Below are 144,179 nucleotides of genomic sequence, written 5' to 3'. Positions count from 1 at the left end.
TAGTTGATTTTAAAAGTCTAGTTAGAAGGATTAACTTTATTTGCAAACAAGTTTAGAATTAACTAAACTATGTTCTAGTGATTACAAGTTTATAACGTTGAATAAGACAGCTTTTTATCTATGAATCGAATGATGTTATGAACATCATTACTACCTCAAGTTCCTTGGATAAACCTACTGGAAATGAGAAAAATGGATCTAGCTTCAAAGGATCCTTGGATGGCTTGAAAGTTCTTGAAGCAGAATCATGACACGAAAATAATTTCAAGTAAGATTTCCACTCGAAATAAGATTGTTATAGTTATAGAAATTGAAGTAAAGTTTGAATATGATTATTACCTTGTATTAGAAAGATAGCCTACTGTAAGTAACAAAGGTTTCTTGATCTTGGATGATTACTTGGAATGGATTTAGAAAACTTGGAAGTAAACCTGCAATCTTGGAAGTATTATTGATTTTATGAAACTAGAACTTTTGGAATTTATGAAGAACACTTAGAACTTGAAGATAGAACTTGAGAGAGATCAATTAGATGAAGAAAATTGAATAATGAAAGTGTTTGTTGGTGTTTTTGGTCGTTGGTGTATGGATTAGATATAAAGGATATGTAATTTTGTTTTCATGTAAATAAGTCATGAATGATTACTCATATTTTTGTAATTTTATGAGATATTTCATGCTAGTTGCCAAATCATGGTTCCCAAATGTGTTAGGTGACTCACATGGGCTTCTAATAGCTGATCATTGGAGTGTATATACCGATAGTACATACATCTAAAAGCTGTGTATTGTACGAGTACGAATACGGGTGCATACGAGTGAAACTGAACGAGGATGTAATTGTAAGCATTTTTGTTAAGTAGAAGTATTTTGATAAGTGTCTTGAAGTCTTTCAAAAGTGTATGAATATATATTAAAACACTACATGTATATACATTTTAACTGAGTCGTTAAGTCATCGTTAGTCGTTACATGTAAGTGTTGTTTTGAAACCTTTAGGTTAACGATCTTGTTAAGTGTTGTTAACCCAATGTTTATAATATCAAATGAGATTTTAAATTATTATATTATCATGATATTATGATGTATAAATATCTCTTAATATGATATATATACATTAAATGTCGTTACAACGATAATCGTTACATATATGTCTCGTTTCAAAATCATTAAGTTAGTAGTCTTGTTTTTACATATGTAGTTCATTGTTAATATACTTAATGATATGTTTACTTATCATAATATCATGTTAACTATATATATATCCATATATATGTCATCGTATAGTTTTTAAAAGTTTTAACGTTCGTGAATCACCGGTCAACTTGGGTGGTCAATTGTCTATATGAAACCTATTTCAATTAATCAAGTCTTAACAAGTTTGATTGCTTAACATGTTGAAAACACTTAATCATGTAAATAACAATTTCATTTAATATATATATAAACATGAAAAAGTTCGGGTCACTACAGTACCTACCCGTTAAATAAATTTCGTCCCGAAATTTTAAGCAGTTGGAGGTGTTGACGTATCTTCTGGAAATAAATGCGGGTATTTCTTCTTCATCTGATCTTCTCATTCCCAGGTGAACTCGGGTCCTCTACGAGCATTCCATCAAACCTTAACAATTGGTATCTTGTTTTGCTTAAGTCTTTTAACCTCACGATCCATTATTTCGACTGGTTCTTCGATGAATTGAAGTTTTGCGTTGATTTGGATTTCATCTAATGGAATAGTGAGATCTTCTTTAGCAAAACATTTCTTCAAATTCGAGACGTGGAAAGTGTTATGTACAGCCGCGAGTTGTTGAGGTAATTCAAGTCGGTAAGCTACTGGTCCGACACGATCAATAATCTTGAATGGTCCAATATACCTTAGATTTAATTTCTCTCGTTTACCAAATCGAACAACGCCTTTCCAAGGTGCAACTTTAAGCATGACCATCTCTCCAATTTCAAATTCTATATCTTTTCTTTTAATGTCAGCGTAGCTCTTTTGTCGACTTTGGGCGGTTTTCAACCGTTGTTGAATTTGGATGATCTTCTCGGTAGTTTCTTGTATTATCTTCGGACCCGTAATCTGTCTATCCCCCACTTCACTCCAACAAATCAGAGACCTGCACTTTCTACCATAAAGTGCTTCAAACGGCGCCATCTCAATGCTTGAATGGTAGCTGTTGTTGTAGGAAAATTCTGCTAACGGTAGATGTCGATCCCAACTGTTTTCAAAATCAATAACACATGCTCGTAGCATGTCTTCAAGCGTTTGTATTGTCCTTTTGCTCTGCCCATCAGTTTGTGGATGATAGGCGGTACTCATGTCTAGACGAGTTCCTAATGCTAGCTGTAATGTCTGCCAGAATCTTGAAATAAATCTGCCATCCCTATCAGAGATAATAGAGATTGATATTCCATGTCTGGAGACGACTTCCTTCAAATACAGTCGTGCTAACTTCTCCATCTTGTCATCTTCTCTTATTGGCAGGAAGTGTGCTGATTTGGTGAGACGATCAACTATTACCCAAATAGTATCAAAACCACTTGCAGTCCTTGGCAATTTATGAATGAAATCCATGGTAATGTTTTTCCATTTCCATTCCGGAATTTCGGGTTGTTGAAGTAGACCTGATGGTTTCTGATGCTCAGCTTTGACCTTAGAACACGTCAAACATTCTCCTACGTATTTAGCAACATCGGCTTTCATACCCGGCCACCAAAAATGTTTCTTGAGATCCTTGTACATCTTCTCCGTTCCAGGATGTATTGAGTATCTGGTTTTATGAGCTTCTCTAAGTACCATTTCTCTCATATCTCCAAATTTTGGTACCCAAATCCTTTCAGCCCTATACCGGGTTCCGTCTTCCTGAATATTAAGATGCTTCTCCGATCCTTTGGGTATTTTATCCTTTAAATTTCCCTCTTTTAAAACTCCTTGTTGCGCCTCCTTTATTTGAGTAGTAAGGTTATTGTGAATCATTATATTCATTGATTTTACTCGAATGGGTTCTCTGTCCTTCCTGCTCAAGGTGTTGGCTACCACATTTGCCTTCCCCAGGTGGTAACGAATCTCAAAGTCGTAATCATTCAACAATTCAATCCACCTACGCTGCCTCATATTCAATTGTTTCTGATTAAATATGTGCTGAAGACTTTTGTGGTCGGTATATATAATACTTTTGACCCCAAATAAGTAGTGCCTCCAAGTCTTTAATGCAAAAACAACCGCGCCTAATTCCAAATCATGCGTCGTATAATTTTATTCGTGAATCTTCAATTGTCTAGACGCATAAGCAATCACCTTCATTCGTTGCATTAATACACAACCGAGACCTTGCTTTGATGCGTCACAATAAATCACAAAATCATCATTCCCTTCAGGCAATGACAATATAGGTGCCGTAGTTAGCTTTTTCTTCAATAACTGAAACGCTTTCTCTTGTTCATTCTTCCATTCAAATTTCTTCCCTTTATGCGTTAATGCAGTCAAGGGTTTTGCTATTCTGGAAAAGTCTTGGATGAACCTTCTATAGTAACCAGCTAGTCCTAAAAACTGGCGTATGTGTTTCGGAGTTTTTGGGGTTTCCCACTTTTCAACAGTTTCTATCTTTACCGGATCCACCTTAATACCTTCTTTGTTCACTATGTGACCGATGAATTGAACTTCTTCCAACCAAAATGCACACTTTGAAAATTTAGCGTACAATTCTTCCTTCCTCAATACTTCTAACACCTTTCTCAAATGTTCACCGTGTTCTTGGTCATTCTTTGAGTAAATAAGTATGTCATCAATGAAAACAATGACAAACTTGTCAAGGTATGGTCCACACACTCGGTTCATAAGGTCCATGAACATAGCTGGTGCATTAGTTAAACCAAACGGCAAGACTATAAACTCATAATGATCGTAACGTGTTCTGAAAGCAGTCTTTGGAATATCATCTTCTTTCACCCGCATTTGATGATACCCTGAACGTAAGTCAATCTTTGAATAAATAGACGAGCCTTGTAGTTGATTAAATAAGTCGTCGATTCTCGGTAGTGGGTAGCGGTTCTTGATGGTAAGTTTGTTCAACTCTCGGTAGTCGATACATAACCTGAATGTACCATCTTTCTTCTTGACAAACAAAACAGGAGCTCCCCACGGTGATGTGCTTGGTCGAATGAAACCATGCTCTAAAAGTTCTTGTAATTGGCTTTGCAGTTCTTTCATCTCGCTGGGTGCGAGTCTGTAAGGAGCACGAGCTATTGGTGCAGCTCCTGGTACAAGATCTATTTGAAATTCAACGGATCGATGTGGGGGTAATCCCGGTAATTCTTTCGGAAATACATCGGGAAATTCTTTTGCAATGGGAACATCATTGATGCTCTTTTCTTCAGTTTGTACTTTCTCGACGTGTGCTAGAACAGCATAGCAACCTTTTCTTATTAGTTTTTGTGCCTTCAAATTACTAATAAGATGTAGCTTCGTGTTGCCCTTTTCTCCGTACACCATTAAGGGTTTTCCTTTTTCTCGTATAATGCGAATTGCATTTTTGTAACAAACGATCTCTGCTTTCACTTCTTTCAACCAGTCCATACCGATTATCACATCAAAACTCCCTAACTCTACAGGTATCAAATCAATCTTAAATGTTTTGCTAACCAGTTTAATTTCTCGATTCCGACATATATTATCTGCTGAAATTAATTTACCGTTTGCTGATTCGAGTAAAAATTTACTATCCAAAGGCGTCAATGGACAACTTAATTTAGCACAAAAATCTCTACTCATATAGCTTCTATCCGCACCCGAATCAAATAAAACGTAAGCAGATTTATTGTCAATAAGAAACGTACCCGTAACAAGCTCCGGGTCTTCCTGTGCCTCTACCACATTAATATTGAAAACTCTTCCGCGGCCTTGTCCATTCGTGTTCTCCTGGTTCGGGCAATTTCTAATAATGTGGCCCGGTTTTCCACATTTATAACAAACTACATTGGCATAACTTGCTCCGACACTACTTGATCCTCCATTACTCGTTCTGACACCATTTGTTCCTTTCGTTCTGTTAACTCCTGGTCCGTAGACCTCACACTTCACCGCGCTATGACCATTTATTTTACACTTGTTGCAAAATTTGGTGCAGAACCCCGAGTGATACTTTTCACACCTTTGGCATAGCTGATTCTGATTGTTGTTGTTGTTGCGGTTGTTATTGTTGTTGGGATGATTGTTGTAGTTACTTTTGTTATTGTTGTTGTTGTTGTTGTTGGGCCGTTTGTTGTAGTTGTGATTGATGTTGCGATTGTTGGGATAATTGTTGCGATTATTGTTGTAATTGCTGTTGTTGTTGTATTGGTGATTCTTATCACCATTCTCCTCCCACTTTCTTTTGACTTGCTTCACATTGGCCTCTTCAGTAGTCTGTTCTTTAATTCTTTCTTCAATCTGGTTCACTAGTTTATGAGCCATTCTACATGCCTGTTGTATGGAGGCGGGCTCGTGTGAACTTATATCTTCTTGGATTCTTTTCGGTAATCCTTTCACAATCGCGTCGATCTTCTCTTCCTCATCTTCGAATGCTCCCGGACACAATAGGCATAATTCTGTGAATCGTCTTTTGTACGTGGTAATATCAAATCCTTGGGTTCGTAACCCTCTAAGTTCTGTCTTGAGCTTATTGACCTCGGTTCTGGGACGGTACTCCTCGTTCATCAAGTGCTTGAATGCTGACCACGGTACTGCGTAAGCATCATCTTGTCCCACTTGCACTAGATAGGTATTCCACCATGTTAACGCAGAACCTGTGAAGGTATGCGTAGCGTACTTCACTTTGTCCTCTACAGTACACTTACTTATGGCAAACACCGATTCGACCTTCTCGGTCCACCGTTTCAATCCGATCGGTCCTTCGGTTCCATCAAATTCCAAAGGTTTGCAGGCAGTGAATTCTTTGTAGGTGCATCCTACACGATTTCCTGTACTGCTAGATCTAAGGTTATTGTTGGTATGTAGCGCAGCCTGTAATGCGTCTATGTTTGAAGCTAGAAAAGTACAGAATTCCTCTTCATTCATATTCACGGTGTGTCGAGTAGTCGGTGCCATTTCCTTCAAAATAGTCAAATGGAACAAGTTAATCATACAGAATATTAAGAGTAGTTAATAGTATTTCGTAGCATAATATGAACTCATTTATAAAAGCTTTTTCTTCATATTAGCATTTTATAAGTTTAAATTCGGGTAGTACCTACCCGTTAAGTTCATACTTAGTAGCTAATATACAATTCAACTACTACAATTCTATATGAAAAACTGATTATAATAATATTTCGCGTTCAAACTTTTATACAATATTTTACAAACTTACAATACCGCTTATTTTACATAAAGCATGAAATATAGCACACAATAACTTTGATACAAGATAGTTTTGAAGATAATTCTAGCTAGTACACAAGTCGTTCAGCAAAGGCAATAAAGACACGTAATTCATACGCCCAGAAACAAGTCATGCATTCTGGTTTTACTAGGACTACTTCTCATCCTTGGTCTTGTGGAACATAACTGGTATGGCTGTTGATAAGACAGCGTGTTGTAACGTCATCAAAGGGACGAGGGTTACGTAATGTCCAACAGTCCCGTAACAATCTAAAAACCCTGTTTCTCATCCCAACTACTGAGTCCGTTACTTGTGGAAATGTTTTGTTTAATAGTTATAGCCCGATGTTCATGTTCTCACTTTGGTGAGAAGCGAACATTACTAACCCGTAAGCATAACATGCTTCTTTATGTTGCATGTTAGCCACTTTTTCTAAATCATGAAGTCCTATGTTCGGATACATTGAGTCAAAATAATTTCTTAACCCGTTGCGTAAAATAGCACTTGGGTTCCCCGCAATATATGTGTCAAAGTAAACACATCGTAACTTATGGGTTTCCCAATGTGATATCCCCCATCTTTCAAATGAAAGTCTCTTATAAATCAAGGCATTCTTGGAATGTTCTTCGAATGTCTTACAAACTGATTTCACCGTAAATAGTTGTGCCGAAGAATTCTGACCGACTCTAGACAAGATTTCATCAATCATGTCTCCGGGTAGGTCTCTTAAAATATTGGGTTGTCTACCCATTTTGTGTTTTTATACTGTAAAATAGACAAGAGTTAGATTCATAAAAAAAATACTTATTAATACAAGCAATTTTTACATATATCATAAAGCATAAGCACACTATATTACATATATTACACCATACGAATACAACTATCTTATTCTGACTCGCTCGTTTCTTCTTCTTCGGTTTTGGTTCATTTTGCCAAGTTTCAAGGGATATATGATGTTCCCCTAATACTAGCTGTCGTTTTCCACAACGGTTTAGAAAAACCTGGTGGTTTAGAGGTTCCCGGGTCATTGTTACAACTTAAGGGCTTCGGGGGTTGACGATACATATAAAGTTCATTGGGGTTGGAATTAGATTTCTCTATTTTTATGCCCTTTCCCTTATTATTTTCTTTTGCCTTTTTAAATTCAGTTGGGGTAATTTCTATAACATCATCGGAATTCTCGTCAGAATCCGATTCATCGGAGAATTGGTAATCCTCCCAATATTTTGCTTCCTTGGCGGAAACACCATTGACCATAATTAACCTTGGTCGGTTGGTTGAGGATTTTCTTTTACTTAACCGTTTTATTATTTCCCCCACCGGTTCTATTTCCTCCTCCGGTTCCTCCTCTTCCGGTTCTGATTCTTCTTCCGGTTCCTCTTCGGGAACTTGTGAATCAGTCCAATATATATTCGACTCTTCGTTATTATTAGATGAGTCAATGGGATTTGTGCTAGAGGTAGACATCTATCACACAATATCAAACATGTTAAGAAATTTATATATCACATAATATATACATGTTAATACTATATAGTTTCCAACAAAAATGTTAAGCAATCATTTTTAAAGAAAACACGGTCGAAGTCCAGACTCACTAATGCATCCTAACAAACTCGATAAGACACACTAATGCAAATTTTCTGGTTCTCTAAGACCAACGCTCGGATACCAACTGAAATGTCCCGTTCTTATTGATTAAAAATGTTCCATATTAATTGATTTCGTTGCGAGGATTTGACTTCTAAATGAGACGTTTTTCAAAGACTGCATTCATTTTAAAACAAACCATAACCTTTATTTCATAAATAAAGGTTTAAAAAGCTTTACGTAGATTATCAAATAATGATAATCTAAAAGATCCTGTTTACACACGACCATTACATAATGGTTTACAATACAAATATGTTACATCGAAATCAGTTTCTTGAATGCAGTTTTTACACAATATCATACAAACATGGACTCCAAATCTTGTCCTTATTTTAGTATGCAACAGCAGAAGCTCTTAGTATTCACCTGAGAATAAACATGCTTTAAACGTCAACAAAAATGTTGGTGAGTTATAGGTTTAACCTATATATATCAAATCATAACAATAGACCACAAGATTTCATATTTCAATACACATCCCATACATAGAGATAAAAAACATTCATATGGTGAACACCTGATAACCAACATTAACAAGATGCATATATAAGAATATCCCCATCATTCCGGGACACCCTTCGGATATGATATAAATTTCGAAGTACTAAAGCATCCGGTACTTTGGATGGGGTTTGTTAGGCCCAATAGATCTATCTTTAGGATTCGTGTCAATTAGGGTGTCTGTTCCCTAATTCTTAGATTACCAGACTTAACAAAAAGGGGCATATTCGATTTCGATAATTCAACCATAGAATGTAGTTTCACGTACTTTGTCTATTTTGTAAATCATTTATAAAACTTGCATGTATTCTCATCCCAAAAATATTAGATTTTAAAAGTGGGACTATAACTCACTTTCACAGATTTTTACTTCGTCGGGAAGTAAGACTTGGCCACTGCTTGATTCACGAACCTATAACAATATATACATATATATCAAAGTATGTTCAAAATATATTTACAATACTTTTAATACATTTGGATGTTTTAAGTTTATTAAGTCAGCTGTCCTCGTTAGTAACCTACAACTAGTTGTCCACAGTTAGATGTACAGAAATAAATCGATAAATATTATCTTGAATCAATCCACGACCCAGTGTATACGTATCTCAGTATTGATCACAACTCAAACTATATATATATTTTGGAATCAACCTCAACCCTGTATAGCTAACTCCAACATTCACATATAGAGTGTCTATGGTTGTTCCGCAATATATATATAGATGGGTCGACATGATAGGTCGAAACATTGTATACGTGTCTATGGTATCTCAATATTACATAATATACAATATAAGTTTATTAGGTTATGGTTGGAATAGATTTATTACTAACTTTCACGTAGGTAAAATGAGTAGTTTTTATCAATCTTGTTTTACTCGCCATTTCTTCGTTTCTAATCCGTTTTGAGTGATTCCAGTGGCCACGGTTTCGTATTGAACTTAAATTTATGAATCTAAGTAGAAAAAGTATAAGTTTATAGTCAGAAATACAAGTTACAAGTCATTTTCGAAAGAGGTAGTCATTTCCATCGAAAGAACGACATCTTGATGACCATTTTGAAAAACATACTTTCACTTTGAGTTTAACCATGATTTTTGGATATAGTTTCATGTTCATAAGAGAAATCATTTTTCCAGAAGTATAGCTTTTAAATCAAAGTTCTTCTTAGCTTTTAATTATCCCAACCAAAACAGCCCCCGGTTTTACTACGACGGCGTATATCCAGTTTTATGGTGTTTATCGTGTTTCCGGGTTTTAAATCATTAAGTTAGCATATCATATAGATATAGAACATGTGTTTATTTGATTTTAAAAGTCTAGTTAGAAGGATTAACTTTATTTGCGAACAAGTTTAGAATTAACTAAACTATGTTCTAGTGATTACAAGTTTATAACGTTGAATAAGACAGCTTTTTATGTATGAATCGAATGATGTTATGAACATCATTACTACCTCAAGTTCCTTGGATAAATCTACTGGAAATGAGAAAAATGGATCTAGCTTCAGAGGATCCTTGGATGGCTTGAAAGTTCTTGAAGCAGAATATTGACACGAAAACAATTTCAAGTAAGATTTCCACTCGAAATAAGATTGTTATAGTTATAGAAATTGAAGTAAAGTTTGAATATGATTATTACCTTGTATTAGAAAGATAACCTACTCTAAGTAACAAAGGTTTCTTGATCTTGGATGATTACTTGGAATGGATTTAGAAAACTTGGAAGTAAACTTGCAATCTTGGAAGTATTCTTGATTTTATGAAACTAGAACTTTTGGAATTTATGAAGAACACTTAGAACTTGAAGATAGAACTTGAGAGAGATCAATTAGATGAAGAAAATTGAAGAATGAAAGTGTTTGTAGGTGTTTTTAGTTGTTGGTGTATGGATTAGATATAAAGGATATGTAATTTTGTTTTCATGTAAATAAGTCATGAATGATTACTCATATTTTTGTAATTTTATGAGATATTGATAATGCTAAAAACGAACATATATTTCATAGCATTATTCCTCAAGAAAGACAAGCTTTTAGTTGCAATTGTTCTATTTACAAGTAATATTCGTTTAAATAATAAAAGGTGAAGACAAAAGACAGATTCGACGAATTGAAGACGCAAACGACCAAAAAGCTCAAAAGTACAAAAGACAATCAAAAAGGTTCCAATTATTGATAAGAAACGTCTCGAAATTACAAGAGTACAAGATTCAAAACGCAAAGTACAAAATATAAAATTGTACGCAAGGACGTTCGAAAATCCGGAACCGGGACCAGAGTCAACTCTCAACGCTCGACGCAACGGACTAAAAATTACAAGTTAACTATGTATATAAATATAATATAATATATAATTAATTATATTAATTATATATATATTATATATATATATTATAAACCGTCGGCAGAGAAAGACTCCAAGGGTGTGAGCTGTAAATACATCCTCCGCGACTCGCGGAGTTTGAAGAGGATTTTGCCGCGAGTCGCGGAGCCCCAAATTTCAACTCTGCCTATAAAGCAAACCGAATTCTGATCAAAAATTCATATCTTTTTCTTCCTCATTCATACGTAAAATTTATATTTATATTTATAATTTATATTTTAATTTTAATTATAATTCTAATAATAAGGGTATGTTAGCGAATATTGTAAGGGTGTAAGTCGAAATTCTGTCCGTGTAACGCTACGCTATTTTTAATCATTGTAAGTTATGTTCAACCTTTTTACATTAATGTCTCGTAGCTAAGTTATTATTATGCTTATTTAAAACGAAGTAATCATGATGTTGGGCTAATTACTAAAATTGGGTAATTGGGCTTTGTACCATAATTGGGGTTTGGACAAAAGAACGACACTTGTGGAAATTAAACTATGGGCTATTAATGGGCTTTATATTTGTTTAACTAAATGATAGTTTGTTAATGTTAATATAAAGATTTACAATTGGGCGTCCCTATAAATTACCATATACACTCGATCGGACACGATGGGCGGGGTATTTATATGTACGAATAATCGTTCATTTAACCGGACACGGGAATGGATTAATAGCCACTAGAATAATTAAAACAGGGGTGAAATTACATTCAAGGGTAATTGGTGTAATTGTTAACAAAGTAGTAAAACCTTGGTTTACACGCAGTCGATAACCTGGTGTATTCATTAAACAAAGTATTAAAACCTTGTTACAATTCGAATCCCCAATTAGTTGGAATATTTAACTTCGGGTATAATAATAATTTGACGAGGACACTCGCACTTTATATTTATGACTGATGGACTGTTATGGACAAAAACCAGACGGACATATTAAATAATCCAGGACAAAGGACAATTAACCCATGGGCATAAAACTAAAATCAACACGTCAAACATCATGATTACAGAAGTTTAAATAAGCATAATTCTTTTATTTCATATTTAATTTCCTTTATTTTATATTTAATTGCACTTCTAATTATCGCACTTTTATTTATTGTTATTTAATCGCACTTTTAATTATCGTACTTTTTAATTATCGCAAGTTTATTTTATCGCACTTTTATTATTCGCAATTTCATTATCGTTATTTACTTTACGCTTTAATTTAAGTCTTGTATTTATTTTATATTTTACATTAGGTTTTAACTGCGACTAAAGTCTTAAAATCGACAAACCGGTCATTAAACGGTAAAAACCCCCCTTTATAATAATAATATTACTTATATATATATTTGTATTTTTAATAAAAGTAAACTAATATAGCGTTGAGCTTTGTTTAAAGATTTCCCTGTGGAACGAACCGGACTTACTAAAAACTACACTACTGTACGATTAGGTACACTGCCTATAAGTGTTGTAGCAAGGTTTAAGTATATCCATTCTATAAATAAATAAATATCTTGTGTAAAATTGTATCGTATTTAATAGTATTTCCTGCTAAAATTAATAACTATTTTATATACACCTCGCATAACATCAAGTATTTTTGGCGCCGCTGCCGGGGAGTTTCTTAAACACCGGAAGCGGAACGCTAATATAAAAAAAAAAAAAAAAGATTTTTAAGTTTACTTCTATTAAAATTCGTTTTGTAAAAATACGTTTTAAATATTCGAAAAATATAAAAAGAAAAACAAAAATATAAGTATTTTTAAGATTTTGTTAAATATTTAAGTTTTATAAGTTTCTTTATCTTTATTTTAATTTATAAAAATATAACTTTTATTAAATATCTTTTATATATAGAAAAAAAAACAGAAAACAGAAAATAAAAAATAAAAAAAATAAAAAAAAAATAAAGAAAAAACGCGTCGAATATTCAAACCTGTCAGCTGAATTCTGGAACCCCGCGACTCGCGGGGTTTGATGCTTTAATTGCCGCGACTCGCGGAGCCTTTCTGACAGGCGACAAAAAACCCTAATCCTGCATTAATTACGGGTTATTATTAATTATAATTATTATTTAAACCTAATTATTATTATTATTATTATTAGTTTTATTTTTATTTTTACTTTTTATTTAATTTATGTATTTAGTATTAATTAGTTTTATTAAATTGTAAAATTAGTAGTTTTATTAAATAAATAATATAAAAATAATATTTTTATAAAAATTGTACTTTTTACAACTTTTTGTATATTTTTATATTTTGTCCCTTTTTAATCGTTTTAGCGTAACTTTTGTATTTTTAGCTCATATTTAATTTTAAACTTAGTTTTTGCTATAGTTATTTTTACTCCTAGATTTTTAGGCTTTGCCGTAGAATTCCTTAAGTGCTTTTTCTTTAGACTAAAATTTAGGTGCTTTAGAATTTTGCGACGCCTTTTTAAGTTTTAGTTTCTTTTTAAGTTATTTCCATTTGGAATTTAGTTTTTCCTGTAAGCTTTAATATTTTTAGACCTTTTACTATGTATCAATTGTCATTCCAATTAGTAATTTCAATTTGCGATTATAATTTTAAGTTAGTTGTAGTAATAAGGTTAGGTTAGTTAAGTATTTTTAAATTTTTAGAAGTTTCTTTTATTTTTCCGTCACCTTTTATTTTTCAACCATTTTTTTCTTTTTCGACCTTTTGCGACGAACTCTTTTTCTCTCTTATTTCTCGCCATTCTAGTTTTTAGGACTTAGAATTTTTTCTACTTCTTATCTAAATTTCTTAAAATTACGAAAATTTATTTTGAGTGGTTAAATTGATAGACATCAAAATTTTCTGGTTCGTAGTAATAGTTGGATTTGTACGTGGACCGAGTTATTGGAGCTAAACAGTCCTCAATTATATTGAGACCAAACGAATCCTGCCCCTCTGCTGCATCTTTTGGCTATTCGAAACGTGGGCAAAATCAGAAAAGTCTATTAATTGGATAACTTATTATAATTTTTCTTTCCTTTTTAAAACTAATAGGATATTCAGTGAATGCACCGAGCAAGACGTTCATCACCTTTTGTACGTTCACCACCTGTAACTAGATCAAGACATTTAGCAAATATAACCGCCGTTGATTTTTCTTTAGAATCGTCATCTAGTCAACCAAGTACTTCAGTTCAAATTTCCGATAATCCATTTTTTGAACCCGACCTCACAATTGAGAATCCGGAAAATATTCAGGAACGGTTCATAGATCCTGAACCACTAAACTTTCCTCCGGAGCCACCAATCATTCAAACAGAGATTGTTGAGGAACGAACCATTAAATCTGAATCCTCTAGTGATTCTGATTCAACAAATTCAATTATGGAGAATCTAGAACCTCTAAGTATGGAAGACCGAATGAGAGCTAAACGCACTGGCCAAGGTCACGCAATTACTCATCTAGACATTAATGCGCCAGATTATGAAATCAAAGGACAAATTCTACACATGGTGACTAATCAATGCCAATTTAGTGGTGCGCCGAAGGAAGATCCAAATGAACATCTACGTACCTTTAATAGAATCTGCACACTATTTAAAATCCGAGAAGTTGAGGATGAACAGATATATCTCATGTTATTTCCTTGGACTTTAAAGGGAGAAGCCAAAGATTGGTTGGAATCGTTACCTGAAGGGGCGATTGATACATGGGACGTTTTAGTTGACAAATTTCTTAAACAATTCTTTCCTGCATCTAAAGCCGTAAGACTTCAAGCAGAAATTGTTACGTTTACACAGAAACCAAATGAAACTCTATATGAGGCGTGGACAAGATATGGAAAGTTGTTAAGAGGATGTCCGCAACATGGTTTAGACACCTGTCAAATAGTACAAATATTCTACCAAGGATGCGACATCACTACAAGAAAAGACATAGATATAGCAGCTGGTGGTTCTATTATGAAGAAAACCGAAACTGATGCTTACAAAATTATTGATAACACTGCTTCCCACTCACATGAGTGGCACCAAGAAAAAGATATCATTAGATCATCTAAAGCAGCTAGAGCCGATTCTAGCCATGACTTAGATTCCATTTCCGCAAAGATAGATGCTGTGGAACGACGAATGGAAAAGATGACTAAAGATATTCACTCAATACGAATTAGTTGTGAGCAGTGTGGAGGACCACATTTGACAAAAGATTGTCTCAGTATTGAATTAACAATGGAACAAAGAGAGAATATTTCATACATAAACCAAAGGCCTGGAAATAATTATCAGAATAATTATCAACCGCCAAGACCGATTTACAATCAAAACCAGAATTATAACCGAAATATTCCATACAACAACCAACAAGGTCCTAGCAATCAACAAGTATCCAATAATACTTATAATCAGCAAAGACCGAATTTTCATAACAAACCACCACAACAAACCGATGATAAAAGGCCGAATTTAGAAGATATGATGACGAAGCTAGTTGAAACTCAAACGCAGTTTTTCACATCTCAAAAACAAACTAATGAACAAAATGCTCAAGCATTTAGGAATCAACAAGCTTCTATTCAAAATCTAGAACAAGAAGTGAGTAACCTAGCAAGGTTAATAGGTGAAAGAAAACCGGGAAGTCTACCTAGTGATACAAATGCTAACCCCCGAAATGAAACAGCTAAAGCCATTACCACAAGAAGTGGTACTACACTTAAACCACCTGAAATACCTGTAACTTCTGATGAAACCATTCCTACTCCACAAGAACCACAACCTGATCAAGATAAGGAAAAAGAACCGGTAGTTGAAAAGGTTAATGAAGATAACACAGTTAAGGATAAACCTTATGTTAAACCATACCAACCACCACTTCCTTACCCGAGTAAAATGAAGAAAGAGAAACTTGAAGCCGAGCAATCCAAATTTTTGGATATGTTTAAACAGATAAATGTAAATCTTCCTTTCATTGATGTGATTTCAGGAATGCCAAGATATGCTAAATTCTTGAAAGATCTAATCTCAAATAGAAAGAAAATGGAAGAACTCTCTTCTGTTACTATGAATGCTAATTGTTCAGCAGTGCTGTTGAATAAGATACCAGAAAAATTATCTGATCCAGGAAGTTTCACAATTCCATGTTTTCTGGGTAGTCTTAGTTCAATAGAAGCATTGGCAGACTTAGGTGCTAGTATAAATCTAATGCCGTATTCACTATACGCTAAACTAGACCTTGGAGAATTGAAACCAACCAGAATAAGCATACAACTAGCCGATAGATCAATAAAATATCCTAGAGGGATAATGGAGAACATGCTAGTTAAAGTTGGTACTTTAGTATTTCCAGTAGATTTTGTTGTTTTAGACATGGAAGAAGATTCTCAAGTTCCTCTCATATTAGGAAGACCATTCTTAAACACGGCTAAAGCAATGATAGACGTGTTCGGTAAGAAACTGACCCTAAGTATAGAGGATGAGAGTGTTACCTTTTCAGTTGATAGAGCAATGCAACAACCACAATCTGCAGATGATACATGTTATTATATTCAAACTATAGATGCACATGCAGAATTATTAGAAGAATTTCCAGAATTACAAGGAACAGGAGAATGTTCTTTAGGAGAAGGTAATGAACCAATTGATGAAGCTGAAATGTTAGCTACACTTATAGCTAATGGATATGAACCAACAACAGAAGAAATTCAAATGCTAAAAGAAGAAGACAGATATCGATATAAATCATCGATAGAAGAACCTCCGAAATTAGAGTTAAAGCCACTTCCAAACCATTTGGAATACGCTTATTTACATGGTGAATCTGAATTACCTGTAATAATATCGTCTTCTCTTACTGAAAATGAGAAATCACAACTCATTTCTGTGTTGAAAGCTCATAAACCAGCCATTGCATGGAAGATTCATGATATTAAAGGAATAAGTCCTTCGTATTGCACACATAAAATCCTTATGGAAGAAGGTCATAAAACGTATGTGCAACGCCAACGAAGACTAAATCCTAATATGCAAGATGTAGTTAAGAAAGAGATTATTAAACTGCTAGATGCAGGTTTAATTTATCCAATCTCTGATAGTCCATGGGTAAGCCCAGTTCAATGCGTGCCTAAGAAGGGTGGCATGACTGTCATTACAAATGAGAAAAATGAGCTTATTCCTACTAGGACTGTAACAGGATGGCGTGTATGTATTGATTATAGAAAATTAAATGACGCCACCAGAAAAGATCACTTTCCCTTACCTTTCATAGATCAAATGTTGGAAAGATTAGCCGGAAATAGTTACTATTGTTTTCTAGATGGATTTTCCGGATATTTTCAAATTCCAATAGCACCCGAAGACCAAGAGAAAACCACATTTACGTGCCCTTATGGTACTTTTGCTTACAAACGCATGCCATTTGGACTTTGCAACGCCCCTGCAACCTTTCAAAGGTGCATGATGGCAATTTTTCACGACATGATAGAAGAATGCATGGAAGTATTCATGGATGACTTTTCAGTCTTCGGTGATACATTTAAATCATGTCTAGTTAATCTGGAACGAATGCTAATTAGATGCGAAAAATCAAATCTAGTACTTAATTGGGAAAAATGCCATTTCATGGTTAAAGAAGGCATCGTTCTTGGACATAAAATTTCAAAAGAAGGAATTGAAGTGGATAGAGCTAAAGTAGATGTAATTGCTAAACTTCCACATCCCACCAATGTTAGAGGAGTTAGGAGTTTTCTAGGGCATGCCGGTTTTTACCGACGTTTCATAAAATATTTTTCTAAAATTGCCACTCCTATGAATAAACTCCTAGAAAAGGATGCTCCATTCATCTTTTCAGATGAGTGTATCAAATCTTTTAATATTCTTAAAGAAAAACTCACTAATGCACCGATCATGATAACACCAAATTGGAATCTACCATTTGAACTAATGTGCGATGCAAGTGATTTTGCAATGGGAGCCGTTTTAGGACAAAGGATTGAAAAACGATTTCAACCTATATATTATGCTAGTAAGACGTTACAAGGAGCACAAACAAACTATACAACTACTGAAAAAGAACTCCTTGCTATTGTCTTTGCTTTTGACAAATTTCGATCATATCTCGTTCTAGCAAAAACGGTGGTCTATACAGACCATTCTGCTCTTAGATACCTATTTTCAAAACAAGATGCTAAACCAAGATTAATCCGTTGGATCTTACTCTTACAAGAGTTTGATATTGAAATCCGAGATAAAAGAGGAGCAGAAAATCTCGCCGCTGATCATCTTTCTCGTCTTGAAAATCCCGAATTAGAAGTTCTAAATGAATCAGCCATACAAGACAACTTTCCTGATGAATATCTATTGAAGATAGATTATAAAGAAATCCCATGGTTTGCAGACTATGCAAACTACTTAGTTTGTGGATTCCTTGAAAAAGGATTATCGTACCAAAGACGAAAGAAATTCTTCAGTGATATAAAACACTATTTCTGGGAAGATCCACATCTATTTAAAAGTTGTCCCGATTGAATAATACGCCGATGTGTATTTGGAGATGAAGCTAGTAAAATTTTAAACCATTGTCACACAGGACCAACAGGAGGGCATTATGGGCCTCAACTAACAGCAAGAAAAGTTTATGATGCTGGATTCTATTGGCTAACAATTTACAAAGACGCACACCTTCTTTGCAAATCCTGTGATGCATGTCAAAGGGCCGGAAAAATAAGTCAACGTGATGAAATGCCACAAAATGTCATCCAAGTATGTGAAGTATTTGACATTTGGGGTATTGACTTTATGGGTCCATTTCCAAAATCTCATAATAATCTATATATACTCGTAGCCATTGATTATGTATCTAAATGGGCGGAAGCACAAGCTCTCCCAACTAACGATGCACGAGTTGTAGTCAACTTTTTAAAACGTCTTTTTGCAAGGTTTGGAACACCGAAAGCTTTAATAAGTGATCGGGGTACTCATTTCTGTAATAATCAACTTGAGAAAGTTCTTAAAAGATATGGAGTAACTCATAAAATCTCCACCGCATATCATCCACAAACAAGTGGACAAGTTGAAAATACAAACCGAGCTTTAAAACGTATTCTAGAGAAAACCGTAGGATCAAATCCGAAGGAATGGTCCATTAAATTGGAGGATGCACTCTGGGCTTTTAGAACAGCCTACAAAACTCCAATTGGAACCACACCTTTTTGACTTGTTTATGGAAAAGCATGTCATCTTCCAGTAGAAATTGAACACAAAGCATTTTGGGCTTTGAAGACATGTAATCTTGATTTACATGAAGCCGGACGTCTACGATTAAGTCAACTAAATGAATTATAAGAATTAAGACATGAAGCATACGAAAATTCGTTAATCTATAAAGAAAGAACGAAGAAATGGCATGATAAAAGAATCAGAAGTTCAAAAGAATTTAAAGAAGGAGACAGAGTTCTTCTTTTCAATTCACGATTCAAGCTATTTCCTGGAAAATTGAAATCAAGATGGTCTGGACCATTCATAGTCAAAAGAGTTTTCCCATACGGAACGATAGAATTAATAAATTCAAATGGGATTGAATTTAAAGTTAATGGTCACAGAGTTAAACATTACATACATGGTCCGATGGAAGTCGACAACGAAGTTAATCACAATTTCGACACCACAGCTAACTAAGTGTGGGGAGAATCAAGTCTTTAAAGGATAATATGTATTTCTGTTAGAGTTAGATTGTCTGTTTTCGTGTAGTTCTCGAAAATGGAACCCGAATGGTCTTTCCCTAGCAGACCCTAAAGAACTAGTCTTCTCCCCCCATTCTGAAATTTTATTTTTTTTAGGTTTTTACAAAATGAAGACTGCCTGTGAACTAAACCATGGTCTAATGCTACACGCTTTGATCACTAAACGTAATAATGACATACTACCGAGTGAAATAGTATCAGTAATCAGAGAAAGAATGGACGGAGTTAGAAAAGAATCCAGAAGCGAAGATAATAAGTTACAATTTGGTAAAGGAAAATCAAAATTCGCAGCGAAAAGAAGAGCACGACACCTAGAAAGATGTCACAAATGCGGAAAATGGTCACATGGAGGTAAATGTTCAAATAATCAAACCTATTCAAATACCGAATTTGTTACTTTATGCAGAGACGGACCGTTCATATGTTTAGAAGAAAAGACACTGAATGCTCGAGGTTACGCCTATGTAGCCATGGAAAACCAATTAAACCGACTATCTTATGAATGGGATAGATCATATAACTAAGAAATCTATTTCACAGGTATGTCTGTACAGTTTTTATTTTTATTTTTAACCTTTTGATAATAAACGCTAATTTGTTCGCTAAAAAGTATTAAATTGGTATTGAATAAAATTAGGTTTGGCGACCGAAATTATTGATATCATTCAAAAATTTATTACATCACTGCGAAATTTAACGTTTATTCTTAAGGTATAAATATCTTTAATCAATCAACCCAAAATATTTCAAAAATTCGTCATGAGTTAAATTAGGTCTTGTAACCGAAATTACTTTACCGAAAAGAGGGGCGCATATTTTTGATAATATTTGATTGATTAAAGTGGGATAAAAAGACAAAAAGATTTTTAATTTTATTTTTTTTTACCATGTTTTTAAAATTAATATTTAAATCTTAAATTAATATTGTAAGCTTTGTAAAAACAATATTTTTAAAATTGTAAATATTTGAAAAATTAATATAAGTTTGATATGAATTTATAAATTTTTAAATTAAGTTTGGTGTGAACTTTTAATTTTTAAAATATAAATTTTAATTTTATGCATTTCAAATTTTAAGTTTGGTGTGAATTTTTAATATTAATTTTGAATTTTATATTTAAGTTGTGTGAATTTAAAAACAAAAATTTACTTTATCTCATTAAGTTAAGAATATGATTTTTAAAATTCATCGTAAGTTGAAGACTAGGTCTTTGAACCGAAATTGCTTTACCCGAGGGAGGGACGAGAACTTTTATTATCATTATTTTTAATCTTATTGAATTAGAGTATGCCAAAAACATTGAAAAAACCCAAAAATCTTAGCTTTTAAAACAATCGCTACAAAAAGACAAATTTTAAAATTTTGTCGAAGGACGGACTAGGACATCGATCCGAAACGACCTCGTCCTAAATAACAAGGGAAACAAAATTTTAAAATTAATTACTTAATTGTTTTAATAAGTTAATGATTATAAAAAAAAAAAAAATATACCAAACTCCGCGAGTCGCGGAGTTTGGAGGGTTAATCTCCGCGACTCGCGGAGGGATCAAAACCCAGAAAAAAAATAATAAACACCCGAACTGATCAGTCCACAACCACAAAAACACACTGCGAAAAATAACAGCGAAAATACTCCGAAAAACCACCCAAAAACACCCCAAAAATCCCAATTTTTAACCGTTAATCACCAAATCTTTTACTAAAATCATGTTGAGAAGGATGCTATCTAAGAATTACTCAAGAAAAATGGTAAATTTCTACACCTAAACACCATTTAATTCGAAATTTGGTGTTCTTGAGTCATTTTTTTCCCCAATTTGATTTTGATGCTTTTTAGTGTAATTAGACTTAAATTGTTTATGTATTATGCTTGTATAACCTAGATTGATGCTGTTTAACATGATTAGAAGCCTTAAACTTCAAATTTTGAATAATCTAAGGTTTGTGTTCTTGAGCAAATTTGGGGCTTTTTGATATAAACAGGTTATGGCCGATTTTTGTCATGAATTGTTGCTAAATTAAGTAGTGTAACATGTCTAGGTAGTTAAATGATCCAAACTTTGAGCCTAAACATGATTTTGAGAATTAAAGTGGACTTTTTCAAGTCTAAAATTCATGAACTTGATTTTTGAAAGATAATGCCATTTGAGACTTGTTTAATTGCTAGTAATGATTATTTTAACATGTTATTTGAGTTGAATGCTTATGAACTTGGCGAACATTTTCGTATATGCTTATTTGAAAAAGTGTAGATTTGATAAAAATGTGAAAATGAGCTTAAGTTTGATATAAATTGATAATGTCATTGTAATTATTTTGATTGATGATTTTGCTGACACTAATGCATATTTGGATGCACAAAAATTGTGTTTGATGTGTTTTGCAGAATGAAAGGGGTGAATCTTCATCCCAAGCCCGCAATGCTCCTGCTGAGAATTTGGAACAACAGGAGGTAGATAACTACTACAAGCAGGATATACCTCATCCAGTCATGATCTTTTCCGATATGCACTTGGAAGAGTTGCACCCGAACCTGAGATTTGACAGACTTTGGATAGATTATCCAAAATATCAAAGGGGTTTGCATACTCTTCATTCTAAGGTTGTTGAGGTACCGAGGGTCATAGAATGGGGACCCTTAGAAGCTGTAGAATTGGCCGGGCCAATTAGGGAATTACTTGTACAGAGGTATGGTAATTCTTCTTTTAATGACTGGATATGTTTATTCACCATACGCAGACCTGTATATAAAGTATGGTGTGAAGAATTGTTATGTAGTATAGAGTTGAATGATCGGGTAGCTAGTTTAACCGATCGTTCTTTTATTAGATTTTTGTTAGGCGGTTCGATGCGCCACATGTCTTTACTGGACATGGCTCAGGCTTTACGTATATATACGCCTGAGGAGTTAGTGTCTGCCGATTGTAGAGGATTGATACTAAACGGTAGAAAGATAGATGAAAATTTTGATACACACGGTGTGTGGAGTCAAATGACAAGCCATCACCGTTTCAAAGGGGGAAATTACTCTTATTTGGATATAGATAGAGCCGAATTAAGAGTGATACATAGGTTTTTAGCTAATTCGATTACACAAAGGGGTAAAAACAAGGAAAAAGTAAATGAACAGGATTTGTTTTACCATATGTGTATTCGAGACCCACAAAGCGCTGTAAGTATACCATATTGTGTGGGTTATTATTTATCAGCTATTGTCATAACCCGTCCTTAACCATAAGAACGTGTTAGATAACGTATGATTTCATTGCGAGGTATTGACCTCTATATGCGACATTTTTTTTAAAGAAAAACTGCATATATTATACATTACAAACCATGATCCTTATTTTTGATACAAGCTTTGGACAAAATAAAGATGATTATCATTTAGTGATAATCTTCGACTTACAAACTTTACAAATGATAATAACAACCCGATTTCTAGCATATTTTACAACACAAGTTCTTGGATATGCAGTCTTATTTTTGACACAAATATGCGTACGCAAGATCCTGCTTAGATTCAACATGATGCAGCGGAAGCTTCTAATTATCACCTGAGAATAGACATGTTTAAAACGTCAACATAAAGTTGGTGAGATATAGGTTTAATGCCGGCAGCGATATAAATATAGACCACAAGATTTCATATATAAACATTTTAATAAAAATATTCTAAGTGGTTGAGCACTTGGTAACCATACTTAACATTTAATCACGTCGCATATTCCCTTTATTATGAAATCTTACTACACCGTACCAAGTGTAGTCACGAAACGAAGTACTGTGCAACCGTTGAATACTGGTCGTCCAGTCCGGTTGGGGTTGTCAGGCCCGATAGATCTATCAACAGGATTCGCGTTTACAATACCGCTGTAAATAACAGTTACCAAGCTACAGGGAAGTATGCTAGTGGTACAACTCAACGTAGAATATATTTTTCAGTTACTTGTGTCCATATCGTAAAACATAAAATACATGTATTCTCATCCCGAAATATTTAGAGTTTAAAAGTGGGACTACATACTCACTGTTGTCTTGAAGATATATATAATTTGACTTGGTCTCCGGTTGATATCACGAACCTATCCATATATAATATATCAATACCTTTTCTTTTTAAACAAACGTCACATATATATACTTGTTATACTTTTAATACTTTGAATAATTCCTTAGTCCGTAGTTAGCAGTTCGTTGTTAGTAATTCAATTTTAATGGTTCATTTTTAGATGTTTAATATACCCGCAATGAAATAAATAAAACCCCCTAACGAAATAAATAAAACCCCATCGTATATGTATTGGTCGAGATTAATCTTGACCCACGGTACCGGTGTTGTCAAATGACGTGTTGCGTACATAAAGTACCGGTGTTGTCAAATGACGTGTTGCGTACAAACATGGGATCTTATGATTAATCTTCTCGTGTTGTTTGCGGGTGATCCTGAACCATATAAAATTGAATTATAAGTACATATATATAAAATATCATGTTATCTTAGAAATATGTGATTTTATTTAATTTTTCCCAATTAATCCCGAAGTTAAACAAGTCTTAGATATCCGATCTCGTTTTGGTCATAGTTTCTTCGTTACAACTCCGTTTTCGTTGATTCAACTTGTCACTTCCTTGGATCGAGTCCCTCTTTAAGACTATGAACTGTAAATACCTTAGTTTGTATTCGAAATCACAGGTCATAGGTCAAACTTTAGTGAAACTTATGAAGTTAATCATTTTCCATCATGTAAACAACCTTAAATGATTATTTTTCTAAAAATACTTATACTTTGAGTTAAATCATGAAATTTTTATGTGTTATCATATTCATAGTAAAAATCATTTTTCCAGAAAATAAACCTCCAATTCAAAGTTTAAGATGGTTTTTAATTATCCAACCCAAAACAGCCCCCGGTTGCACTCCGACGTCGTAAATTCAGTTTTTAAGGTGTTCTTTGAAAAACCAAGTTATACCTTGTTAAATTAGCATATATTTATGACATATTACAGGTCTTGAAGTATTTTAAAAGTTAAATTAGAAGGATCTATTTAGTTTTCAAACAAGTTTGAAAACATTCAAACTATGTTCTTGTTGTTAAAATTTTATACCACAAAATAAGATAGCTATATATATATGAATCGAATAAGGTTATGAACATAGATTCTACCTCAAGTTCCTTGGACAAGGTTGCTGTAAAATAGGAGTAAAAAGCTAGAACCAAAAGGGTGATGGAATTGGATGAAAGATTGGAAGTAAGTTTGTGTTCTTGGAAGGATTTCTTGAAGTGTTTTTGTATGGTTTTCTTATGGTGATTAAGTAAGGTTTTTGAAGCTAAATGATGGGGAAAATGCTTGGAGATGATCAAGTATGAAGTTAAGAGTATTTTGAGAGAGAAATGGAAGTGTAAGTATGAGAAAATGGGGTGAAGAAATGGTGTGCATGCATAAAAACGTTTTTAGGTTATAAAGGAAAAAAAAGATACCTAACTTTGTTTTCTTGCTAAATAATTCATGCTACTTGACAAATGGTTGGTTCCACATGTTTCTTAATCATTTAAGGCTGCTAAGGAGCAGATTTTTATTGGTATATACCAATAGTAAATACATCTAGAAGCTGCGTATGATACGGGTACATATACTCTAGGTATACGTATAGAAATCTTTGAGGAAACGGAACGAGGATTCAAATATAGCTATCTTTTGTAAATATACTTATATTGTTTTATGTATGTAAGCCCTTTAAAAGTGATAAAATACATATCTATACGATGCATGTATAAGTAATATAGGTTATAAGTATTTACGTCGAAAAACATTACGTATAGTTATCGTTTTGAAAACTTAAGTTAGTAGTTTTAAAATATACTTATAACTTATTGTTATTAATACAAAATGAGATATTAAAACATTCTTAGATCATGTTAAATATGTATATATACATATATATACACAAACGTATAATTATCATATGTTATATAGTTCGTGATATCATCGGTCAAACTAGAAGGTCAAACGTTGTGTAAACTCTTTTCGGAAATATAAATCTCGACAATTTGGATTGCTTATCATGTTGGTAAGGTTTAATTTATGTAAATATTAATCTTATAAGTATAGAACGATCGAAAAGTGCGGGTCGTTACATTACCTCCCCGTTAAATAAATTTCGTCCCGAAATTTTAAAATTGTACCTATTTTGCATCATCGAAAAACAAGTGTGGATACTTTTGTTTCATCTGATCCTCTCGTTCCCAAGTAAACTCAGGACCTCTTCGAGCATTCCAACGAACCTTAACGATCGGTATGTTGCTCTGCTTGAGCTGTTTAACTTCACGGTCCATGATTTCGATTGGTTCTTCGATGAATTGTAGTTTCTCATCGACATGGATTTCTTCAAGAGGAATGGTGAGATCTTCCTTTGCAAGACACTTCTTAAGGTTCGAGACGTGAAAGGTATTATGTACTCCAGCGAGTTGTTGCGGTAACTCGAGTCGATAAGCTACCGGTCCAATGCGTTCAATAATCTTGAACGGGCCTACGTACCTTGGGTTCAGTTTACCCCTTTTGCCGAAACGTATTACACCTTTCCATGGTGACACTTTTAACATAACCATGTCACCGATCTGAAACTCTAATGGTTTCCTTCGAACATCGGCGTAGCTCTTTTGGCGACTACGGGCTGTTTTCAATCTCTCCTTGATTTGTACAATCTTCTCAGTCGTTTCGTGTATGATCTCGGGACCCGTTAATTGTCGATCTCCTACTTCATTCCAACAGATAGGAGATCTACACTTCCTTCCATACAATGCTTCGAATGGCGCAGCTCCAATGCTCGCATGATAACTATTATTATACGAGAATTCTGCTAACGGTAGATATTTATCCCATCCGTTTCCAAAATCGATCACACATGCCCTGAGCATGTCTTCAAGAGTCTGAATTGTTCTTTCACTCTGCCCGTCGGTTTGCGGATGATATGCGGTACTCATATCCAAACGAGTTCCTAGTGCCTCCTGTAGTGATTGCCAGAACTTTGAGGTAAATCTACTATCACGATCAGATATAATGGAAATAGGTATTCCATGCCTTGAAACTATTTCCTTTATATATAATCGTAATAATTTCTCCATTCTATCCGTTTCCTTTATAGGCAAGAAATGTGCAGATTTGGTAAGACGATCAACAATTACCCAAATAGTGTCGTATCCCCAGGCAGTCTTTGGTAACTTCGTGATGAAATCCATGGTAATACCGTCCCATTTCCATTCTGGGATTTCTGGTTGTTGAAGTAATCCTGACGGCTTTTGGTGTTCTGCTTTGACTTTGGAACAAGTTAAACACTCCCCAACATATGTTGCAACGTCTGTCTTTAAATTAGGCCACCAATAATGCGTCTTAAGATCTTGATACATCTTTCCAACTCCAGGATGTATCGAGTATCTTGTCTTATGTGCCTCATTCAATATCAACTTCCTTAATCCACCCAACTTCGGTACCCAAATACGGTTTGCAAAATATCGAATTCCGTCTTCCCGTATAACGAGTTGCTTCTCATACTTCTTCATTATTTCATTTCTTATGTTTTCTTTAGTAAGTGCTTCTCGTTGAACTTCTTTGATTTGTGAGTTGAGATTCATGCGAATTTTTATGTTCATCGCTCGTACTCGAATTGGTTCTCGTTCCTTTCTGCTTAGAGCATCGGCCACCACGTTCGCCTTCCCGGGATGATAACGAATTTCACAATCATTGTCGTTTATCAGCTCGACCCACCTACGTTGCCTCATGTTCAGCTGTTTTTGATCGAAAATATGTTGAAGGCTTTTATGATCAGTAAACACAGTGCATTTAACCCCATACAAGTAGTGTCTCCATATCTTCAATGCAAACACGACTGCTCCCAGTTCTAGATCATGCGTCGTATAATTCCGCTCGTGAATCTTTAATTGTCGGGATGCGTATGCAATAACTTTCTTCCGTTGCATAAGAACGCAACCAAAACCTTGTCGCGAAGCGTCACAATATATTTCAAAATCATCGTTCCCTTCTGGTAACGATAAAATAGGCGCCGTAGTCAACTTCTTTTTCAGTAATTGAAATGCACTCTCCTGCTCAGAAGTCCATTCATATTTCTTCCCTTTTTGCGTTAACGCTGTCAACGGCTTAGCTATTCGGGAAAAATCTTGAATAAACCTTCTATAATAACCGGCTAAACCCAAAAATTGGCGTATCTGCATTGGTGTCTTAGGAGTCTCCCATTTTTCAATGGCTTCAATTTTTGCTGGATCAACCTGAATTCCTTTGCTACTAACAACGTGGCCAAGAAATTGCACTTCTTTCAACCAGAAAGCACATTTAGAAAATTTAGCATATAGCTGTTCTTTTCTCAACAACTCTAATATCAACCTTAAATGCTGTTCATGCTCTTGCTCACTCTTGGAATAGATAAGAATATCATCAATGAAAACGATAACAAACTTATCTAAATATGGACTACAAACTCGATTCATGAGGTCCATGAATACAGCTGGCGCATTCGTCAATCCAAACGGCATGACCAAAAATTCGTAATGACCGTAACGTGTCCGAGAAGCAGTTTTCGGAATGTCCTCTTCTTTGACACGTAATTGATGATAACCCGATCTTAGGTCGATTTTCGAATAAACACATGATCCTTGCAGTTGATCAAATAAGTCATCAATTCTCGGTAGTGGATACCGATTCTTGATAGTTAACTTATTTAATTCACGATAATCTATACACATCCTAAAAGATCCATCTTTCTTTTTAACAAATAGAATCGGAGCTCCCCACGGTGAAGTGCTTGGTCGTATGAATCCACGGTCTAGTAATTCTTTTAACTGACTTTGAAGTTCTTTTAATTCGGACGGTGCAAGTCTATATGGAGCACGAGCCACTGGTGCAGCTCCTGGTACTAAATCTATTTGAAATTCTACAGATCTAAATGGAGGTAATCCCGGCAACTCTTCCGGAAAAACTTCAGGAAAATCTCTTGCCACAGGCACATCGTTGATGCACTTCTCTTTTTCTTTCTTTTCGACTTTATTAACATGTGTTAGAATAGCATAACATCCCTTTTCTAAACACTTCTTGGCTTTCAAACAGCTAATGAGTTTTAGCTTTGAATTACCCTTCTCTCCATAAATCATCACCGGCATTTTATCCTTACTAGGAATGCGAATTTCCTTCTTGGCACACACAACTTCAGCTCCTACTTTAGACATCCAGTCCATGCCGACTATTACATCAAAACTTCCTAATTCTACGGGTATTAAGTCAATTTTAAATGTTTCTCCGGCTAAATTTATTTTACAATCACGGCAAATTTTATCGGCTTTAATTAGTTTACCATTAGCTAACTCAATCATGTACTTAGCATCTAGAGGTAATGATGAACAATTCAATTTAGCGTAAAAGCCTCTACTCACGTAACTTCTATCGGCACCAGTATCAAATATAATAGATGCGGATAAGTTATTAATGGTAAACGTACCCGTAACAAGCTCCGGGTCTTCACACGCCTCTCTAGCATTAATAACAAATGCTCTTCCACGTGCAGATCCATTATTCTTCTCTGGATTCGGACACTGGCTCTTATAGTGACCTTGTTTTCCACACCCATAACAAGTAATGGTAGCCAAAGCAGTTCTATTTGCATTGGTGGCAGGAGTCTTGGTACCATTTGTATTTGTAACGAGAGCCCTACAATCTTCAGCAAGATGACCCTTTCGATTACATTTGTTGCATACCACATTACAGTAACCAGAGTGATGTTTGTGGCATCGGTTGCATAAAGGATTTTGTCCTTTATAACCAAAGCTTAAACCACTACCCGCACCTTGCGTGTTTTCTTGTTTCTTAAAAGATTATTGTTGGTTACCTCGATCATAATTTCCATTCCACTTTCTTTTGTTACCTGATACCTTCACATCAGTATTGGATACTTTCTTATCCATGATGACCTGATCCATTAGCTCGTTTGCCATGGTTATAGCTTCATGAATTGTCTTAGGTTTCGATGCTGTAACATTTGCCTTGACCTTTTTGGGCAAACCATCTTTGTACATTTCAATCTTCCGTTCTTCGGTTGGAACCAATTCAGGACATAGCAAAACTAATTCCATGAATCGCTGATTGTAGTTGGTGATTTCAGTACCAATAACCTTCAGACTTCGTAACTCATCTTCCAACTTCCTAACCTCGTTCCTTGGACAATATTCATTGATTAACATTGTTTTGAATTCTTCCCACGGAGTATCATAAGCTACATCTCCTCCTACAGCCTTCACATAATTTTTCCACCACGTGAGTGCACTATCTTGTAAAGTGCACGATGCATACTTGGTCATGTCCTTTTCAACACAACCACTGATTTTAAACACAGTCTCCATCTTTTCTATCCACCGGGTTAAACCGATCGGTCCTTCTGTTCCACTGAATGATGAGGGCTTGCAAGCTTGAAAAGTTTTGTAAGTGCACCCCACACGAGGATTTGGGTTAACTGCAGCACCTCTTGCAGCCTCGACCCATAACATTCTGTCGTTCACTCGCTGATTGATGAGTTCCTGGATTTCTTGTTCCGTCATTCGGTTCAATCGCGCCATATTCTTCTATAAGAATGAAAAGAAAATAATTATTCACATGGAATATTATAGATGTAGTGTATATTTACAGTACATTATAGCTTATTAATAATATGAACCAGGTATTATTATAAAAGCCTTTTCTTCTTATTAGCGTTTTATAATTATATCTAGGGTAGTACCTACCCGTTAATGTCCATACTTAATAGCTTAGTACAGAATCAATTACTACCATCTAAATAATACTTAACCATGGAAAATTATTGCATTTCACACTTCACTATTTTACATATGCTTATCTTACATCGAACATTAAACAAACCACACTAATAATATTATACAAAACATTATATGATCCCATGGTTTAATACGGCAGCGCATCGTTTGGTCTATTTTCTAGGACGTTTAGGTTCAAAGAATCGCTTAATGCTTATCTTGGCTGTCTGCCTATATTTTGGCTGTGGGACTGAAGAACTGGATGCCGGGATAGAACAAATAGGAATAGCGGGAATAGGGGTGGTAGTGTCTAGTGGAGTTGGTGCCACATCATCCTTACTAAACTCGGGATTTGAATTTTCTAATTCATTAGCCTTTCGTTTCTTTCCTAGTTCGAACTCGTCTTTTGTAATTTCCTGTATTTCTTCCTCGGGTTCACTTTCCTCCTCGGGTTCACTTTCCTCCTCGGGTTCACTTTCCTCCTCGGGTTTACTTTCCTCCTCGGGTTCACTTTCCGGGTTCTCTATAGTCGGTTCATCCGGAATTTGTGAGTCTTCCCCAAAGATATTATTTTCGTCATCGGATAGGTTAATGACTGGAACACCATCTGAAGATTCTGGTTCGGAGTCGCTGAACGTGATGACAACTTTTGAGCCCGACATCTATCACACAACAACTAACCCATTAGTACTACATAATATTTACATATAAATTTTAACCAACAATGATAAGCAATGGTTTTTAAATCAGACCCGGTCAAAGTCCAGACTTACGAATGTATCCTAACGACTTATCAGTTAGACACACTAATGCAAACCTGGTTCGCTAAGACCACCGCTCTGATACCACATGTCATAACCCGTCCTTAACCATAAGAACGTGTTAGATAACGTATGATTTCATTGCGAGGTATTGACCTCTATATGCGACATTTTTTTTAAAGAAAAACTGCATATTTTATACATTACAAACCATGATCCTTATTTTTGATACAAGCTTTGGACAAAATAAAGATGATTATCGTTTAGCGATAATCTTCGACTTACAAACTTTACAAATGATAATAACAACCCGATTTCTAGCATATTTTACAACACAAGTTCTTGGATATGCAGTCTTATTTTTGACACAAATATGCGTACGCAAGATCCTGCTTAGATTCAACATGATGCAGCGGAAGCTTCTAATTATCACCTGAGAATAGACATGTTTAAAACGTCAACATAAAGTTGGTGAGATATAGGTTTAATGCCGGCAGCGATATAAATATAGACCACAAGATTTCATATATAAACATTTTAATAAAAATATTCTAAGTGGTTGAGCACTTGGTAACCATACTTAACATTTATCACGTCGCATATTCCCTTTATTATGAAATCTTACTACACCGTACCAAGTGTAGTCACGAAACGAAGTACTGTGCAACCGTTGAATACTGGTCGTCCAGTCCGGTTGGGGTTGTCAGGCCCGATAGATCTATCAACAGGATTCGCGTTTACAATACCGCTGTAAATAACAGTTACCAAGCTACAGGGAAGTATGCCAGTGGTACAACTCAACGTAGAATATATTTTTCAGTTACTTGTGTCCATATCGTAAAACATAAAATACATGTATTCTCATCCCGAAATATTTAGAGTTTAAAAGTGGGACTATATACTCACTGTTGTCTTGAAGATATATATAATTTGACTTGGTCTCCGGTTGATATCACGAACCTATCCATATATAATATATCAATACCTTTTCTTTTTAAACAAACGTCACATATATATACTTGTTATACTTTTAATACTTTGAATAATTCCTTAGTCCGTAGTTAGCAGTTCGTTGTTAGTAATTCAATTTTAATGGTTCATTTTTAGATGTTTAATATACCCGCAATGAAATAAATAAAACCCCCTAACGAAATAAATAAAACCCCATCGTATATGTATTGGTCGAGATTAATCTTGACCCACGGTACCGGTGTTGTCAAATGACGTGTTGCGTACATAAAGTACCGGTGTTGTCAAATGACGTGTTGCGTACAAACATGGGATCTTATGATTAATCTTCTCGTGTTGTTTGCGGGTGATCCTGAACCATATAAAATTGAATTATAAGTACATATATATAAAATATCATGTTATCTTAGAAATATGTGATTTTATTTAATTTTTCCCAATTAATCCCGAAGTTAAACAAGTCTTAGATATCCGATCTCGTTTTGGTCATAGTTTCGTCGTTACAACTCCGTTTTCGTTGATTCAACTTGTCACTTCCTTGGAACGAGTCCCTCTTTAAGACTATGAACTGTAAATACCTTAGTTTGTATTCGAAATCATAGGTCATAGGTCAAACTTTAGTGAAACTTATGAAGTTAATCATTTTCCATCATGTAAACAACCTTAAATGATTATTTTTCTAAAAATACTTATACTTTGAGTTAAATCATGAAATTTTTATGTGTTATCATATTCATAGTAAAAATCATTTTTCCAGAAAATAAACCTCCAATTCAAAGTTTAAGATGGTTTTTAATTATCCAACCCAAAACAGCCCCCGGTTGCACTCCGACGTCGTAAATTCAGTTTTTAAGGTGTTCTTTAAAAAACCAAGTTATACCTTGTTAAATTAGCATATATTTATGACATATTACAGGTCTTGAAGTATTTTAAAAGTTAAGTTAGAAGGATCTATTTAGTTTGCAAACAAGTTTGAAAACATTCAAACTATGTTCTTATTGTTAAAATTTTATACCACAAAATAAGATAGCTATATATATATGAATCGAATAAGGTTATGAACATAGATTCTACCTCAAGTTCCTTGGACAAGGTTGCTGTAAAAGAGGAGTAAAAAGCTAGAACCAAAAGGGTGATGGAATTGGATGAAAGATTGGAAGTAAGTTTGTGTTCTTGGAAGGATTTCTTGAAGTGTTTTTGTATGGTTTTCTTATGGTGATTAAGTAAGGTTTTTGAAGCTAAATGATGGGGAAAATGCTTGGAGATGATCAAGTATGAAGTTAAGAGTATTTTGAGAGAGAAATGGAAGTGTAAGTATGAGAAAATGGGGTGAAGAAATGGTGTGCATGCATAAAAACGTTTTTAGGTTATAAAGGAAAAAAAAGATACCTAACTTTGTTTTCTTGCTAAATAATTCATGCTACTTGACAAATGGTTGGTTCCACATGTTTCTTAATCATTTAAGGCTGCTAAGGAGCAGATTTTTATTGGTATATACCAATAGTAAATACATCTAGAAGCTGCGTATGATACGGGTACATATACTCTAGGTATACGTATAGAAATCTTTGAGGAAACGGAACGAGGATTCAAATATAGCTATCTTTTGTAAATATACTTATATTGTTTTATGTATGTAAGCCCTTTAAAAGTGATAAAATACATATCTATACGATGCATGTATAAGTAATATAGGTTATAAGTATTTACGTCGAAAAACATTACGTATAGTTATCGTTTTGAAAACTTAAGTTAGTAGTTTTAAAATATACTTATAACTTATTGTTATTAATACAAAATGAGATATTAAAACATTCTTAGATCATGTTAAATATGTATATATACATATATATACACAAACGTATAATTATCATATGTTATATAGTTCGTGATATCATCGGTCAAACTAGACGGTCAAACGTTGTGTAAACTCTTTTCGGAAATATAAATCTCGACAATTTGGATTGCTTATCATGTTGGTAAGGTTTAATTTATGTAAATATTAATCTTATAAGTATAGAACGATCGAAAAGTGCGGGTCGTTACAGCTATGGTTCGGGGGATGCGACCACATAGCATAATAGGAGGTGGAATTTTTATTACTTTGATTGGTGAATATCTTGGTGTGGATATAAGTCGGGGGGGATTATTAGTAGAAGAACCAGAACCCCGCGATACTATAGGTTTAAATGTATACCATGGTGCGAAAGTTTTGAAGAGGCGAAATAACGCCGCAGTACGATACCATGGTAGACATCCACAGGTGGAGAGAAACTAGCAGCAAGGTAATGTAGGAGGGGGGAATGAGATGCAAGAAATGCATAGGTTTATAGCTTCTCAGGAATACGAAAATGCTAGACATAGAGCATTTGAAGATTGGCAAGTTCATCAGAACCAGATCATAGCTCATTGCCAACATATAGGTAGAAACTATATTCCTACACCGAAACCCGTCTTCCCTCCTTGGTCTATAGAGATGCAGCCACCATATCCTACGTATGACCCTGCCGAAGCATTCTATAGCACTTATGGTTATGCCTGGAACCCCTATTGGTACCAATATCATCCTTAGTTTACTTATTATTTTTTATTTTTTATTTTGTAAATTGTAATTATTGATACGTTTAATACTTTTGTTAATATTGTAATCATTTTTATAATTATCTAACTTTTATTCTTAGATTTTAATAATTTTTGAATGTGGGGTAATATACCAAACTTCAAAAATATGTATATATGTTTGCAGTTTATCTTATGTACACAACAGGGTAAAACAACGCATTTTCAAAGACTGGCATTAAGTTCAGCAAAAGCAACTAATTTTGACGACAAGATGCAAAATATATGTGAAATAACAACAAGACGGAATGAACAAATGATGTGCACCATTTATCATTCAGCAAACAAACGCCAATATATTTGGAAACTTTGGTAAAAATTTAATCATTTTCACACAAATCACCCTCAATAATTTAAATTGTTACTGATTTCTTGCAAATGAGGGCATTGCAAGATCTTAAGTGTGGGAAGGGGTTAAATTCTTTCGGATTTTAAAATTTTTTACTTTATACACTTGGTTACCATTAAAAATACTAGTAAAGCAGTAGTTGTATTAGAATCTAGTGCTCTCTGATAAAAAAGAACAGCCCTAGTCTTATATACTGACTACCCAATTCTAGTAAAATTTTTCAATTAAATGAATTCAAATCATGTTTATACATATTTATGAACGATAAAACTAGGTTTTAACACCGAAATTATTGTTATCTCAGAAAGGACATAAATTAAGAAACAAACTAAAATGTCAAAATTCATTTAAAATGGAATAGAGGACGATAAAAAGAAAAATAAAAAGCCAAGTGTGGGAAAATTTACCAAGTTATTTTAAATATATGTCACATATATCTGTAACAAATAACTGAAAATACTTTTGCTTTGGACTAAACTAAACTGTTTTTACCCGATGAAAGAAAAGAAGAGATGGATCTACATGATGAATCAATTCCATCATTAAAAGGAAGTAAAGTCTTCCGAAAAAGAAACGCGCTTCTTGATTTAGGTCATGAAGTTGTCGTCCAGACCAGCTGTAGGTTGACGAAAAATCTAGAAAAGTCATCACTAAAATCAGCAGGAAATCCACGGACCTCAGCATTAAACAGGGTCGCCAAGTGGTCAGATTTATCCTAACCATGAGAAGGATTTATCTCGTACAATGGGGGGCACCATGCAAATTAGCTGGATAAGACTAATGAATCAGATCCCCAGAAAGGATAATCTCCTTAAAGATTAAAAATCAGCTTTTAAGACTGATATTACTCAATCCTAGAGATTGACCTTAAAGATTGAGAATTCAAACTCATGGAATTCAATGATATCTAAACTCGAGCTTAAACGAGAAAATATTTTGATAAAAATTACAAACTGATTTGTTTTCTGAAAACCCTATTTTCAATGCGTTCATTACCATTGAACGTAAAATCCTAGGAATTCACCTGGAATTCATTAGGTCACCTGAACTAAATCGGGTGTCAACCGTAAGAACGGTGGTTGCATAGTGGTCAAAGACAGGACCTTGTGCCAGACCGAAAAATTATAAGGGTGAGCTTTACTATTGCTCCTACCAAGGATAGTAATTGCGTCCGACACGTTATAGACCATAATCAAAAGCATGTCACGGGGCATTGCCTTAACAGTTGCTTGTTCAACGCTTTCCTTTACAACCGGACGGTAGTTTGCCGAAAGGTAATATACGGAACAAGTAAACTGGACGTGTTGCTCTCCTAATACAAGGTTAGCAAGTGGGTGACACAAAACCGCAAGTTTTGAGCTAAAATTTTCAAATCTGAAACCCACCAAACCCACAAAAATATTTTGCAAACACCGGTAAAGGGTTATTCCGGAAAACTTATCTAGGGTAAAAACTAGATTTCAAAAGATCAAATGTTTTCATAAAGATCCAATTTCCTTAATGGATCTAAATTTTTATAGTCATGTGGGACTGTAAACCATATCGTTACTACCATTGTTTATACCGCCGTATAGAAATCACTGATGTACAAAGTGTGAAGAATAAAGAAGTGATTCTAGTATTTCAAGACGATATTGCTTGAGGACAAGCAACGCTCAAGTGTGGGAATATTTGATAATGCTAAAAACGAACATATATTTCATAGCATTATTCCTCAAGAAAGACAAGCTTTTAGTTGCAATTGTTCTATTTACAAGTAATATTCGTTCAAATAATAAAAGGTGAAGACAAAAGACAGATTCGACGAATTGAAGACGCAAACGACCAAAAAGCTCAAAAGTACAAAAGACAATCAAAAAGGTTCCAATTATTGATAAGAAACGTCTCGAAATTACAAGAGTACAAGATTCAAAACGCAAAGTACAAAATATAAAATTGTACGCAAGGACGTTCGAAAATCCGGAACCGGGACCAGAGTCAACTCTCAACGCTCGACGCAACGGACTAAAAATTACAAGTTAACTATGTATATAAATATAATATAATATATAATTAATTATATTAATTATATGTATATTATATATATATATTATAAACCGTCGGCAGAGAAAGACTCTAAGGGTGTGAGCTGTAAATACATCCTCCGCGACTCGCGGAGTTTGAAGAGGATTTTGCCGCGAGTCGCGGAGCCCCAAATTTCAACTCTGCCTATAAAGCAAACCGAATTCTGATCAAAAATTCATATCTTTTTCTTCCTCATTCATACGTAAAATTTATATTTATATTTATAATTTATATTTTAATTTTAATTATAATTCTAATAATAAGGGTATGTTAGCGAATATTGTAAGGGTGTAAGTCGAAATTCTGTCCGTGTAACGCTATGCTATTTTTAATCATTGTAAGTTATGTTCAACCTTTTTACATTAATGTCTCGTAGCTAAGTTATTATTATGCTTATTTAAAACGAAGTAATCATGATGTTGGGCTAATTACTAAAATTGGGTAATTGGGCTTTGTACCATAATTGGGGTTTGGACAAAAGAACGACACTTGTGGAAATTAGACTATGGGCTATTAATGGGCTTTATATTTGTTTAACTAAATGATAGTTTGTTAATGTTAATATAAATATTTACAATTGGGCGTCCCTATAAATTACCATATACACTCGATCGGACACGATGGGTGGGGTATTTATATGTACGAATAATCGTTCATTTAACCGGACACGGGAATGGATTAATAGCCACTAGAATAATTGTTAACAAAGTAGTAAAACCTTGGTTTACACGCAGTCGATAACCTGGTGTATTCATTAAACAAAGTATTAAAACCTTGTTACAATTTGAATCCCCAATTAGTTGGAATATTTAACTTCGGGTATAATAATAATTTGACGAGGACACTCGCACTTTATATTTATGACTGATGGACTGTTATGGACAAAAACCAGACGGACATATTAAATAATCCAGGACAAAGGACAATTAACCCATGGGCATAAAACTAAAATCAACACGTCAAACATCATGATTACGGAAGTTTAAATAAGCATAATTCTTTTATTTCATATTTAATTTCCTTTATTTTATATTTAATTGCACTTCTAATTATCGCACTTTTATTTATTGTTATTTAATCACACTTTTAATTATCGTACTTTTTAATTATCGCAAGTTTATTTTATCACACTTTTATTATTCGCAATTTCATTATCGTTATTTACTTTACGCTTTAATTTAAGTCTTGTATTTATTTTATATTTTACATTAGGTTTTAACTGCGACTAAAGTCTTAAAATCGACAAACCGGTCATTAAACGGTAAAAAACCCCCTTTATAATAATAATATTACTTATATATATATTTGTATTTTTAATAAAAGTAAACTAATATAGCGTTGAGCTTTGTTTAAAGATTTCCCTGTGGAACGAATCGGACTTACTAAAAACTACACTACTGTACGATTAGGTACACTACCTATAAGTGTTGTAGCAAGGTTTAAGTATATCCATTCTATAAATAAATAAATATCTTGTGTAAAATTGTATCGTATTTAATAGTATTTCCTGCTAAAATTAATAACTATTTTATATACACCTCGCATAACATCAGATATCTCATGCTAGTTGCCAAATGATGGTTCCCACATGTGTTAGGTGACTCACATGGGTTGCTAAGAGCTGATCATTGGAGTGTATATACCAATAGTACATACATCTAAAAGCTGTGTATTGTACGAGTACGAATACGGGTGCATACGAGTAGAATTGTTGATGAAACTGAACGAGGGTGTAATTGTAAGCATTTTTGTTAAGTAGAAGTATTTTGATAAGCGTATTGAAGTCTTTCAAAAGTGTATGAATACATATTAAAACACTACATGTATATACATTTTAACTGAGTCGTTAAGTCATCGTTAGTCGTTACATGTAAGTGTTGTTTTGAAACCTTTAGGTTAACGATCTTGTTAAGTGTTGTTAACCCAATGTTTATAATATCAAATGAGATTTTAAATTATTATATTATCATTATATTATGATGTATAAATATCTCTTAATATGATATATATACATTAAATGTCGTTACAACGATAATCGTTACATATATGTCTCGTTTCAAAATCATTAAGTTAGTAGTCTTGTTTTTACATATGTAGTTCATTGTTAATATACTTAATGATATTTTTAATTATCATAATATCATGTTAACTATATATATATCCATATATATGTCATCATATAGTTTTTACAAGTTTTAACGTTCGTGAATCACCGGTCAACTTGGGTGGTCAATTGTCTATATGAAACCTATTTCAATTAATCAAGTCTTAACAAGTTTGATTGCTTAACATGTTGGAAACACTTAATCATGTAAATAACAATTTCATTTAATATATATATAAACATGGAAAAGTTCGGGTCACTACACATCAAGCACCAAGAACCTCACTAGAGCACTTGTTTGCTATTTTTTGGGGTCTGATCAGACTCCTGGGCTTCTTGAAAATTGATTTTCAGATAGTTCGTTTTGATTAGATGACTTTTCGTTTAGGCCTCGACTTAATCCGATATACGGTTTAGGATTTATAGCCTTCCGAAAGTCACTACGTCTTTGTAATGTTGTGCTGAAAATTCTGACCTACTCGCACTTAAACCGTCGCCACGGTCAAACGAAGACGAGCTAGGTTCTGAAAATTGGTTAGCAGTTAGAGGACTCATATACGAGCCATAGCCACTGACTACGCGTCTTTTCGATTTGTATAGAGGTCGTAACAGCCTTTTGTTTTGATCTCTATTTGTGTTAAACTTACCTTAGTGTTGATGAATGATGATGAAAATGATGATGTTGATGATGACACTTAAACTTAATTTATGCACACCTTTTGGGACATCATACTGACCTAGTGAACTTTGACTTAGGTTGACGACCTTTCGGACCGACTTACTACTTGCATACTTTGCATATTGACTATTTATAACTGTGAGTTATAGCTTCCCTTTTTACTTACACTATTTTGGGGACTGAGAATACATGTGCTTTTTATGTTTTACATACTAGACACGAGTACTTGAACTTTACATATGTGTGGGTTATATAACGGCATAAACTTTCCCCTTAGCACGGTAACGTTTAATCATTGGTTTTTGAACCGGTGAACGCGAATATTAGATATGGATCCATAGGGTTTCACATCCCCACTCGGGCTAGTCGCGCTAGCATTTAACGGGTGTTTGATACTTCGAGGACATACGCACTCGCCAAGTGTACTTTTAGGGGGTACTATTATTACGTTAAGTTAGTTACTGGGTGCCCACGGATAAGCATATACTTTTCATACTGTTTGAATACGAAATCTCGTTGATGTGTGCAGAGGTGTATACGAAATAGCTATATTTTTGTTACGAAATACTATTAAATACGATACAATTTTACACAAGTTATTTATTTATTTATAGAGTGGATATACCTAAACCTTGCTACAACACTTATAGGCAGTGTACCTAATCATACAATAGTGTAGTTTTTAGTAAGTCCGGTTCGTTCCACAGGGATCTAGCCAAGTTTAACGCTATATTTTTGAAACTAAATTTGTATATAAATATATATAAATATAAGTAGTATTATTATTATAAAAGGGGGTTTTTTACCATTTAAAGACCGGTTTGTCGATTTTAAAACTTTAGTCGCAGTTAAAACCTAATGTAAAATATTAAAAATAAATATAACTTAATTTAAAGCATAAAGTAAATAACGATAAATTAAAGTGCGATAAATAAAATGACGATAAAATTGCGATAATTAAAAAGTACGATAATTAAAAGTGCAATAAATAAAATGACAGTAAATAAAAGTGCGATAAAATATGAAATAAAGGAATTATGCTTATTTAAACTTCCGTAATCATGATGTTTGACGGGTTGATTTTAGTTTATTACCACGGGTTAATTGTCCTTTGTCCTGGATTATTCGATATGTCCATACAGTTTTGTCCATAATAGTTCATCAGTCATAAATACAAAATGTGCGATAGTCTTCGTCAAATTATCCTTATACCCGAAGTCAAATATTCCAACTAATTGGGGATTCGAATTGTAACAAGGTCTTAATACTTTGTTTAATGAATACACCAGGTTATCGACTGCGTGTAATCCAAGATTTTACTACTTTGTTAACAATTACACCAATTACCCTTGAATGTAATCCACCCCTGTTTTAATGAGTCCATTAACTATTAATCCATTCACGTGTCCGGTAAAATGAACGATAATTCGTATTTATAGATATCCCGCCCACCGTACCCGATTAAGCGTATGTGGTTATATATAGATACATCAAATTGTAATCTTTATAGTAAATTAACGAGGTATCGTTTAGTTAATATAAAGCCCATTAATAGCCCATAGTCCAATTTCCACAAGTGTCGTTCTTTTATCCAAACCCCAATTATGGTCCAAAGCCCAATTACTACGTCTTTAATATTTAGCCCAACATCACGATTATTTCGGCTTAAATAAGCATAATAATAACTTAGCTACGAGACATTAATTTAAAAAGGTTGAACATAACTTACAATGATTAATAATAGCGTAGCTTTACACGGACAGATTTCGACTTACACACTTACAACATTCGCTAACATACCCTTATTATTATTAATCTTAAATTAAAATTAAAATTATATATATATATATATATATATATATGTGTATATATATATATATATATATATATATATATATCGTAGAGAGTGAGAGATTGAATTATGTGTGTGATATTCGACCGAAAACTGCGAAATTTATAGATGTGGCCAGACTTTTGGGCTCATGCGATCGCATGAGTTTTCTTCATGCTGGCCATGCGATCGCATGGCCGTCAAATACTGGTCACAATTCATTTAAAACGTAGGCTGCTCGAATTTTAATATATATATATATAATATAATATATATAATTTTATATAAATAATTATATATTATATTATATTCTTGTACTCCGTTGACTTGTAATTTTCGCTCCGTTGCGTCGCGCGTTGAGAGTTGGTTCATGTCCCGGTTCCGGATTTTCGAACGTTCTTGCGTACTATTTAATATCATGTAATTTGCGTTTCGCGGCTCGTACTCTTGTAATTTTGAGACGTTTCTCATCAATAATTTGAACCACTTTGATTATACTTTGTACTTTTTAGCTTTTTGGTCATTTGAGTCTTCAATTCATCGAATCTGTCTTTTATCTTCACCTTTAATTATTTGAACGAATATTACTTGTAAATAGAACAATTGCAACTAAAAGCTTGTCTTTCTTGAGGGATAATGCTATGAAATATATGTTCGTTTTTAGCATTATCAAATATTCTCACACTTGAGCGTTGCTTGTCCTCAAGAAATATAGTCTTGAAATAAAAATACTAGAATCGCTTCTTTATTCTTCACTCTTTGTACATCAGTGATTTCTATACGGCGGTATGAACAATGATAGTAACGTTGTGGTTTACAGTCCCACATGACTATGAAAATTTAGATCCTTTAGGAAATTGGATCTTTATGAAAACATTTGATCTTTTGAAAATTCAATCTAGCTTTTACCCTAGATAAGTTTTCTGGAATAACCCTTCACCGGTGCTTGCAAATTGTTTTTGTGGGTTTTGTGGGTTTAAGATTTGAAAATGTTAGCTCAAAACTTGCGGTTTTGTGTCACCCACTTGCTAACCTTGTATTAGGAAAACAACACGTCCAGTATACTTGCTCCATATATTACCTTTTAGTAAACTACCGTCCGGTTGTAAAGGAAAGTGTTGAACAAGCAACTGTTAAGGCAATGTCCCGTGACATGCTTTTGATTATGGTCTATATCGTGTCGGATGCAATTACTATCCTTTGTAGGAGCAATAGTAAAGATCACCCTATAGTTTTTCGGTCTAGCACAAGGTCCTGTCTTTGACCATGCTATGCAACCACCGTTCTTACGGTTGACACCCGATTTGGTTCAGGTGACCTAATAAATTCCAGGTGAATTCCTAGGATTTTACGTTCAATGGTAATGAACGCATTGAAAATGGGTTTTCAGAAAATAAATCGGTTTGTAATTTGATCAAAATATTTTCTCGTTCAAGCTCGAGTTTAGATATCATCGTATTCCATGAGTTTGTAATTCTCAATATTTAAGGTCAATCTCAAGGATTGAGTAATATCAGGCTTAAAAGCTGATTTTTGATCTTTAAGGAGATTATCCTTTCTGGGGATCTGATTTATTAGTCTTAAAAACTAATTTGCATGGTGCCCCCCCATTGTATGAGACAGATCCTCTCATGGTTAGGATAAGTCTGACCACTTGGCGACCCTGTTTGATAGTGAGGTCCGTGGATTTCCAGCTGATTTTTGAGAAAACTTTTCAAGGATTTTCGTAGACTCTACAACTGGTCTGGACGACAACTTCCTGACCTAAATTAAGAAGCGCGTGAATTTTTCTCTCGGAAGACTTTACTTCCTTTTGTATTACAATAAACTGGGTAAAACTGATAATTATCGTCCAAAACAAAAGTATCTTCAATTATTTGTACAAAAATATGTGACATATGTTCTAAATAACTTGGTAAATTTTTCCCACACTTGGCTTTTATTTTTCTTTCTTTGACTTTTTATCTTCCTCTATTCCATTTTAAATGAATTCTAACATTTTAGGTTGTTTCTCAATTTATGTCCTTTCCGAGGTAACAATAATTTCGGTGTTAACACCTTGTTTTATCGTTCATAAATATGTATAAACAAGATTTTGAGTTCATTTAATTGAAAATTTTGAAAAATTTTACTAGAATTGGGTAGTCAGTATATAAGACTAGTGTTGTTCTTTATTATCAGAGAGCACTATATTCTAATACAACTACTGCATTACTAGTATTTTTAATGGTAACCAAGTGTTTAAATTAAAATTTTTAAAAAATCCGAAAGAATTTAACCCCTTCCCACACTTAAGATCTTGCAATGCCCTCATTTGCAAGAAATCAGTAACAATTTAAATTATTGAGGGAGATTAGTGTAGAAAAATGATTAAATTTTACCAATGTTTCCAAACATATTGGCGTTTGTTTGTTGAATGATAAATGGTGCACATCATTTGTTCATTCCGTCTTGTTGTTACATCACATTTGTTTTTCATTTTGTCGTCAAAATTAGTAGCTTTTGCTGAACTTAATGCCAGTCTTTGAAAGTTCGCTGTTTTACCCTGTTGTGTACAATTGACAATATACATACATACAAATAATAACATGCATGGTAATTTGAAATGGGACTTAACATCCCACTTTCAAATCAAATATGAAATATTAGTACAACATAATAAAAATATTAAACATTACATTAAAAGTATCACAATATTATATGTTTAAACATAAATAAATAAAAATAATAAAAAGATAAAAATCATAGAAATCACCAACGGGAACTGTATCAATCTGGATAGGGGTTCCAGTTCATGTCATCGGTCGGGTTCCACGGTTGGTTATAGGTGTACTGATAGGCCTGGTTAGGGTCGTAGAGAGTAAATGGTGGTCGTATATTGGGCTGGTTTGGAGGATAGTAAGCAGGTCGTGTCGGTATGTAGTTATTTGGTACCTGAGGTGATAGTTGGCTCATGATCTGATGCTGATGATAGTGCCATCTATCATGCTGTCATTGCCTGGAATGCTTGTACACATTCTCGGCTTGCCACTGCTCGTACCGACTATGTATAGCCTCGTTTGTCATTTCTACCTCATCTATACGCTGGTAAACATCAGTCATAGCCTCCCTAATGACATCCCTAATGTCATCCGCTTCCTCCATTTCCTCATCTGAACCTCACTCTACCTGTGGATGACGACCATCATATGGTATCGCCTGATTGCGTCTGCTCTTTAATACCTTTGCACCCTGATAGACCTTCAATACTAAAGTGTCAACCTGTTCCCTACATACCATTAGTGGACCCCCTTGATCCCTATCTACACCCAAATACTCTCCAATGAGAGTAACAAAAATACCTCCTCCTATTATTCCCCCGTCATGTATTCCTGCCACCATTTTGGACAGATAAAAACCAACACAGTAGGGGATATTAACAATGCTTCTAGTGTTTCGAATACACTTAAGGTAAAATAAATAGTGTAAGGTCATCTTCTCCTTGTTTTTACCTCTTTGTGTAATCGAATTAGCTAAAAATCTATGTATAATACGAAGCTCTGCTTTGTTAATATCTAAATAGGAGTGTCTTCCTCCCAGCGTAAAAACATTATAATTTGACATACGCCTCCAGACGGCATCCGCATCAAAATTTCTATCTACCCTTTCACCATGATAAATCAAATTTTTACAATCAGGTAGTAGTAATTCACCAGGAGTGTAAATCTGTAAAGCCCTGGCTGAAATGTCCCGTTCATATTGATTATAAACGTTCTATATTAATCGATTTTATCGCGAGGTTTTGACCTCTATATGAGACGTTTTTCAAAGACTGCATTCATTTTTAAAACAATCATAACCTTTATTTTATCGATAAAGGTTTAAAAAGCATTACGTAGATTATCAAATAATGATAATCTAAAATATACCGTTTACACACAACCATTACATAATGGTTTACAATAAGAATATATTACATCAAAAATAAGTTTCTTGAATGCAGTTTTTACATAATATCATACAATCATGGACTCCAACATTACTGCATATAGAGTGTCTATGGTTGTTCCAAATAATATATATACATGGGTCGATATGATATGTCAAAACATTTGCATACGTGTCTATGGTATCCCAAGATTAAATAATATATTAGAATACGTGTATAATACAATATAAGTTAGCTAGGATATGATTAATATAGATTTGTTACCAATTTTCACGTAGCAACAACAAGAAAAATTATCCAATCTTGTTTTACCCATAACTTCTTCGTTTTAAATCCGTTTTGAGTGAATCAAATTGCTAAGGTTTCATATTGAACTATATTTTATGAATCTAAACCAAAAAAGTATAGGTTTATAGTCAGAATTATAAGTTACAAGTCATTTTTTTAAGAGGTAGTCATTTCAGTCGAAAGAACGACGTCTTGATGACCATTTTGAAAAACATACTTCCACTTTGAGTTTAACCATGATTTTTGGATATAGTTTCATGTTCATAAGAAAAATCATTTTCCCAGAAGAACAAATTTTAAATCAAAGTTTATCATAGTTTTTAATTAACTAACCCAAAACAGCCCGCGGTGTTACTACGACGGCGTAAATCCGATTTTACGGTGTTTTTCGTGTTTCCAGGTTTTAAATCATTAAGTTAGTATATCATATAGATATAGAACATGTGTTTAGTTGATTTTAAAAGTCAAGTTAGAAGGATTAACTTTTGTTTGCGAACAAGTTTAGAATTAACTAAACTATGTTCTAGTGATTACAAGTTTAAACCTTCGAATAAGGTAGCTTTATATATATGAATTGAATGATGTTATGAACATCATTACTACCTTAGGTTTTGTAGATAAACCTACTGGAAATGAAAAAAATAGATCTAGATTCAAAGGATCCTTGGATGGCTTGAAAGTTCTTGAAGCAGAATCATGACACGAAAACATGTTCAAGTAAGATTTCCACTCGAAATAAGATTGTTATAGTTATAGAAATTGAATCAAAGTTTGAATATGAGTATTACCTTGTATTAGAAAGATATCTTACTGTAAATAAGAAAGATTTCTTGAGGTTGGATGATCACTTTACAAGATTGAAAATAAGCTAGCAAACTTGGAAGTATTCTTGATTTTATGAAACTAGAACTTATAGAATTTATGAAGAACACTTAGAACTTGAAGATAGAACTTGAGAGAGATAAATTAGATGAATAAAATTGAAGAATGAAAGTGTTTATAGGTGTTTTTCGTCGTTGGTATATGGATTAGAAATAAACGATGTGTAATTTTGTTTACATGTAAATAAGTCATGAATGATTACTAATAATTTTGTAATTTTATGAGATATTTCATGCTAGTTGCCAAATGATGGTTCCCACATGTGTTAGGTGACTCACATGGGCTGCTAAGAGCTGATCATTGGAGTGTATATACCAATAGTACATACATCTAAAAGCTGTGTATTGTACGAGTACGAATACGGGTGCATACGAGTAGAATTGTTGATGAATCTGAACGAGGATGTAATTGTAAGCATTTTTATTAAGTAGAAGTATTTTGATAAGTGTATTGAAGTCTTTCAAAAGTGTATGAATACATATTAAAACACTACATGTATATACATTTTAACTGAGTCGTTAAGTCATCGTTAGTCGTTACATGTAAGTGTTGTTTTGAAACCTTTAGGTTAACGATCTTGTTAAATGTTGTTAACCCATTATTTATTATATCAAATGAGATGTTAAATTATTACATTATCATGATATCATGATGTATTAATATATCTTAATATGATATATATACATTAAATGTCGTTACAACGATAATCGTTACATATATGTCTCGTTTCGAAATCATTAAGTTAGTAGTCTTATTTTTACATATGTCGTTCATTGTTAAAATACTTAATGATATGTTTACTTATCATAATATCATGTTAACTATATATATATATCCATATATATGTCATCATATAGTTTTTACAAGTTTTAACGTTCGTGAATCACCGGTCAACTTGGGTGGTCAATTGTCTATATGAAACCTATTTCAATTAATCAAGTCTTAACAAGTTTAATTGCTTAACATGTTGGAAACACTTAATCATGTAAATATCAATTTCATTTAATAAATATAAACATGGAAAAGTTCGGGTCACTACAGTACCAACCCGTTAAATAAATTTCGTCCCGAAATTTTAAGCAGTTGGAGGTGTTGACGTATCTTCTGGAAATAAGTGAGGGTATTTTTTCTTCATCTGATCTTCTCATTCCCAGGTGAACTCGGGTCCTCTACGAGCATTCCATTGAACCTTAACAATTAGTATCTTGTTTTGTTTAAGTTTTTTAACCTCACGATCCATTATTTCGACGGGTTCTTCGATGAATTCAAGTTTTTCGTTGATTTGGATTTCGTCTAACGGAATAGTGAGATCTTCTTTAGCAAAACATTTCTTCAAATTAAAGACGTGGAAAGTGTTATGTACAGCCGCGAGTTGTTGAGGTAACTCAAGTCGGTAAGCTACTGGTCCGACACGATCAATAATCTTGAATGGTCCAATATACCTTGGATTTAATTTCCCTCGTTTACCAAATCGAACAAAGCCTTTCCAAGGTGCAACCTTAAGCATGACCATCTCTCCAATTTCAAATTCTATATCTTTTCTTTTAATGTCGGCGTAGCTCTTTTGTCGACTTTGGGCGGTTTTCAACCGTTGTTGAATTTGAATGATCTTCTCGGTAGTTTCTTGTATTATCTCCGGACCCGTAATCTGTCTATCCCCCACTTCACTCCAACAAATTGGAGACCTGCACTTTCTACCATAAAGTGCTTCAAACGGCGCCATCTCAATGCTTGAATGGTAGCTGTTGTTGTAGGAAAATTATGCTAACGGTAGATGTCGATCCCAACTGTTTCCGAAATCAATAACACATGCTCGTAGTGAAATGTCCCGTTCATATTGATTATAAATGTTCCATATTAATTGATTTCGTTGCGAGGTTTTGACCTCTATATGAGACGTTTTTCAAAGACTGCATTTATTTTTAAAACAACCATGACCTTTATTTTATCAATAAAGGTTTTAAAAACATTACGTAGATTATCAAATAATGATAATCTAAAATATACTATTTACACACGACCATTACATAATGGTTTACAATAGAAATATATTACATCGACATATGTTTCTTGAATGCAGTTTTTACACAATATCATACAAACATGGACTCGAAATCTTGTCCTTATTTTAGTATGCAACAGCGAAAGCTCTTAGTATTCACCTGAGAATAAACATGCTTTAAACGTCAACAAAAATGTTAGTGAGTTATAGGTTTAACCTATATGTATCAAATCGTAACAATAGACCACAAGATTTCATATTTTAATACACATCCCATACATAGAGATAAAAATCATTCATATGGTGAACACCTGGTAACCGGCATTAACAAGATGCATATATAAGAATATCTCCATCATTCCGGGACACCCTTCGGATATGATATAAATTTCGAAGTACTAAAGCATCCGGTTCTTTGGATGGGGTTTGTTAGGCCCAATAGATCTATCTTTAGGATTCGCGTCAATTAGAGTGTCTGTTCCCTAATTCTTAGATTACCAGACTTAATAAAAAGGGGCATATTCGATTTCGATAATTCAACCATAGAATGTAGTTTCACGTACTTGTGTCTATTTTGTAAATCATTTATAAAACCTACATGTATTCACATCCCAAAAAATATTAGATTTTAAAAGTGGGACTATAACTCACTTTCACAGATATTTCCTTCCTCGAAAATAAGACTTGGCCACGGATCGATTCACGAACCTATACAAATATGTACATATATATCAAAGTATGATCAAAATATAATTACAACCATTTTTATTATGTTTTAATGATTTGAGTGTATTAAGTCAGTTGTCCTCGTTAGTAACCTACAACTAGTTGTCCACAGTTAGATGTACAGAAATAAATCGACCTCATCGCTGTATAACTAACTCCAACATTACTGCATATAGAGTGTCTATGGTTGTTCCAAATAATATATATAAATGGGTCGATATGATATGTCAAAACATTTGCATACGTGTCTATGGTATCCCAAGATTACATAATATATTAGAATACATGTATAATACAATATAAGTTAGCTAGGATATGATTTGTATAGATTTGTTAAACATTTCCCGTAGCTAAAAAGATCAAAAATATCCAATCTTGTTTTACCCATAACTTCTTCATTTTAAATCCGTTTTGAGTGAATCAAATTGCTATGGTTTCATATTGAACTCTAATTTAAGAATCCAAACAGAAAACGTATAGGTTTATAGTCGGAAATTTAAGTTACATGTCAATTACTAAAGATGAAGTCATTTCCGTCGAAAGAACGACATCTTGATAACCATTTTGAAAAACATACTTTCACTTTGAGTTTAACCAAGATTTTTGGATATAGTTTCATGTTCATATGAAAAATCATTTTTCCGGAAGAACAAATTTTAAATCAAAGTTTATCATAGTTTTTAATTATCCAAACCAAAACAGTCCCCGGTTTCACTACGACGGCGTATATCCGATTTTATGGTGTTCGTCGTGTTTCCAGGTTTTAAATCATTAAGTTAGCATATCATATAGATATAGAACATGTGTTTAATTGATTTTAAAAGTCAAGTTAGAAGAATTAACTTTTGTTTGCGAACAAGTTTAGAATTAACTAAACTATGTTCTAGTGATTACAAGTTTAAACGTTCGAATAAGATAGCTTTATATGTATGAATCGAATGATATTATGAACATCATTACTACCTCAAGTTTTCTGGATAAAAATACTGGAAATGATAAAAATGGATCTAGCTTCAAAGGATCCTTGGATGGCTTGAAAGTTCTTGAAGCAGAATCATGACACGAAAACAGTTCAAGTAAGATTTTCACTCGAAATAAGATTGTTATAGTTGTAGAAATTGAATCAAAGTTTGAATATGAATATTACCTTAAATTAGAAATATATCCTACTGTAAATAACAAAGGTTCCTTGATCTTAGATGATTACTTGGAATGGATTAGAAAGCTTGGAAGTAGACTTGCAAACTTGGAAGTATTCTTGATTTTTATGAAACTATACTTATGGAATTTATGAAGAACTCTTAGAACTTGAAGATGGAACTTAAGAGAGATCAATTAGATGAAGAAAATTGAAGAATGAAAGTGTTTGTAGGTGTTTTTGGTCGTTGGTATATGGATTAGATATAAAGGATATGTAATTTTGTTTTCATGTAAATAAGTCATGAATGATTACTCATATTTTTGTAATTTTATGAGATATTTCATGCTAGTTGCCAAATGATGGTTCCCACATGTGTTAGGTGACTCACATGGTCTGCTAAGAGCTGATCATTGGAGTGTATATACCAATAGTACATACATCTAAAAGTTGTGTATTGTACGAGTACGAATACGGGTGCATACGAGTAGAATTGTTGATGAAACTGAACGAGGATGTAATTGTAAGCATTTTTGTTAAGTAGAAGTACTTTGATATGTGTCTTGAAGTCTTTAAAAAGTGTAAGAATACATATCAAAACACAACATGTATATATATTCTAATGGAGTCGTTAAGTCTTCGTTAGTCGTTACATGTAAGTGTTGTTTTGAAACCTTTAAGTTAACGATCTCAATTAATGTTGTTAACCCAATATTTATTATATCAAATGAGATGTTAAATTATTATATTATCATGATATTATGATGTATGAATATCTCTTAATATGATATATACATTAAAATATCGTTACAACGATAATCGTTACATATAAGTCTCGTTTCGTAATTCTTGAGTTAGTAGTCTTGTTTTTACATATGTAGTTCATTGTTAACACACTTAATGATATATTTAAATATTATTTTATCATGTTAAATATAGTGTATCAATATCTTAATATGTTACATATATATTTAGTAGACGTTATCATAACGATAATCGTTATGTATATCATTTCGACTTTCTTAACTTAGTAATCTCATTTCTTATGTATATCACACATTGTTAATATACTTAGTGATATACGTACTCATCATAATCTCATGTCAACCATATATATATGTCTATATATACCACAACATGTAGTTTTTACAATTTTGTAACGTTCGTGAATCGCCGGTCAACTTGGGTGATCAATTGTCTATATGAAACTTATTTCATTTAATCAAGTCTTAACAAGTTTGATTGCTTAACACGTTGGAAACATTTAGTCATTTAAATATCAATCTCAATTAATATATATAAACATGGAAAAGTTCGGGTCACTACACGTAGCATGTCTTCAAGCGTTTGTATCGTCCTTTCACTCTGCCCATCAATTTGTGAATGATAGGCAGTGCTCATGTCTAGACAAGTTCCTAATGCTTGCTGTAATGTCTGCCAGAATCTTGAAATAAATCTGCCATCCCTATCAGAGATAATAGAGATTGGTATTCCATGTCTGGAGACGACTTCCTTCAAATACAGTCGTGCTAACTTCTCCATCTTGTCATCTTCTCTTATTGGCAGGAAGTGTGCTGATTTGGTGAGACGATCAACTATTACCCAAATAGTATCAAAACCATTTACAGTCCTTGGCAATTTAGTGATGAAATCTATGGTAATGTTTTCCCATTTCCATTCCGGGATTTCGGGTTGTTGAAGTAGACCTGATGGTTTCTGATGCTCCGCTTTGACCTTAGAACACGTCAAACATTCCCCTAGTATTTAGCAACATCGGCTTTCATACCTGGCCACCAAAAATGTTTCTTGAGATCCTTGTACATCTTCCCCGTTCCAGGATGTATTGAGTATCTAGTTTTATGAGCTTCTCTAAGTACCATTTCTCTCATATCTCCAAATTTTGGTACCCAAATTCTTTCAGCCCTATACCGGGTTCTGTCTTCCCGAATATTAAGATGCTTCTCCGATCCTTTGGGTATTTCATCCTTTAAATTTCCCTCTTTTAAAACTCCTTGTTGCGCCACCTTTATTTGAGTAGTAAGGTTAGTGTGAATAATTATATTCATAGCTTTTACTCGAATGGGTTCTCTGTTCTTTCTGCTCAAGGCGTCGGCTACCACATTTGCCTTCCCCGGGTGATAACGAATCTCAAAGTCGTAATCATTCAACAATTCAATCCATCTGCGCTGTCTCATGTTCAGTTGTTTCTGATTAAATATGTGTTGAAGACTTTTGTGGTCGGTATATATAATACTTTTGACCCCATATAATTAGTGCCTCCAAGTCTTTAATGCAAAAACAACCGCGCCTAATTCCAAATCATGCGTCGTATAATTCTGTTCGTGAATCTTCAATTGTCTAGACGCATAAGCAATTACTTTCGTTCGTTACATTAATACACAACCGAGACCTTGCTTTGAGGCGTCACAATATATCACAAAATCATCATTCCCTTCAGGTAATGACAATATAGGTGCCGTAGTTAACTTTTTCTTTAACAATTGAAAGGCTTTCTCTTGTTCATCTTTCCATTCAAATTTCTTCCCTTTATGCGTTAATGCAGTCAAGGGTTTTGCTATTCTGGAAAAGTCTTGAATGAACCTTCTGTAGTAACCAGCTAGTCCTAATAACTGGCGCATGTGTTTGGGAGTTATCGAGATTTCCCACTTTTCAACGGTTTCAATCTTTGCTGGATCCACCTGAATACCTTCTTTGTTTAATATGTGACCGAGGAATTGAATTTCTTCCAACCAAAATGCACACTTTGAAAACTTAGCGTACATTTTTTCTTTTCTCAGCAACTCTAGCACTTTTCTCAAATGTTCTTCGTGCTCTTGATCATTCTTCGAGTAAATAAGTATGTCATCGATGAAAACAATGACAAACTTGTCACGATATGGCCCACACACTCGGTTCATGAGGTCCATGAACACAGCTGGTGCGTTAGTCAATCCAAACGGCATAACCATAAACTCGTAATGACCGTAACGCGTCCGAAAAGCAGTCTTTGGAATATCATCCTCCTTCACCCGCATTTGATGATATCCAGAACGTAAATCGATCTTCGAATAAACAGACGAGCCTTGTAGTTGATCAAATAAGTCGTCGATTCTCGGTAGTGGGTAGCGGTTCTTGATGGTAAGTTTGTTCAACTCTCGGTAGTCGATACACAACCTGAATGTACCATCTTTCTTCTTGACAAACAAAATAGGAGCTCCCCATGGTGATGTGCTTGGTCGAATGAAACCATGCTCTAAAATTTCCTGTAACTGACTTTTTAATTCTTTCATTTCGCTGGGTGCGAGTCTGTATGGAGCACGAGCTATTGGTGCAGCTCCTGGTACAAGGTCTATTTGAAATTCAACGGATCGATGTGGGGGTAATCCCGATAATTCTTTTGGAAATACATCGGGAAATTCTTTTGCGACGGGAACATCACTGATGTTCTTTTCTTCAGGTTTAACTTCCTCGAGGTGTGCTAGAATGATGTAACAACCTTTTCTTATTAGTTTTTGCGCCTTCAAACTACTAATAAGATTTAATTTTGCGTTGTTCTTTTCTCCGTACACCATTAAAGGTTTTCCTTTTTCACACATAATGCGAATCGCATTTTTGTAACAAACGACCTCTGCTCTTACCTTTTTCAACCAGTCCATGCCAATTATTACATCAAAACTCCCTAACTTGACTGGTATTAAATCAATTTTAAACATTTCATCCCCCAGTTTAATTTTTCTCTCCCGACATATATTATCTGCTGAAATTAATTTACCGTTTGCTAATTCGAGTAAAAATTTACTATCCAAAGGCGTCAATGGGCAACGTAATTTAGCACAAAATTCTCTACTCATATAGTTTATATCCGCACCCGAATCAAATAAAACATAAGCAGATTTATCGTCAATAAGAAACGTACCCGTAACAAGCTCCGGGTCTTCTTGTGCTTCTGCCGCATTAATATTGAAAACTCTTCCACGGCCTTGCCCATTAGTATTCCCCTGATTCAGGTAATTTCTAATAATGTGGCCCGGTTTTCCACATTTAAAACAAACAGCGTTGGTATTACTTTCTCCGACACTATTCGTTTCGGCATTACTTGTTCCGGCATTATTTGTTCCTTTAGTTATGTTAAACTTTGGTCCGTAGACCTCACACTTTGTCGAGCTATGACCATTTCTTTTACACCTGTTGCAAAATGTCGTGCAAAACCCCTGATGATTTTCTTCACACCTATGACATGGCTGTTTTTGGTTTTTGCTGCCGTTGTTGTTATTGAGGTTGTTGTTGGGATTGTTATTGTTGTTGAAAAGGTTGTTGTAGTTGTTGTTGTTGTTATTGTTGTTGGGATGTTTGTTGTAGTTATTGTTAAGATTACGGTTATTGTTGCGATTGTTGTTGCGGTTTTTGGGATAGTTGTTGCGATTGTGGTTGTAATTGTTGTTGTTGTTGTTGTACTGGTGACTCTTGTCACCGTTTTCCTCCCATTTCCTCTTGAGTTATTTCGTGTTGGCTTCTTCGGCCGCCTACTCTTTAATTCTTCCCTCAATCTGATTTATGAGTTTATGAGCCATTCGACTTGCCTTCTGTATAGAAGCGGGCTCGTGTCAACTCACATCTTCTTGAATCCTTACTGGTATCCCTTTTACAAACGCGTCGATCTTCTCTTCTTCATCTTCGAATGCTCCCGGACACAATAGGCACAACTATGTGAATCATCGTTCATATGTGGTAACGTTGAACCCTTGTGTTCGTAACTCTCTAAGTTCTGCATTGAGTTTATTGACTTTGTTTCTAGGACGGTACTGCTCGTTCATCAATTGCTTGAATGCCGACCACGGTAGTGCGTAAGCAGCATTTTGTCCTACATGTTCAAGATAGGTGTTCCACCACGTTAATGCATTACTTGTGAAGGTATGCGTAGCGTACTTAACTTTGTCCTCTTCAGTATACTTACTTATGGCAAACACCGATTCGACTTTCTCGGTCTACTGTTTCAATCCAATTGGTCCTTCGGTTCCATCAAATTCCAAAGGTTTGCAGGTAGTGAATTCTTTGTAGGAGCATCCTACATGATTTCTTGCGCCGTTAGCTGCATTGCTAGATTCAGAGTTATTGTTGGTATGTAGCGCAGCCTGTACAGCGGCTATGTTTGCAGCAAGAAAGGTACGAAATTCCTCTTCGCTCATATTCATGGTGTGTCGAGTAGTCGATGCCATTTCCTTCAAAATAGCCAACTTAATCGAGTTAATCATATAGAATATTAAGAGTAGTCAATAGTATTTCGTAGCATAATATGAACTCATTTATAAAAGCTTTTTCTTCATATTAGCGTTTTATAAGTTTAAATTCGGGTACTACCTACCCGTTAAGTTCATACTTAGTAGCTAATATACAATTCAACTACTACAATTTCATATGAAAAACTGATTATAATAATATATCACATACAAATATTCTTTAAACTTACAACTTCGCAATATTACATATAACATGAAATATAGTACACTATGATACGGGACAGTTTTGAAGATAAATCTAGTTAATACGAAAGTTGTTCAGCAAAGGAAATAAAGACACGTAATTCATAAGTCCAGAAACAAGTCATGCATTCTGGTTTTACTAAGACGACTTCCCATCCTTGATCTTGTGGAAAATAACCGTTATGACCATTGGCTAGGCAGCATGTTGTAATGTCGTCAAAAGGACGAGGGTTTCGTATTGTCCAACAGCCCCGTAATAATCTAAAAACCTTATTTCTCACCCCAACTACTGAATCCGTCACTTGTGGGAAGGTTTTATTTAAAAGTTTCAATCCGATGTTCTTTTTCTCACTTTGGTAAGAAGCGAACATCACTAACCCGTAAGCATAACATGCTTCTTTATGTTGCATGTTAGAAGCTCTTTCTAATTCACGAAATCCTATGTTGGGATATGTTGAGTCAAAATAGGTTCTTAACCCGTAGCGTAAAATTGCATTTGGATTCCCCGCATTTAATGCTTTAAAGAAAACACGGCGTAACTTACGGTCTCCCCAATGTGATATACCCCACCTATCAAAGGAAAGCCTTTTATAAACTAAGGCATTTCTAGAAAGTCTTTCAAATATTTGACAAGTTAATTTCGCCATAACTAAATGTGCTGATGAATTCTGACCGACTCTAGACAAGATTTCCTCAATCATATCCTCTGGTAGGTCTTCTAAAATATTCAGTTGTCTACCCTTAACGTCCATTTTGTTTTTATACTGTAAAATAGACAAGGATTAGATTCGTAAAAGATAATTAACAAACAATACAAGCAATTTTTTTACATAGAACATAAAAGTACAAGCACACTACAATACATATAATACACAACATGATTACAACCCTCTAATCTGAATCACTGGTTTCTTCTTCTTCGGACTTGGTTCGTTTTCCTAATTTTCTAGGAATATATGGTGTTCCTCTAATACGAGCCGTCGTTCTCCATAATGGTTTAGAAAAACCTGGTGGTTTAGAGGTTCCCGGGTTATTGTTACATTTTAGGAAATACGGATGTTGTCGATACATATAAAGTTCATCAGGGTTGGAATCGGATTTCTCTATTTTTATACCTTTTCCCTTATTATTTTCTTTCGTTTTATTAAATTGGGTCGAGGTAATTTCTATAACATCATCGGAATCCTCATCGGGATCCGATTCATCGGAAAATTGGTAATCTTCCCAATATTTTGCTTCCTCGGCAGAAACACCATTGACCATTATTAACTTTGGTCCGTTGGTTGAGGATTTTCTTTTATTTAATCGACTTACTATAGGTATCAATATTTCTTCCTCCGGAACCTCTTCTTCTTCTGGTTCCTCCTCTTCCGATTCCTCCTCTTCTGGTTCCTCTTCTTCCGATTCCTCCTCTTTCGGTTCCTCCTCTTCCAGTTCCTCTTCGGGAATTTATGTATTTTTCCAAAATATATTCGACTCTTCATTATTATTAGGTGAATCAATGGAATTTGTACTAGAGGTAGACATCTATCACACAATATCAAAAACGTTAAGAGATTAATATATCACATAATATTTATATGTTAATAATATATAGTTTCCAACAACAAAAAATGTTAAGCAATTGTTTTTGAAGAAAAACACGGTCGAAGTCCAGACTCACTAATGCATCCTAACAAACTCGGTAAGACACACTAATGCAATTTTCTGGTTCTCTAAGACCAACGCTCTGATACCAACTGAAATGTCCCATTCATATTGATTATAAACGTTCCATATTAATTGATTTCGTCGCGAGGTTTTGACCTCTATATGAGACGTTTTTCAAAGACTGTATTCATTTTTAAAACAATCATAACCTTTATTTTATCGATAAAGGTTTAAAAAGCATTACGTAGATTATCAAATAATGATAATCTAAAATATACCGTTTACACACGACCATTACATAATGGTTTACAATAAGAATATATTACATCAAAAATAAGTTTCTTGAATGCAGTTTTTACATAATAACATATAAGCATGGACTCCAACATTTACTTCATATAGAGTGTCTATGGTTGTTCCAAATAATATATATACATGGGTCGATATGATATGTCAAAACATTTGCATACGTATCTATGGTATTCCAAGATTACATAATATATTAGAATACATGTATAATACAATATAAGTTAGCTAGGATATGATTAATATAGATTTGTTACCAATTTTCACGTAGCTACAACAAGAAAAATTATCCAATCTTGTTTTACCCATAACTTCTTCGTTTTAAATCCGTTTTGAGTGAATCAAATATGCTATGGTTTCATATTGAACTATATTTTATGAATCTAAACAGAAAAAGTATAGGTTTATAGTCAGAAATATAAGTTACAAGTCATTTTTGTAAGAGGTAGTCATTTCAGTCGAAAGAACGACGTCTTGATGACCATTTTGAAAAACATACTTCCACTTTGAGTTTAACCATGATTTTTGGATATAGTTTCATGTTCATAAGAAAAATCATTTTCCCAGAAGAACAACTTTTAAATCAAATTTTATCATAGTTTTTAATTAACTAACCCAAAACAGCCCGCGGTGTTACTACGACGGCTTAAATCCGGTTTTACGGTGTTTTTTGTGTTTTCAGGTTTTAAATCATTAAGTTAGCATATAATATAGATATAGAACATGTATTTAGTTGATTTTAAAAGTCAAGTTAGAAGGATTAACTTTTGTTTGCCAACAAGTTTAGAATTAACTAAACTATGTTCTAGTGATTACAAGTTTAAACCTTCGAATAAGGTAGCTTTATATATATGAATAGAATGATGTTATGAACATCATTACTACCTAAGGTTTTGTGGATAAACCTACTAGAAATAAGAAAAATAGATCTAGCTTTAAAGGATCCTTGGATGGCTTGAAAGTTCTTGAAGCAGAATCATGACACGAAAACAAGTTCAAGTAAGATTTCCAATCGAAATAAGATTGTTATAGTTATAGAAATTAAATAAAAGTTTGAATATGAGTATTACCTTGTATTAGAAAGATATCTTACTGTAAATAAGAAAGATTTTTTGAGGTTGGATGATCACTTTACAAGATTGGAAGTAAGCTAGCAAACTTGGAAGTATTCTTGATTTTATGAAACTAGAACTTATAGAATTTATGAAGAACACTTAGAACTTGAAGATAGAACTTGAGAGAGATCAATTAGATGAAGAAAATTGAAGAATGAAAATGTTTGTAGGTGTTTTTGGTCGTTGGTATATGGATTAGATATAAACGATGTGTAATTTTGTTTACATGTAAATAAGTCATGAATGATTACTAATATTTTTGTAATTTTATGAGATATTTCATGCTAGTTTCCAAATGATGGTTCCCACATGTGTTAAGTGACTCACATGGGCTGCTAAGAGCTGATCATTGGAGTGTATATACCAATAGTACATACATCTAAAAGCTGTGTATTATATGAGTACGAATACGGGTGCATACGAGTAGAATTGTTGATGAAACTGAACGAGGATGTAGTTGTAAGCATTTTTGTTAAGTAGAAGTATTTTGATAAGTGTCTTTAAGTCTTTCAAAAGTGTATGAATACATATTAAAACACTACATGTATATACATTTTAACTGAGTCGTTAAGTCATCGTTAGTCGTTACATGTAAGTGTTGTTTTGAAACCTTTAGGTTAACGATCTTGTTAAATGTTGTTAACAAATTGTTTATTATATCAAATGAGATGTTAAATTATTACATTATCATGATATCATGATGTATTAATATATCTTAATATGATATATATACATTAAATGTCGTTACAACGATAATCGTTACATATATGTCTCGTTTCGAAATCATTAAGTTAGTAGTCTTGTTTTTACATATGTAGTTCATTGTTAAAATACTTAATGATATATTTACTTATCATAATATCATGTTAACTATATATATATATCCATATATATGTCATCATATAGTTTTTACAAGTTTTAACGTTCGTGAATCACCGGTCAACTTGGGTTATCAATTGTCTATATGAAACCTATTTCAATTAATCAAGTCTTAACAAGTTTGATTGCTTAACATGTTGGAAACACTTAATCATGTAAATATCAATATCATTTAATAAATATAAACATGGAAAAGTTTGGGTCACTACACTGGCCATGTCCAGCATGGACATCCTATACATCCTACGGCCAAGTAAAAATCTAAGAAAATTCCTATCATCTAACCTAACTACATCTGTATTTAACGCTATAGTACTCATAAACTCAACACACCATTCCTTATATACAGGCCTACGAATGGTGAATAAACGTTTCCAATCGGGAAAAGAAGAGCTGCCATACCTTTGGATCAGATGCTGTCTAACTGAGTTAACTAGTTGGACCTTTCCAAAGGCTCCCAATCAATTACCCTCGGTACTTCTACATTTTTCGTTACCAGTTTAAATTTGTTACTTTGGTACGTCGGGTAATCTCTCCAGCTTCGATCAAATCTCAAATTAGGATGCAACTGTTCTTCATGAATCGTGGGTGTTCTATTATTGGATGAATCGGAAATTTTACGTTGGCATTAACATATTCTTGCTGCGGATCATAGTATGGTATGTGTTGATCGTTATGATAATGTTGTTCCTGTTGTTGTTCCTGTTCAGGTTCTGGTTCATATTGTGGCTCATATTGCATTTTTGGTTGTGGTTCCGGAGCAGGTTGCCTAGATGATGATGATGCACCATCAGTATCGGTATTTCTCTGCAAAACACATTAAACACAAAATTTGTGCATCCAAATATGCATTAGTGTTAGCAAAATAACAAATTAAAACAATTACAATAACATGTTTAATCTATATTAAACTCATGCTCATTTTCACATTTTTATCAATTCTACACTTTTTCAAATAAGCATATATGAAAATGTTTACAAAGTTCATACGCATTCTACTCAAATAACATGTCAAAATAATCATTACTAGCAATTAAACAAGTTTCAAATGGCATTTACATTAATTTAATCAAGTTCATGAATTTTAGACCTAAAAAGACTACTTTAATTCTCAAAAATCGTGTTTAGGATCAAAGTTTGGATCATTTAGCTACCTAAACATGTTACACTACTTAATTTAGCAATAATTCATGACAAAAATCGGCCATAACCTGTTTATATCAAAAAGCCCCAAATTCCTCAAGAACACAAACCCTAGATTCTAAAATTTTTGAAGTTTTTGGCTTCAAATCATGTTAAATAGCATCAATCTAGGTTATACATGCATAATATACTAACAATTTAACTCTAATTACACTAAAAATCAACAAAATCAAATTAGGTAAAAATTAGCTCAAGAACACTAAAACTGAAAATTTAAAGAGTTTAGGGGTGAAATTTTTACCTTTCTTGAAAAACTTCTTAACAAATTCATGATTAAAGCGGATTATTGTGAGAAATTTGGTGAATTTTGGTGAAAAATGGCGAATTTTAGGGGTGAATTGGGAGTGTGTTCATGTACGTGTGTGTTTGTGAGAGGCAGCAGAGAGCTTGCTGGGTTTTTGATTCTGTCCAGGAATTTGGCCTCATGCGATCGCATGAGGTTGCAGTGTAAATCCCATGCAATCGCATGGGTCCTGGTTTTTTTTTTTAATTAAAAACCTTTATCTAATGAAACAATTAAAAAATTAATTTTTAAATTTTGTTTTCTTTTTTTTTAGGATGAGGGCGTTTCGGAACGATGTCCTAGTCCGTCCCTCGACAAAATTTTAAAAATTTGTCATTTCAAAGCGTTGTTTTAAAACAAAGATTTTTGGGTTTTTTATTGTTTTTGGCATACTTTAGATCAATAAGATTAAAAATAATGATAATAAAATGTCTCGTCCCGCCCTCGGGTAAAGCAATTTCGGTTCAACGACATAGTTTTCAACTCAAGACGAATTTTAAATATCAAATTTTTAACTTAATGAAATAAAGTAAATTTTTGTTTTTAAATTCACACCAAACTTAAATTTAAAATGCATACAATTAAAAATTCATATTATTAAAATTAAAAATTCACACCAAATTTATATTATATTTTTGTTTTTATACATACAAACTTATATTAAAAATATTAATTTTTTCAAATATTTACAAACTTAAATATATTGATTTTAAAAAGTTTATAATATTAATTTAATATTTATATATTAAAAACAAGGTAAAAATTAAAATTAAAAATCTTTTTATTCTTTTTATCCCACTTTAATCAATCAAATATTATCAAAAATATACGCCCCTCTTTTCAGTAAAGTAATTTCGATTCCATAACCTAGTTTTACTCCTGACGAATTTCTGAAATATTTTGAGTTGATTGATTAAAGATACTTATACCTTAAGAAAAACCGGTAAATTTCGCAGTGTTGTAATAAATTTTTGTATGATATCAATAATTTCGGTTACGCATACCTAATTTTATTGAATACCAATTTAATACTTTATAGTGAACGATTCAGCATTTATTATTAAAAGGTTAAAAGCAATAAATAAAAAAAATAAAAACTATACATACTTACCTGTGAGAAAGAATTTTCAGAGACCTGCTTTAGCTGACTCATAGGAGAGTCGTGTGATTTGGTTTTCCATAGCTACATAAGCGTAACCTCGATTCTTCAATATCTTTTCTTTTAAATATATGAACGGTCCTTCTCTGCATAGAGTAACAAATTCGGTATTTGAATATGTTTGATTGTTCAAACATTTACCTTCGTGTGACCTTTTTCTGTATTTATAACATCTTTCAAGGTGTCGTGCTCTTCTTTTTGTTGCGGATTTTTATTTTCCTTTACCAAAATGTATCTTATGATGATCTTTCCTGAGTTCTTTTCTTACTCCGTCCATTTTGCCTCTTATGAATGATACCACTTCACTCGGGAGTGTGTCATTATTACGTTTAGTAATCATAGCGTGTAGTAGTAGACCATGGTTCAGATCAAAGGAATTCTTCATCTCGTAAAACTTAAAAAAATAAAAATTCAGAATGGAGGGAGAAGACTAGTTCTTTAGGGTCTGCTAGGGAAAGACCATTCGGATTCCATTCTCGAGAACTACAAGAAAAAAGAATATCTAACTCTAACAGAAATAAATATTATCCTTAAAAGAATTGATTCTCCCCACACTTAGTTAGCTGTGGTGTCGAAATTGTGATTAACTTCGTTTTCAATTGGACTATCAACAATTTGTATATTTCTGACTTTTTCTTCAAGCCAATTGTTGATTTCCTCTGTAACTTTCACAAATTCAACAAACATTGCCTTTTCTTTAGGCGACAAATTGGATACTAATCGGTTACATAACTTAAAGTTCCCCTTAATCCTAGCATCTTGAATCCGTTTATAAAGTTTCTTCGTTGAACTGTTAAAAACGGGTTCCTCTAATTTCGTATCAACAACGAAGTTCTTTGTTATCAGGTCATCATTGGTTATTGCTTCATCTTCCCCACACTTAGGCGTTTTTATTGGTTCTACAGTTTTGGTTGGTTGAAATCTAAACTTTTGGTTCACAAAGGTAATCGATTTGTCACCATCCCTAAGTGTCATTCTACCTTCTCTTACATAAATGAATGCTTCGATGGTTGCTAAAAATGGGCGACCTAAAATTAGAGGAATATCAAGGTCTTCCTCCATATTAATAACTATGAAGTTTGCAACAAAGGTCAAACTTTCCACTTTAACAAGTAAATTATTTGCTATTCCAACCGGGTGTTTAATGGTTTGATCAAATAATTGAAGACCTATTCTGGTTGTTCTTAATTTACCCATACCTAATCTTTTGTATAAGGAAAAAGGCATAACATTTGCACTTGCTCCTAAATCTGCGAGTCCATTATACATAGCACCATCGTTAAGTAAGAAAGAAATGATAAATTCACCTGGGTCTCCTACTTTAGTAAGTAGAGTTGGTTTGTTACCCTTTTTCAAGTGATCTTCTCTTGGTTCTTTCACTTCTACTTGAACTTCTTGTTCACATTTTTCTTCGTTTCTTGGAATGAGAGGTTTGTATAAGAATTCCTCTTCATCACTCCAATTTGAAGCTTCTCCGTCTTTCAATTTTGGTTTTTCATATGTTGTTGATAACATATTAATGTTTTCATTCTGAGGGTTTTCTTGGGTGGTGAAATTATGATTGACTTCATTTTCAACTTCCATCGGACCATGTATGTAATGTTTAACTCTGTGACCATTAACTTTAAATTCAATCCCATTTGAATTTATTAACTCTATTGTTCCATATGGGAAAACTCTTTTGACTATGTGTGACGACCCGGAGATTTCCGACCAAATTTAAACTTGATCTTAATATGATTTCGACACGATAAGCAAAGTCTGTAATGTTGAGTCACAAATATTTTGAACTGTTTCATATATCCATTTGACCTTCGACCAATCCCGACGATTCACGAACTACTATTTGTAAATATATATATATATATATATATATATATATATATATATATATATATATATATATATATAGTACTTGTAAATATATAATGATGTTAAATGTTTATTTAAAAATATGTAAGTAGTATATTCATTTATGTAGTAAGAACATGTTAGGTAATAATTAGATAAGAAAGTATTTTAGAATACATAATTATATATATATTAAAAGCTTTGAATACAATAATTAAAAATACTCTTTTTAATAATGAAGTTAATAAACAAATACTTATATATAGGTTAATATATGCGAAATATAAATGATTTCTATACATAATAAAATTGTAATATATGAATATTATATATATATAGAAATTCCTTTTATGTAAATAATTGTGTATTAATATTAATTTGTTATGTTAATATTAGTTCATTATTAATGTTATTATTAATAATTCATATTATTATTGTGTTCAATAATTTATCATTATTATAATTATTATTATTATTAATATTAACAATATTATTATTAATATATTTAGTAGTTATTAATATTAAATATATTATATAAATAAATAATTAGGAGAATATATGTGGTTATATATCACTTTCAAGGTTACTTTCTTGTTTCCAATTTCCATCCGTGATTTCTACAAAGTAGATATGAGCTGACTATTAAACCATGTGAGTCCAACAAAGTATGTCAATCATAAATAAATTGTATACTTGTTATCAGTTTCTCACAAAACAAAACAAAAGAAATAAAATGAATACATCATCAATTATATTGGGCACTTTATGTTCAGCAGTCATTCACACCTTAACAACAATTCTTATATGATATACATTCAATAATATTCTCAAAAACCACAATTACCCACATTTGCCAACCTTTGTCCCTCGATGACAAACTCACATCACTTTTCCTAAGCTTCACAACAACCGTCTACTACTGCTATCAATTACAACCTCTCCATCAGCTTTTAGCTGCTAATTACAACTGGAGAACAACCGTGTAAAACCCATCTCTTACCTTATGATTTTAGTATTAACCAAACTCTTCAAGAACACACACTGCCACTTCGATTCCCTGTTGTTGTTACGATAACTTTCTCTATTTCAACTTACAAACAACCACTGCAAATCACCATGGACTAACCACCATCACCTTCAACACTTTCACCTTTCATCACTTTACAACACTACCTAAACCCAAAGTGAATTGCATAATCCTACTGCTGTCTTCGTGTTTATGTTGCACAATTGACAACCACCAAAACAGCACTATCATCAACCATATACCATCGAAACCAAACTAAGTCATCATCTTGTGCTCTGCTGTCAACCTTAAACCCTACTGTTGCTTCTATTTCTGTTTTCTATTGCTAACCGAACCATAAATCATGCTACTACTACAGTTCCTTGCTGTTGCAGACTGTGATTGTTTCTGTCAAACGAACAAAACCCAAAAATCATAGAATCTGTTGCTGTTGGTTTAAAAGAAAAGAAAATGAAGCCTACTTTACTTTACTTGTTCTGTTTGTTTCTATTTCGATAAGACCCAAACAAACACCCCTTAATGTCGTGAGCTGCTGTTTGATCAAGCACCATCAATTGAACAAATTATTCTACTACAAATCGACTTCTATTCACAAGTTTGTTGCTCTTTATTCAAACACCATCAAAGGTAAATACATCATTATCTATATATCTCTCGATACCCTAAACTCATGAATAAAATAACGTACCGTTATACTCCTTGCTCAAACAATACAAAAAACCCAACCCATTTGACTGCTTGTTACCTGCTACTGTCGTCATCATTTTATACTTCTGATTAACCTGCAACATAACCGAACACATTCAACTATTGCGGTGCGTTTTCTATTTCTAATTGAAACGAAACATCAAAATACCATTAAACACCAGTTATTTACTGCCATGTTCGATCTCTATATATATATATATATATATATATATATATATATATATATATATATATATATATATATATATATATATATATATATATATATATATATATATATAAAATTATTTAATAAATAAAAACACAGAATATATAAATATATGTAGAAAGATGAAGAATTAAGAGAACAAAATAAACCAATTACCTAATTCATAAATTAAAGGAATCAGTTACTGGATCAATTGATAAAGGAGGATGATCGACGATGATGAAGGAGATTAATGATGATATCTAACGAGGGTGATTTCGAATCGAGGACCTGCTAGTCATCGATAATTTCTGTTGATGGATCTGCTAATGATAAATACGAAGATTGATCGATTGTTCAATGATACTATCCCTCTCTGGGTTTAATCTGTTAACTCGATCTGAAATTGGGGATCCCTAATAAAACGCGTGATGTTATATATTAGGTATAGGTATTAATATTATTATTATTATTATTATTATTATTATTATTATTATTATTATTATTATAAAGTATTAGAATTATTATAATTATTATAAAATATTAGAATCATTATAATTATTATAAATATTATTATTATCATTATTATTATGAATATCATTATTAGTAATGTCATTACCATTAGTAATAAGATTATTAGTATTATAGTTATTAAAATTTACACTATTATTAAAAATTAATTTTTTTATTAAAACTATCATTTTATTCATCATTATTAGTATTATTATTATTTTCATCATTAACATGATTTTTATTATTATTATTAACATTACTTTATCAAATAAATATTAAATACATAAAAACATAATTGATACATAATTATATTAGTATTACATAAAAAAAATCTTAGAATAAACATATTAACAGTAATTATATAAATATTACATATAACAAATTATTGATTTCTTATATACCTATATAACTATATGATTAAATATTAATTGTTATTATATACAAAATAAATATATATAACCTATAGTTTAAGATATAAATAAAATAGATACTTGGAATTAGTAAAAATTATATATAAACTACAACACTAAATATATAAATACTATGAAATTAATAGATAGAATTATTTGATTTTCATTATATGTGTTAATATATATACTTGATATAGGTTCGTGAATCTGAGGCCAACCCTGCACTGTTCAATATAGTCATATGTATTTTTACTACAAAATACATTAGGTGAGTTTCATTTGCCTTTTTACCCTTTATATTTTTGGGCTGAGAATACATGCGCAACTTTTATAACTGTTTTACGAAATAGACACAAGTACTTAAAACTACATTCTATGGTTGGATTATCAAACCGAATATGCCCCTTTTTAGTCTGGTAATCTAAGAATTAGGGAACAGACACCCTAATTGATGCGAACTCTAAAGATAGATCTATCGGGCCCAACAAGCCCCATCCAAAGTACCGGATGCTTTAGTACTTAGAAATTTATATCATGTCTGAAGGAGGATCCCAGAATGATGGGGATATTCTTATATGCATATTGTGAATGTCGGTTACCAGGTGTTCAATCCATATGAATGATACTTTTGTCTCTATGTATGGGACGTATGTTTATGAGAAATATGAAATCTTGTGGTCTATTATATTGATGGAAATGATTATTTATGTTAAACTAATGAACTCACCAACCTTTTGGTTGACACTTTAAAGCATGTTTATTCTCAGGTACGAAAGAAATCTTCCACTGTGCATTTGCTCATTTTAAAGATATTACTTGGAGTCATTCATGACATATTTCAAAAGACGTTGCATTCGAGTCGTTGAGTACATCAAGATTATTATTAAGTCAATTATAGTTAGATATATTATGAAATGGTATGCATGCCGTCAACTTTCGATGCAATTAAATATTGTCTTTTCAAAAACGAATGCAATGTTTGTAAAATGTATCATATAGATGTCAAGTACCTCGCGATGTAATCAACTGTTGTGAATCGTTTATAATCGATATGGACTTCGTCCGGACGGATTAGGATGGGTCTTTACACTATGAATGGTCCAGACCATCTTGATTTCAATTTTCCAGGAAATAGCTTGAATCGTGAATTAAAAAGAAGAACTCTATCTCATTATTTAAATTCTTTTGAACTTCTGATTCTTTTATCATGCCATTTCTTCGTTCTTTCCTTATAGATTAACGAATTTTCGTATGCTTCATGTCTTAATTCTTCTAATTCGTTTAATTGACTTAACCGTAGATGTCCAGCTTCATGTAAATCAAGATTACATGTCTTCAAAGCCCAAAATGCTTTATGTTCAGTTTCTACTGGAAGATGACATGCTTTTCCGTAAACAAGTTTAAAAGGTGTGGTTCCAATTGGAGTTTTGTAGGCTGTTCTAAAAGCCCAGAGTGCATCCTCTAATTTCATGGACCATTCCTTCGGATTTGATCCTACGATTTTCTCTAGAATACGTTTTAAAGCTCAGTTGGTATTTTCAACTTGTCCACTTGTTTGTGGATGATAAGCGGTTGAGATTTTATGAGTTACTCCATATCTTTTGAGAACTTTCTCAAGTTGATTATTACAAAAATGAGTACCCCGATCACTTATTAAAGCTTTCGGTGTTTCGAACCTTGCAAAAAGACGTTTTAAAAAGTTGACTACAACTCGTGCATCGTTAGTTAGGAGAGCTTGTGCTTTCGCCCATTTAGATACATAATCAATGGCAACGAGAATGTAGAGATCATTATGAGATTTTGGAAATGGACCCATAAAGTCAATACCCCAAACGTCAAATACTTCACATAATTGAATGACATTTTGTGGCATTTCATCACGTTGACTTATTTTTCCGGCCCTTTGACAAGTATCACAGGATTTGCAAAGAAGGTGTGCATCTTTGAAAATTGTAGGCCAATAGAATCCAGCGTCATAGACTTTTCTTGCTGTGAGTTGAGGCCCATAATGCCCTCCTGTTGGTCCTGTGTGACAATGGTTTAAGATTTGACTAGCTTCATCTCCGAATACACATTGGCGTATTATTTCATCGGGATAACTTTTAAACAAATGTGGATCTTCCCAGAAATAGTGTTTTATATCACTAAAGAATTTCTTTCGTTTTTGGTACGACAATCCTTTTTCAAGGAAACCACATACTAAGTAGTTTGCATAGTCTGCAAACCAAGGAATTTCATTATAATCGATCTTCAAAAGATATTCATCAGGAAAGTTATCTTGTATGGCCGATTCATTTAGAACTTCTAATTCAGAATTTTCAAGACGAGAAAGATGATCAGCGGTGAGTTTTCTGCTCCCTTTTTGTCTCGGATTTCAATATCGAATTCTTGTAGGAGTAAGATCCAACAAATTAATCTTGGTTTGGCATCTTGTTTTGAAAATAGGTATCTAAGAGCAGAATGGTCGGTATAGACCACCGTTTTAGCTAAAACGAGATATGAACGAAATTTGTCAAAAGCAAAGACAATAGCAAGGAGTTCTTTTTCAGTAGTTGTGTAATTCGTTTTTGCTCCTTGTAACGTCTTACTTGCGTAATAAATAGGTTGAAATCGTTTTTCAATCCTTTGACCTAAAACGGCTCCCATTGCAAAATCACTTGCATCGCACATAAGTTCAAACGGTAGATTCCAATTTAGAGTTATCATGATCGGCGCATTAGTGAGTTTTTCTTTAAGAATATTAAAAGATTTGATGCATTCATCTGAAAAGATGAATGGAGCATCCTTTTCTAGGAGTTTATTCATAGGAGTGGCAATTTTAGAAAAATCTTTTATGAAACGTCGGTAAAAACCGACATGCCCTAGAAAACTCCTAACTCCTCTAACATTGGTGGGATGTGGAAGTTTAGCAATTACATCTACTTTAGCTCTATCCACTTCAATTCCTTCCTTTGAAATTTTATGACTAAGAACGATGCCTTCTCTAACCATGAAATGGCATTTCTCCCAATTAAGAACTAGATTTGATTTTTCGCATCTAATAAGTATTCGTTCAAGATTAACTAGACATGTTTCAAATGTATCACCGAAGACTGAAAAGTTATCCATGAAAACTTCTATGCATTCTTCTATCATGTCATGAAAAATCGCCATCATGCACCTTTGAAAGGTTGCAGGGGCGTTGCAAAGTCCAAATGGCATGCGTTTGTAAGCAAAAGTACCATAAGGGCACGTGAATGTGGTTTTCTCTTGGTCCTCGGGTGCTATTGGAATTTGAAAATATCCGGAAAAACCATCAAGAAAACAATAGTAACTATTTCCGGCTAATCTTTCCAAGTATTTGATCAATGAAAGGTAAGGGAAAGTGATCTTTTCTGGTGGCGTCATTTAATTTTCTATAATCAATACAAACACGCCATCCTGTTACAGTCCTAGTAGGAATAACCTCATTTTTTTCATTTGTGATGACAGTCATGCCACCCTTCTTAGGTACACATTGAACTGGGCTTACCCCTCTACAACAAAAGTGGGAATATAGGACCTTTTTCTGGGACCTAGTAAAATAAGGTCGTAAAAGCTACTTAGATAGGACCATACGATATTTAGGGTCCCATTATGATATACTCTTTTAGAGTGGGTCCTAAAGAGCTCTTTTCTGGGACACATTATTTTTGTGTGTCCTATTATCAAATATTTTCATAGGACACTTAGAAAGTGGATCCTAATAGAGGAGCTTATAAGGCCTTTATTCGTTAGTGTCTCATTATGTGTTTATGTAATAGGACACTTGTTATGAACGTCATATAAAATATACGTTTAGAGGCCATTTATTTCCGAGAGTCTTATTATATTGTAGCATAATAGGACATTTTGTACATATGTCCTATAAATGTATGTTATTAGGACGAATTAGTTATTAGGGTCCTAATTATCATAATAATTAATATGATATAATAGGACATTTAAATTATGTACCATATAAATGGACTTTATAAGACATTTAAATGTGTGTGTCTTATTATTCGGTAGAGTAATACGACACATGATATGACGGTCATATGAAAGAAACTTTTTATAAGACATTTATTTGTGTGAGTCGTATTATAGTAGATATAATAGCACACTTCAATTCTTTAATAGGACATTTTTAGTTTTTGAGGTCATAATTATCATATGATTTTATATGACACTTTAATTGTGAATCATCAAATGTTTCGTTATAAGACATTTAACGGTTTAATGTCGCATTATGTGTTAATTCAATAGGACACTTTATATAAAAGTCATATGAAATAAACTATCATAGGACATTTTCTCCTAGTCGTATTATATATTTAGCTAATAGGACATGTAATACTTATGTCGTATCATTGTCAATTTTTAGGACAGTTTTAGTTTTTGGGGTCATAATTATCATATGATTTCATAGGACACTTTAATTGTGAATCATAAAATGTTACTTTATAAGACATTTAACAGTTTAGTGTCGTATTATGTGTTAATATAATAGGACACTTTATATTAAAGTCATATGAAATAAACTATAATAGAACATTTATTTGTCCTGGTCATATTATATATTTAGCTAATAGGACATGTAATACTTATGTCGTATCATTGTCAATTTTTAGGACACTTTTAGTTTTTGGGGTCATAACTATCATATGATTTCATAGGACACTTTAATTGTGAATCATAAAATGGTACTTTATTAGACATTTAACAGTGTAATGTCGCATTATGTGTTATTTTAATAGGACACCTTATATAAAAGTCATATTAAATATAGTATCATATGACATTTATTTGTCCTAGTCGTATCATTTCTTAAGCTAATAGGACATGTCATACTTATGTCATATCATTGTAAATATTAGTACACTTTTAGTTTTTTTAGGTCTTAATTATCATATGATTTCACATGACACTTTAATAGTGACTCAATAAATGGGACTTTATAAGACATTTAACGGTTTGATGTCACATAACGTGTTAATTTAATTGAACACCTTATATAAAAGTCATATTATTATATATACTATAATAGAACATTTGTTTGTGAATGTCGCATTACATCGAAACATAGTAAGACATTTGATATGTAAGTCATATCAATGTAAGCATTTTGGAACGTTGATTGTTTAATAACACAGATGAGTTTTTGTGTCTTAATATTATAAAAAAAAAAGTTATAAGAATCGAATTCGGTGATCTATCCTTTTACACATTTTTAAAATAATAAAATTAGGGATATAAAATACCTTACATTGATAATTCATGTTAAGATTGTGACAATTCCCGTTAAGATTTTAATCAATTTTGTTATAGAGGTTTCGGAAAAATCCGGATATCTAGCATTGGTATTATCCATTAGCAACTTGTTAGGAGATAAAACTGTTGAAACCTGTTGTGTATCTGAGTTTTATTATAACTGAATGATCCCATAAGTATCTTATAATCCGGATGATACATATACAAAATTGATGTCGATCCAAATAACAAGATCGACCCAAATTACAACTCGATCAGATTACATCAGATTGTTAAAACAAGACCCATCAATTTTATTATATCTGAGTTTTATTATGATGTATTAAGTGATGTCCTGAATTGTTAAAAAAAGACATCACCTGCGTATCAGAATTTTATACAACTTATCAGTTTTATAAAACAATACTCAAATTACAACTCAAATTACATCATAATACATCATATACAACATATGATTTCATAAGACTCTTATATTTTGGTTGTTAGACGAGTACGTAGTATTTTTAAGACATTAACTTGTTTGTTGTTAGTTTCGCATTATGTAACACTTACTATTAGATCTTTGGTTCTCTTGTTTTACAAGGCCATTTAAGCAAACCCTTAAAAATGCATATCAAGAAAGCAGAAGAATTTCAAATTAGCGAAGATAGATGTCATATTAAAAAAAAAAATGACAATTACATACAAGAAATGCTCAAAATTATTGCATCAAGATTGTCAAACTTTCAAATGCATATCAAACTTAAATTTAAATTAATCTAAAAGTCTAACATAGTAGAAAATTTAAATTACCAAATAAACCTTAACTATAGATGATAATTGAAACGAATGAGATGATTATCCGTGTGTTGCCGCGGAAGAATTCGTTACATGCAGAAGATACAAATTTTATAGAACAAATAGGATTGAAGCCCATGCTCCACTGCGATTTTTGTGTAAATATAGTTGCTTCAAAAGTGGTTTTTTATGTGATACAGCAATATGTGAGGCAAAACTTAAGACTATAGCACGTAGTGTCATAGTGATGTTGTGTGTATCTCAATATAAAGGTCAAATACCTCACAATGAAATCGATGAATGACGTGTTCGTCCATATAGATTTGGAACGATCGTCACATGTTGGGTGAGGTTGGGGTGTTTGATGGGCGTGCTGGTAAAATGCTAGATAATGGGTGGCGTGCTGAGTGGCGCGTTGCTGGGTAGGGGTGGGGTATTTTAATTTCTTTTTCATTTTTCTTGATTTTAATTTATTTTGTTTAATTACTTTACATTATTATTTTGTAAATTATAAAAAAACAAATAAATTCAATAAAAAACACTAGAATTAAAAATAAAATAATACGATTACATAAGTCCTATAAAAAATTACAATAATTAAAAAAACCTAACTTAATTTATTTTTAAAAAGTCCTAAAATATTAAAAATACAATACAAATTAAATAATAAAACTACTCGTCGTCGTCCTCATCTTACAATTGAATTAAGTTGTCGTACTCTATGAGCAAGGTCTTCTTCATCTTCAAACATCGTTTCTTTTCCTTCGGGTTCCTTATGTTTGTGATGTCCAAGAATGAAATCCATTTTTCCATTTTATATCGATCTACTAATTAACAATTGGCCATCTCTACATCACTTGTTATTAAAAAAAGGTGATTCTGACATAAGATTGGATGAAAATATGAACATTTAAAAAATAAATTTTGTGATAATTGTTATTATTTTAATAAAAAAATCTCAAAAAATAAATTACAATATAATATGGTACTATTGATCCATACACCAATAGTACCATTTAAATTTATTGGGTTTTGTTGTGGTATTGGTCCATATTACACATTAGAGTTGAATGTATGCAACCACATATATAACCATTTAAATATATTACTCATTTATATTTAAAAATCATGTGCCATGGAGGTCGATCGGGTTGTTCTCCTCAGAGTGTCCCTTAATGATAATGACTAACAACGAGGATTTTCGATACACGCTAGAAAATTCGGTAACTCGAATGTTAGTAAGTAAACGGGGATTCGCAGTCAATGTTCGTTGGTCCGATGGTGGTTCGGTTATCCTGTGAATGGTTCATAATCTGAATAATCTAAAGGTTCAGAGTGAAGATGGTTCAGAATGAAAATAAACTGTTTGAACGAATAATCTAAAATTACCCTATTAACCTTTGACATGATCAAAAATCATAATATATTTGTTTAATAAGTGTTATATATATATATATATATATATATATATATATATATATATATATATATATATATATATATATATATATATATATATATATATATATATAATTTACAAGTAATATAACATTACATTCAAGTGCTTAATGATTAAGGGAGATTTTTTAGCTCTAGATGGTTCAACCTTGAATGTTAAACCATTCAACACCATATGACATTAACAAGTAAGAATCAAATGTGTTAAATGGTGAATGATTGTGCATTCAACGTTGAATCATTAAATTAAGAGGTAAACAAATACACCATAAGATATGAAGCTACAACATTTCATGAGGAGTTCAAAGCCTCAACCACTAGACTATTTAGCTATAAAGTGTAATAACTTGGCTAAAACATACTTAGTCAAATAGAAGAAAGTATATGTGTAACGACCCGGATTTTTCCGATCGTTTTATACTTATGAGATTAATATTTACATAAAATAAACCTTACCAACATGATAAGCAATCCAAACTGTTGAGACTTATGTTTTTGAAAAGAGTTTCACACAACGTTTGACCGTCCAATTTGACCGATGATATCACGAACTATATAACACACGATAATTATACGATTATGTATATGTACATATCTATACATATTTAACATGATTTAAGGATGGTTTAACATTTCATTGTGAACTAACAACAATGAGTTATAAGTATACTTTGAGACCACTAACTTAAGTTATCAAAACGATAACTATATGTAACATTCTTTGACATATATACTTACAATATATAATGTGTTGGTGATCTATGTCACCAATATGATTTAAGTGTAATGCGATTAATTTGTAACCAAAATAATCTTGATAAATATCGAACAAGTTTGGGGAAGTGTGGAGTGCACACTTGTTTGAACTTATCTTGATTATGACGGGGGTTCGGGGGCAGCGCCCCCGATAAGTGAAATGTCCCGTTCTTATTGATTAAAAACGTTCCATATTAATTGATTTCGTTGCGAGGTTTTGACCTCTATATGAGACGTTTTTCAAAGACTGCATTCATTTTTAAAACAAACCATAACCTTTATTTCATAAATAAAGGTTTAAAAAGCTTTACGTAGATTATCAAATAATGATAATCTAAAATATCCTGTTTACACACGACCATTACATAATGGTTTACAATACAAATATGTTACATCGAAATCAGTTTCTTGAATGCAGTTTTTACACAATATCATACAAACATGGACTCCAAATCTTGTCCTTATTTTAGTATGCAACAGCGGAAGCTCTTAATATTCACCTGAGAATAAACATGCTTTAAACGTCAACAAAAATGTTGGTGAGTTATAGGTTTAACCTATATATATCAAATCGTAACAATAGACCACAAGATTTCATATTTCAATACACATCCCATACATAGAGATAAAAATCATTCATATGGTGAACACCTGGTAACCGACAATAACAAGATGCATATATAAGAATATCCCCATCATTCCGGGACACCCTTCGGATATGATATAAATTTCGAAGTACTAAAGCATCCGGTACTTTGGATGGGGTTTGTTAGGCCCAATAGATCTATCTTTAGGATTCGCGTCAATTAGGGTGTCTGTTCCCTAATTCTTAGATTACCAGACTTAATAAAAAGGGGCATATTCGATTTCGATAATTCAACCATAGAATGTAGTTTCACGTACTTGTGTCTATTTTGTAAATCATTTATAAAACCTGCATGTATTCTCATCCCAAAAATATTAGATTTTAAAAGTGGGACTATAACTCACTTTCACAGATTTTTACTTCGTCGGGAAGTAAGACTTGGCCACTGTTGATTCACGAACCTATAACAATATATACATATATATTAAAGTATGTTCAAAATATATTTACAACACTTTTAATATATTTTGATGTTTTAAGTTTATTAAGTCAGCTGTCCTCGTTAGTAACCTATAACTAGTTGTCCACAGTTAGATGTACAGAAATAAATCGATAAATATTATCTTGAATCAATCCACGACCCAGTGTATACGTATCTCAGTATTGATCACAACTCAAACTATATATATTTTGGAATCAACCTCAACCCTGTATAGCTAACTCCAACATTCACATATAGAGTGTCTATGGTTGTTCCGAAATATATATAGATGTGTCGACATGATAGGTCGAAACATTGTATACGTGTCTATGGTATCTCAAGATTACATAATATACAATACAAGTTGATTAAGTTATGGTTGGAATAGATTTGTTACCAATTTTCACGTAGCTAAAATGAGAAAAATTATCCAATCTTGTTTTACCCATAACTTCTTCATTTTAAATCCGTTTTGAGTGAATCAAATTGCTATGGTTTCATATTGAACTCTATTTTATGAATCTAAACAGAAAAGTATAGGTTTATAGTCGGAAAAATAAGTTACAAGTCGTTTTTGTAAATGTAGTCATTTCAGTCGAAAGAACGACGTCTAGATGACCATTTTAGAAAACATACTTCCACTTTGAGTTTAATCATAATTTTTGTATATAGTTTCATGTTCATAATAAAAATCATTTTCTCAGAATAACAACTTTAAAATCAAAGTTTATCATAGTTTTTAATTAACTAACCCAAAACAGCCCGCGGTGTTACTACGACGGCGTAAATCCGGTTTTACGATGTTTTTCGTGTTTCCAGGTTTTAAATCATTAAGTTAGCATATCATATAGATATAGAACATGTGTTTAGTTGATTTTAAAAGTCAAGTTAGAAGGATTAACTTTTGTTTGCGAACAAGTTTAGAATTAACTAAACTATGTTCTAGTGATTACAAGTTTAAACCTTCGAATAAGATAGTTTTATATGTATGAATCGAATGATGTTATGAACATCATTACTACCTTAATTTCCTTGGATAAACCTACTGGAAAATAGAAAAATGGATCTAGCTTCAATGGATCCTTGGATGGCTCGAAGTTCTTGAAGCAGAATCATGACACGAAAACAAGTTCAAGTAAGATCATCACTTGAAATAAGATTGTTATAGTTATAGAAATTGAACCAAAGTTTGAATATGATTATTACCTTGTATTAGAATGATAACCTACTGTAAGAAACAAAGATTTCTTGAGGTTGGATGATCACCTTACAAGATTGGAAGTGAGCTAGCAAACTTGAAAGTATTCTTGATTTTATGAAACTAGAACTTTTGGAATTTATGAAGAACACTTAGAACTTGAAGATAGAACTTGAGAGAGATCAATTAGATGAAGAAAATTGAAGAATGAAAGTGTTTGTAGGTGTTTTTGGTCGTTGGTGTATGGATTAGATATAAAGGATATGTAATTTTGTTTTCATGTAAATAAGTCATGAATGATTACTCATATTTTTGTAATTTTATGAGATATTTCATGCTAGTTGCCAAATGATGGTTCCCACATGTGTTAGGTGACTCAAATGGGCTGCTAAGAGCTGATCATTGGAGTGTATATACCAATAGTACATACATCTAAAAGCTGTGTATTGTACGAGTACGAATACGGGTGCATACGAGTAGAATTGTTGATGAAACTGAACGAGGATGTAATTGTAAGCATTTTTGTTAAGTAGAAGTATTTTGATAAGTGTATTGAAGTCTTTCAAAAGTGTATAAATACATATTAAAACACTACATGTATATACATTTTAACTGAGTCGTTAAGTCATCGTTAGTCGTTACATGTAAGTGTTGTTTTGAAACCTTTAGGTTAACGATCTTGTTAAATGTTGTTAACCCAATGTTTATAATATCAAATGAGATTTTAAATTATTATATTATCATGATATTATCATGTATGAATATCTCTTAATATGATATATATACATTAAATGTCTTTATAACGATAATCGTTACATATATGTCTCGTTTAAAATCATTAAGTTAGTAGTCTTGTTTTTACATATGTAGTTCATTGTTAATATACTTTATGATATGTTTTCTTATCATAGTATCATGTTAACTATATATATATATCCATATATATGTCATCATATAGTTTTTACAAGTTTTAACGTTCGTGAATCACCGATCAACTTGGGTGGTCAATTGTCTATATGAAACATATTTCAATTAATCAAGTCTTAACAAGTTTGATTGCTTAAAATGTTGGAAACATTTAATCATGTAAATATCAATCTCAATTAATATATATAAACATGGAAAAGTTCGGGTCACTACAGTACCTACCCGTTAAATAAATTTCGTCCCGAAATTTTAAGCTGTTGAAGGTGTTGACGAATCTTCTGGAAATAGATGCGGGTATTTCTTCTTCATCTGATCTTCACGCTCCCAGGTGAACTCGGGTCCTCTACGAGCATTCCATCGAACCTTAACAATTGGTATCTTGTTTTGCTTAAGTCTTTTAACCTCACGATCCATTATTTCGACGGGTTCTTCGATGAATTGAAGTTTTTCGTTGATTTGGATTTCATCTAACGGAATAGTGAGATCTTCTTTAGCAAAACATTTCTTTAAATTCGAGACGTGGAAAGTGTTATGTACAGCCGCGAGTTGTTGAGGTAACTCTAGTCGGTAAGCTACTGGTCCGACACGATCAATAATCTTGAATGGTCCAATATACCTTGGATTTAATTTCCCTCGTTTACCAAATCGAACAACGCCTTTCCAAGGTGCAACTTTAAGCATGACCATCTCTCCAATTTCAAATTCTATATCTTTTCTTTTAATGTCAGCGTAGCTCTTTTGTCGACTTTGGGCGGTTTTCAACCGTTGTTGAATTTGGATGATCTTCTCGGTAGTTTCTTGTATAATCTCCGGACCCGTAATCTGTCTATCCCCCACTTCACTCCAACAAATCGGAGACCTGCACTTTCTACCATAAAGTGCTTCAAACGGCGCCATCTCAATGCTTGCATGGTAGCTGTTGTTGTAGGAAAATTCTGCTAACGGTAGATGTCGATCCCAACTATTTCCGAAATCAATAACACATGCTCGTAGCATGTCTTCAAGCGTTTGTATCGTCCTTTCACTCTGCCCATCAGTTTGTGGATGATAGGCAGTACTCATGTCTAGACGAGTTCCTAATGCTTGCTGTAATGTCTGCCAGAATCTTGAAATAAATCTGCCATCCCTATCAGAGATAATAGAGATTGGTATTCCATGTCTGGAGACGACTTCCTTCAAATACAGTCGTGCTAACTTCTCCATCTTGTCATCTTCTCTTATTGGTAGGAAGTGTGCTGATTTGGTGAGACGATCAACTATTACCCAAATAGTATCAAAACCACTTGCAGTCCTTGGCAATTTAGTGATGAAATCCATGGTAATGTTTTCCCATTTCCATTCCGGGATTTCGGGTTGTTGAAGTAGACCTGATGGTTTCTGATGCTCAGCTTTGACCTTAGAACACGTCAAACATTCTCCTACGTATTTAGCAACATCGGCTTTCATACCCGGCTACCAAAAATGTTTCTTGAGATCCTTGTACATCTTCCCCGTTCCAGGATGTATTGAGTATCTGGTTTTATGAGCTTCTCTAAGTACCATTTCTCTCATATCTCCAAATTTTGGTACCCAAATCCTTTCAGCCCTATACCGGGTTCCGTCTTCCCGAATATTAAGATGCTTCTCCGATCCTTTGGGTATTTCATCCTTTAAATTTCCCTCTTTTAAAACTCCTTGTTGCGCCTCCTTTATTTGAGTAGTAATGTTATTATGAATCATTATATTCATAGATTTTACTCGAATGGGTTCTCTGTCCTTCCTGCTTAAGGCATCGGCTACCACATTTGCCTTCCCCGGGTGGTAACGAATCTCAAAGTCGTAATCATTCAATAATTCAATCCACCTACGCTGCCTCATATTTAGTTGTTTCTGATTAAATATGTGTTGAAGACTTTTGTGGTCGGTATATATAATACTTTTGACCCCATATAAGTAGTGCCTCCAAGTCTTTAATGCAAAAACAACCGCGCCTAATTCCAAATCATGCGTCGTATAATTTTGTTCGTGAATCTTCAATTGTCTAGACGCATAAGCAATCACCTTCGTTCGTTGCATTAATATACAACCGAGACCTTGCTTTGATGCATCACAATAAATCACAAAATCATCATTCCCTTCAGGCAATGACAATATAGGTGCCGTAGTTAGCTTTTTCTTCAATAACTGAAACGCTTTCTCTTGTTCATCATTCCATTCAAATTTCTTCCCTTTATGCGTTAATGCAGTCAAGGGTTTTGCTATTCTGGAAAAGTCTTGGATGAACCTTCTGTAGTAACCAGCTAGTCCTAAAAACTGGCGTATGTGTTTCGGAGTTTTCGGGGTTTCCCACTTTTCAACAGTTTCTATCTTTGCCGGATCCACCTTAATACCTTCTTTGTTCACTATGTGACCGAGGAATTGAACTTCTTCCAACCAAAATGCACACTTTGAAAACTTAGCGTACAATTCTTCCTTCCTCAATACTTCTAACACCTTTCTCAAATGTTCACCGTGTTCTTGGTCATTCTTTGAGTAAATAAGTATGTCATCAATGAAAACAATGACAAACTTGTCAAGGTATGGTCCACACACTCGGTTCATAAGGTCCATGAACACAGCTGGTGCATTAGTTAAACCAAACGGCATGACCATAAACTCGTAATGACCGTAACGTGTTCTGAAAGCAGTCTTTGGAATATCATCTTCTTTCACCCGCATTTGATGATACCCGGAACGTAAGTCAATCTTTGAATAAACAGACGAGCCTTGTAGTTGATCAAATAAGTCATCGATTCTCGGTAGTGGGTAGCGGTTCTTGATGGTAAGTTTGTTCAACTCTCGGTAGTCGATACACAACCTGAATGTACCATCTTTCTTCTTGACAAACAAAACAGGAGCTCCCCACGATGATGTGCTTGGTCGAATGAAACCACGCTCTAAAAGTTCTTGTAATTGGCTTTGTAGTTCTTTCATCTCGCTGGGTGCGAGTCTGTAAGGAGCACGAGCTATTGGTGCAGCTCCTGGTACAAGATCTATTTGAAATTCAACGGATCGATGTGGGGGTAATCCCGGTAATTCTTTCGGAAATACATCAGGAAATTCTTTTGCGACGGGAACATCATTGATGCTCTTTACTTCAGTTTGTACTTTCTCGACGTGTGCTAGAACAGCATAGCAACCTTTTCTTATTAGTTTTTGTGCCTTCAAATTACTAATAAGATGTAGCTTCGTGTTGCCCTTTTCTCCGTACACCATTAAGGGTTTTCCTTTTTCTCGTATAATGCGAATTGCATTTTTGTAACAAACGATCTCCGCTTTCACTTCTTTCAACCAGTCCATACCGATTATCACATCAAAACTCCCTAACTCTACTGGTATCAAATCAATCTTAAATGTTTCGCTAACCAGTTTAATTTCTCGATTCCGACATATATTATCTGCTGAAATTAATTTACCATTTGCTAATTCGAGTAAAAATTTACTATCCAAAGGCGTCAATGGACAACTTAATTTAGCACAAAAATCTCTACTCATATAGCTTCTATCCGCACCCGAATCAAATAAAACGTAAGCAGATTTATTGTCAATAAGAAACGTACCCGTAACAAGCTCCGGGTCTTCCTGTGCCTCTACCGCATTAATATTGAAAACTCTTCCACGGCCTTGTCCATTCGTGTTCTCCTGGTTCGGGCAATTTCTAATAATGTGGCCTGGTTTTCCACATTTATAACAAACTACATTGGCATAACTTGCTCCGACACTACTTGCTCCGCCATTACTCGTTCCGACACCATTTGTTCCTTTCGTTCTATTAACCCCTGGTCCGTAGACCTCACACTTCGCCGCGCTATGACCATTTCTTTTACACTTGTTGCAAAATTTGGTGCAGAACCCCGAGTGATTCTTTTCACACCTTTGGCATAGCTGCTTCTGATTGTTGTTGTTGTTGCGGTTATTATTGTTGTTGGGATGATTGTTGTAGTTGCTGTTGTTGTTGTTGTTGTTGTTGTTGTTGTTGTTGGGCCGTTTGTTGTAGTTGCGATTGATGTTGCGATTGTTGGGATAATTGTTGCGATTATTGTTGTAATTGCTGTTGTTGTTGTATTGGTGATTCTTATCACCGTTTTCCTCCCACTTTCTTTTGACTTGCTTCACATTGGCCTCTTCAGCAGTCTGTTCTTTAATTCTTTCTTCAATCTGGTTCACTAGTTTGTGAGCCATTCTACATGCCTGTTGTATGGAGGCGGGCTCGTGTGAACTTATATCTTCTTGGATTCTTTCCGGTAATCCTTTCACAAACGCGTCGATCTTCTCTTCCTCATCTTCGAATGCTCCCGGACACAATAAGCACAATTCTGTGAATCGTCTTTCGTACGTGGTAATATCAAATCCTTGGGTTCGTAACCCTCTAAGTTCTGTCTTGAGCTTATTGACCTCGGTTCTGGGACGGTACTTCTCGTTCATCAAGTGCTTGAATGCTGACCACGGTAGTGCGTACGCATCATCTTGTCCCACTTGCTCTAGATAGGTATTCCACCATGTTAACGCAGAACCTGTGAAGGTATGCGTAGCGTACTTCACTTTGTCCTCTTCAGTACACTTACTTATGGCAAACACCGATTCAACCTTCTCGGTCCACCGTTTCAATCCGATCGGTCCTTCGGTTCCATCAAATTCCAAAGGTTTGCAGGCAGTGAATTCTTTGTAGGTGCATCCTACACGATTTCCTGTACTGCTAGATCCAAGGTTATTGTTGGTATGTAGCGCAGCCTGTACTGCGGCTATGTTTGAAGCTAGAAAAGTACGGAATTCCTCTTCATTCATATTCACGGTGTGTCGAGTAGTCGGTGCCATTTCCTTCAAAATAGTTAAATGGAACAAGTTAATCATACGGAATATTAAGAGTAGTTAATAGTATTTCGTAGCATAATATGAACTCATTTATAAAAGCTTTTTCTTCATATTAGCGTTTTATAAGTTTAAATTCGGGTAGTACCTACCCGTTAAGTTCATACTTAGTAGCTAATATACAATTCAACTACTACAATTCTATATGAAAAACTGATTATAATAATATTTCTCATTCAAACTTTTATACAATATTTTACAAACTTACAATACCGCTTATTTTACATAAAGCATGAAATATAGCACACAATAACTTTGATACAAGATAGTTGTGAAGACAATTCTAGCTAGTACACAAGTCGTTCAGCAAAGGCAATAAAGACACGTAATTCATACGTCCAGAAACAAGTCATGCATTCTGGTTTTACTAGGACTACTTCCCATCCTTGGTCTTGTGCAACATAACCGTTATGGCCGTTGATAAGACAGCGTGTTGTAACGTCATCAAAGGGACGAGGGTTACGTAATGTCCAACAGTCCCGTAATAATCTAAAAACCTCATTTCTTACCCCAATTACCGACTCCGTCACTTGTGGAAACGTTTTGTTTAATAGTTGTAGCCCGATGTTCTTGTTCTCACTTTGGTGAGAAGCGAACATTACTAATCCGTAAGCATAACATGCTTCTTTATGTTGCATGTTAGCTGCTTTTTCTAAATCACGAAGTCCAATATTCGGATATATTGAGTCAAAATAATTTCTTAACCCGTTCCGTAAAATAGCATTTGGGTTCCCCGCAATATATGCGTCAAAGTAAACACATCGTAACTTATGGGTTTCCCAATGTGATATCCCCCATCTTTCAAACGAAAGTCTCTTATAAACCAAGACATTCTTGGAACGTTCTTCGAATGTCTTACAAACTGATCTCGCCTTAAATAGTTGTGCCGAGGAATTCTGACCGACTCTAGACAAGATTTCATCAATCATGTCTCCGGGTAGGTCTCTTAAAATATTGGGTTGTCTATCCATTTTGTGTTTTTAAACTGTAAAATAGACAAGAGTTAGATTCATAAAAAAAATACTTATTAATACAAGCAATTTTTACATATATCATAAAGCATAAGAACACTATATTACATATATTACACCACACGAATACAACTATCTTATTCCGACTCGCTCGTTTCTTCTTCTTCGGTTTTGGTTCGTTTTGCCAAGTTTCTAGGGATATATGATGTTCCCCTAATACGAGCCGTCGTTGTCCACATTGGTTTAGAAAAACCTGGTGGTTTAGAGGTTCCCGGGTCATTGTTACAACTTAAGGACTTCGGGGGTTGACGATACATATAAAGTTCATCGGGGTTGGAATTAGATTTCTCTATTTTTATGCCCTTTCCCTTATTATTTTCTTTTGCCTTTTTAAATTCAGTTGGGGTAATTTCTATAACATCATCGGAATTCTCGTCGGAATCCGATTCATCGGAGAATTGGTAATCCTCCCAATATTTTGCTTCCTTGGCGGAAACACCATTGACCATAATTAACTTTGGTCGATTGGTTGAGGATTTTCTTTTACTTAACCGTTTTATTATTTCCCCCACCGGTTCTATTTCTTCATCCGGTTCCGATTCTTCTTCCGGTTCCGATTCTTCTTCCGGTTCCGACTCTTCTTCCGGTTCCTCTTCGGGAACTTGTGAATCAGTCCACAAATCATTCCAATTTACATTTGAATCTTCATTATTATTAGGTGAGTCAATGGAACTTGTTCTAGAGGTAGACATCTATCACATAATATCAAACACGTTAAGAGATTAATATATCACATAATATTCATATGTTAAAAATATATAGTTTCCAACAAAAATGTTAAGCAATCATTTTTAAAGAAAACACGGTCGAAGTCCAGACTCACTAATGCATCCTAACAAACTCAATAAGACACACTAATGCAAATTTTCTGGTTCTCTAAGACCAACGCTCGGATACCAACTGAAATGTCCCGTTCTTATTGATTAAAAACGTTCCATATTAATTGATTTCGTTGCGAGATTTTGACCTCTATATGAGACGTTTTTCAAAGACTGCATTCATTTTTAAAACAAACCATAACCTTTATTTCATAAATAAAGGTTTAAAAAGCTTTACGTAGATTATCAAATAATGATAATCTAAAATATCCTGTTTACACACGACCATTACATAATGGTTTACAATACAAATATGTTACATCGAAATCAGTTTCTTGAATGCAGTTTTTACACAATATCATACAAACATGGACTCCAAATCTTGTCCTTATTTTAGTATGCAACAGCGGAAGCTCTTAATATTCACCTGAGAATAAACATGCTTTAAACGTCAACAAAAATGTTGGTGAGTTATAGGTTTAACCTATATATATCAAATCGTAACAATAGACCACAAGATTTCATATTTCAATACACATCCCATACATAGAGATAAAAATCATTCATATGGTGAACACCTGGTAACCGACAATAACAAGATGCATATATAAGAATATCCCCATCATTCCGGGACACCCTTCGGATATGATATAAATTTCGAAGTACTAAAGCATCCGGTACTTTGGATGGGGTTTGTTAGGCCCAATAGATCTATCTTTAGGATTCGCGTCAATTAGGGTGTCTGTTCCCTAATTCTTAGATTACCAGACTTAATAAAAAGGGGCATATTCGATTTCGATAATTCAACCATAGAATGTAGTTTCACGTACTTGTGTCTATTTTGTAAATCATTTATAAAACCTGCATGTATTCTCATCCCAAAAATATTAGATTTTAAAAGTGGGACTATAACTCACTTTCACAGATTTTTACTTCGTCGGGAAGTAAGACTTGGCCACTGTTGATTCACGAACCTATAACAATATATACATATATATTAAAGTATGTTCAAAATATATTTACAACACTTTTAATATATTTTGATGTTTTAAGTTTATTAAGTCAGCTGTCCTCGTTAGTAACCTATAACTAGTTGTCCACAGTTAGATGTACAGAAATAAATCGATAAATATTATCTTGAATCAATCCACGACCCAGTGTATACGTATCTCAGTATTGATCACAACTCAAACTATATATATTTTGGAATCAACCTCAACCCTGTATAGCTAACTCCAACATTCACATATAGAGTGTCTATGGTTGTTCCGAAATATATATAGATGTGTCGACATGATAGGTCGAAACATTGTATACGTGTCTATGGTATCTCAAGATTACATAATATACAATACAAGTTGATTAAGTTATGGTTGGAATAGATTTGTTACCAATTTTCACGTAGCTAAAATGAGAAAAATTATCCAATCTTGTTTTACCCATAACTTCTTCATTTTAAATCCGTTTTGAGTGAATCAAATTGCTATGGTTTCATATTGAACTCTATTTTATGAATCTAAACAGAAAAGTATAGGTTTATAGTCGGAAAAATAAGTTACAAGTCGTTTTTGTAAATGTAGTCATTTCAGTCGAAAGAACGACGTCTAGATGACCATTTTAGAAAACATACTTCCACTTTGAGTTTAATCATAATTTTTGTATATAGTTTCATGTTCATAATAAAAATCATTTTCTCAGAATAAAAACTTTAAAATCAAAGTTTATCATAGTTTTTAATTAACTAACCCAAAACAGCCCGCGGTGTTACTACGACGGCGTAAATCCGGTTTTACGATGTTTTTCGTGTTTCCAGGTTTTAAATCATTAAGTTAGCATATCATATAGATATAGAACATGTGTTTAGTTGATTTTAAAAGTCAAGTTAGAAGGATTAACTTTTGTTTGCGAACAAGTTTAGAATTAACTAAACTATGTTCTAGTGATTACAAGTTTAAACCTTCGAATAAGATAGTTTTATATGTATGAATCGAATGATGTTATGAACATCATTACTACCTTAATTTCCTTGGATAAACCTACTGGAAAAGAGAAAAATGGATCTAGCTTCAATGGATCCTTGGATGGCTCGAAGTTCTTGAAGCAGAATCATGACACGAAAACAAGTTCAAGTAAGATCATCACTTGAAATAAGATTGTTATAGTTATAGAAATTGAACCAAAGTTTGAATATGATTATTACCTTGTATTAGAATGATAACCTACTGTAAGAAACAAAGATTTCTTGAGGTTGGATGATCACCTTACAAGATTGGAAGTGAGCTAGCAAACTTGAAAGTATTCTTGATTTTATGAAACTAGAACTTTTGGAATTTATGAAGAACACTTAGAACTTGAAGATAGAACTTGAGAGAGATCAATTAGATGAAGAAAATTGAAGAATGAAAGTGTTTGTAGGTGTTTTTGGTCGTTGGTGTATGGATTAGATATAAAGGATATGTAATTTTGTTTTCATGTAAATAAGTCATGAATGATTACTCATATTTTTGTAATTTTATGAGATATTTCATGCTAGTTGCCAAATGATGGTTCCCACATGTGTTAGGTGACTCACATGGGCTGCTAAGAGCTGATCATTGGAGTGTATATACCAATAGTACATACATCTAAAAGCTGTGTATTGTACGAGTACGAATACGGGTGCATACGAGTAGAATTGTTGATGAAACTGAACGAGGATGTAATTGTAAGCATTTTTGTTAAGTAGAAGTATTTTGATAAGTGTATTGAAGTCTTTCAAAAGTGTATAAATACATATTAAAACACTACATGTATATACATTTTAACTGAGTCGTTAAGTCATCGTTAGTCGTTACATGTAAGTGTTGTTTTGAAACCTTTAGGTTAACGATCTTGTTAAATGTTGTTAACCCAATGTTTATAATATCAAATGAGATTTTAAATTATTATATTATCATGATATTATCATGTATGAATATCTCTTAATATGATATATATACATTAAATGTCTTTATAACGATAATCGTTACATATATGTCTCGTTTAAAATCATTAAGTTAGTAGTCTTGTTTTTACATATGTAGTTCATTGTTAATATACTTTATGATATGTTTTCTTATCATAGTATCATGTTAACTATATATATATATCCATATATATGTCATCATATAGTTTTTACAAGTTTTAACGTTCGTGAATCACCGATCAACTTGGGTGGTCAATTGTCTATATGAAACATATTTCAATTAATCAAGTCTTAACAAGTTTGATTGCTTAAAATGTTGGAAACATTTAATCATGTAAATATCAATCTCAATTAATATATATAAACATGGAAAAGTTCGGGTCACTACAATAAGCGGGGTTCAAGGGGTGGCAACCCCTGGCGGGGTTCAAGGGGCAGAGTCCCTGGCTGGGGTCGAGCTGCCAGGTCAGCTTGGAAATTTTTTTTTTGGGCTAACATTGCTTTATTAAAAATGTCTTAAAATTTTATTTTGGCTCGGTTTAACCCAAAAATAAAAGCCCAGTTTTGAGCCTCTTTTACAGTTATAAACCCGTCCATATTTGAATTCTCGTTCCGATTCCTCAAAATTTCTACAAGTATATCAAGGGTATATGTAACCGTATCATACATAGCTTCTATACGTATTTACTATTGGTATATACCAACAATAAACTTCAATGATCAGCCACTAGACATGATGTTACATGTGGGAACCAGCCATTTAACCTCATGTGTGACTTTTGTGCAAGAAAACAAACTAAATCTCCTATATATCCATCCCATAATCATGCTATTTTGCACACACACATACAATTTCATTTCCAATTTTCTTTCAAGTTAATTCACTCCCTAATCTCTCTTCATTTACCTACTCAAGAACGTATCAATATAGTCATCCGATTTCAAGGAGATTACTTCCAATCTTTCAATCCCACTCCACCACTCTTTTGATTCCAAGATTTTTCTTACCTTTTCCAGTAGCTTTGTCCAAGTAACTTGAGGTAGTAACCTTATTCATAACCTTATTCGATTCATATTTATATAGCTATTTTATTTTGTGTTATAAAATTTTAACAACAAGAACATAGTTGAGTGATTTCAAACTTGTTCGCAAACTAAATAGATCCTTCTAATTTGATTTTTAAAAACACTTCAAGACCTTTAATATATCATATTATGACAAAATCGGGTTAATCATATCTTGGCTAATTAACATAATATTTAATATATATTTACTTATGATTTTATTTTATATATTTCAGGACCACCCGTAAACAACACGAGAAGATTAATCATAAGATCTCATGATTGTACGCAACACGTCATTTGACAACATGGTACTTTATATACGCAACACGTCATTTGACAACATGGTACCATGGGTCAAGATTAATTCTGATCAACACGAATACGATGGGGTCTTTATTTATTTTATTTAAGCAACTAATTGTGGACCACTAACATCGGACTGCTCACTACGGACTAAAAAAATATTAAAAGTATTAAAAGTATATATATATATATATATATATATATATATATATATATATATATATATATATATATATATATATATATAACGATTACTTGAAAAGAAAATATGTTGATATATTATATATATGGTTAGGTTCGTGATATCTATCGGAGACCAAGTCGAGTTAAATACCTTCAAGACAAAAGTGAGTATATAGTCCCACTTTTAAACTCTAAATATTTCGGGATGAGAATACATGCATTTTATGATTTACGTTATGGACACAAGTGATTAAAAAAATATATTCTACGTTGAGTTGTACCACTGGCATACTTCCCTGTAACTTGGTAACTACTATTTACATGAGGTATTGTAAACGCGAATCCTGTTGATAGATCTATCGGGCCTGACAACCCCAACCGGACTGGACGACCAGTATTCAACGGTTGCACAGTACTTCGTTTCGGTGACTACACTTGGTACGGTGTAGTAAGATTTCATAATAAAGGGAATATGCGACGTTGATTAAATGTTAAGTATGGTTATCAAGTGCTCAACAACTTAGAATACTTTTATTAAAACATTTATATATGAAATCTTGTGGTCTATATTCATAACGCTGCCGGCTTTAAACCTATATCTCACCAACTTTATGTTGACGTTTTAAGCATGTTTATTCTCAGGTGATAACTAAAAGCTTCCGCTGCAACATGTTGAATTTAAGCAAGATCTTGAGTATGCATATTTGTGTCAAAAATAAAACTGCATATCGGAGGATTTGTAATGTAAAATATGTTGGAGGTCGTATTGTTATTATCACATGTAAAGTTTGTAAGTCTAAGATTATCGCTAAACGATAATCATTATTAAGTTGTTTAAACCTTGTATTTGTAATAAAAGCTATGGTTTGTATTGTAAAAACGAATGCAGTTTTTGAAAAATGTCGCATATAGAGGTCAATACCTCGCGATGAAATCATATGTTATTGTATTCGTCCTTATGGTTAAGGTTGGGTTATGACATGTGGTATCAGAGCGTTGGTCTTAGAGAACCAGAGAATTTGCATTAGTTTGTCTTATCGAGTTTGTTAGGATGCATTAGTGAGTCTGGACTTTGACCGTGTTTGATTTCGAAAACTATTGCTTATCCTTGTTGGTTAAAAATTAATATGTAAATATTATGTGGTATTAACGTGCTAGTTGTTATGTGATAGATGTCTGGCTTAGAACTTATTATCACATTCAGCGACTCCGAACCAGACTCTTCAGATGGTGTTCCAGTCATTAATCTATCTGATGATGAAAACGATACCTTTGGGGAAGACTCACAAGTTCCGGATGAGTCAATTGAAGAGGAACCGGAAAGTGATCCTGAGGAGGAAGAAATACAGGAAATTACGAAAGACAAGTTCGAACGAGGAAAGAAACGAAAGGCTACTGAAATGGAAAATCTAATTCCCGAGTCTAGAGAGGATGTTGTGGCACCAACTCCACCAGATACTTCCACACCTATTCCCGCTATTCCTATTAGTTCTATCCCGACATCCAGTTCTTCGGTTCCTCAGCCAAAACGCAGAGAGACAACCAGGATAACCTTTAAGCGATTTCTTTGAACACAAACACTTTGGGTTAAAAGATGCGCTGTTGTTTTAAACCATGGGATCATATAATGTTTTGAATAATATTACTAGTGTGGTTTGCTTAATGTTTGATGTAAGATAAGCATATGTAAAATAGTGAAGTGTGAAATGCAATAATTTTCCATGGTTAAGTATTATTTGGGTGGTAGTAATTGATTTTCGTACTAAGCTATTAAGTATGAACTTTAACGGGTAGGTACTACCCTAGATATAATTATAAAACGCTAATAAGAAGAAAAGGATTTTATAATAATAACTGGTTCATATTATTAATAAGCTACGATGTACTGTAAATACATACTACATCTATAATATTCCATGTGAATAATTATTTTTTTCATTCTTGTTGAAGATTATGGCGCGATTGAACCGAATGACGGAACAAGAAATCCAGGAACTCATCAATCAGCGAGTGAACGACAGAATGTTATGGGTCGAGGCTGCAAGAGGTGCTTCATTTAACCCAAATCCTCGTGTGGGGTGCACTTACAAAACTTTTCAAGGTTGCAAGCCCTCATCATTCAGTGGAACAAAAGGACCGGTTGGTTTAACCCGGTGGATCGAAAAGATTGAGTCTGTGTTTAAAATTAGTGGTTGTATTGAGAAGGACATGACCAAGTATGCATCATGCACCCTACAAGATAGTGCACTCACATGGTGGAAAAACTATGTGAAGGCCGTAGGAGGAGATGTAGCTTATGATACTCCTTGGGAAGAATTCAAAACAATGCTAATCAATGAATATTGTCCAAGGAACGAGGTTAGGAAGTTGGAAGCTGAATTACGAAGCCTGAAAGCTGTTGGTACTGAACTCACCACCTACAATCAGTGATTCATGGAATTAGCTTTGCTATGTCCCGAATTGGTACCAACCGAAGAACGGAAGATTGAACTGTACAAAGACGGTTTGCCTAAAAAGGTCAAGGCAAATGTTACAGCATCCAAACCCAAGACTATTCATGAAGCTATCACCAGGGCGAACGAGTTGATGGACCAGATTATTCTGGATAAGAACACCGATGTCAAGACATCGGGAAACAAAAGAAAGTGGGAAGGTAATCATCAACAATCCAACAAGAAACAAGAAACCACGCAAGGTGCAGGTAGCGGTTCAAACTCCGGTTACAAGGGACGAAATCCTTTATGTAACAGATGCCACAAACATCACTCTGGTTATTGTAATGTGGTGTGCAACAATTGTAATCGAAAAGATCATCTTGCTGAAGATTGTAGGGTTCCCGCTACAAATACAAACGGTACTAAGACTCCTGCCACCAATGCAAATAGAACTGCCTTGGCCACTGTTACTTGTTATGGGTGTGGGAAACAGGGTCATTATAAGAGTCAGTGCCCGAATCCAGAGAAGAATAACGGATCTGCACATGGAAGAGCATTTGTTATTAATGCTAGGGAGGCGTATGAAGACCCGGAGCTTGTTACGGGTACGTTTACCATTAATAACTTATCCGCATCTATTATATTTGATACTGGTGCCGATAGAAGTTACGTGTGTAGAGACTTTCACGCTAAATTGAATTGTTCATCATTACCTCTAGATGCTAAGTACATGATTGAGTTAGCTAATGGTAAACTAATTAAAGCCGATAAAATTTGCCGTGATTGTAAAATAAATTTAGCCGGAGAAACATTTAAGATTGATTTGATACCCGTAGAATTAGGAAGTTTTGATGTAATAGTCGGCATGGACTGGATGTCCAAAATAGGAGCTGAAGTTGTGTGCACCAAGAAGGCAATTAACATTCCTCGTAAGGATAGAACGCCATTAATGATTTATGGAGAGAAGGGTAACTCAAAGCTAAAACTCATTAGTTGTTTGAAAGCTCAAAAGTGCTTGAAGAAAGGGTGCTATGCTATCCTAGCACATGTTAATAAAGTCGAAATGAAGGAAAAAGTAAAGAGCATCAACGACGTGCCTGTGGCAAGAGATTTTCCTGAAGTATTTCCTGAAGAGTTGCCGGGATTACCTCCATTTAGATCTGTAGAATTTCAAATAGATCTAGTACCAGGAGCTGCACCAGTGGCTCGTGCTCCATATAGACTTGCACCATCTGAGATGAAAGAGTTACAAAGCCAGTTACAAGAATTACTGGACCGCGGTTTCATTCGACCGAGCACTTCACCGTGGGGAGCTCCGATTTTATTCGTCAAGAATAAAGATGGATCTTTCCGAATGTGTATAGATTATCGTGAATTAAATAAGTTAACTATCAAGAATCGGTATCCACTACCGAGAATTGATGACTTATTTGATCAATTACAAGGATCATGTGTGTACTCGAAAATCGACTTAAGATCGGGCTATCATCAATTACGTGTCAAAGAAGAAGATATTCCGAAAACTGCTTTTCGAACACGCTACGGTCATTATGAATTTTTGGTCATGCCGTTTGGGTTGACTAATGCGCCAGCTGTATTCATGGACCTCATGAATAGAGTTTGTAGTCCGTATTTAGATAAGTTTGTTATCGTTTTCATTGACGATATTCTTATCTATTCCAAGAGTGAGCAAGAGCATGAGCAGCATTTAAGGTTGGTATTAGAATTGTTAAGAAAAGAACAGTTATACGCCAAATTTTCTAAGTGTGCATTTTGGTTGAAAGAAGTGCAATTTCTTGGCCACGTTGTTAGTAGCAAAGGAATTCAGGTTGATCCAGCTAAAATTGAGGCCATTGAAAAATGGGAGACTCCTAAGACACCAACGCAGATACGCCAATTTTTGGGTTTAGCCGGTTATTATAGAAGGTTTATTCAAGATTTTTCCCGAATAGCTAAACCATTGACAGCGTTAACACAAAAAGGGAAGAAGTACGAATGGACCATTGAGCAGGAGAGTGCATTTCAATTACTCAAGAAGAAGTTGACCACGGCACCTATTTTATCGTTACCTGAAGGGAACGATGATTTTGAGATATATTGTGACGCTTCGCGACAAGGTTTTGGTTGCGTCCTTATGCAACGAAAGAAAGTTATTGCATACGCATCTCGACAATTGAAGATTCACGAGCGGAATTATACGACGCATGATCTAGAATTGGGGGCAGTAGTGTTTGCATTGAAGATATGGAGACACTATTTATATGGAGTTAAATGCACTGTGTTTACTGATCATAAAAGCCTTCAACATATTTTCGATCAGAAACAGCTGAACATGAGGCAACGTAGGTGGGTCGAGCTGATAAACGACTATGATTGTGAGATTCGCTATCATCCCTGGAAAGCGAATGTAGTAGCCGACGTTCTAAGCAGAAAGGAACGGGAATCAATTCGAGTACGAGCAATGAACATAAAAATTCGCATGAATCTCAACTCACAAATCAAAGAGGCTCAACGAGAAGCTCTTACTAAAGAAAACATAGGAAATGAAATAATGAAGAAGTATGAGAAGCAACTCGTTATGCGGGAAGACGGAATTCGATATTTTGCAAACCGTATTTGGGTACCGAAGTTGGGTGGATTAAGGAAGTTGATATTGAATGAGGCACATAAGACAAGATACTCGATACATCCTGGAGTTGGAAAGATGTATCAAGATCTTAAGACGCATTATTGGTGGCCTAATTTAAAGACAGATGTTGCAACATATGTTGGGGAATGTTTAACTTGTTCCAAAGTCAAAGCAGAACATCAGAAGCCGTCAGGGTTACTTCAACTACCAGAAATCCCAGAATGGAAATGGGATGGTATTACCATGGATTTCATCACAAAGTTACCTAAGACTGCCTGGGGTTATGACACCATTTGGGTAATAGTTGATCGTCTCACCAAATCTGCACATTTCTTGCCTATAAAGGAAACGGATACAATGGAGAAACTATTACGATTATACATAAAGGAAATTGTTTCAATGCATGGAATACCTATTTCCATTATATCCGATCGTGATAGTAGATTTACATCAAAGTTTTGGCAATCACTACAGGAGGCCCTGGGAACCCGTTTGGATATGAGCACCGCATACCATCCGCAAACTGACGGGCAGAGTGAAAGAACAATTCAGACTCTTGAAGACATGCTCAGGGCATGTGTGATCAATTTTGGAAATGGATGGGATAAATATCTACCATTAGCAGAATTCTCGTATAATAATAGTTATCATGCGAGCATTAAAGCTGCACCATTCGAAGCACTGTATGGAAGGAAGTGTAGATCCCCTATCTGTTGGAATGAAGTAGGAGATCAACAATTAACTGGTCCCGAGATCATCCATGAAACTACTGAGAAGATAGTGCAAATCAAGGAGAGATTGAAAACAGCCCGTAGTCGCCAAAAGAGCTACGCCGATGTCCGAAGGAAACCATTAGAGTTTCAGATCGGTGACATGGTTATGCTAAAGGTGTCACCTTGGAAAGGTGTAATACGTTTTGGAAAAAGGGGTAAACTGAACCCAAGGTATGTAGGCCCGTTCAAGATCATCGAACGCATCGGACCGGTAGCTTATCGACTCGAGTTACCACAACAACTCACCGGGGTACATAATTCATTGCACGTCTCAAACCTCAAGAAATATCTTGCAAAGGAAGATCTCACCATTCCTCTTGAAGAAATCCAAGTCGATGAGAAACTACAATTCATAGAAGAACCAGTCGAAATCATGGACCGTGAAGTTAAACGGCTCAAGCAGAGCAACATACCAATCGTTAAGGTTCGTTGGAATGCTCGAAGGGGTCCCGAGTTTACTTGGGAACGAGAGGATCAGATGAAACAAAAGTATCCACATTTGTTTCCGGACAACGCAAAATAGGTACAACTTTAAAATTTCGGGACGAAATTTATTTAACGGGTAGGTACTGTAACGACCCGGATTTTTCCGATCATTTTATACTTATGAGATTAATATTTACATAAAATAAACCTTACCAACATGATAATCAATCCAAACTGTTGAGACTTATGTTTTTGAAAAGAGTTTCACACAACGTTTGACCGTCCAATTTGACCGATGATATCACGAACTATATAACACACGATAATTATACGATTATGTATATGTACATATCTATACATATTTAACATGATTTAAGGATGGTTTAACATTTCATTGTGAACTAACAACAACGAGTTCTAAGTATACTTTGAGACCACTAACTTAAGTTATCAAAACGATAACTATATGTAACATTCTTTGACATATATACTTACAATATATAATGTGTTGGTGATCTATGTCACCAATATGATTTAAGTGTAATGCGATTAATTTGTAACCAAAATAATCTTGATAAATATCGAACAAGTTTGGGGAAGTGTGGAGTGCACACTTGTTTGAACTTATCTTGATTATGACGGGGGTTCGGGGGCAGCGCCCCCGATAAGCGGGGTTCAAGGGGTGGCAACCCCCGGCGGGGTTCAAGGGGCAGAGCTTTATTAAAAATGTCTTAAAATTTTATTTTGGCCCGGTTTGACCCAAAAATAAAAGCCCAGTTTTGAGCCTCTTTTACAGTTATAAACCCGTCCATATTTGAATTCTTCTACAAGTATATCAAGGGTATATGTAACCGTATCATACATAGCTTCTATACGTATTTACTATTGGTATATACCAACAATAAACTTCAATGATCAGCCACTAGACATGATGTTACATGTGGGAACCAGCCATTTAACCTCATGTGTGACTTTTGTGCAAGAAAACAAACTAAATCTCCTATATATCCATCCCATAATCATGCTATTTTGCACACACACACATACAATTTCATTTCCAATTTTCTTTCAAGTTAATTCACTCCCTAATCTCTCTTCATTTACCTACTCAAGAACGTATCAATATAGTCATCCGAATTCAAGGAGATTACTTCCAATCTTTCAATCCCACTCCACCACTTTTTTGATTTCAAGATTTTTCTTACCTTTTCCAGTAGCTTTGTCCAAGTAACTTGAGGTAGTAACCTTATTCATAACCTTATTCGATTCATATTTATATAGCTATTTTATTTTGTGTTATAAAATTTTAACAACAAGAACATAGTTGAGTGATTTCAAACTTGTTCGCAAACTAAATAGATCCTTCTAATTTGATTTTTAAAAACACTTCAAGACCTGTAATATATCATATTATGACAAAATCGGGTTAATCATATCTTGGCTAATTAACATAATATTTAATATATATTTACTTATGATTTTATTTTATATATTTCAGGACCACCCGTAAACAACACGAGAAGATTAGTCATAAGATCTCATGATTGTACGCAACACGTCATTTGACAACACGGTACTTTATGTACGCAACACGTCATTTGACAACATGGTACCATGGGTCAAGATTAATTCTGATCAACACGAATACGATGGGGTCTTTATTTATTTTATTTAAGCAACTAATTGTGGACCACTAACATCGGACTGCTCACTACGGACTAAAAAAATATTAAAAGTATTAAAAGTATATATATATATATATATATATATATATATATATATATATATATATATATATATATATATATATATGTAACGATTACTTGAAAAGAAAATATGTTGATATATTATCTATATGGTTAGGTTCGTGATATCTATCGGAGACCAAGTCGAGTTAAATACCTTCAAGACAAAAGTGAGTATATAGTCCCACTTTTAAACTCTAAATATTTCGGGATGAGAATACATGCATTTTATGATTTACGTTATGGACACAAGTGATTAAAAAAAAATATTCTACGTTGAGTTGTACCACTGGCATACTTCCCTGTAACTTGGTAACTACTATTTACATGAGGTATTGTAAACGCGAATCCTGTTGATAGATCTATCGGGCCTGACAACCCCAACCGGACTGGACGACCAGTATTCAACGGTTGCACAGTACTTCGTTTCGGTGACTACACTTGGTACGGTGTAGTAAGATTTCATAATAAAGGGAATATGCAACGTTGATTAAATGTTAAGTATGGTTATCAAGTGCTCAACAACTTAGAATACTTTTATTAAAACGTTTATATATGAAATCTTGTGGTCTATATTCATAACGCTGCCGGATTTAAACCTATATCTCACCAACTTTATGTTGACGTTTTAAGCATGTTTATTCTCAGGTGATAACTAAAAGCTTCCGCTGCAACATGTTGAATTTAAGCAAGATCTTGAGTATGCATATTTGTGTCAAAAATAAAACTGCATATCGGAGGATTTGTAGTGTAAAATATGTTGGAGGTCGTATTGTTATTATCACATGTAAAGTTTGTAAGTCTAAGATTATCGCTAAACGATAATCATTATTAAGTTGTTTAAACCTTGTATTTGTAATAAAAGCTATGGTTTGTATTGTAAAAACGAATGCAGTTTTTGAAAAATGTCGCATATAGAGGTCAATACCTCGCGATGAAATCATATGTTATTGTATTCGTCCTTATGGTTAAGGTCGGGTTATGACAATATGTATCTTCACCTTTTTCAAATGTATCATCGCGTGGTTGAGACACTTTTTTAGTTTTAGTTACTCTAAATATTAATATAATGTTTTTAGAGTAAACTAAATTTTTAAAAGTACTTTTTTATAAAATAAGATAAACGTATAATAAAAGTTTAAATAAGATGAATGTATAATAATATTTTTAAATTGATGATCTCACTATCCCATTCACAAGTTCATTCAGGAGGTCTATTGGTGATGGCTCAACGGAATTTTGGAATGAAGTATGGTGCGGTTCGGAGAGCCTCAAAGTTACTTTTCCCAGGTTATATAGACTCGAGACAATGATCGGGTCAAATTGGGGCAGCAGTCAGACTCGGATTCGGTTCAGCAACATCAGGCCGCAGGTCAGGGGGCCTCTGGTTCAGTTTTTGAAGGACAGCAGTATCCGCAGGCTCATGATAACACTTCGGGTCACCAACTCAGGTCAGCAGGTCAATCAGCTACACGAACAGAAGGTCAGATGAGTGCAACTCCTTCAGTTCGCAGGGGTATTTCGAGTTTTGCTCCTATTCGTTTCGAGTGGTGCTAGTCAAGGGATCCTACAGGGCGTACGGCATGGGAGTTGGAGGAATTGTGCAACTTATTGAAGGCAATATCCTTTGACTTTAATCGCCAAGAGACATGGAATTGGGCTCTTGCAAATAACGGTATTTTCGCGGTCAAAAAACTATCGAAGCTTATAGATATTGAGTTGCTTGGTAATGAGTCTCATCCGACACAAGAGACTATGAGAAACAATTTTGTTCCCCAAAAAAATAGAAGTTTTTGTTTGGAGAGCCGTGAGGAAAAGATTGCCGGTTAGGATTGAACTTGACAAGCGAGGCATCGACTTACATAGTACTCGATGCCCCGTTTGTGACGACGGTCTCGAATCGGTTGACCACGCCTTATATGAGTGTAAGTTCTCTTCGGATGTGTGGAATCGTCTTTTCAAATGGTGGAATTTCAATACCATCACGAGTTCACCCTATTTGCTTCGGGGTAAATCGTCGTATGATATGACTTCTCTCGGATCACAAATTTACAAGCGGTAGAGTGAATTTGTGCTTATTCGATATGGAAGAATCGAAACTCCGTGGTGTTCCAAGGCAAAGGTAGTATTTCTCCGGTGATTCTTAATGAGATTCAAGTTAAATCATTCGAATGGTTCTCGGCTAGAATCAAAGGTGTTTCCATCGATTGGCATAGTTGGCTTGTTAATCCGTATATGTATGTAGCCTAGTTATTTTTAAGGTTGCAATATTTGCTTCCTAGATTGTAAATAGGTTCGTGTATTTGTTTCGTGTTGGTATATCCTGAATTGTGGATGTACCATTGTTGTTTCCTTGATAATTTATAATATCATTTCCTTGCCTTTCAAAAAAATAATAATAATATTTTAAATAAGATAAATGTATAATAATAGTTTAAATAAGATAAATGTATAATAAAATTTTAAATAAGATAATATGACTTAAATAACTAATTAACCAATTTATTAACCGAGAAATACCTTTTACTTAATAAGTGTCAAATGTATATGGAGTGTAATATAATTATAATTTCTCTTTATCTATTACTTCGTATAAGAAAACTTTTAATATGTCGTTAGCATGCTTAAAATTCTTTTCATAATGACAATTCTAAAACTTTTCATTAACATGCTACCAAATCTTGATCATTTCGTTCATCAAAAGAAGAAGATTTGTTAGAAAATATGTCGAAGTATGATGAGGATATTAACGAGTTTCGAAATATAAGGACCATTTAACTTAGACAAAGAGAGTAGCTGAAATAAATAATATATTTAGATTGAATTATTTTGTGTTGACTAGTTCTTAAAAGCTACAGTACAATATGTATTAGCTTGTACTTTTATTTATTATTATTTTTACAACAACTTTTTTATTTACATCTAAAGAGTATATACATATTCATTTTAGAATGAACTACTACTCTATTTTCTTTATAATACGGAGTAACTAGTAACTAACTAATATTTATCAATTTTAATACAATTTTTTTTATATGATACACATAGTAATAGTAATCCTCCGTATGAAAATAAGCAACCAAAATTTTCATTTTCACCGTAATGTCACGGACTTATCTCGATAAGCTCACGTGCGGCACTTAGTCTCTACTAAGTCAGCCTTACTCGGACCTTATAACGATTCAAGTAACCAAAAGAGAAAATATTATAGAACAAGTGGAATTGAAGAAAATACTTATATTGTTTGAGAATGCTTTACAAGAGAGAATGTTTGAGATTTGAGGTGTGGTGTGTCAAATGAGACCACCCCTATTTATACTACTCCTAACACAAAATGGATGGCTAAGATTAATCTAAATCAATGGTTAGGATCTAAGTACTAGAAACTTCAAGTATATACATGGAGATAGATATTTTCATGAACATTCCATACCATTCCATGGAAGAACTCATGGGAAAGTTCTAGGGAGCTTCCATGATGTTCTTGGGCCTTCCATGAGGTTCTTGGGTTAAAACTCTTAATTGGGTCATAATCTTAGTGGGTTGGGCCACAAACTTATTGGGTTGTGACATTCTCCCCCACCTAAGCTCGTGACGTCCTCGTCGTGTGATCCTCGTGATACTTCTTGATTTTGTCTGTGAACTGCCACAATAAGTCTTCAGCTTCCCAGCTTGCTTCACTATCAGGCAAGTTACGCCACTTAAATAGGTATTCTTTATAGCTCGGCACACCTCGTCTCCGTACCGTTCGATGCAACAAGATATCTTCCACTTCACGATCGAATGAAGTCGCAACTGCCATTGGTGCTCGTTTGGAAACTCCTCGTTCTGGGTCTTCCTCGTCCCCATGATAAGGTTTTAGAAAACTTACGTGGAAGACTGGATGAATCTTTAATTTGGGCGGTAGTTGAACTCGATAAGATACATTCCCAACACGTCCAAATACCGGGAATGGGCCTTCATATCTCCGGATCAATCCTTTGTGCACCTTCCTAAATGTTTTGAATTGTTGAGGTAAAAGCTTCACCATCACTTGGTCCCCAACTTTGAACTCAACATGTCGTCTTTTCTCATCCGCCCATTTCTTCATTTTCTTGGCCGCCTTATCTAGTGATGCTCGCGCCAAGTCGGCTTGTTCGTGCCACTCCTTCATCGTTCTATAAGCGGCTGGGCTGCTTCCATCATATGAAGCGGCCAAAGCATTCGGGGTCAAAGGTTGGCGTCCTGTCACCAACTCAAAAGGACTCTTCCCCGTGGACTCACTCCTTTGCATGTTATAAGAGAACTGAGCAATATCAAGAAGCTTAGCCCAATCATGTTGATTTGCACTTACATAGTGTCGAAGATAGAGCTCCAATAGTGCATTCACCCTTTCCGTCTGTCCATCCGTTTGGGGATGAAAACTTGTGGAGAAATTCAAGTCTGTCCCCATGATCTTGAACAACTCCGTCCAAAAACGCCCTGTGAACCTCGGATCTCGATCACTTACTATCACATGCGGTATCCCCCAATACTTCACCACATTCTTGAAAAATAGTTTTGCGGTTTCATCCGCGGTAACTTCAGATGATGCGGCTATGAAGGTACCATACTTAGAAAACCGGTCAACCACGACTATAATACTCCCACACCCTTCCGACTTGGGTAAGCAAGTAATGAAGTCCATGGAAACACTCTCCCATGGTCCTTTCGGTGTAGGTAGCAGCTGTAATAGTCCTCCTGGTTGGCGTTGCTCTATCTTGTCTTGTTGGCATATTAGGCATGTCCGCACGTACGTCTCTACGTCGTCTTCCATCCTTGGCCAATAATAAGTGCCTTCTACTAATGCCAGCGTCCTCTTGATACCTGGATGACCAGCCCACTTTGAATCATGACACTCCTTCAAGATTGTCCGTCTAAGATCACCCCACTTAGGCACATATAACCGGTCTCCTTTGGTGAATAATAGATCACCCTTGAGCCAAAACCTTCGCGTTTTCCCATCTCGAGCCAATCCAACAAGGTTTTTGGCTATAGGATCGTGCTCTAATCCCTCCTTTATACGATCTTGAAGGAAGAATTGTGGTTTTGTGATCGCTGCAAACTCCGCCTTACGACTTAGGGCATCAGCTACCACATTGGCTTTCCCAGGCTTATACTCCAACACATAGTCAAATTCAGCTAAGAAGTCTTGCCAACGAGCTTGTTTGGGACTCAACTTCTTTTGGGTTTGAAAATAACTCGTTGCCACATTATCCGTCTTGATCACGAACCTTGATCCCAAAATATAATGCCTCCATGTCCTCAAACAATGAATAATCGCTGTCATCTCTTTCTCTTGCACAGTGTACTTCCTTTCTGCCTCGTTAAGTTTTTGACTTTCAAACGTGATTGGGTGACCTTCTTGCATTAGAACTCCTCCAATAGCAAAGTCCGATGCGTCTGTGTGTAACTCGAACGGAATGGTCACATCCGGAAGTCTCAACACCGGTTCTTCCATGACAGCTCCTTTCAACTCCTCTAATGCTGCTTGACATTTCTCATCCCACAACCAAGTTTTATTCTTCTTTAACAATTCTGTCAATGGAGCCGCTTTCGTCGAGTATCCCTTGATAAAACGACGATAGTAGTTTACTAAACCAAGAAAAGATCGTAAATCAGTCACCTTCATTGGTGCCTCCCACTCTTGAATTGCCTTGACCTTAGCCCCGTCCATGAGTAACTTCCCATTTTTAATTCGATGTCCAAGAAAATCCACCTCCTCTAATCCGAAAGAACATTTCTCTAGCTTCACATACAACTCGTTGTCCCTTAGTACTTGGAATACTTGCTTCAAGTGCCTCACATGATCTTCCATGGTATCGCTATACACGACTATGTCATCCAAGTACACCACGACAAACATGTCGAGGAACGGGTGGAATAATTTGTTCATCAAAGTACAAAATGTGGCAGGGGCATTGGTTAAACCAAAGGGCATGACTAGGAATTCATAAGCGCCATACCTCGTCACGCATGTGGTCTTAGCCTCATCTCCTTCGGCAATTCGGACTTGATAATATCCCGATCTCAAGTCTAACTTGGAGAAGTATCTCGCCTTCCCAAGTTGATCGAACAAATCAGCAATAAGTGGGATTGGGTATTTGTTCTTGATAGTTACCTTGTTGAGTGCCCGGTAATCTATACACATCCGCAAGGACCCATCCTTCTTTCTTTGAAATAGCACCGGAGCACCATACGGGGATTTTGACGGTCGGATGTATCCCGCATCCAGCAACTCCTTGAGTTGTCTTCGCAACTCCTCTAACTCGGGTGGTGGCATTCGGTATGGGGCTTTGGAAGGTGGTTTTGATCCCGGCTCCAACTCGATCGCATGGTCAACCTCCCTTCTAGGTGGTAACTTCTTTGGTAACTCCTTGGGCATGACATCCTTGAACTCATCAAGGACCTTCTCAATTTCCTTGGGTACCTCTAGTTTTCCCTTATCTTCAACCGTCTCTTGCTTTGCTACCGCTAAATAGCATGTCTCATTCTTGTTGTACCCCTTCTTGAATTGCATGGCCGAAAGTGACTTGGATGCACTCTTGCTTCCACGTTCGGTTGACACCATACAAGTCTTCTCACCATCCAAGATACATAGTGAATTAGCAAACGGCATAGGGAAACCGCGTACCTTATCTAGGAACTCCATCCCAAGTACCAACTTGAAGTCGTCCATAGGCACGACTGAGAGATCAATCATTCCTTCCCATTCTCCAATCTTCACATATACGTCTTTAGCCACCCCACTAATCGGTCTGGCACTCGTGTTCACCGTCTTCATCATGCCACTCTCTTTTGTTTCCTTAAGTCCTAGCCTTTTGGCTTCATCGGTGGAGATAAAGTTATGAGTTGCTCCCGTATCCATCAAAGCTCGTACCCGATCTCCACAAATGTTAATATCTACGAATTGGAGTCCTTTAGCCACTACCTTGGGTATCTCCGTCTTGGCCTTGATTGCGTCGAGGATATGCATTGATCCTATGTGTGACAACTCGGAAATTTCCAACCAAATTTAAACTTTAATCTTTATATGTTTCCGACACGATAAGCAATATTTGTTAAGTTAAATTTCAAGAATTTAAAACTATGTTCATACATTCATTCAACCTCGACCAAGTTCCAACGATTCACGAACCATTAAACGAATATGATTATATATGTATATGTGTATATATATTATAACTTGAAACGTAAACAAAATATTAGATTAAATACTTTATATGATTGTATCTGTTTCAAAATGTTTATCAATGGAATTAGAAGATAAGATCAAATGATTGAATTATCAGATATATTGAATTATGATTACAAGTCTCTGTTGAAAGGCCTACGTTGATTTGAGAAATCTTTCTATTTTAACAATATTCGAAAAATGGTAAAGTGATTTATAAATAAGAACAAATTGTTAATCATTGAGAACTAGACAAAGGATAGTGGAAGATTGAATCTCATAAAGACTCGATTGATCTATTTAGTTTCAAACGTACAAAAACGTTTTCAGTTTAAAAAGAACTTTATTATTAAAACGTATATAACTTTTATAAATATCTAGAACCACTTTTGACAACTCATTACTTAACTAGTATGATAAAGATAACGATATTTATATTTTATTTTATTAAATATATATAATGATTTAAATTAATATTATATATATTTATACGCGTATTATACGTATTATGTAGTTTTATACTTTTACTATACTTAAACTTTACCTTTACTTTATTTTTACTTTACTTTAACTTTAATAATTCACTTTAATAATTCATACTTTAATAATTCACTTTAATAATTCATACTTTAATAATTCACTTTAATAATTCATACTTTAATAATTCACTTTAATAATTCATACTTTAATAATTCACTTTAATAATTCATACTTTAATAATTCACTTTAATAATTCAAAAATCTATTATAAATAGAATTCAATAGGTTTTATTATTTCATAGAAACTTGAAAATATTTTTCTCTAAACTCTCTCAATCGATTTACATATATATATTTACTCCGTATTATTTCAAGATATTAGTAGTATACATAAAATATTACGACGGAGTGCTGTCCGAGTGATTTCGAAATTGTTTTTCGAGTGGGATAGGATTAAGGAAATTATGGGTTATAGCTATGGAGGTGATTGAGTATGGTTCATGGGTATGCTCGTGAGGTCAATATAGTGTTTATCATTTCCGTTGCATCTACGTACCTTTCCTGCAATATTGAATCTCAATATTGATACGTGAGTACTCATAATTTAACTTTTACATACTAATAGTGTATCCCTGACTAGTGCTCGAGTATTTAGGATTATGCATGCTTGTACTTTTGATATTGCCCTTAGACAGGTTAGGTTGAATCTTGAATAGTTACACTTGCGGTTGAGATAAGGTATAAGATATGCATGTCCTTAGAAAGCTAGCGAAAAATTAAGAACTTTTCCTTTAGATATCGAATGGTTTCGATGAACGGATTAGAAGTTATAATCAATTGAATTTTCGATATTTTTTTTATTAAAAATGATTATTATTATCGTCGTTTTTATCGTCGTTCTAGTTTTATCTTATTATTATCATTATTATTATCTTTATCAATAAAAGGAATTTATCATTAAAAATTGTTATTTTTTTTATTACTATCGTTATTATCGTTAAAGTTATAATTAGTATTATTATTATTATCCAATTATTATTATTATTATTATTGGTATTATTATTATTATTATCATTATTAATATATATATCATTATTTAAAAATAGTTATTGTTATTGTTATTATTATTATTACTATATTATCATTAAGATAATTATTAGTATTATCGTTAATAATGTTATAGTAACTATCATTATTAATATTAGTGTAATTAAAACAAATATTTGTAACACCTAATTATTTTGATTACTATTATTATCATTATTATGAACACGATATAAAAGACGATTAAAAGCTGTTAAACGAAACGATTAGGAAATAATGGGTAAGAGTTTCATGATGAAATTAAAATATTATAAGATATTGATTTAGATAAAATTATCCTTCTTATTATTTTTATCATTACTATTATTATTAAAAGTATAGTTAGTATTAAAACTATTATTTTAACAAAGATTATCATTTTAATAGAAATGTCATTGTTACTATAAAATATCATTATTATTAATATTTTAAATAGAATTATTATTTTAAAGATAATATTAAAAATTATCGTAAATATTAAAGTTACCATAATTAGAATTATCGTTTTATCATAATATCATCTTAGTAATTATAAATATTGATATTTTTATAATAATAATTATTATTACAAAATAATACAACTTTTACTTACTATCATTATAGATATTATTTTATCAAATAAATATGTGATACAAACATATTTTACTACGTGTAATAACTTACTTTAATAATACCTTTCATATTATCTTTATGATATTAAATGAACCCTATAAATTTTATTACTTAAATATATATAAAAGTATATTTTATTATATAAATTTAATATAAAATTTTATTTATTAATAAATAAATTATATTATTTACTCTAATAAATCTTTTAAAAATATTTAAAAATATAAAACGACGATATTTAAACTATATATTAATCATGTATAGATTTTTGGAAATTATTTTGAGTCAAATTTACTTTTGTTGACTTTTGCATATTAGTCTTGAGCATTAGGATTGTGGTACACTATGACTTGACCTAATTTGTTAGACAAATATTGACCAACACATAAATATATATAATTAATTTAGGTTCGTGAATCCGAGGTCAACCTTGCACTTGTTCAATGACGTTATATGTATTTTTACTACGAAATACAGTATGGTGAGTTCATTTGCTCCCTTTTTACTCATTACATTTTTGGGCTGAGAATACATGCAAATACTTTATTAACTGTTTTACAATATTTATATGCGTGAGTTATAGTCCCACTTTTAAAATCTAATATTTTTGGGATGAGAATACATGCAGGTTTTATAAATAATTTACAAAATAGACACAAGTACGTGAAACTACATTCTATGGTTGAATTATCGAAATCGAATATGCCCCTTTTTATTAAAGTATGGTAATCTAAGAATTAGGGAACAGACACCCTAATTGACGCGAATCCTAAAGATAGATCTATTGGGCCTAACAAACCCCATCCAAAGTACCGGATGCTTTAGTACTTCGAAATTTATATCATGTCCGAAGGAGGATCCCGGAATGATAGGGGATATTCTTATATGTATCTAGTTAATGTCGGTTACCAGATGTTCACCATATGAATGATTATTTTTGTCTCTATGCATGGGACGTATATTTATGAGAACTGGAAATGAAATTCTTGTGGTCTATTAAAATGATGGAAATAAATGATTACGATAAACTAATGAACTCACCAACCTTTTGGTTGACACTTTAAAGCATGTTTATTCTCAGGTGTTAAAGAAATCTTCCGCTGTGCATTTGCTCATTTTAAAGATATTACTTGGAGTCTTTCATAGCATATTTCAAAGAACGTTGCATTCGAGTCATTGAGTTCATCAAAGATTATTATTAAATCAATTTATAGTTGGATAGTGGATATTATGAAATGGTATGCATGCCTGTCAATTTTTGATGTAAAGAAAGATTGTCTTTTAAAAACGAATGCAATATTTGTAAAATGTATCATATAGAGGTCAAATACCTCGCAATGTAATCAACTATTGTGAATCGTTTATAATGTATATGAACGGGTCCTTTCAGTTGGTATCAGAGCTGGTTTAATGCCGTTTATGAGCGGGTTAATCGTAGAGGGGGTTCTCACAGTGTTACCTGTGACGAAGCATTGGCTCTTACTCCTCGCGGTCCCTATTAGGGTTGGCTGTACTGCCGAGAGGCGGGCCGTAAAATCAGTGTCTGAGGTACGCTCAGTGGTCACAGGCGGTTAGCTGAGAAGGCACTGAGTGGGATGCGTCCCCAACTTTCAGTTGGTATCAGAGCGGTGGTCTTAGCGAACCAGGTCTGCATTAGTGTGTCTAACTGATAAGTCGATAGGATGCATTAGTGAGTCTGGACTTCGACCGTGTCTGCATGTCAAATGTTTTGCTTATCATTTTGTGTCGAAAATTAACTACTTATCATCCTCAGGAAATTACCTGCTTAGCATTTTTAGTCTAAGACACGTCTTGCTGCATTGATTGCATGAATAGTGTATAGACAAAAATTCATATCTTTGCATATCTGCTAAATCATATCTTATCGTATCTGTTACTTTAAACTTTGTCTGACATATCCCGCAAAGTCCTCCGTAATCTACAAAATCTTTTGATCTATATATATATATATATATATTCTATGTAATTAGAATACCATTCGATAGCCGGAAAATCATTTCATATCGAAAAACCCTTTATTCAATCGTACGAAATGGAATTCGTCATTAGTTTAAGTTCCTCAGATTATGAAATGGAATCCCACTCAAGCTCCTAAAGCAGTGTGACCGGAATGGATCAACCAATCAGTCATCACCTATTCTGGATGAATTGGGGATGGGTTCGTAGCCTCCTCAATCATTGGAGACAAGAAGAAGGTGATCCCTTCCATCCACCACATTGTCCTCTTGACGAAGAACCTGAAGCACTTACTGGCGAACCTGTCCGAAACACTATTTTCTCTCTCATTTCCAGAGTATCTCGTCACGATTATATACTACATCAAATTCTAGATTTTATTTATCCGCTTGTCCGAACCGACAATCATCCCGGTGTAATAGAAGAAGTCAACGAGCTTCGCGCTCGGGTAGTGGCTTTGGAGAATATGGTGCAAAGGTTACAAACACCAGCAGCAGCACCAGCAGCATAATCAGTACCACCAACATCAACGTCAACAGTACCATTACCACCCCCAACCACAACCGCGTCGTAAACCTCAACTCCACAATCTGTCCCACGAGTATCAAGGTCATACGTCCTATAAATAACATGGAAGACCAACAACAAAAAACGATGAAGTATTAATTCATGACTTCATCGGAGAAATATTTTACGGTGATTATGTAATCTCTAAAATTTTAGAGATTACTTATTCTAGATCTAACCATAAATCAGATGAGTGGACCGAAATGATAAAAGAAATCCTGACCAGAATGGTGCACGATTTACAAACTAGACTTGTTTTACCAACAGCATCAACAGTACCGCCAGTATCACCAGCATCGTCAGTGTTGTCAGCATCAGCATTAGCAACACCTATAACCTCACAAGCTCCGTCAGTTCAAGAATCACCGCGGACATCATTATGAATCAACAACGAGTATATTGTATCAACGAGTTATGAAGAATTAACTCATTTCCACTGAAGGATTTATATGTATATCTTATATATAAATCTTTAAACCATAATAAATCTTTCCGTACTAAGCTATTATGTATGAATCTTAACTACTCGGTTAATTCATATTACTAATATGCAATAATGCACGTCCTTCGTCCGCAACTTAACTATCGTTAACTACAACCTCTGTCTCAATTCAATAAATTCCAATTCATAATAAATCAAGTGTATTATTCAAATATATGTTGATTTTACACTTTCGTCATCAATGTACTCGAAACTTTTCAGATAACATCATTCGTACTTTGCGAAGTTCACAAGAATTAAATGAAAACCAACATCATGCCCCAACAAATAACGAAGTATTGATTCATAATTTCAATATTATTGAAGTAATACTTATGTAATCTCTAAAGCCTTTAAGGGATTATTCAATTCTAGTTTCAACCGTAAATTAAATGAGTTTAATTTAATATTAACTCATTAAATCGATATTACATCTGAAGAAAATATACATATATATATATATATACATATATATATATATATATATTTTCAAAAAGACTGTAATAAAAATTCTTTTGTATAAAATATTAATTGTGAAATATTTTTTTAACGGGTAGGTAATACCCGAGAGATATATAAATTCACAATTAATATGTTACATTCTTCGAATCTGATTCAGCAATCATCAACTATACTCACTATTTTCTCAAACAATATATATTCTTTTATAGAAATCAAAACAACCATACTCATTCAAAATTTAATTGCATATTCTGATTTTGAAATCTCAGAATTCAACTCGAGATATGACCGAAATCATCACTCTTAGATCCTTACATCTTTCACAAGCTATACTTTGACTTCAAAACTGTGTTAGAACATCATATGTATATTAACGATTACAATCTGTGTTCAAAACCCTTCAAAATTCCTGAAGACACTTCAAATAATAAACAATCAAGATGATGATTCAACCACATATTAACCACAGTCTTGCATCTGAAAAGCTCTCGAAACCAGAGTCATAATTTAACACGTATCCATGTCAGAATCTTTGGCATTTATTAGCAAAAATAACTTTGCGATTCCTTTTCAAATTAGTCAGTTTTGTCACAGCTTTAGCAAGTCAACTTCGACTTTTCAGTTGAAAAAGTCTTATTATAACCTTGATATAGACATTGCCCTTTCGTCATCGTTACCGGAGAACCTTTTATGTCTCACCACATTAAAAATAAACTTACCAACAACTTCACTGATCTTTGACTTTCCGAAAAGTCATTATATTTATCGAAACCCCATCATTTACTCATCCGCATCTTGTAACAAGAATTGTCATGCCAATTACTGGGAATCAGCAATTAGTATTTTGAAATCTTGCAGCATGTCTCTGCCAACAGTTATAGGTGTATATATAACATCTATCTCCTAGACTTATATACTTTGAATGTGAAGTTTCTGAAAAACACCCTAAACTGCGAACTAGTTCTCCGAAGTTTGGAAAATGCTGATGAAGCAGCAAAAACTGTAAACGACCTTAACAGTCAAAAGTTTGATAATAAAGGATAGTGTGTTGGAAAAGCTTAGAAAAAGAGAAGGTTTGGAACTGGAAAACGGATTAAGCAAACCATGAAGGAGGCTATGGACAAATCACAAAGACTAAACCTGCCTTCAAAGAATCCAAATGATTCAGTGTCTGCTGAAATTATTATCAAATACCTTACTCCTGACTCTAAACCCTTGTGAATAATATTCTTCATCATCCTCTGATCTTAGATATTCTAAAATATCATCATATCTTTCATTATAAATATCCTCCATATTTCTGAAGATATTTTCTTAATTTTTCTTATTTGAAATCATTTACCTCTTCGCGCTATCTGTATTACATCATAAAAGAAACTATTTTAGTTTCTAAATTCTAAAACATTCAAGTTTAAAATAGAAATATTTTGAAGTAGTGTTGGGAACTGAAGCATGAATTAGTATAATATAATGACACTTGATCAACGTGATTATATTACAGTAAGTCATGCTGAGTTTCTAAATGGAACGTGATGATTCACAGATCATAACATCATCATGTGCCATGTTATACGACTCTTGTATTCTATTTAACCTCTAAAATATCAAGAAAATATTTCTTGATGATTCGGCATTTTCCAAGGTATTATAGTAATTTGACAAGTCAAGATCGTGCCATCACAATTTCCTTCCTAGAACATTAACAATGTTCATTTCGAAATTCATATCTGTGAATTCTGGACCATTACAAGCGGTGCTTAATCGCAAGAAGAAGAAACGAAAGGATAAAACTCCGAAATAAAAATTGGGGTATAAATTGCAGCAAATAAAAGAGAGCATTAATTGTGAATGATAATGATTATAGAAGACAGAAGCAGAGACTTTGAAATATAAGGGAACATATAAAGCCCAACGATAAACCATAAATTATAAACCATATATATCGATGCATATAGCAATATAAAGACACGGGAGAACTAGAAACATTATAAACCCAAGAGTATAGTAGAAGTAAATAGATTCTTCCGGCGGTAGATGAAAAAGAAGAATGACCGATATGAAAGTTAGAAGTATATCGAGAATCAGAACTGGATGGAGCATATTGATGAATACTTTAAAATATGAGTTGAGGGGGAAAGAATAGAAGGTGATGAAACATGACTAGGAACTTAGAAATTAACAGATTTAACTCACACAATGGCGGAATAAGTGAATCAAATCCTCTAGTGAATAGGTTAAGTTTTTTTTGATTAATTTAGTCAAATCACAGCTAAATCAAGTGTGATTAGATCAACACCTAGAGCTATTATTCACCACCTGGGTGATTTGGACTGAGAGAGAATCGGAGGAGCTCACTAGATCTGAGTGTGTGTAACAAATGAGAGGCTTAATCTAAAATGAAGAACATAAGACTTTATATACCCATACTGTTGACTCACCCATACGATTCATTCATCACACATACGAGTTGGCTTCATCAGCCGTACGGGTGATCACTCACTCGTGTCTTCTTATTTAGGTCGTAATTGTGACTTAGCTCGGCATCAACCATGCGTATGAGCCTGTCAGCTGTACTAGTGAGGCGTCACTCGTATTTCTGACTAAGTCTAACATAGTCAAACATTTAAATCTCGTTCCTGCAGTTCCTGTAACCACATACAAACACGGATAGTATAATAACGAACAATCATGGTGGCCTGTAAACTGTTGCACCTGCAATGGACGTGGGTAGATGTCTAGGGACTTGCATAAAATGCATCAACAGAAGGTGTGAGTTGTAAGGAAACGAATGAGGTGAATTTATAAGAAAATCTCCGATAGAACAATTAAAATGGACGATCGCATTTAAAGCGGATCCTAATTCCCTTGATTACCGGAGAGTCAAATCTTATTAAGAAGATTTTCTTCAAATCCCTTGAAATCTGGGAATCAATCATATCTACGTCAAATGATAAGATGAATCTACACTTACTCATTTCACTCTTCTATGTTAGCTTCATTCGTACTCTTCATATAAATGGATTGTTTATCCAAATTATTCGCTGATAATAAAACTCTAATTTTCAGCCCGTATGCATCATGAAAACATACTTATTATCATTCACGACCTTTTCACTCAAATTTCGAGACGAAATTTCTTTAACGGGTAGGTACTGTGACAACTCGGAAATTTCCAACCAAATTTAAACTTTAATCTTTATATGTTTCCGACACGATAAGCAATATTTGTTAAGTTAAATTTCAAGAATTTAAAACTATGTTCATACATTCATTCAACCTCGACCAAGTTCCAACGATTCACGAACCATTAAACGAATATGATTATATATGTATATGTGTATATATATTATAACTTGAAACGTAAACAAAATATTAGATTAAATACTTTATATGATTGTATCTGTTTCAAAATGTTTATCAATGGAATTAGAAGATAAGATCAAATGATTGAATTATCAGATATATTGAATTATGATTACAAGTCTCTGTTGAAAGGCCTACGTTGATTTGAGAAATCTTTCTATTTTAACAATATTCGGAAAATGGTAAAGTGATTTATAAATAAGAACAAATTGTTAATCATTGAGAACTAGACAAAGGATAGTGGAAGATTGAATCTCATAAAGACTCGATTGATCTATTTAGTTTCAAACGTACAAAAACGTTTTCAGTTTAAAAAGAACTTTATTATTAAAACGTATATAACTTTTATAAATATCTAGAACCACTTTTGACAACTCATTACTTAACTAGTATGATAAAGATAACGATATTTATATTTTATTTTATTAAATATATATAATGATTTAAATTAATATTATATATATTTATACGCGTATTATACGTATTATGTAGTTTTATACTTTTACTATACTTAAACTTTACCTTTACTTTATTTTTACTTTACTTTAACTTTAATAATTCACTTTAATAATTCATACTTTAATAATTCACTTTAATAATTCATACTTTAATAATTCACTTTAATAATTCATACTTTAATAATTCACTTTAATAATTCATACTTTAATAATTCACTTTAATAATTCATACTTTAATAATTCCCTTTAATAATTCAAAAATCTATTATAAATAGAATTCAATAGGTTTCATTATTTCATAGAAACTTGAAAATATTTTTCTCTAAACTCTCTCAATCGATTTACATATATATATTTACTCCGTATTATTTCAAGATATTAGTAGTATACATAAAATATTACGACGGAGTGCTGTCCGAGTAATTTCGAAATTGTTTTTCGAGTGGGATAGGATTAAGGAAATTATGGGTTATAGCTATGGAGGTGATTGAGTATGGTTCATGGGTATGCTCGTGAGGTCAATATAGTGTTTATCATTTCCGTTGCATCTACGTACCTTTCCTGCAATATTGAATCTCAATATTGATACGTGAGTACTCATAATTTAACTTTTACATACTAATAGTGTATCCCTGACTAGTGCTCGAGTATTTAGGATTATGCATGCTTGTACTTTTGATATTGCCCTTAGACAGGTTAGGTTGAATCTTGAATAGTTACACTTGCGGTTGAGATAAGGTATAAGATATGCATGTCCTTAGAAAGCTAGCGAAAAATTAAGAACTTTTCCTTTAGATATCGAATGGTTTCGATGAACGGATTAGAAGTTATAATCAATTGAATTTTCGATATTTTTTTTATTAAAAATGATTATTATTATCGTCGTTTTTATCGTCGTTCTAGTTTTATCTTATTATTATCATTATTATTATCTTTATCAATAAAAGGAATTTATCATTAAAAATTGTTATTTTTTTTATTACTATCGTTATTATCGTTAAAGTTATAATTAGTATTATTATTATTATCCAATTATTATTATTATTATTATTGGTATTATTATTATTATTATCATTATTAATATATATATCATTATTTAAAAATAGTTATTGTTATTGTTATTATTATTATTACTATATTATCATTAAGATAATTATTAGTATTATCGTTAATAATGTTATAGTAACTATCATTATTAATATTAGTGTAATTAAAACAAATATTTGTAACACCTAATTATTTTGATTACTATTATTATCATTATTATGAACACGATATAAAAGACGATTAAAAGCTGTTAAACGAAACGATTAGGAAATAATGGGTAAGAGTTTCATGATGAAATTAAAATATTATAAGATATTGATTTAGATAAAATTATCCTTCTTATTATTTTTATCATTACTATTATTATTAAAAGTATAGTTAGTATTAAAACTATTATTTTAACAAAGATTATCATTTTAATAGAAATGTCATTGTTACTATAAAATATCATTATTATTAATATTTTAAATAGAATTATTATTTTAAAGATAATATTAAAAATTATCGTAAATATTAAAGTTACCATAATTAGAATTATCGTTTTATCATAATATCATCTTAGTAATTATAAATATTGATATTTTTATAATAATAATTATTATTACAAAATAATACAACTTTTACTTACTATCATTATAGATATTATTTTATCAAATAAATATGTGATACAAACATATTTTACTACGTGTAATAACTTACTTTAATAATACCTTTCATATTATCTTTATGATATTAAATGAACCCTATAAATTTTATTACTTAAATATATATAAAAGTATATTTTATTATATAAATTTAATATAAAATTTTATTTATTAATAAATAAATTATATTATTTACTCTAATAAATCTCTTAAAAATATTTAAAAATATAAAACGACTATATTTAAACTATATATTAATCATGTATAGATTTTTGGAAATTATTTTGAGTCAAATTTACTTTTGTTGACTTTTGCATATTAGTCTTGAGCATTAGGATTGTGGTACACTATGACTTGACCTAATTTGTTAGACAAATATTGACCAACACATAAATATATATAATTAATTTAGGTTCGTGAATCCGAGGTCAACCTTGCACTTGTTCAATGACGTTATATGTATTTTTACTACGAAATACAGTATGGTGAGTTCATTTGCTCCCTTTTTACTCATTACATTTTTGGGCTGAGAATACATGCAAATACTTTATTAACTGTTTTACAATATTTATATGCGTGAGTTATAGTCCCACTTTTAAAATCTAATATTTTTGGGATGAGAATACATGCAGGTTTTATAAATAATTTACAAAATAGACACAAGTACGTGAAACTACATTCTATGGTTGAATTATCGAAATCGAATATGCCCCTTTTTATTAAAGTATGGTAATCTAAGAATTAGGGAACAGACACCCTAATTGACGCGAATCCTAAAGATAGATCTATTGGGCCTAACAAACCCCATCCAAAGTACCGGATGCTTTAGTACTTCGAAATTTATATCATGTCCGAAGGAGGATCCCGGAATGATAGGGGATATTCTTATATGTATCTAGTTAATGTCGGTTACCAGGTGTTCACCATATGAATGATTATTTTTGTCTCTATGCATGGGACGTATATTTATGAGAACTGGAAATGAAATTCTTGTGGTCTATTAAAATGATGGAAATAAATGATTATGATAAACTAATGAACTCACCAACCTTTTGGTTGACACTTTAAAGCATGTTTATTCTCAGGTGTTAAAGAAATCTTCCGCTGTGCATTTGCTCATTTTAAAGATATTACTTGGAGTCTTTCATAGCATATTTCGAAGAACGTTGCATTCGAGTCATTGAGTTCATCAAAGATTATTATTAAATCAATTTATAGTTGGATAGTGGATATTATGAAATGGTATGCATGCCTGTCAATTTTTGATGTAAAGAAAGATTGTCTTTTAAAAACGAATGCAATGTTTGTAAAATGTATCATATAGAGGTCAAATACCTCGCAATGTAATCAACTATTGTGAATCGTTTATAATGTATATGAACGGGTCCTTTCACTATGCACCGCTCCTCATCCTGACAACCCGCCTTTTGAGCTTCCATAGCATGAAGGCTAGCTTTCTTCGGACAATCTCGGGCTCTATGCGGTCCATCACATATGAAACATCCATCATTCTTGTAAGAAGTTTTTATGCTCTTGTTATTCTCGGTTGGTGGCTTACGTGTATTATCATTCCTTGATTGGGCGGGCTTATCTCCCCCACCTTTCTCATGGCTCACCTTCTTATCTTTTGACTTGAACGAATCTTTCCTATTAGCATGGTCGACTAGTGCCTCCGCTTGAGCAATTGCGGTGGCAAGGTCTTGGACTCCTCGTCTCTCCAACTCCGTTTTAGCCCAAGGTTGCAAAACATCGAGAAAATAGAAGAGAAGAATATCATCGGAAATATCTGGGACCTCCAGGCTAAGGTTCGTGAATTCTTTAATATACTCCCGAATCGTCCCGGAATGATGTAATTTACGTAGACGACTCATCGCATCCTTTTGAGCATTCTTGGGGTAGAATTGATTCTTAAGTTCAGTAAGGAAATCATCCCAAGTATCAATAGTAACCGTACCTTTCTCGATATCTCCATATCGACGACGCCACCATAACGCTGCGGTATCCTTCAGGTAACGGGTTGCCGTCTTTATCTTCATTGCATCATCCACTATGTTGACTCCCTCCAAGTATTGTTCCATCTCCCATATAAAATCATCAACCGCTCGGGCTTCCCGCTTCCCCATGAACGGTGACGGCTTGGGAACGTCCACCTTCATAGCATTGCATCCAGTGTTGCCACCCCCATTAGCCATGAATCTCAAACAAGAGTTCATGTTGGTTTGTAAATCCACGAGGCGTTGGTGAATAGTGGAGACCTCCCCCTCCATTTCGCCTCGCAACTTCGTAATCTCACCCATGAGCATACCCCTTAAGTCATGGATCTCACGTCGCATGTCAACGTCTAGCACGTTGATTGCACTCTTGCAATCATCTTTCAATTCGTCAAAGTTCCTGTCCAAACCATCCAAACGTTGGTGGACGTCTTCGACCTTTGCTTTCACGTCGTCCATGGATGTCTCTACATCCATGATCCTTTTGTCCAAGTTTGCGACAAAGTCTTTGGACGTACCTCGGTTCTTCTTGGCTCCTTGGCGAGTCTCTACCCGGCCATGAGTCTCATCACCCATCACACCACTTGTTACGCTCACATTCTTCTCAGTCTCGGTTGCCATCTCCTTGAATCGACCTTGCTCTTGATACCAAATGTCACGGACTTATCTCGATAAGCTCACGTGCGGCACTTAGTCTCTACTAAGTCAGCCTTACTCGGACCTTATAACGATTCAAGTAACCAAAAGAGAAAATATTATAGAACAAGTGGAATTGAAGAAAATACTTATATTGTTTGAGAATGCTTTACAAGAGAGAATGTTTGAGATTTGATGTGTGGTGTGTCAAATGAGACCACCCCTATTTATACTACTCCTAACACAAAATGGATGGCTAAGATTAATCTAAATCAATGGTTAGGATCTAAGTACTAGAAACTTCAAGTATATACATGGAGATAGATATTTTCATGAACATTCCATACCATTCCATGGAAGAACTCATGGGAAAGTTCTAGGGAGCTTCCATGATGTTCTTGGGCCTTCCATAAGGTTCTTGGGTTAAAACTCTTAATTGGGTCATAATCTTAGTGGGTTGGGCCACAAACTTATTGGGTTGTGACAGTAAGACCCAAATTTTCATTTTCCCCCTAAAGCCCAAATTTTTATTTTCCCTCCTAACTGTAATAATTAATTTGGTTAAATCAAATTTATAAAAGAAAATTATACTGTAATTAGTAAATACAGTACCTTTTTAAAATTTCAATCAGGAAGCAATCGTAGCCTTTAATTAGATCATAAAATTAAAGGAAATTTTACGGTCAGATTGGGCACACAGTTAAGAATTCTAATCTAGCATTTCTTTATACTAAATCGATTCTCATATCTTTCTCCTTCCGAAGCAAAATCGTAATCCTTCAACAAAATTGATGTATATCGTTTAATCATCTAATGTAGCCTTCAAGTCTTCAACGATGGAACAATACGCTGCAGCAATTGCGTACGTTTGCAACCGATTGTCGGTTTGCGATGGAGAGAACTTATTACTCGATTCGAACGTTTTACACGATAAATCTGATCGTTTCCGATGTTTAGTTACTGTGTATAATCGACGATCTATAATCGTTTCCACTATTCATATCGATCTGATAAGCAACAACTATTAGAAGGTTCATATTTCTTTCTATTGATTTTTGCTTTATATTTATTTCTATCGATTTCTGCTTTGTATTTATTTCTATCGGTTTCTACTTTATAGTTTTTTCTATCGATTGCTGGATTCGTATATATATATATATATATATATATATATATATATATATATATATATATATATATATATATATATATATATATATATATATAATATATATATCCAAGTTCATTATTGAATCTTTTTTGTTGGATTATTGTTAATCTAAAGATTTGGGATATTTTGTAAATTGGATCGACTTCTTCTAGGTATTTGCAACTAGTGTGTAAATTTATAAATTTGTTGAGATGCTTGTTTTTTGAAAGCAAAATGTTTGATGTATTCTTCATCTAATGATTATCAAGATCTACTTGATAATTACTTTTTACTAAATTGTGGATAAATTTGAAAACGGCGAAGGTGTACGACGAAGTTCATCAGATTTATTCTCTTCAGGTTCTTCAATTTACTTTAGTATGCTTTATATATGCACTGAATTATTATAATTGGAGATATAGATAATCATAGACTCATACTACATAATCTTAGGTTTTTGGAAAAATCATTAGGTATTTTTGCAGACAAAGAATTCACAAACAACAAATATCATTTACTGATTGTTACACTGTTGCTCTCTCTTTTAATTGACGACTTCTTTTTATATTTAAATTGAAATTGAATTATTTTTTGTTAATTTTAAGTAGATAATTGTTTGATTGGTGTGGTTGATTGAATTAGGGTTGTATGACAAGTATTAACTATACAAATGAGGATTTCATGATGGACATACAAAATATAATCAAGGTTAAACCTACACCTAACCCTAAATCTTATTACTCAGTGTTTATAATAGAAGGAGAATGGGACATTAATTACTCTTTTACCTTAACTAGCTGAAATTACATCGCCATTGTTTGGAGGTGTAAGAAAGAATTCACTGGATCAGAATAAGGTTGCTAGGAGACATTCATGTGATAATTGTTGGTATGCATGCATTTTTTCACATAACCAAATTAGAGTAATTGTTAATATATAATCACTAGTCTATACTTGAAGCTATGGAGCTATAATTGTTAACACTACTCTACTATCACGTTTTGATTTGGTTTTCATATTGGTTGACAAGCCCGATGAATTACACATGACAAACGAGTTTCAGAACACATTATGTGAGTAAGTCCACTTGGAACTTTGTTCCAATATCTAATGTTATACTGAACAAAATTAAATAACATGTATGCTCACATAACTAAGGTGTAATATTTCTTTTTCCTTGCAGCTGCATGTTGGCAATTCGGATAATTCACAAACGCTGCAAGAACTTGCAGGTGTTTTCATCTTTACACGTATCTCGTTACCCACTATGTTATTTAAATGTAAAAATTGATTCTTAGTTAGTAGTGTAGCATCTCAAAATGTTAGCATCAAAGATCAAGTTTTAAAGAGTGATTCACTAGTCTCGAGGTTGAGATTAGATCCCAGAAAGGCTCGTGATTTTGTGCCCTTCCTTGGTTCTCTTCTTCGTAAATATATTGTGGATGCTAGAACTTATGTTTTTCCCGGTTGAACTAATAAATTTATTTTTAAAAATTGTTAAGCTAATTTCTGTTTGCGTGTTCCAAATCTGTTACTTCATTTCTAATGATAGGATATCAAGACCAGTAACCAAAATCTTGCAGGAGTTCTATCTAAAGCTTATAGACCATAAGACATTTGCTAATGTCACGCGTTGGTTTTCATTGTCTTTACTTTATTTGTCAAATGTTATTCGAAGTCTTTATATGTTAAATTATTTATGAATTTTTTAAGTTTACTCTTTTTCATGTTATGAGAACAATTTATTGAAGTATAATTATGTTTTATTTCATATCTTTTTGTAATTATAAATTGGATGTCCATAATTATATTAAACAAAAACTGGATCCGATAAAATTGCTCAAAATCTAAAAACCAAACCGGATATCAATATCCGAACCGGACCCGAATAATTGAATCGGACCCAAATATCCGATCTGGATTCCATTATCCGATCTGGGTCCGAATATCCGAACTGGATCCGAATATAGAAACCTATTCGGAATTACTATGACTTGAAATGACTCATTTTGTGGTTTTAATACTATTACTTGATAGGACCCCATATTCTTTAAAAATACAATTGTATTAGGACTTTTTTTAATGGTAACAACCTTGAAAACATTATATTAGGACTCTGTATTTGGTACTAAACTAACATCTTATTATATATTAGAATCCATTTTGTGGTTTTAAGCTTTAAGAAATATATATGAGGACTTTTTTTAGTGGTATTATACTTAAAAATCATTATATTAGGACCCTATTATGTGGTATTAAAGTAAAATTTGTGTATATTAGGACATTTTTTCTTGGTAGTAAACAAGAATATCAATACATTAGGACCTTTTTATTGGTACTAATGTAGTATTTTTATATAATAGGACTCTTATTTGAGTACTAACATAATAATGGGAACATTTTTGTTAGTCCTTAAGAAATATAAAACTTAAATAGGACCCCTTTGTTGGTACTAATATATATATTTTTACTTTTGGGACACTTTTATATGTCCCAATCTAAATAGAAGTCACTCGATATATATTTGTAAGGACTTTTCTGTGTGGTCGTTAATTATATTATAGGACCCGATAATTGGTTTCATAATCATATTACCTTTTAGGACACTTTTTTGCGTCTATACTTTATACGACCGCCTTAGTTGGTACACATGTCATGTTGGTCCTATTAGGCCAAAAGGTCATATAAAGTGACATTATAGGACCAATTTGGGTGTCCTATATGTACACTTTTGTTGTAGTGCCCATGGACTATCAGAGATTGGATAAATTAAACCTGCATCAAGCAGTTTAATAATTTCTTTCTTAACAACATCTTGCATATTAGGATTTAGTCTTCTTTGGCGTTGCACATACGTTTTATGACCTTCTTCCATAAGGATTTTATGTGTGCAATACGAAGGACTTATGCCTTTAATGTCATGAATCTTCCATGCAATAGCTGATTTATGAGCTTTTAGCACAGAAATGAGTTGAGATTTTTCATTTTCAGTAAGAGAAGACGATATTATTACAGGTAATTCAGATTCACCATGTAATTAAGCATATTCTAAATAGTTTGGAAGTGGCTTTAACTCTAATGTTGGTGGTTCTTCTATCGATGATTTGTATCGATATCTGTCTTTCTCTTTTAGCATTTGAATTTCTTCTGTTGTTGGTTCATATTCATTAGCCATGAGTGCGGCTAACATTTCAGCTTATCAATTGGTTCAGTTCCTTCTCCTAAAGAACATTCTCCTGTTCCTTGTAATTCTGGAAATTCTTCTAACAATTCTGCATGTGAATCTATAGTTTGAATGTAATAACATGTATCATCTGCAGATTGCGGTTGTTGCATGGCTCTATCAACTGAAAAGGTAACACTCTCGTCCTCTATACTTAGGGTCAGTTTCTTACCAAACACGTCTATTATTGCTTTAGCCGTGTTTAAGAATGGTCTTCCTAATATGAGAGGAACTCGAGAATCTTCTTCCATATCCAGAATAACAAAATCTACTGGAAATACTAAAGTACCAACTTTAACTAGCATGTTCTCCATTATCCCGCTAGGATATTTTACTGATCGATCGGCTAGTTGTATGCTTATTCGTGTTGGTTTCAATTCTTCAAGGTCTAGTTTAGCGTATAGTGAATACGACATTAAATTTATACTAGCACCTAAGTCTGCCAATGCTTCTATTGAACTAAGACTACCCAGAAAACATAGAATTGTGAAACTTCCTGGATCTGAAAGTTTTTCTGGTATCTTATTCAACAACACTGCAGAACAATTTGCATTCATAGTAACAGCCGAGAGTTCTTCTATTTTCTTTCTATTTGTGATTAGATCTTTCAAGAATTTAGCATATCTTGGCATTCCTGATATTACATCAATGAAAGGAAGATTTATATTTATTTGTTTAAACATATCCAAGAATTTGGATTGCTCGGCTTTAAGTATTTCTCATTTTACTAGGGTAAGGAAGTGGTGGTTGATATGGTTTAACATAAGGTTTAGCCTTAACTGTGCTATCTTCATTAACCTTTTCAACTACCGGTTCTGTTTCCTTATCTTGCTCAGGCTGTGGTGCCTGTGGAGTAGGAATAGCGTCATCAGAAATTACAAGTATTTCAGGTGGTTTAAGTGTAATACCACTTCTTGTGGTAATGGCTTTAGCTGTTTCATTCCGGGGGTTAGCATTTGTATCACTAGGTAGACTCCCCTGTTTTCTTTCACCTATCAACCTTGCTAGGTTGCTTACTTCTTGTTCCAGATTTTGAATAGAAGCTTGTTGATTTCTAAATGCTTGAGCATTTTGTTCATTAGTTTGTTTCTGAGATGTGAAAAATTGAGTTTGAGATTCAACTAGGCTTTTTATCATCGGTTTGTGGTGGTTTATTTTGAAAAATAGGTCTTTGCTGATTGTAAGTATTATTAGATACTTGTTGATTGCTAGGACCTTGTTGATTGTTGTATGGAACATTTCGGTTATAATTCTGATTTTGATTGTAGTTTGGTCTTGGTGATTGATAATTATTCTGATAATTATTTTCAGGCCTTTGGTTCATATATGAAACATTCTCTCTTTGTTCTATTGTTTGTTCAATACTGAGACAATCTTTTGTCAAATGTGGTCCTCCACACTGCTCACAACTAATTCGTATTGAGTGAATATCTTTAGTCATCTTTTCCATTCTTCTCTCGACAACATCTATCTTTGCGGAAATGGAATCAAAGTCATGGCTAGAATCGGCTCTAGCTGCTTTAGATGATCTAACGATATCTTTTTCTTGGTGCCACTCATGTGAGTGGGAAGCAGTGTTATCAATAATTTTGTAAGCTTCAGTTGCGGTTTTCTTCATAATGGAACCACCAGCTGCTATATCGATGTCTTTCCGTGTAGTGATGTCGCATCCTTGGTACAATATTTGTACTATTTGATAAGTGTCTAAACCATGTTACTGACATCCTCTTAGCAACTTTCCAAATCTTGTCCACGCCTCATATAGAGTTTCATTTGGCTTTTATGTGAACGTAACAATTTCTCCTTGAAGTCTTGTGGCTTTAGATGCCGGAAAGAATTATTTAAGAAATTTTTCAACTAAAACGTCCCATGTATCAATCGCCCCTTCAGGTAATGATTCTATCCAATCTTTGGCTTCTCCCTTTAAAGTCCAGGGAAATAACATGAGATATATCTGTTCATCCTCAACTTCTCTTATTTTAAATAGAGTACAGATCCTATTAAAGGTTCAAAGATGTTCGTTTGGATCTTCCTTCGGCGCACCACTAAATTGGCATTGATTAGTTACCATGTGTAGGATTTGTCCTTTGATTTCATAATCTGGCGCATTAATGTCTGGTTGAGTAATTGCATGACCTTGGCCAGTTCGTTTAGCTCTCATTCGGTCTTCCATACTTAGAGGTTTCAGATTTTTCATGATTGAATTTGTTGAATCTGAATCACTAAGGGATTCTGATTTAATGGTTTCTTCCTCGACAATCTCTGGATGAGTGATTTGTGGTTCAGGAGGAATGATTAGTGGTTCAGGATCTCTGAATTGTCCCTGAATATCCTCCGAATTCTCAATTGTGAGGTCGGGTTCAAAAAATGGATTATCAGAAATTTGAATTGGAGTACTTGGTCGAGTAGATGACGATTCTAAAGAAAAATCAATGGCGACAATATTGGCTAGATGTCTTGATCGAGTTACAGGTGGTGAACGTATAAAAGGTGGTGAACGTTTTGCTCGGTGCATTCACTGAATATCCTATTAGTTATAAAAGATAAAAATTATATAAGTTATCAAATTAATAGACTTTTCTGATTTTGCCCACGTTTCGAATACCCAATAGATGCAGCAGGTAGCCAAGACCTTTTAAATCGGAAGCCCACAACTCGCCACTAACAAATCCAACTCTTACTACGAACCGGAAAATTTTGGATGTCTATCAATTTAACCACTTAAAATAATTTTTCGTCGAGATTTTGAAGAAATTTTAGAGAAGAAATAGAAAATTCTATGTCCTAAAAACTAGAGCGGCGAGAAATAAGAAAGAAAAAGATTGTGTCGAAAAACGTCGAAAAATAAAAGGTCGAAAAATAAGCGTCGAAAAACAAATGTCGAAAAACAAACAGTCGAAAAAAAAATAAGAAAATAAAGCGTCGAAACTTAGAATTCTAAAAACTAAATATTATAACTTTTGTCTAAAGGTATTAAAGCTTGAAAGGAATTCTATATCCAAAACGGCAATAACTTAAAAAAGGCACTAAAATATATTAAATACTAAAGCGATAAGCTTCGTCGTAAAATTCTAAAGCACCTAAATCTTAGTCTAAAGAAAAAGCACTTAAGGGATTTTACGGTAAATCCTAAAAATCTAGATATAAAAATAACTACGGCAAAATACTAATCTTAAAACTAATTACGAACGAAAAATATACAAATTATGAATTAACGATAAAAATGATACGAAATATAAAAATAAAAACTTAAGGTTATAAAAATACAATTTTTATATTATTATTTTATAAAAGTATTAATTATAAATTAATAAAACTAATTAAAACTTATAATTATTAATTTAAACAACACTTAACTAATTATATTAAATTAAACCCTAATTCTAATTAATAATAATAATAATAATTAAACCGAACCCTAAATTGACAGTCCAATGTTTCAGACCAGTCAAATCACCTCATGCGACCGCATGAGGTTTGTGAACGTTTTCCATGCGTTCGCATGGAGCTGGTTACCATGCCGGATAGTTTGGGCCGCTACAGTTGAGCCCGTATACTTTTTTCTTTCTTTCTGTTTTTATATTTATATAAAATATTTATATAAATTAAATAAAACTTATATTTTAAAAACTAAAATAGAAATAAAAATTACTATATAATTTTATATATTTTGAACAACTCTTAAAAATTTATATAATTTGTTTTTCTTTTTATATTTTTGTATTTTTAATATTTAAAACGTATTTTTACAAAAGTAAATTAAAAATCTTTTTTTTATATATATAGCGTTTCGCTTCCGGCGTTTAAGCAGTCCCCGGCAGCGGCGCCAAAAATACTTGATGTGTGCAGAGGTGTATACGAAATAGCTATATTTTTGTTACGAAATGCTATTAAATACTATACAATTTTACACAAGTTATTTATTTATTTATAGAGTGGATATACCTAAACCTTGCTACAACACTTATAGGCAGTGTACCTAATCGTACAGTAGTGTAGTTTTTAGTAAGTCCGGTTCGTTTCACAGGGATCTAGCCAAGTTTAACGCTATATTTTTAAAACTAAATTTGTATATAAATATATATAAATATAAGTAGTATTATTATTATAAAAGGGGGTTTTATACCGTTTAATGACCGGTTTGTCAATTTTAAAACTTTAGTCGCAGTTAAAACCTAATGTAAAATATTAAAAATAAATATAACTTAATTTAAAGCGTAAAGTAAATAACGATAAATTAAAGTGCGATAAATAAAATGACGATAAAATTGCGGTAATTAAAAAGTACGATAATTAAAAGTGCAATAAATAAAATGACAGTAAATAAAAGTGCGATAAAATATGAAATAAAGGAATTATGTTTATTTAAACTTCCGTAATCATGATGTTTGACGTGTTGATTTTAGTTTATTACCACGGGTTAATTGTCCTTTGTCCTGGATTATTCCACAAGTGTCGTTCTTTTATCCAAACCTCAATTATGGTCCAAAGCCCAAATACCCCGTCTTTAATATTTAGCCCAACATCACGATTATTTCGGCTTAAATAAGCATAATAATAACTTAGCTACGAGACATTAATTTAAAAAGGTTGAACATAACTTACAATGATTAATAATAGCGTAGCTTTATACGGACATAATTTCGACTTACACACTTACAACATTCGCTAACATACCCTTATTATTATTAATCTTAAAATAAAATTAAAATTATAAATTAATTAATTATATATATATATATATATGTATATATATATATATATATATATATATATATATATATATATATATATCGTAGAGAGTGAGAGATTGAATTATGTGTGTGATATTCGGCCGAAAACTGTGAAATTTATAGATGTGGCCAGACTTTTGGGCTCATGCGATCGCATGAGTTTTCTTCATGCTGGCCATGCGATCGCATGGCCGTCAAATACTGGTCACAATTCATTTAAAACATGGGCTGCTTGAATTTTAATATATATAAAATATAATATATATAATTTTATATAATTAATTATATATTATATTATATTCTTGTACTCCGTTGACTTGTAATTTTCGCTCTGTTGCGTCGCGCGTTGAGAGTTGGTTCATGTCCCGGTTCCAGATTTTCGAACGTCCTTGCGTACTATTTAATATCTTGTACTTTGCGTTTCGCAGCTCGTACTCTTGTAATTTTGAGACGTTTCTCATCAATAATTTGAACCATTTTGATTGTACTTTGTACTTTTTAGCTTTTTGATCGTTTGCGTCTTCAATTCGTCGAATCTGTCTTTTGTCTTCACCTTTTATTATTTAGACGAATATTACTTGTAAATAGAACAATTGCAACTAAAAGCTTGTCTTTCTTGAGGAATAATGCTATGAAATATATGTTCGTTTTTAGCATTATCACTCGTGGTCTACACATTACTGGAACAAACAAACTATAGCTCACCAACATTCGTGTTGACTTTTAAGCATGTATTTCTCAGGTGCTTAGACGATGTTGCTTCCGCTGTTAGACTTGCTGTCTTGGTATTATAGACTTGCTGTTATGGACCTGCTGTGTTAGATTTCAACTGCATTACTTAGAGATGTCTCAATTATGAAACTTTTATCTTGCATTCACAACTTATGTTATTTGAATAATGGCTTTGTAATGACCTCCGTGTCACGTTATCTTTTGTAAACGCTATCTTTTTATAAATGCAAAACTAGTTTTCAAACAACATATAGTGTTTGACCGTGTAAAGATCCTGTTGTTGACGAATCGTAGACGATGGTTTTGTACGGGGCGTCACATTTGGTATCAGAGCATTGGTTGTAGGGAATTAGGTTGCATTAGTGAGTCTAGACCAGACCGAGTAGGATTCACTTATAGGATTAATCTACAACTTGCTTGTTTACCTGTTTCTGCAAAACTGTTGCATGCTACTGCTTACTCTTACTACTATGAGAACTTACTGCATGCTGCTACTTATTCTTGTTACTGCATGCTACTACCTGCTTTTGCATGTTACTTCTATTTAGAACTGTTTTCATTACCATGTCATGTACTACTAGGATGCTGTAGTGCCTGATTACGTGCTTGCTATATGTCTTACTGACATGGAAAAAGTTTTTTTCCTTGTTCAGATGTCAGACATGCTGCCCATGACCTTTGACTTCGAGAGTGACTCAGAGACGACTGTTGCCTCGCCTACGATTGTTGCTGATTCACCGCTACCCTTCGACGACTCTGGCGATACACCTTCTAGTGGACTCGTGCTTGACCTGATGGACGTCCCAGACAGAGACGAGGATCCAGAGGAGATTCCAGCACCACCCAGCCCTAGACTCCCGGGGCCACAGCACCATTCCGGTGATGCTGTGATTCCTGGGGGAAACAGAGACGGTCTTTTCTGTAACGAGCATGGACAATGGGCTAGACGCACCACTGATGGACGTGTTGTACCGATTCCACCTTTCAGATATCGACTTATGACCGCCGGTCAGACGCTTTCTTCCGCCCGCGATGATCCTGCATTTCCTTCCGATGATTCAGAAGATTCATCATCCGATGACACCAGCGAGGAGGATCCCCGAGGAGGATTCTGAGGAGGACCCTGAGGAGGAGCCCGTGCAGCCGCCCTCTACCCCGCCGAAGAAGCGGTATCATTTCAATGGTACTGTTATTCTAGGGGTTAACGGAGGTAAGCAGTTCATGAACAAACGTGGACTGTTGGTTAGAGTCACCGCCCGTTGTGCCCTATTCCTCTGATCCATTCGTGCGTAATACCGCCCGCGCTGTGCCATCTGTAGTGACCCGAACTTTTCCATGTTTATATATATTAATTTAGATTGATATTTACATGACTAAATGTTTCCAACGTGTTAAGCAATCAAACTTGTTAAGACTTGATTAAATGAAATAAGTTTCATATAGACAATTGATCACCCAAGTTGACCGGCGATTCACGAACGTTACAAAATTGTAAAAACTACATGTTGTGGTATATATAGACATATATATATGGTTGACATGAGATTATGATGAGTAAGTATCTCACTAATTATATTAACAATGTGTGATATACATAAGAAATGAGATTACTAAGTTAAGAAACTCGAAATGATATATATAACGATTATCATTATGATAACGTCTACTAAATATATATGTATCATATTAAGATATTGATACACTATATTTAACATGATAAAATGATATTTAAATATATCATTAAGTGTGTTAACAATGAACTACATATGTAAAAACAAGACTACTAACTCAAGAATTACGAAACGAGACTTATATGTAACGATTAGCGTTGTAACGATATTTTAATGTATATATCATATTAAGAGATATTCATACATCATAATATCATGATAATATAATAATTTAACATCTCATTTGATATAATAAACATTGGGTTAACAACATTAATTGAGATCGTTAACTTAAAGGTTTCAAAACAACACTTACATGTAACGACCAACGAAGACTTAACGACTCCATTAGAATGTATATACATGTTGTGTTTTGATATGTATTCTTACACTTTTGAAAGACTTCAAGACACATATCAAAGTACTTATACTTACCAAAAATGCTTACAATTACATCCTCGTTCAGTTTCATCAACAATTCTACTCGTATGAACCCGTATTCGTACTCGTACAATACACAGCTTTTAGATGTATGTACTATTGGTATATACACTCCAATGATCAGCTCTTAGCAGCCCATGTGAGTCACCTAACACATGTGGGAACCATCATTTGGCAACTAGCATGAAATATCTCATAAAATTACAAAAATATTAGTAATCATTCATGACTTATTTACATGAAAACAAAATTACATATCCTTTATATCTAATCCATATACCAACGACAAAAAACACCTACAAACACTTTAATTCTTAAATTTTCTTCATCTAATTGATCTCTATAAAGTTCCATCTTCAAGTTCTAAGTGTTCTTCATAAATTCCATAAGTATAGTTTCATAAAAATCAAGAATACTTCCAAGTTTGCAAGTCTACTTCCAAGCTTTCTAATCCATTCCAAGTAATCATCTAAGATCAAGGAACCTTTGTTATTTACAGTAGGTTATATTTTTAATTCAAGGTAATATTCATATTCAAACTTTGATTCAATTTCTACAACTATAACAATCTTATTTCGAGTGAAAATCTTACTTGAACTGTTTTCGTGTCATGATTCTGCTTCAAGAACTTTCAAACCATCCAAGGATCCTTTGAAGCTAGATCTATTTTTCTCATTTCCAGTAGTTTTATCCAGAAAACTTGAGGTAGTAATGATGTTCATAACATCATTCGATTCATACATATAAAGCTATCTTATTCGAAGGTTTAAACTTGTAATCACTAGAACATAGTTTAGTTAATTCTAAACTTGTTCGCAAACAAAAGTTAATCCTTCTAACTTGACTTTTAAAATCAACTAATCACATGTTCTATATCTATATGATATGCTAACTTAATGATTTAAAACCTGAAAACACAATGAACACCATAAAATCGGATATACGCCGTCGTAGTGAAACCGGGGGCTGTTTTGGTTTGGATAATTAAAAACTATGATAAACTTTGATTTAAAAGTTGTTCTTCTGGGAAAATTATTTTTCATATGAACATGAAACTATATCCAAAAATCTTGGTTAAACTCAAAGTGAAAGTATGTTTTTCAAAATGGTCATCAAGATGTCGTTCTTTCGACGGAAATGACTACCTCTTTAGTAATTGACATGTAATTTAAATTTCCGACTATAAACCTATACTTTTTCTGTTTGGATTCTTAAATTAGAGTTCAATATGAAACCATAGCAATTTTATTAACTCAAAACGGATTTAAAATGAAGAAGTTATGGGTAAAACAAGATTGGATATTTTTGATCTTTTTAGCTACGGGAAATGTTTAACAAATCTACACAAATTATATCCTAGCTAACTTATATTGTATTATACATACATTCTAATATATTATGTAATCTTGGGATACCATAGACACGTATGCAAATGTTTTGACATATCATATCGACCCATGTATATATATTATTTGGAACAACCATAGACACTCTATATGCAGTAATGTTGGAGTTAGCTATACAGGGTTGAGGTTGATTCCTAAAATATATATACTTTGAGTTGTGATTTAGCCTGAGACGTGTATACACTGGGTCGTGGATTGATTCAAGATAATATATATCGATTTATTTCTGTACATCTAACTGTGGACAACTAGTTGTAGGTTACTAACGAGGACAGCTGACTTAATACACACAAATCATTAAAACATAATAAAATGGTAGTAATTATATTTTGATCATACTTTGATATATATGTACATATTTGTATAGGTTCGTGAATCGATCCGTGGCCAAGTCTTATTTTCGAGGAAGGAAATATCTGTGAAAGTGAGTTATAGTCCCACTTTTAAAATCTAATATTTTTGAGATGAGAATACATGCAGGTTTTATAAACGATTTACAAAATAGACACAAGTACGTGAAACTACATTCTATGGTTGAATTATCGAAAACGAATATGCCCCTTTTTATTAAGTCTGGTAATCTAAGAATTAGGGAACAGACACCCTAATTGACGCGAATCCTAAAGATAGATCAATTGGGCCTAACAAATCCCATCCAAAGTACCGGATGCTTTAGTACTTCGAAATTTATATCATATCCGAAGGGTGTCCCAGAATGACGGGGATATTCTTATATATGCATCTTGTTAATGTTTGTTACCAAGTGTTCACCATATGAATGATTTTTATCTCTATGTATGGGATGTGTATTGAAATATGAAATCTTGTGGTCTATTGTTACGATTTGATATATATAGGTTAAACCTGTAACTCACCAACATTTTTGTTGACGTTTAAAGCATGTTTATTCTCAGGTGAATACTAAGAGCTTCCGCTGTTGCATACTAAAATAAGAACAAGATTTGGAGTCCATGTTTGTATGATATTGTGTAAAAACTGCATTCAAGAAACATATGTCGATGTAATATATTTCTATTGTAAACCATTATGTAATGGTCGTGTGTAAACAGTATATTTTAGATTATCATTATTTGATAATCTACGTAATATTTTTAAAACCTTTATTGATAAAATAAAGGTTATGGTTGTTTTAAAAATGAATGCAGTCTTTGAAAAACGTCTCATATAGAGGTTAAAACCTCGCAACAAAATCAATTAATATGGAACATTTATAATCAATATGAACGGGACATTTCAGTTGGTATCCGAGCGTTGGTCTTAGAGAACCAAAAAATTTTCATTAGTGTGTCTTATCGAGTTTGTTAGGATGCATTAGTGAGTCTGGACTTCGACCGTGTTTTCTTTAAAAATGATTGCTTAACATTTTTGTTGGAAATTATATATTATTAACATGTAAATATTATGTGATATATTAATCTCTTACCATGTTTGATATTGTGTGATAGATGTCTACCTCTAGCACAAATCCCATTGACTCACCTAATAATAACGAAGAGTCGAATATATATTGGCAAGATTCACAAGTTCCCGAAGAACCGGAAGAAGAGGAACCGGAAGAAGAGGAACCAGAAGAAGAGGAACCGGAAGAAGAAGAAGAGGTTCCGGAGGGGGGAATAGTAGGAACCACAGAAAACCGGTCAAATAAAAGAAAATCCTCAACCAATGGACCAAAGTTAATAATGGTCAATGGTGTTTCCGCTAAGGAAGCAAAATATTGGGAAAATTACCAATTTTCCGATGAATCGGATCCTGATGAGGATTCCGATGATGTTATAGAAATTACCCCGACCCAAATTAATGAGGCAAAAGAAAATAATAAGGGAAAAGGCATCAAAATAGAGAAATCTGATTCTGACCCCGATGAACTTTATATGTACCGTCAACACCCGTATTTTCAATATTGTGACAATAACCCGGGAACCTCTAAACCACCAGGTTTTTCTAAACCAATGTGGAAAACGACGACTCGTATTAGAGGAACATCATATATCCCTAGAAGATTAGGAAAAAGAACCAAGTCCGAAGAAGAAGAAACCAGTGATTCAGATTAGAGGGGTGTGAGCATGTTGTGTAATAAATGTATTGTAGTGTGCTTGTACTTTTATGTTCTATGTAAAAATTGCTTGTATTGTTTGTTATTACGAATCTAATCCTTGTCTATTTTACAGTATAAAAACAAAATGGACGTTAAGGGTAGAGAACCGAATATTTTAGAAGACCTACCAGAGGATATGATTGAGGAAATCTTGTCTAGAGTCGGTCAGAATTCATTAGCACATTTAGTTATGGCGAAATTAACTTGTCAAACATTTGAAAGACTTTCCAGAAATGCCTTAGTTTATAAAAGGCTTTCCTTTGATAGGTGGGGTATATCACATTGGGGAGACTTTAAGTTACGCCGTGTTTTCTTTAAAGCGTTAAATGCGGGGAACTCAAATGCAATTTTACGCTACGGGTTAAGAACCTATTTTGACTCAACATATCCCAACATAGGATTTCGTGAATTAGAAAGAGCTTCTAACATGCAACATAAAGAAGCATGTTATGCTTACGGGTTAGTGATATTCGCTTCTTACCAAAGTGAGAAAAAGAACATCAGATTGCAGCTTTTAAATAAAACTTTCCCACAAGTGACGGATTCAGTAGTTGGGGTGAGAAACAAGGTTTTTAGATTATTACGGGGCTGTTGGACATTATGAAACCCTCGTCCTTTTGACGACATTATAACATGCTGTCTAGCCAATGGTCATAACGGTTATTTTCCACAAGACCAAGGATGGGAAGTCGTCTTAGTAAAACCAAAATGCATGACTTGTTTCTGGACTTATGAATTACGTGTCTTTATTTCCTTTGCTGAACAACTTTCGTATTAACTAGATTTATCTTCAAAACTGTCCTGTATCATAGTGTACTATATTTCATGTTATATGTAATATAACGAAGTTGTAAGTTTGAAGAATATTTGTTTGTGATATATTATTATAATCAGTTTTTCATATGAAATTGTAGTAGTTGAATTGTATATTAGCTACTAAGTATGAACTTAACGGGTAGGTAGTACCCGAATTTAAACTTATAAAACGCTAATATGAAGAAAAAGCTTTTATAAATGAGTTCATATTATGCTACGAGATACTATTGACTACTCTTAATATTTTGTATGATTAACTTGTTTCATTTGACTATTTTGAAGGAAATGGCACCGACTACTCGACACACCTTGAATATGAGCGAAGAGGAATTTCGTGCCTTTCTTGCTTCAAACATAGCCGCAGTACAGGCCGCGCTACATACCAACAATAACTCTGAATCTAGCAATACAACTAACGTCGCAAGAAATCGTGTAGGATGCTCCTACAAGGAATTCACTGCCTGCAAACCTTCAGAATTTTATGGGACCGAAGGACCAATCAGATTGAAACGATGGATCGAGAAAGTTGAATTGGTGTTTGCCATAAGTAAGTGTGCTAAAGGAGACAAAGTGAAGTACCTTCACAGGTATTGCGTTAACATGGTGGAATATCTATCTAGAGTAAGTGGGACAAGATGCTGCTTACGCGCTACCGTGGTCAGCATTCAAGCACTTGATGAACGAGAAGTACCGTCCCAGAACCGAGGTCAATAAGCTCAAGTCAGAACTTAGAGGGTTACAAACATAGGGATTCGATATTACTTCGTACGAAAGACGATTCACAGAATTGTGCCTATTGTGTCTGAGAGCGTTCGAAGATGAGGAAGAGAAGATCGACGCGTTTGTGAAAGGGTTACTGGAGAGAATCCAAGAAGATATAAGTTCACACGAGCCTGCCTCCATACAAAAGGCATGTAGAATAGCTCACAAACTAGTGAACCAGATTGAGGGAAGAATTAAAGAACAGGCGGCCGAAGAGGCCAACGTGAAGCTAGTCAAAAGAAAGTGGGAGGAAAACGGTGATAAGAGTCACCAAAACAACAACAACAATCCCAACAATCGCAACATCAATCGCAACATCAATCGCAACTACAACAAACGGCACAACAACAACAACAACAACTACAACAATCATCCCAACAACAATAACAACTGCAACAACAACAACAATCAGAAGCAGCTATGCCAAAGGTGTGAAAAGTATCACTCGGGGTTCTGCATCAAATTTTACAACAAGTGTAAAAGAAATGGTCATAGCGCGGCGAAGTGTGAGGTCTACGGACCAGGGGTTAACAGAACGAAAGGAACAAATGGTGTCGGAACGAGTAATGGCAGAGCAAGTTATGCCAATGTAGTTTGTTTTAAATGTGGAAAACCGGGCCACATTATTAGAAATTTCCCGAACCAGGAGAACACGAATGGACAAGGCCGCGAAAGAGTTTTCAATATTAATGCGGCAGAGGCACAGGAAGACCCGGAGCTTGTTACGGGTACGTTTCTTATTGACAATAAATCTGCTTACGTTTTATTTGATTCGGGTGTGGATAGAAGCTATATGAGTAGAGATTTTTGTGCTAAATTAAGTGGTCCATTGACGCCGTTGGATAGTAAATTTTTACTCGAATTATCAAACGGTAAATTAATTTCAGCAGATTATATATGCCGGAATCGAGAAATTAAACTGGGTAGCGAAATATTTAAGATTGATTTGATACCAGTAGAGTTAGGGAATTTTGATGTAATAGTTGGCATGGACTGGCTGAAGGAGATGAAAGCAGAGATCGTATGTTACAAAAATGCAATTCGCATTGTACGAGAAGAAGGAGAACCCTTAATGGTTTACGGAGAAAAGGGCAACACGAAGCTACATCTTATTAGTAATTTGAAGGCACAAAAACTAATAAGAAAAGGTTGCTATGCTGTTCTAGCACACGTCGAGAACGTACAAACTGAAGAAAAGAGCATCAATGATGTTCCCGTCGCAAAAGAATTTCCCGATGTATTTCCGAAAGAATTACGGGACTACCTCCACATCGATCTGTTGAATTTCAAATAGATCTTGTACCAGGAGCTGCACCAATAGCTCGTGCTCCTAACAAACTCGCACCCAGCGAGTTGAAAGAACTGCAAAGCTAACTGCAAGAACTATTAGAACGTGGTTTCATTCAACCAAGCACGTCACCATGGGGAGCTCCTGTTTTGTTTGTCAAGAAGAAGGATGGTACATTTAGGTTGTGTATTGACTATAGAGAGTTGAATAAACTTACCATCAAAAACCATTATCCACTGCCGAGAATTGACGACTTATTTGATCAACTACAAGGCTCGTCGGTTTATTCGAAAATCGATTTACGTTCTGGATATCATCAAATGCGTGTAAAGGAGGATGATATTCCAAAAACTGCTTTTAGGACGCGTTATGGTCATTACGAGTTTATGGTTATGCCATTTGGATTGACTAACGCACCAGCTGTGTTCATGGACCTTATGAACCGAGTGTGTGGGCCATATCTTGACAAGTTTGTCATTGTTTTCATCGATGACATACTTATTTACTCAAAGAATGATCAAGAGCACTAAGAACATTTGAGAAAAGTGCTAGAAGCATTGAGGAAAGAAAAACTGTACGCTAAGTTTTCAAAGTGTGCATTTTGGTTGGAAGAAGTTCAATTCCTCGGTCACATAGTGAACAACGAAGGTATCCAGGTGGACCCGGCAAAGATCGAAACAGTTGAAAAGTGGGAAACCCCAAAAACTCCGAAGCATATACGTCAATTTTTAGGATTGGCTGGTTACTACAGAAGATTCATCCAAGATTTCTCCAAAATAGCAAAACCCTTGACTGCATTAATGCATAAAGGGAACAAATTTGAATGGAAGGATGAACAAGAGAAGGCGTTTCAGTTATTGAAGGAAAAGCTAACTACGGCACCTATATTGTCATTGCCTGAAGGGAATGATGATTTTGTGATTTATTGTGACGCATCAAAGCAAGGTATCGGTTGTGTATTAATGCAACGAACGAAGGTGATTGCTTATGCGTCTAGACAATTGAAGATTCACGAGCAAAATTATACAACTCACGATTTGGAATTGGGTGCTGTTGTTTTTGCATTAAAGACTTGGAGGCATTATTTATATGGAGTCAAAAGTATTATATATACCGATGATGTTATGCGAGGTGTATATGAAATAGTTTAAATTTACTAGGAAAAACTATTAAATATGATACAATTTTACACAAGATATTTATTTATTTATAGAACGGATATAACTAAACCTTGCTACAACACTTATAGGCAGTGTACCTAATCGTACAGTAGTGTAGTTTTTAGTAAGTCCGGTTCGTTCCACAGGGAATCTTTTAAACAAAGCTTAACGCTATATTAGTTTTAATTTATAAAAATACAAATATATATATAAGTAATATTATTATTATAAAGGGGGTTTTTACCGTTTAATGACCGGTTTGTCGATTTTAAAAACTTTAGTCGCAGTTAAAACCTAATGTAAAATATTAAATAAATAAAAGACTTAGCATAAAATAAATAACGATAATGAAATTGCGATAAATAAAAGTGCGATTAAATATGAAAATAAAGAAATTATGCTTATTTAAACTTCCTTAATCATGATGTTTGACGTGTTGATTTTTAGTTTATTCCCATGGGTTAATTGTCCTTTGTCCTGGATTATTTAATATGTCCGTCTGGTTTTTGTCCATAACAGTCCATCAGTCATAAATATAAAGTGCGAGTGTCCTCGACAAATTATCCTTATACCCGAAGTCAAATATTCCAACTAATTGGGGACTTAAACTGTAACAAGGTTTTAATACTTTGTTTAATAATTACACCAGGTTATCGACTGTGTGTAACCCAAGGTTTTAATACTTTGTTATCAATTATGCCAAGTGTCCTTGTACATAATTTCACCCCTGTTTTATTAATTCCATAGACTATTAATCCATTCCCATGTCCGGTTAAATGAACGATTATTCGTACATATAAATATCCCGCCCATCGTGTCTGATCGAGTGTATATGGTTATTTATAGGTACGTCCAATTGTAAATCTTTATATTAAAATTAACAAACTATCATTTAGTTAAACAAATATAAAGCCCATTAATAGCCCATAGTCTAATTTCCACAAGTGTCGTTCTTTTGTCCAAACCCCAATTATGGTACAAAGCCCAATTACCCAATTTTAGTAATTAGCCCAACATCATGATTACTTCGTTTTAAATAAGCATAATAATAACTTAGCTACGAGACATTAAATTAAAAAGGTTGAACATAACTTACAATGATTAAAAATAGCGTAGCGTTACACGGACAGAATTTCAACTTACACCCTTACAACATTCGCTAACATACCCTTATTATTAGAATTAAAATTAAAATTAAAATTAAAATATATATATATATATATATATATTTTACGTATGATGAATGAGAAAAAGATGTGTAAAATTCGGCCGAATGCTCGGCCTTTTAAAGGTGGATTTCTGACTTTTTGGGCTCCGCGAGTGCGGCCTTTTTGGTCTTCAAAGCTCCGCGAGTGCGGAGCTGTGGATTCCAGCTCACACAAGTTTGGCTCCTAGCTTGCCGACGGATTATATAATATAATATAATATATATATTAATTTTAAGAATTAATCATATATTATATTATATTCATGTGCATAGTTGACTTGTAATTTTTAGTCCGTTGCGTCGAGCGTTGAGAGATGACTCTGGTCCCGGTTTCGAATTTTCGAACGTCCAAGCGTACAATTTAATATTTTGTATTTTGTGTTTCGAATCTTGTACTCTTGTAATTTTGAGACGTTTCTCATCAATAATTGGAACCACTTTGATTGTATTTTGTACTTTTGAGCTTTTTGGTCGTTTGCATCTTCAATTCGTCGAATCTGTCTTTTGTCTTCACCTTTTATTATTTAAACGAATATTACTTGTAAATAGGACAACTGCAACTAAAAGCTTGTCTTTCTTGAGGAATAATGCTATGAAATATATGTTCGTTTTTAGCATTATTAAATATTCCTACACTTGAGCGTTGCTTGTCCTCAAGCAATATAGTCTTGAATATACAAGAATCACTTCTTTATTCTTCACACTTTGTACATTAGTAATTTCTTTACGGCGGTATAAACAATGGTAGTAACGATGTGGTTTACAGTCTCACATGACTTATGAAAATTTAGATCCATTAAGGAAATTGAATCTTTATGAAAACATTTGATCTTTTGAAAATTCAATCTAGTTTTTACCCTAGATAAGTTTTCTGGAATAACCTTTCACCGATGTTTGCAAATTGTTTTTGTGGGTTTGGTGGGTTTTAGATTTGAAAATTTTAGCTCAAAACTTGTGGTTTTGTGTCACCCATTTGCTAACCTTGTATTGGGAAAGTAACACGTCCAGTATACTTGCTCCGTATATTACCTTTCGGTAAACTACCGTCCGGTTGTAAAGGAAAGCGTTGAACAAGCAACTGTTCAGGCAATGTCCCCTGACATGCTTTTAATTATGGTCTATAACGTGTCAGACGCAATTACTATCCTTTGTAGGAGCAATAGTAAAGCTCACCCTTATAATTTTTTGGTCTGGCACAAGGTCCTGTCTTTGACCATGCTATGCAACCACTGTTCTTACGGTTGACACCCGATTTGGTTCAGGTGACCTAATGAATTCCAGGTGAATTCCTAGAATTTTATGTTCAATGGTAATGAACGCATTGAAAATGGGTTTTCAGAAAACAAATCGGTTTGTAATTTTGATCAAAATATTTTCTCGTTCAAGCTCGAGTTTAGATATCATCGAATTCCATGAGTTTGTAATTCTCAATCTTTAAGGTCAATCTCTAGGATTGAGTAATATCAGTCTTAAAAGCTGATTTTTGATCTTTAAGGAGATTATCCTTTCTGGGGATCTGATTCATTAGTCTTATCCAGCTAATTTGCACGGCGTCCTCCCCATTTTACGAGACAGATCCTCTCATGGTTAGGATAAGTCTGACCACTTGGCGACCCTGTTTGATGCTGAGGTCCGTGGATTTTCTGCTGATTTTAGAGATGACTTTTCTAGATTTTTCGTCAACCTACAGCTGGTCTGGACGACAACTTCATGACCTAAATCAAGAAGCGCGTTTCTTTTTCGGAAGACTTTACTTCCTTTTTATGATGGAATTGATTCATCATGTAGATCCATCTTTCTTACAGTAAATCGGGTAAAACGTTTTATTTTAGTCCAAAGCAAAAGTATCTTCAGTTATTTGTACAAAAATATGTGACATATGTTTAAAATAACTTGGTAAATTTTCCCACACTTGGCTTTTATTTTCTTTTATTTGCCTTTTTATTGTCCTCTATTCCATTTTAAATGAATTCTAACATTTTGGTTTGTTTCTCAATTTACGTCCTTTCCGAGGTAACAATAATTTCGGTGTTAACACCTAGTTTTATCGTTCATAAATATGTATAAACATGATTTTGAATTCATTTAATTGAAAATTTTGAAAATTTTAACTAGAATTGGGTAGTCAGTATATAAGACTAGGGCTGTTCTTTATTATCAGAGAGCAATAGATTCTAATACAACTACTGCGTTACTAGTATTTTTAATGGTAACCAAGTGTATAAGTTAAAAATTTTAAAAATTCGAAAGAATTTAACCCCTTCCCACACTTAAGATCTTGCAATGCCCTCATTTGCAATAAATCAGTAACAATTTAAATTATTGTGGGTGATTAGCGTAGAAAAATGATTAAATTTTACCAAAGTTTCCAAACATATTGGCGTTTGTTTGCTGAATGATAAATGGTGCATATCATTTGTTCATTCCGTCTTGTTGTACATCACATTTGTTTTTCGTTTTGTCGTCAAAATTAATAGCTTTTGCTGAACTTAATGCCAGTCTTTGAAAATGCGCTGTTTTACCCTGTTTTGTACATGAGATAAACTACAAACACATATATACATATTTTTAAAGTTGGGTTTTCACACCACATTCAAAAATTATTAAAATCTAATAAAGTTAGAAAATTATAAAAGCTATTATAATAATAAAATAAGAAATAAGAAATAAGAAAATTAAGAATTAGTAACATTACAATAAAATAAAAAAAATAGAAAATTACGGATGAGGAGGATGGTTCCAGTGTGGGTCCCAATCGTATCCATAGATGCTGTAAAATGCTTGGGCCGGGTCATATGTAGGATATGGTGGTCGGTTCTCTAAAGTCCAAGGAGCAAATTCGGGCATAACGGTAGGAATGTATTCTCTACCTACGTGTGTACAATGACTTATGATTTGGCTTTGATGATACTGCCAATCTTGAAATGCTTTTTGTCTAGCCATTTCATACTCGTGTCGAGTCATAAAAATTTGCATTTCCGTCATTGGATTACCCCCTCCCGGTTGACCTTGCTGTTGATCTCTCTCAACCTGTGGATGCCTGCCATCATAACGTGCTACCGCGTTGTTTCGTTTATTTAAGACCTTAGCACCATGATAAACACGCAAATCTATTCTATCGCGGGGTTCTGGTTCTGCCATTAATAATCCCCCTCGACTTCTATCCACACCGAGATATTCAGCAATCAAAGTAATAAATATACCACCTCCTATTATGCTACCACGCCTCATACCCCTAACCATAGTCAATAAATAATAACCCGCACAAAAAGGTATACTTACAGCGCTGTGTGGGTCTCGAATACACATGTTGTAAAACAAATCCTGTTCATTTACCTTTTCCTTATTCTTACCTCGTTGTTTAATCGAATTGGCTAAAAACCTATGGATTACTCTTAATTCAGCTCTATCAATATCAAGATAAGAGTATAATCCCCCCTGGAATCGACGATGGCTAGTCATCCTACTCCATACGTCATTCGTATCAAAATTCTCATCCACCCTCCTACCATAAACTATTAACCTCTGGCAATTATAAGATGCTAGCTCCTCGGGCGTATATATACCTAAAGCCCGAGCCATGTCTAGTAAGGACATATGGCGCATCTCCCCTCCTAATAAAAATCTAATAAAACTACGATCGTTTAAAGTATCTACCCGATCATTTATTTCAATAGTACACAATAACTCTATACACCATTCTCTATATACAGGTCTACGCATGTTGAATAAACGTACCCAATCATTAAAAGTAGAATTACCATACCTTTGAGTAAGTAATTCCCTGATTGGCTCGGCCAATTCCACTACCTCTAATGGTGCCCAATCTATAATTCTGGGTACCTCAACATTATTAGACACAAGGTTGTGCAGGTTCTTTTGATATTTTGGGTAGTCTATCCAATATCTATCAAATCTCAAATTCGGATGTAAATCTGCCTCATGAATGTTTGAATATGAAACAATTGGGTGAGGCATATCTTGTCGGTAATGGTTATTAATTTCCTGTTGATTTGCATCTTCCGGAGGAGCATTGCGAGCCTGGGATGAAGATTCACCCCTTTCAGTCTGCAAAATATATCAAACACAATTTTTGTGCATCCAAATATGCATTAGTTTTAGCAAAATCATAAATATAAACAATTACAGTGACATGTTTAATCCATATTAAACTCTATACACATTTTCAAAATATTAACAATTCTACATTTTTACAAATATACTTTTACAAAAATGTATACAAAGTTTCTTCGCATTTAACTTCTAAAACATGTCAAA

Source organism: Rutidosis leptorrhynchoides, chromosome 10 (assembly GCF_046630445.1).
Source record: "Rutidosis leptorrhynchoides isolate AG116_Rl617_1_P2 chromosome 10, CSIRO_AGI_Rlap_v1, whole genome shotgun sequence".
NCBI lineage: Eukaryota > Viridiplantae > Streptophyta > Magnoliopsida > Asterales > Asteraceae > Rutidosis > Rutidosis leptorrhynchoides.
This window is presented reverse-complemented; position numbering follows the sequence as displayed.